We start from the raw sequence: 144,179 nt of genomic DNA, 5'->3' as shown, positions 1-144,179 counted from the left end.
CGTTGCCGAAGCCATTTCCATTCCTTATCCGGTTACCCCTTACCTCTATTCTGCATCTCGCTCAGGATGCCTAATTGAATTCCTCTGACCCCTAATTTGGACCCCAAATTTGATCCCCAATGCCGAGTTGGCCTAGTCTATCCCCATCCCACATCCTTACCCTAACCTTAACCAAGCCCCATGACTAATGCCCTATCTTTAGTCCCATCCCCAGCCTAAGCCCTGACCTTAACCCCAACCCCAATGCTGACCCCTTTGTGCAGGTACCCCAATTCCATCCCCAGTTGCGGATGATGATACCCCAAGAGAGGGAAAATAGAAACCCAAGAGAGGGAAAATTAGAAAACATCCCCAGTTGCGGATGATGATACCCCAAGAGAGGGAAAATTATAGATGGGCCACAGAGTCACAGAAACAAAGCCAAAGCAAAGACAAATATAGGCCAGAAAACAGGGACTGTCAAGGGAAAGTCAATGGAAGGGAGAAGAGTAAGGAGGGACTTTAAGGCAAAAGGAAGGGATTCAGGGATTAGGAGACAAAGGGAAGAAGGCAAAGAAAAGGTAGGAAAGGAGAGAAGGAAAGAAGGGAAGCAAAGGATTAAGTAAAAGCAAGCAGCAAGAAAAAAGAAAAAGGAAAAATCAGAAAAAGAAAAAGAGAAAAACACAAAAACAGAAAAAAGCAAAGTGACGTACATCCGGTACTTTCAGCGGCTGCTGGAGGGAGGAGCCACAGCACATATAAAAGGAGGGGCAGAGAAGAGTCTCTTCATTTTAATTTGGCCAGCGACGCATGTGCACAGCCTGAAGAAGGCACAATCCAGCCGAAACGTAGCTACAGCCATGCGTCAGCACTAAAACGTGTTTTTGTTTGTTTTTTTTAGTTTGTTATTTTAGTTTGTTATTTTCGGGGGGGATTTCTTTTGATGTTTTTTCATTTAAATATTGATTTACTGGCCTACAAATTGAATCCTAAAAATTGGAACATCCTAAATTTATAACCTAAACATTGGATAATTTATGGATAAAAGAAGTTTAAAAACCTAAAAATTGGAAATAAAAACGACACAGAGACTAAATTCATTGAGCAAAGACAAATTTTATTAAAAAACAGTTAAAAACCTAAATAACAGGACAAATAAAACACAAATTTGGCAAAATTAAATATTAATTGGTACTTACCTGAACCTAAAAAAGAAAAGGACGGTACTTACCTCAATTCGGACCTGGGGACTGCCGGATGCGGTAGATGGGGTGGCGACAACGTAACGGGTCTCGGGAAGGGTCATGGTGCGGAGCGTGCACATACTCCTGCCCTCTTAAACGAGGGAGGAGTTTCAATTTCCCCTAACCTAACCCCCTAACCCTAACCCCCTAACCCTACCCTAACCCTAAAAGACAAGAAGTCACGTAAAAATGAAAAACAAGTAGAAAAAGAAAAAGACAAGAAGTCAGAAAAAGAAAAAGACAAGTAGTCACGTATAAGAAAGAAAGATAAGCAGAAAAAGAAAAAGACAAGAAGTCAGAAACAGAAAAAGACAAGAAGTCACGTACAAGAGAGAAAGGTAAAGAAACCGAGTAAGATAAAACAAAGAGAATAATGTAAACAAACACACGGAAAGGATTTAATGGAAGGGGGTGCCATAAACAAATATACAGTGAACAAAGGACGGGATGTCAAAAAAGACAGGGGGTGCCATAAAAAATAGTAAGAAAACTAAAGATATGAAAGACAAGAAGTCACGTAAAAAAGAAAGACAAGAAGTCAGAAAAAGAAAAAGACAAGAAGTCAGAAAAAGAAAAAGACAAGCAGTCACGTAAAAGAAAGAAAGCTAAGCAGAAAAAGAAAAAGAAAAAGACAAGAAGTAAAGCCCAAGTGGGAGGAGCTAACAGAAGTATAAAAGGCCAAGAGAGGCAGACAGAAAACAGAAGACACACTGGGTCGGCCTGAAGAAGGCAAAAATATGCCGAAACGTCGCGAACGGCCCAGTTGATACTAAATGTGCACTATAACCCTAGATAAGGGCAATTTTTTGAACCAGGGCAGGGACACCACCACCCGGCCCCATCGATGGCCCGTGCATCTCAGGCTACCAGCTTGCTGGTGGCCTGATTCTTTTCTCAACACCTAACCAGCCAGTGCCTCGTGGGGTTGGGGGTGCCCCTGCCCTCTATCTTACCCTAACCCTAACCATAGGGGGGTCCCTAAAACAAAAAACGAAGACAAGAAGTCACGTACAGAAAAACAAGTAGAAAAAGAAAAAGACAAGAAGTCACGTAAAAATGAAGTCAGAAAAAGAAAAAGACAAGTAGTCACGTATAAGAAAGAAAGATAAGCAGAAAAAGAAAAAGACAAGAAGTCAGAAACAGAAAAAGACAAGAAGTCACGTACAAGAGAGAAAGGTAAAGAAACCGAGTAAGATAAAACAAAGAGAATAATGTAAACAAACACACGGAAAGGATTTAATGGAAGGGGGTGCCATAAACAAATATACAGTGAACAAAGGACGGGATGTCAAAAAAGACAGGGGGTGCCATAAAAAATAGTAAGAAAACTAAAGATATGAAAGACAAGAAGTCACGTAAAAAAGAAAGACAAGAAGTCAGAAAAAGAAAAAGACAAGAAGTCAGAAAAAGAAAAAGACAAGCAGTCACGTAAAAGAAAGAAAGCTAAGCAGAAAAAGAAAAAGACAAGAAGTAAAGCCCAAGTGGGAGGAGCTAACAGAAGTATAAAAGGCCAAGAGAGGCAGACAGAAAACAGAAGACACACTGGGTCGGCCTGAAGAAGGCAAAAATATGCCGAAACGTCGCGAACGGCCCAGTTGATACTAAATGTGCACTATAACCCTAGATAAGGGCAATTTTTTGAACCAGGGCAGGGACACCACCACCCGGCCCCATCGATGGCCCGTGCATCTCAGGCTACCAGCTTGCTGGTGGCCTGATTCTTTTCTCAACACCTAACCAGCCAGTGCCTCGTGGGGTTGGGGGTGCCCCTGCCCTCTATCTTACCCTAACCCTAACCATAGGGGGGTCCCTAAAACAAAAAACGAAGACAAGAAGTCACGTACAGAAAAACAAGTAGAAAAAGAAAAAGACAAGAAGTCACGTAAAAATGAAAAACAAGTAGAAAAAGAAAAAGACAAGAAGTCAGAAAAAGAAAAAGACAAGTAGTCACGTATAAGAAAGAAAGATAAGCAGAAAAAGAAAAAGACAAGAAGTCAGAAACAGAAAAAGACAAGAAGTCACGTACAAGAGAGAAAGGTAAAGAAACCGAGTAAGATAAAACAAAGAGAATAATGTAAACAAACACACGGAAAGGATTTAATGGAAGGGGGTGCCATAAACAAATATACAGTGAACAAAGGACGGGATGTCAAAAAAGACAGGGGGTGCCATAAAAAATAGTAAGAAAACTAAAGATATGAAAGACAAGAAGTCACGTAAAAAAGAAAGACAAGAAGTCAGAAAAAGAAAAAGACAAGAAGTCAGAAAAAGAAAAAGACAAGCAGTCACGTAAAAGAAAGAAAGCTAAGCAGAAAAAGAAAAAGAAAAAGACAAGAAGTAAAGCCCAAGTGGGAGGAGCTAACAGAAGTATAAAAGGCCAAGAGAGGCAGACAGAAAACAGAAGACACACTGGGTCGGCCTGAAGAAGGCAAAAATATGCCGAAACGTCGCGAACGGCCCAGTTGATACTAAATGTGCACTATAACCCTAGATAAGGGCAATTTTTTGAACCAGGGCAGGGACACCACCACCCGGCCCCATCGATGGCCCGTGCATCTCAGGCTACCAGCTTGCTGGTGGCCTGATTCTTTTCTCAACACCTAACCAGCCAGTGCCTCGTGGGGTTGGGGGTGCCCCTGCCCTCTATCTTACCCTAACCCTAACCATAGGGGGGTCCCTAAAACAAAAAACGAAGACAAGAAGTCACGTACAGAAAAACAAGTAGAAAAAGAAAAAGACAAGAAGTCACGTAAAAATGAAAAACAAGTAGAAAAAGAAAAAGACAAGAAGTCAGAAAAAGAAAAAGACAAGTAGTCACGTATAAGAAAGAAAGATAAGCAGAAAAAGAAAAAGACAAGAAGTCAGAAACAGAAAAAGACAAGAAGTCACGTACAAGAGAGAAAGGTAAAGAAACCGAGTAAGATAAAACAAAGAGAATAATGTAAACAAACACACGGAAAGGATTTAATGGAAGGGGGTGCCATAAACAAATATACAGTGAACAAAGGACGGGATATCAAAAAAGACAGGGGGTGCCATAAAAAATAGTAAGAAAACTAAAGATATGAAAGACAAGAAGTCACGTAAAAAAGAAAGACAAGAAGTCAGAAAAAGAAAAAGACAAGAAGTCAGAAAAAGAAAAAGACAAGCAGTCACGTAAAAGAAAGAAAGCTAAGCAGAAAAAGAAAAAGAAAAAGACAAGAAGTAAAGCCCAAGTGGGAGGAGCTAACAGAAGTATAAAAGGCCAAGAGAGGCAGACAGAAAACAGAAGACACACTGGGTCGGCCTGAAGAAGGCAAAAATATGCCGAAACGTCGCGAACGGCCCAGTTGATACTAAATGTGCACTATAACCCTAGATAAGGGCAATTTTTTGAACCAGGGCAGGGACACCACCACCCGGCCCCATCGATGGCCCGTGCATCTCAGGCTACCAGCTTGCTGGTGGCCTGATTCTTTTCTCAACACCTAACCAGCCAGTGCCTCGTGGGGTTGGGGGTGCCCCTGCCCTCTATCTTACCCTAACCCTAACCATAGGGGGGTCCCTAAAACAAAAAACGAAGACAAGAAGTCACGTACAGAAAAACAAGTAGAAAAAGAAAAAGACAAGAAGTCACGTAAAAATGAAAAACAAGTAGAAAAAGAAAAAGACAAGAAGTCAGAAAAAGAAAAAGACAAGTAGTCACGTATAAGAAAGAAAGATAAGCAGAAAAAGAAAAAGACAAGAAGTCAGAAACAGAAAAAGACAAGAAGTCACGTACAAGAGAGAAAGGTAAAGAAACCGAGTAAGATAAAACAAAGAGAATAATGTAAACAAACACACGGAAAGGATTTAATGGAAGGGGGTGCCATAAACAAATATACAGTGAACAAAGGACGGGATGTCAAAAAAGACAGGGGGTGCCATAAAAAATAGTAAGAAAACTAAAGATATGAAAGACAAGAAGTCACGTAAAAAAGAAAGACAAGAAGTCAGAAAAAGAAAAAGACAAGAAGTCAGAAAAAGAAAAAGACAAGCAGTCACGTAAAAGAAAGAAAGCTAAGCAGAAAAAGAAAAAGAAAAAGACAAGAAGTAAAGCCCAAGTGGGAGGAGCTAACAGAAGTATAAAAGGCCAAGAGAGGCAGACAGAAAACAGAAGACACACTGGGTCGGCCTGAAGAAGGCAAAAATATGCCGAAACGTCGCGAACGGCCCAGTTGATACTAAATGTGCACTATAACCCTAGATAAGGGCAATTTTTTGAACCAGGGCAGGGACACCACCACCCGGCCCCATCGATGGCCCGTGCATCTCAGGCTACCAGCTTGCTGGTGGCCTGATTCTTTTCTCAACACCTAACCAGCCAGTGCCTCGTGGGGTTGGGGGTGCCCCTGCCCTCTATCTTACCCTAACCCTAACCATAGGGGGGTCCCTAAAACAAAAAACGAAGACAAGAAGTCACGTACAGAAAAACAAGTAGAAAAAGAAAAAGACAAGAAGTCACGTAAAAATGAAAAACAAGTAGAAAAAGAAAAAGACAAGAAGTCAGAAAAAGAAAAAGACAAGTAGTCACGTATAAGAAAGAAAGATAAGCAGAAAAAGAAAAAGACAAGAAGTCAGAAACAGAAAAAGACAAGAAGTCACGTACAAGAGAGAAAGGTAAAGAAACCGAGTAAGATAAAACAAAGAGAATAATGTAAACAAACACACGGAAAGGATTTAATGGAAGGGGGTGCCATAAACAAATATACAGTGAACAAAGGACGGGATGTCAAAAAAGACAGGGGGTGCCATAAAAAATAGTAAGAAAACTAAAGATATGAAAGACAAGAAGTCACGTAAAAAAGAAAGACAAGAAGTCAGAAAAAGAAAAAGACAAGAAGTCAGAAAAAGAAAAAGACAAGCAGTCACGTAAAAGAAAGAAAGCTAAGCAGAAAAAGAAAAAGAAAAAGACAAGAAGTAAAGCCCAAGTGGGAGGAGCTAACAGAAGTATAAAAGGCCAAGAGAGGCAGACAGAAAACAGAAGACACACTGGGTCGGCCTGAAGAAGGCAAAAATATGCCGAAACGTCGCGAACGGCCCAGTTGATACTAAATGTGCACTATAACCCTAGATAAGGGCAATTTTTTGAACCAGGGCAGGGACACCACCACCCGGCCCCATCGATGGCCCGTGCATCTCAGGCTACCAGCTTGCTGGTGGCCTGATTCTTTTCTCAACACCTAACCAGCCAGTGCCTCGTGGGGTTGGGGGTGCCCCTGCCCTCTATCTTACCCTAACCCTAACCATAGGGGGGTCCCTAAAACAAAAAACGAAGACAAGAAGTCACGTACAGAAAAACAAGTAGAAAAAGAAAAAGACAAGAAGTCACGTAAAAATGAAAAACAAGTAGAAAAAGAAAAAGACAAGAAGTCAGAAAAAGAAAAAGACAAGTAGTCACGTATAAGAAAGAAAGATAAGCAGAAAAAGAAAAAGACAAGAAGTCAGAAACAGAAAAAGACAAGAAGTCACGTACAAGAGAGAAAGGTAAAGAAACCGAGTAAGATAAAACAAAGAGAATAATGTAAACAAACACACGGAAAGGATTTAATGGAAGGGGGTGCCATAAACAAATATACAGTGAACAAAGGACGGGATGTCAAAAAAGACAGGGGGTGCCATAAAAAATAGTAAGAAAACTAAAGATATGAAAGACAAGAAGTCACGTAAAAAAGAAAGACAAGAAGTCAGAAAAAGAAAAAGACAAGAAGTCAGAAAAAGAAAAAGACAAGCAGTCACGTAAAAGAAAGAAAGCTAAGCAGAAAAAGAAAAAGAAAAAGACAAGAAGTAAAGCCCAAGTGGGAGGAGCTAACAGAAGTATAAAAGGCCAAGAGAGGCAGACAGAAAACAGAAGACACACTGGGTCGGCCTGAAGAAGGCAAAAATATGCCGAAACGTCGCGAACGGCCCAGTTGATACTAAATGTGCACTATAACCCTAGATAAGGGCAATTTTTTGAACCAGGGCAGGGACACCACCACCCGGCCCCATCGATGGCCCGTGCATCTCAGGCTACCAGCTTGCTGGTGGCCTGATTCTTTTCTCAACACCTAACCAGCCAGTGCCTCGTGGGGTTGGGGGTGCCCCTGCCCTCTATCTTACCCTAACCCTAACCATAGGGGGGTCCCTAAAACAAAAAACGAAGACAAGAAGTCACGTACAGAAAAACAAGTAGAAAAAGAAAAAGACAAGAAGTCACGTAAAAATGAAAAACAAGTAGAAAAAGAAAAAGACAAGAAGTCAGAAAAAGAAAAAGACAAGTAGTCACGTATAAGAAAGAAAGATAAGCAGAAAAAGAAAAAGACAAGAAGTCAGAAACAGAAAAAGACAAGAAGTCACGTACAAGAGAGAAAGGTAAAGAAACCGAGTAAGATAAAACAAAGAGAATAATGTAAACAAACACACGGAAAGGATTTAATGGAAGGGGGTGCCATAAACAAATATACAGTGAACAAAGGACGGGATGTCAAAAAAGACAGGGGGTGCCATAAAAAATAGTAAGAAAACTAAAGATATGAAAGACAAGAAGTCACGTAAAAAAGAAAGACAAGAAGTCAGAAAAAGAAAAAGACAAGAAGTCAGAAAAAGAAAAAGACAAGCAGTCACGTAAAAGAAAGAAAGCTAAGCAGAAAAAGAAAAAGAAAAAGACAAGAAGTAAAGCCCAAGTGGGAGGAGCTAACAGAAGTATAAAAGGCCAAGAGAGGCAGACAGAAAACAGAAGACACACTGGGTCGGCCTGAAGAAGGCAAAAATATGCCGAAACGTCGCGAACGGCCCAGTTGATACTAAATGTGCACTATAACCCTAGATAAGGGCAATTTTTTGAACCAGGGCAGGGACACCACCACCCGGCCCCATCGATGGCCCGTGCATCTCAGGCTACCAGCTTGCTGGTGGCCTGATTCTTTTCTCAACACCTAACCAGCCAGTGCCTCGTGGGGTTGGGGGTGCCCCTGCCCTCTATCTTACCCTAACCCTAACCATAGGGGGGTCCCTAAAACAAAAAACGAAGACAAGAAGTCACGTACAGAAAAACAAGTAGAAAAAGAAAAAGACAAGAAGTCACGTAAAAATGAAAAACAAGTAGAAAAAGAAAAAGACAAGAAGTCAGAAAAAGAAAAAGACAAGTAGTCACGTATAAGAAAGAAAGATAAGCAGAAAAAGAAAAAGACAAGAAGTCAGAAACAGAAAAAGACAAGAAGTCACGTACAAGAGAGAAAGGTAAAGAAACCGAGTAAGATAAAACAAAGAGAATAATGTAAACAAACACACGGAAAGGATTTAATGGAAGGGGGTGCCATAAACAAATATACAGTGAACAAAGGACGGGATGTCAAAAAAGACAGGGGGTGCCATAAAAAATAGTAAGAAAACTAAAGATATGAAAGACAAGAAGTCACGTAAAAAAGAAAGACAAGAAGTCAGAAAAAGAAAAAGACAAGAAGTCAGAAAAAGAAAAAGACAAGCAGTCACGTAAAAGAAAGAAAGCTAAGCAGAAAAAGAAAAAGAAAAAGACAAGAAGTAAAGCCCAAGTGGGAGGAGCTAACAGAAGTATAAAAGGCCAAGAGAGGCAGACAGAAAACAGAAGACACACTGGGTCGGCCTGAAGAAGGCAAAAATATGCCGAAACGTCGCGAACGGCCCAGTTGATACTAAATGTGCACTATAACCCTAGATAAGGGCAATTTTTTGAACCAGGGCAGGGACACCACCACCCGGCCCCATCGATGGCCCGTGCATCTCAGGCTACCAGCTTGCTGGTGGCCTGATTCTTTTCTCAACACCTAACCAGCCAGTGCCTCGTGGGGTTGGGGGTGCCCCTGCCCTCTATCTTACCCTAACCCTAACCATAGGGGGGTCCCTAAAACAAAAAACGAAGACAAGAAGTCACGTACAGAAAAACAAGTAGAAAAAGAAAAAGACAAGAAGTCACGTAAAAATGAAAAACAAGTAGAAAAAGAAAAAGACAAGAAGTCAGAAAAAGAAAAAGACAAGTAGTCACGTATAAGAAAGAAAGATAAGCAGAAAAAGAAAAAGACAAGAAGTCAGAAACAGAAAAAGACAAGAAGTCACGTACAAGAGAGAAAGGTAAAGAAACCGAGTAAGATAAAACAAAGAGAATAATGTAAACAAACACACGGAAAGGATTTAATGGAAGGGGGTGCCATAAACAAATATACAGTGAACAAAGGACGGGATGTCAAAAAAGACAGGGGGTGCCATAAAAAATAGTAAGAAAACTAAAGATATGAAAGACAAGAAGTCACGTAAAAAAGAAAGACAAGAAGTCAGAAAAAGAAAAAGACAAGAAGTCAGAAAAAGAAAAAGACAAGCAGTCACGTAAAAGAAAGAAAGCTAAGCAGAAAAAGAAAAAGAAAAAGACAAGAAGTAAAGCCCAAGTGGGAGGAGCTAACAGAAGTATAAAAGGCCAAGAGAGGCAGACAGAAAACAGAAGACACACTGGGTCGGCCTGAAGAAGGCAAAAATATGCCGAAACGTCGCGAACGGCCCAGTTGATACTAAATGTGCACTATAACCCTAGATAAGGGCAATTTTTTGAACCAGGGCAGGGACACCACCACCCGGCCCCATCGATGGCCCGTGCATCTCAGGCTACCAGCTTGCTGGTGGCCTGATTCTTTTCTCAACCCCTAACCCCTAACCCTAACCCTTTCCCCACACCCTAACCAGCCTGTGCCTCCTGGGATTGGTGGTGCCCCTGCCCATTGCCTCTCTCCCTCATTCTGGGGAGCCCCCCACCCACTACCCTGTCCTAACCCTAACCCCTTTGCCCCCCTCCCCCCTCCCCTTCTAGCCCTAACCTAAGGGACCTATAAAAGCCTACATAATGGGAAAACAAAGCCTACATAAGGAGAAAAAAAGCCAAGAAAGAGCAGAAACAAAAGGAAAGGATTTACAAGAAGGGGGTGCCATAAAAGAGAAAAAGAAAAATACAGAACATAGGACGGGATGTCTAACGAGAAGGGGGTGCCATTTACAGAAATAAAGAGAAAGAATAACAGAACAACAGAAAGAAACGGAAAGACAGAAAGTCCCGTAAAGATAAAGAATAACAGAAAGAATAAAGAAAAACGGAAAGACAGAAAGTCCCGTAAGAATAAAGAATGACAGAAAGAATGAAGAAAAATAGAAGTACACGGAAAGACAGACAGTCCCGTAAGAATAAAGAATAAGAAAAACGGAAAGACAGAAAAGTCCCGTAAGAATAAAGAATAACAGAAAGATAGAAAAAGGGAGAGCTGAAGCAGCCAAAGCTGAGAAACAGAAAAAACTAAGAAACAGAAAAGTTAAGAAAAACAGAAGTAAAAACCAAGAGTATAAAAGGCCCAGAGTGGCAGAATTAAACACAAAGAGCGGGTGGGCCAGCCTGAGGAAGGCCACATTGAGCCGAAACGTCGCGAAGGCCCACCGCAGTGCACTACACCCGCTTAAGGGTAATTTTTTGAACAGGGGGCACCAATACCGGTCCCAGTGATGGACCGTGCACTTAGGTTCCGGCATAGCCGGGCCTAGTCTTTCCCCACACCCTAACCCTATCAATTCCCCTACCCTAACCCTAACCCTTCCCCTAACCCCACCCATGTTCCCTTTCCCTAACCCTAACCTTTCCCCTTCCCCTAATAACCCCAATTGGCTTTATGTCCAACCCTAATATCAGGTGGGAATATTTAAATATTTTAATCTTCTGAAAAGGGGTTGAATTAATGACAGTAAATTCATTATTGTACTGTCAAAGTATAAATATACAATTATACACTCAAATATTAAAAAGGCACTCACGCTAATAAATAAATAAATAAATAAGTTAATTTCAATAGTGTATAATTTCAATTCATGTTGTGTAATTCATTTTAGTGTAATGTCAAGCCCTAATTTTAAAAGGACACAGGGAAACTGGAAAAACATTTAAAACGAACGGTTTAAATCGCACAACAGACCAGAGGATATAAAAGGAGCGCAGGCAGGAGAGAGAGCTCATTCTGCTTTCGACAGCCGAACAGTGCACATCTCCAGCAGCCAGCCATTGTTTGGAGCGCTTGGATTTTTGTTGGTTTTATTTTCTTTCGTGCCTCACAGGCCTGAGGAAGACCTTTTAGGGTCGAAACGTTGCCTGAGGCACGTTTGATTTTTTTCAACCGGAAAACACGGTTTTTTTGTTTTTAGGGATTTTCAAGCCCCGGTGCTCTCTTTTGGTTGTTTGCAGAATTTTTTATTTTTGTTTATACTAAACAACCGAATACACGGTTTTCTTTTAAGGGATTTTTAAGCCTTCGGGCTCTCTTTTCGTTGTTTGGGACCGAATTTACGGTATTTTAGTTTAAGGGATTTTTAAGCCTTTGGGCTCTCTTTTAGTTGTTTGGAACCGAATTTACGGTGTTTTATTTTAAGGGTTTTTGAAGCCTTTGGGCTCTCTTTTAGTTGTTTAAAAACAAGTTTGTTTTCTTTCATTTATATTTACAATAGTAAATTAAAAACCACTCGTCATGGCGGACGAGTGGCAAGTAGTCCGCTACGGAAGGCGACGCCATCGTCCCTTCCTTGAGAACCCAGACAGGGATCGGGGGTTCTCCCGTGGGATGGCCCGTGCACCTTCCTTCTACCCTCGTAGGAGGAATCAATTCCCCTACCCTAACCCTAACCCTAACCCTAAGTCACGTAAAAGACACAAGTTAATAATAAGAAAGTCACGTTAAAGACACAAAGAAAGATAAGACAAACAAAGGAGGAATAAGTGACACAAACAGAAAAAATGGAAAGGATATAAAGGAAGGGGGTGCCATTAAAGAGAATATAAAGAACACAGGACGGGATGTCTATAATGCAGGGGGTGCCATGTAAACAAAAAGAAGAAAACATAGAAAAAAACAAGTAAACAAAAGGGTTGAGGTTGAAAGACAAAACGTAAAGAAAGACAGACAAAGGGAGAATCACGTAAAAGCTGAGAAACAGAAAAAGCTTAGAAAAAGAAATCTCAAAAGAAACAAAAGGGGCGGAGACAGCCCAGTATAAAAGGCCCTGTGTGGCAACATAAAGAATCAGAAAGACGTTGGGCCAGCCTGAAGAAGGCTGCACCCAGCCGAAACGTCGCGATGGCCCAACGGCAGTGCACTACACCCGCTAAGGGTAATTTTTTGAACAGGGGGCACCGTTCCCAGTCCCATTTGATGGACCGTGCATTCAGGTTCCGGCAATAGCCGGGCCTGGTCTTTACCCAACACCTAACCCCACCCATGTTCCCTTTCCCTAACCCTAACCTTTCCCCTTTTCCCCTACTAACCCCAATTGGCTTTATGTCCAACCCTAATATGTCAGTAAATTCATTGTGGTGCTGTCAAAGTATAAATATAAAATTATACACTCAAATATTAAACAAGTATTCAATAAATAAATAAATAAATTTAAATAGTGTATAATTTCAGTTCATGTTGGGTAATTCATTGTAGTATAATGTCAAGCCCTAATTTTAAAAGGATACAGGGAAACTGGAAAAACATTTAAAAAGAACGGTTTAAAAAACGCACTACAGACCAGAGGGTATAAAAGGAGCGCAGGCAGAGGAGAGAGCTCATTCTGCTTTCGACAGCCAAACAGTGCACATCTCCAGCAGCCAGCCATTGTTTTGAGCGCTTGGATTTTTGTTGGTTTTATTTTTTTCGTGCCTCACAGGCCTGAGGAAGACCTTTTAAGGTCGAAACGTTGCCTGGGGCACGTTTGATTTTTTTCAACCGGAAAACACGGTTTTTTTGTTTTTAGGGATTTTCAAGCCCCGGTGCTCTCTTTTAGTTGTTTGCAGAATTTTTTATTTTTGTTTATACTAAACAACCGAATACACGGTTTTCTTTTAAGGGATTTTTAAGCCTTCGGGCTCTCTTTTCGTTGTTTGGGACCGAATTTACGGTATTTTCGTTTAAGGGATTTTTAAGCCTTTGGGCTCTCTTTTAGTTGTTTGGAACCGAATTTACGGTGTTTTATTTTAAGGGATTTTGAAGCCTTTGGGCTCTCTTTTAGTTGTTTAAAAACAAGTTTGTTTTATTTCATTTATATTTAAAGTGGTAATTTAAGAACCACTCGTCATGGCGGACGAGTGGCAAGTAGTCCGCTACGGAAGACGACGCCAACGTCCCTTCCTTGAGAACCCAGACAGGGATCGGGGGTTCTCCCGTGGGATGGCCCGTGCACCTTCCTTCTACCCTTGTAGGAGGAATCAATTCCCCTACCCTAACCCTAAGCAAACAAGAATAAGGGCAGCACAAGAGCAATAACTAAACAGAAACCTAAACTGGGAATAAACTATGGTAAGGCTATGACTTAGAATACAACAGACTGGGCATGGAAACACAGAGGGTGGGAACACAGACGACGCGACACAGACTGTATGAAACACCGAGACTAAATACACATGAGGGATGATCAGGGGAAGTGGCCACACATGGGAGCACAGCTGACACACATGAACCTAACGACAGGACAGGAGAGTGCAACTGAAGCGACAGCATGAACATGACAATACAAGACACACAGACATAACACACGAAGGGCAAGGGAGGCTTAATACAAGGGTAACATAATTACAAATGGGATGGACTAACTTAATGAACCTAAACAAACAATAAACATCAAAATAGGCTAAACACAAAACACTGGGTCGCACGACCCAGGACCATGACAGTTTTGTATCTTTGTGATTTGTCTGTTTCCTTTTCCTGTTGTATAAACTCACTTTGGATCAGCTAACTCTAAATACTGAACTAGCAGCTGGTACCTGTCTGTCTCAAGCTTAACTACAGCATGAAAGAAATATTAATAAAAACCTGTGCTAACACACAGTTAGCCCAAAGGAGCTTGCCAAGAAAAGCATCTGAGAACCTTCACAGACACACAGTTAGCCCATTTCACTGTCATTATTGAGATTATGTATACTATCTAAACACTTTGTTAATGATTTATTTAGAAATTCCAAATGATGCCAAAACCATGCCATGAGCCATCAACAGCTCCTTGATAACTTGTGTGCAGTTGGTGTAATATTTATTTTAAAATGGTGAATATATTGTTTGCAATGTATAAAGCTACTGTTATTAAACATGTTACATTATAGTATATAAGCATATTAATTACCTATAAGTCACTTATATCTTATAAATTAGATATTTAGGTGGAATAATTTTTCTAAAATAATAAATTTACTATGTACTAACACAACAACAGGCCAAGAAAGCCTTGAAATAATCGAAATAATCTGATTAGGTTTCTAATCAGCTGTTCTGAGTAATAGGTTTATAAATCCAGGGTAAATAAAGTCAGACCATCTGTAATGTTCGAACACCAGCACTGACAGAAGTGACAAACTGCCCGTGTCTGGTCTCACGAGAGTGAGGTTTGTTTTCAGGAAATGGGGAGGTTGCAGCAGTTGTAGTTTGAGACGTCTGGTTTGAAGAAACCACGTGATGCTTTTTACTTCCTCTGACAGTTAGGCCTCTCTGCGTCTCTTCTTTTGTGATCTGAGACATACAGAGATGGCGGGTACAAGGTGAGTTCATTTTAAATATGAAATCTCATTATTCTGTTGTCTCTGTGATTGGTTTGTTTTGGTGTGTGTCTGCAGGTCTCACTGCTGCGTTACTGGGGTTCACATTTGTTTACTTTCTGTAGGCCTCCGCTCACTTCTGGCTGAAATTTTAAAAAAAGGCCAATAATAATAGGAATAACCCTAAATGAGCATAAAGATTTCATTTGCTTATTTTTTTAGACCAATCTCATCTGAAGTTATGGAAACATTGTAACAGTCTCTGATTCAGACTATGAGGTTATGATCGTAAGACTTCATGCATGACTGACGGTCCAGCTTCCGTTGTTTGGAGGGTTTCATTTTGTTTCCGGTTAATGAGGCTTCACTTCTCATCATGTCAGTTCTGAGACCTGATCATATTTTTAAGTGTGCTGTTTTTATGATGTGGTTTTATGTCACAGTCAGTTACTGAAACAGCTCAAACCCACAGAACTGCAGACACGAGGGATGATTCAAACATATGTCAACGTCATAAAAAACAAAATGATCAGAGTGTTTAATGTTTTTATTTGCATTTTCTAACACACTTACCAGACATTTCAACAATATATTTAAATGTAATATTGCACACTAAGAGTTCAGGAAGTACATACAAACCATCAGCTTCTTTCTATAGCCCCACATTCTCCAGCCCTACCCTCTTTTTTAAAATTATTTGATTAACCACATTTTAGGAGGAAGACCAAAGTGTTACGAGATGGTACTTTGACATTTTCTTGATACTGCTGAAGCTCTGATGTACACCAAACTTTTCATTAAAACTGTTGAAAAAAGATGTGACTAGGGATTTCAAGAAATGCTGTTTTTTAATGTTGTTGATTGTTTTTCCATTGTATTCTCCAGGAAAAGTGTAAACTTCATCCTACTCTTTTCCAGCACACACATTGTGTGGACATAGAGATATACATGAAAACTTGATGTTTTTTAAGTTGTGCTTTTTCTTCTTTTCTCTTATTTCAGTTATATTTCCATGTTTGAAATAATCTCTCTCTCTCGCCCTCCCTCCCCCTTTGACTTTTGAGGGAATTGTTGTTGTGATTTGGCAGGATATAAATAAAAGACAATGGCTGTTTACACACCTGACACGTGGTAAAATTCTGTCACCAGAATCATGTGGCCTGGAAGTATCTGCATGACAGCAATAAGAACTACTTGAATTCTCCAGATACTAAGAAAAAGAGCTTCAATGCTTCCCTTATTAACGTCTTTAGAAGAGGAAAAATGCTGTTCTATAAAATACACCATCCAGCCATTCATGTAAACCAGCAACAGAACTGTAAATGTCAAGTAACAGTGTGTTTTACATTCCATGCCAAAAGCTGCCGACACTGCCAGTTTAAATACAACCGGACACACTCTTCTCTTATTCTAAGTCCTGGTTAATTTTCCTATCCAGCTTTCCTTATATTGTTTCCCACTTAGATCGAGGAAAACTGGTTAGAAAAGGAGAGAAGAGGTACTATTCAAACATACCCTCAGTCTTTTCAGCTCTGGTTTCCTTGCAGCTGGCTAGCAGAAAGGCAGACATTGTGTAACTAAAGTGAAGCAAACAGGAAAAAGTCAAACTGTCCTCAGATCCTTTTGTGGATGGAACTTCTGAATGTTCAGTCACTCAGTTTAAACAAACAGGAGGTGTAAACAGGTGAATAGACGCAGACAGAGCCATTTCAGTTAAGTTTAACTGATTCTAATATTACATATTTTATTAAATGTATTTTTATTTAATCATGGTTAATTTAACATTACGCATAATGGGTGTTTAAAAGCTACTTTTTCAATAAATTGTAAAATAAACTTTCAGTGGGGGGATACAAATTCTACAAAGTATTTCCCAAAGTACACAAATGAAAAGAATGAACAGTCTATGTACGTTTTTACCTGAGAAAATGGTTACCCATACTGCCTGGGGAAACATAATAGTCTTCATTATTTTAATGGGAAATAAAATGTAATATCATAATACATTTTCTCTAAAGTGGATTGTTTAAATGCATAGAAATATAAATTCACAGACATCATAACTAACTGTAAAGCTATGAAATGATAAAAATGATTGTTTTGTTTTTCATGTGCAGAATCACGAACCTGCAGAGTACCGTGAAACCAGGGATTCAGGCTCCACAGCGCAGCACAGCGACACAGGGAGCCGTGCAGATGCGCATTAAAAACTCTCCGAGCTCCGGAGACCGTCTGAGTCAGTCCAAGTCGATGGTGCTGCAGGAGACCGACCTTCCTCAGAAACCTGTACGTAAATCACAAAGAAGCACCAGCCTGCAGGAGACGCTTCTGTTTTAATGAACATGTCTTTTGCAGATCTCTCGACATCGCAGGAATCAGTCTCAGCACAATGTTGTGGTAGCAGGAGCTGCTACATTTGAACCTCTGGTAATTACAACCTATATAATCATTACATTCCTCCTGTTTTCGAAAAGTTCCTTCACAGATCCGGTTTAATCTCCTCTCTCCACATCTGACTCCCCCCACATTCACTCCTCTGTAAGATGATCTTACTTTGTCATTTTGCTTTTTATTTGCGATCCACAACAACTGATCCCAGTGCAGATTGGTCATCATTTATGAAAACACAAAAAATCTACTTCCCAATTAAATGAATGAATGTTTCAACAACAGCACAGTGGCGTACGAAACAGTGATTAGCACTGTTTCCTCACAGCAAGAAGGTCCTGAGTTTGATTCCACCACCAGTCTCTCTGCGTTAGCCCTGTGACAGACTGGTGACGTGTCCAGAGTGTAAGTATTTACAATACTTACAGTGTAATTTGTGCATCCTTTCTTCTTTATCATCATCTTTATTTAGAAAGCAAGTGCTGCACATTGGAACTAAATAATAAAAATTCATAACATATAAATAAGATCCAAATAAAAGAAAGTGAAATAGTTAATTAATTAATAATTAATTTAATTTTAAGAAAAACTAAGTCTCATTGAGGCCAAAAGCCAAAGAATAAAAATGGGTTTTAAGACATTGTGGTGGGGCGTGGTTCGTGTGGGGGAAGTTGACACACCTGAGCTCGATCTCAGGCATATTAAATGTGCCAGCCCAAATGGAAAAGATACAAACTTTATAAGATTAATATATATCTGTCTTGTGTGAAACTTGTATGAAAAAGCATACAAGAGTGAAAACAGATAAGATCCCTTGAAAAATTATATAAATGAAACTTGTATGTTTTGAATACTTACTAAAAAATTATATGAAAGTAATGAGAAAGTGGCCACTTTCATGAGTAAATCATGTAAGCCTTATATGATTCACTATATGAAGTAGGCCACATCTGATGCAAGTCTTTTGTAAGTTTTTACTATTTCTTTTCCATATGGGAGGACCTGAGGAAGTGTTTGTTTGTTTGGTTGGGTGGGTGTTAAGATAAGATAAGATAAGATAACCTTTATTAGTCCCACACGTGGGAAATTTGTTTTGTCACAGCAGGAAGTGGACAGTGCAAAAGTTATGACGCAAAAATTAGAATACAATAAGAATAAATACAGTACACAGCTGTACAGAATAGAATAAAATAATATACTATATACAGTAGAATAAAATAGAATAAAAATATACAATAAGATAAAAATAGAATACGAATGCTATATACAACTGAGTAAAAATACAACGATGCCAGAAAAGATTATTGCACTTAGTGTTATTGCACATGTGTGGATGTGTGTGTTTGTTCAGTTAAAGTCTTTGTTGTGGAGTCTGACAGCAGTGGGGAGGAAAGACCTGCGAAATCTCTCCGTCCCACACCGTGGGTGCCGCAGTCTCCCACTGAATTAGCTGCTCAGTGCTGTCACAGTCTGCTGCATGGGGTGGGAGACGTTATGTGTGGGATGCAGCTGAAAAGCTGTGGCCGGGAGTTGTAGATGCAGCAACCAGGAATAAAAAGTGTGTAAAGAGTGAAAGTATGTGGTCGGGGCCGTCATTGCTGTCACAGACGTGTTTTAAAAGTGGACAGTGAAGGGCCCTGGCTGTATCCCAATTCAGGGTCTGCAGCCTTAAAGGCCGCATTTTAAGGCCGATTACGTCACAGCGACGCGACAAAGGCTGTCCCAATTTGAAGGCTGCTCGAAATGCAGCCTCAAATGCGTCCTTCATTTCCCTGAATTTTAAGGACGTGGCGGTGTAGACTTCATGGCCCAATATATCCCAGAATGCATAGCGCGGCGGATGAGGGGCGCCTGAAGAGTAAACTTTAAGTAAGTACTGAATATTATGTCACTTATTTATGTGCAAATGTTTAATAATGAAGAACATTAAAACATTACTGTTGGCCACATGTCGGCAAAGTCATGTGACATTAGTGACGTTTGTACTAACTTGGTTTTAAAGCCTTTACTTTAAAATATACGCCGTTCAATAGCTGACCTTAATCTTACAGAGAATGACCAAAGCTCATGTAGAAACAAACAAACAAATGAACAAATGATTTTCTTCATTTCATTTCTGTCAAACAAAGCTGTATGAAACGTTTCCAGCTGTTAGTATCATGGTTGCTAGGCAACCTGGGCAGCGCAACGGAGGCTAGACCATCCCATTTCACAAGCCTCGCACTTCCGGCCTTAGCGGTCTTTAAGTACGCGGCCCTTGAGGATCGTTGAGACTGCGTACTTTAAGGCTGCAGACCCTGAATTGGGATACAGCCCCTCTCTAACATGGAAGGACAAGTTATTCCATTATTTAGGAGCCATGATAGAAAAGGCCCCGCCCCCTGTGAGCTTCCTCCTGGATCTCAATACTTCCAGGAGCAGCTGGTCAGCTGACCTGAGAGACTGACAAGGTGTGCGTGGATGAAAAAGCTCAGAGAGGTAGTGAAAGAATTTAAAAACCAAACATGAGAATCTTAAAATGAACTCTAAAAGACACAGGCAGCCAATGCAGTGAGGCCAGGACAGGGGTTATATGCTCTCTTTTACGAGTTCCTGTTATGCAGTCATGCAGCAGCATGAACCAGCTGCAGACGTGAGAGCAACGACTGACTGACCTCCACATAAAGTGAGTTACAGTAGTTCAGACGGGATGAAATAAAAGCATGGATCACTGTTTTAAGGTGCTGCCTCGAAAGAAAAGATTTCACTCTTGCCAGTCGCCTTAAGTAATAAAACTGGACTTCACCACTGCTCTGATTTGGTTGTCCAATTTAAAACCACTGTCCAACTTAAAACCAAGGTCAGTAATTACAGGTTTAAAATAAACTTCCAGGGATCCAAAATCAACAGGAGGACTAACAGGCACCACTGGGTCCACACACCAACAATTCTGTTTTCTTGTACTTGAAATTTAAGTAGTTTAAAGCCAACCAAGCTTTAATGTCATCTAGACATGTCAAAACACGTTTTATGGAGATGCTATCCTTCTGCTTTAGTGGCAAATAGATCTGGCATTCATCAGCATGTGCAATGAAAAGAGATCCCATGCCTTCTTAGGAAGATGGCGCCAGCAGTATGCACGGCGACACGTCCGTCAACTCTGCTAGCTTTGCTTTGGCTTTCGCTAGCCTTATCCTTTTCTATTTGATCCTAAAATGCCCTCGCTCTGCGTGTGTACAATCGCCAGCTACTCTTAGAAATCAAAGCATCGTATGACCTGGCTCTTAAACAAACGGACACAGGAGATGATTATGGGCCTCCTCCACCACTTTTTGAGCCCTGTATTCCAGTTTATCTGTGCCAATACTCCTACACCACTTCCTGGAAGAAGCACCCGAGGAAACGAGGAAAGCGGGCTGGTACACTCATCAAAGTCCGAGCTCTTCTCCATGCTTCTCGTGGAACTACTGGACCAGCAGAGTGCATCTTTAGATGGATCCTGCCTGTTGTCCCTGGAGCTCCCATGACACTTGATCCCCCGCTCTCAGCATTCTATTTCCCTAAGCGGCCTCGGACCCGTGGATGCGGTGTGGACCACAGAAATCTTCGTACACTTAACCAAGCTGGAACATCTGATGTTAGGATCTACACACTCCAAATGGATTTACTAAATGTAAGATCATTAGCAAACAAGACGTTTGTATTAAACGACTTCCTAAAGTCACAACAGTTGGACTTTCTGTTTCTGACAGAAACATGGCTTCAACCCGGTGAGTCTGGAGCTTTTTTGGAACTGGTTCCTCCTAATTTCTCATTCTTCACTCTCCCTCAGCCCTCTGGTAGGGGGGGAGGCTTAGCCACCGTGTTCAACGCTCGATTTCACGATTTCATCAAATATTACAGCACGACTCATTTTCTAGTTTTGAACTCCAACTGTTTGAGTTACACCTACACTCTGCTGCACCTTTGCTGTGTGCCCTCATATACCGTCCTCCATCTTAAAAAGGATTTTATCAAAGAGTTTTCAGGTTTTATGGCTGGAATCGTTCTTAAATTCGACAGTTTTTTCATCCTTGGTGATTTTAACATCCATGTCTGCTGTGACTCTAAACTTTTGGTCAAGGACTTTAAATATTATTGACTCTTTTAACTTGACCCAGTGGGTTACCGGTCCCACGCATGAAAAATGTCATACACTGGACTTGGTGCTCTCCCACGGGCTGGATGTGTGCATCACGGAAATATCCAAGTTGCGCATCTCCGATTATCTTCCTGTGTTGTTCACTGTAACGCTGCGCTGCTCTTAATGCTCTGACAGCGCCCGCTTTTTCTGCTGCCTTTATGGATTCTGGAATAATGAACTCCAACTGTAAGAGTGTTGAGGACCTTTCGGACATTCTTCATTCTACCTGCACTGATATTTTGGACTCGATTGCTCCATTGACAAGATTCTATCGATTAGGGCTCTTGTCTCGTCGTCTGCTGCTTGAGATCATTGTCTTTCTCCTATGTGCTCAGCTGTCCTAGAGCAGTTTGATCCCGTCTCCCTTAATGACTTGACCGCAGTAGTTAGTAACTAGGGCTGGGTATCGTCACTGATTTCTAGAATCGATTCGATTCCAATTCACAAGGTCCTGAATTGATTCGATCCACGATTCGATTCAATTCGATTCGATTAAAATCTGGGAAATTTTGCCTGAGACAGTCAGAAATATTATAATTCAGATCAGTACATTTACATATTTTTGTATCTATAAAAAGGAAGCTGACACTTTCCAGACTTTATCAAAGGTGTGAGCGTCACAGCAGAGGCCTTTGTGTCAAAGTAGCTGAAGATAAAACACAGAAAAACATGAAGGTGATTTTCCTGGCCTGGATTTTATTAAAATATTCCACAGTACATCAAAAACGAAAGAAAACCATTAATCAACATATGAACATTACCTCTGAAGTTACAGCGGTTTTATTACAGACACAGCTGAGCGTTTTGCATTTTGCAAAATTTTAAAAAGTTTATATTTGTTCAGAAGCCTGTTGAACAGCAGAAATTAGGTTTTCTTTTCAGAAGTAAGTAAAAGGGGAAAAAAAACAGCGGCCGACAGCCTGTAAACAACGGTAGACTTGTTTGTAACAAGCAAGCAAATAATGCAGAAAACAGATTTTTAGATGGAAAACTGTTCTTGAAGTACAGACAGACAGAGAGAGAGAGAGAGAGAGAGAGAGAGAGAGACAGACAGACAGACAGACAGACAGAGAACAGCAAAAGTCAGAGTGAATTCATGACAATGTTTATGTGAAGCTAGTTTGGATCTTTTGCTGCTGGTTTGGTCAATAATGTTTGAAGAGAGATAAAACCAACAGCTTTAGAATCACCGCAAAAAGGGCGTGAACACAAAGCGCGGACATCAGAATCAGCGAGCTGTCGGCTTTCAGCCCCAACCCTGTCCGTGCCGTTGGGTGAGAAAGTCACATCTCACTGATTCTGATCCGTCGGCGGGTCCGAGCTTTGTGTTTACATCTTTGTGCAGAATCCGTGTTCCTGCTCTCATTTACTGTTTTAGCTGTTTGGTGGTTCTTGAAATTTTGTGAGATTTCACCAGAGATTCTGGCGTTTCGGGCAAAATAAATTAATATAAAAAAATAGATTCAGGATTTTAATAAATCGATATCACGTTATCCAAGCCTGAATTGATTTTAATCGATAAATCAATTATCAAAACCCACCCCTATTAGTAACCTAAGATCATCACACTGCCCCTCCGTCTCCCTCCAAGCTTCCTTAAAAGCACTTTTAATACACTTTTAATGTTGGGCCTTTTATCCTGAGATTAATTAATACGTCCCTTGCTACAGGCTGCGTCCCATCATGCTTTAAACAAGCTGTAGTTCAGCCTCTTCTTAAAAAAAACAAAACCTGGACCCAACTGTTCTGTCCAACTACAGGCCTATCTCAAAGCTTCCTTTTCTATCTAAAGTCTTGGAAAAAGTGGTCTACCTACAGTTGCAGGCCCACCTTGATTTTAATATGATCTCTGAAAAATTTCAATCTGGTTTTAAATCACTACATAGCACTGAGACGGCACTTTTAAGGATTTTTAACGATGTTCTTTTAACTCTGGACTCTGGCAGCCCTGCTGCCCTTTTATTGTTGGACTTGTCAGCAGCTTTTGACACGGTCGACCATGACATCCTGTTATCACGGCTAGAATTTCATGCTGGCCTAAAAGGATCTGCCCTCCAGTGGTTTCGGTCCTATTTGTCAGAAAGGTCTTTTCATGTCAATATGGGCCCCCACAACTCCAAAATAGCCCCTCTTAAATACGGTGTACTTCAAGGCTCTATTTTGGGTCCTGCCCTGTTCGCACTCTATTTGTTGCCATTGGGCTCCATCTTCTCACGGTACAGCATTTCATTTCACTGTTTTGCTGATGATTTGCAGATTTATCTACCTTTAAAAGCAGGGTCAGACCATCCCCAGCTCTTATTACGCTGACGATTTCAAACAGTGGTTGTTATTAAATTTTTTAAAGCTAAATGAAAGTAAAACTGAGGTTGTCATTTTTGGCAACTTTAATCATATCGACAGCACTCTGGGCACCCTTTCCTCGTATTGTAAAACACATGTAAAAAACCTCGGTGTCTACATTGATGGTTCTTTTAAATTCAATAAGCAGGTAAGTGCAGTAGTTCAGTCCTGCTTTTTTCAGTTAAGACAGCTGGCCAAGGTAAAGCCATACCTCCCGGCTAACGTCTTTGAGCGTGTTATTCACCTTTTCCTTACTTGCAGATGAGACTACTGCAATTCATTGTGTTATGGTCTAGATCAGGCCTCCATCCATCGTCTTCAGATGGTCCAAAATGCAGCTGCTCGCCTGCTAACTGGTACCAAACGGAGAGAGCATATAACCCCAGTTTTAGCTTCTTTACACTGGCTTCCTGTCTCGTACAGGATCCAATTTAAACTTTTACTTTTTGTTTTTAAGACACTTAATGCCCGAGCCCTTCCTTACCTCCTTATGCTCCAGGAAAAACCACGAGGTCTAGCTCAAAATTAATGCTGTCCATCCCACAGACTTATCTCAAAGCTCATGGTGATAGATCCTTCTCTGTGGCAGGTCCCAGACTTTGGGATAGTCTCCCCTTAAATATTAGATCTACACAAACACTTGAGCAATTTAAATCATTACTAAAGACACATTTCTATGCCCTGGCTTTTAACACACTATGACCCAAGCATTTTGCTGTTATTTGAATTAGTCTTAGTTATTGTTTTAATTCTTTTGTTTTTTTATTGTTATTATTGTACTACATTGTTGCTTTTTAATACCATTTTTATATTGTTAAGCACTTTGTGCAGCATCGGCTGTTTGAAATGTGCTATATAAATAAATTTGACCTTGACCTTCTAAGGATGGAGCCCTGTGGGACGCTGCATGACAGAGGAGCAGAAGATGATTCAGAACTGAGAAGGCTGGTGGAGACAATTGGTTTAGGTCTTATTTGGCCAAGAGAACTAAGTGCAGAGCCACCAATACCCACTACATCATTTAATCAAGAATTAGACTATTGTGGTCTACGGTGTCAAAAACAGCAGCTAGGTCAAGCAAGACCAGAACGAATCACATACCAGAAGGATGTCATTAAAAAACCCTTAATGCAGATTCTGTGCTATGAAGGGTTTTAAAACCTGATTGAAAAAACCTCAAGGATGCCATTATCATCTAGAAAATATTGAAGTTGACTAAAAACTGTTTTCTCTAAAACCTTGGAAAGTAAAGGCAGCTTGGAAATAGGCCTATAATTGGCCACGACTGTGTGATCAAGGCCAGGTTTCTTAAGCAGTGGCTGCACTACTGCATGTTTGACATTTGCAGGAACCATACAAGAAGACAGACTGCTGTTAATAATGTCAAGGACATACTGTCCTATACTAGGAGAAATGTCTTTAAAAATAAAAAATTGTGGAGGAAAAGGATCCCGTGGGGAACCTGTGAGCTTAATATGGTGCACCACATCCTCTAAAGTGGAGAGCGTCACAAGCTCAAACTGAGTAAAAACAGCAGTGCAAGGGACAGAGAAAGAGGGGTCAGAGTCAGGAGCTGTGATCAGAGCCCTGGTGGTGACAAAAAAAAACAAAAAAACAAAAACAAAAAACAACAACCCCTCAGAAAATTATTGCAAATATCAGGAGAAATTTCCAAACAGACATTCAGTGGAGTATTAGGAACAGAGTCAGTGGTGTTAAATAACACACATGGGTTAGGACTGTTGGAAGAAATGATATTTTCAAAATATGCCCTTTTTTGTCTCTTTGACAGTTTTCTGGTAGCGATGTCAGCAGTCTTTGAAAATTTGAAATGATACATGCAGTTTTTCCTTTCTCCATCTGGGTTCTGCTGGGTGACGTTCCCTCTTGACAGCGTGAGCGCTGTCATTAAACCAAGGCAAGGCGCAGGTTTAGCCCGAGGCTGTCTGGGTTTTAATGGAGCCCCACAGAGTCAGAGAAATTCCTCTTGCATCCAGATGGCTATCCAAATCTGACATGCAGATTTGGATAGCCATCTGGATGGAACTACTGGTGAGGCCAGGAACGTTCAAAGCTTTGAAGTGGCTTGTTCTGATCCCCACAAGTGAGTCTGATTATCGGTGTCTACAGAGAGTTCACTGACATCTTGGTTTGGTTGACATATGGATTAAATATGCATGTCAGTTCATTCAGATTAGTTTTTCACAAGTAAACATGGCTAACCTTTAGAGTTACTGTTTATTTTAAAATAGATTTGATGTAAAGTCCCATGTTCAGTTTGTCTTTCTGGGTTTCTGATGATTCTCCCCCCCCCCCCCCGCTCTCGACAGCATATGTATAAAACGTCTGAACACTTCCTTAATTTCCCTTTTGTGTGCTTCCAGGTGGATTTGAAAGGTGAAATCATGAATATGGCTAAAATTTCAGACAGTGGTAAGAAGCAGAGGAAGAACTGGTCTTCAGTGTGGACTGTGCTCACCTCAGACCAGTTAATGTTTTATAAAGACAAACAGGAAACTGGACTGGTATAAAAATCTTTCATCACTACTGTCAGTGTATCTCTATTTATATTTATCATGTCTAACTTGTGTGACCCATCACATTACTGTCTTTGCGCTTAGAAACCAGGAGGTAAGGCAGATGTGCTTCAGCTGTGTGGAGCATTCATTGAGTGGAATACTGAGAAATCAAGCAGGAAAAATGTCTTCCAGGTGAACACTTAATTGCTGCTGATGGCTTATTCTCTCTGGTTATTTAAAATAGATGGTACAGAAATGAACTGGTTTTTTTGGTTGTTTTTACCTGTTCTAGATTAAAACAAGCACAGGAAGTGAGTACCTTGTCCAGACTGACAGTTACTCCACTGCCAGCAAATGGTACGACGCCATCAAAAAGACCGTCGACTCTTCAGTAAGAAGTCACCACCCTTTAAAATCATCATCACTATATTCCTTGTTCATTAATTATAAATTATTTCTGTGCATTTTGTGAATTTCTTTTCAAAAAGACAAATTGATCACTTATCAAACTAATCTTCCTGAGATTGCTTGTACCTCTTTTCTGCTCAGACTAAAGAAGGTTTTCCTCTGCGGAGATCAAACAGTACAGACTACCTGCCCAGACACAGCTCTCTACCTGGATATGGCTCTGCTTCTCCTGGTGTCAAACAACGTAACCCAATACACCGACGATCTATCAGTGAGTCTGAGGAATAATGATTTGTATTTATACAAAGCAGCAGTGAGCAGCTAAAGCCACAGAAACCATTAGTGTGTAAAACATGATTCACATCTAAATTATCATGACTGCTCCATAACTGCTGGAGGTGGAAAGCAGCTGTGCAACTCCTAAAAAAAGTTAAGGTAATAATGTCACGCGGGCGGAAACTGACTCAGGCGCAGACCAGCTGAACTAGAATTACAGTCACAAGTGTATTTACAAACACACTATGTGAAATTATAAACAGTGTATGGGGGCAGGGACTTTCATTGGTCCAAGGGAAAAAGCGAAGCACACTCTGCTCGTTCGCTCCTCTCGCATTTGTCATTAGCACTCTCACCTACTCCACGCCACGCTGCCAGGGAAACAGATCTAGGGATAAGGACAAGTCCAGGAGTCTATGCACAGGAGAACCGTGGTTAGAATAAACTGAGAAATCACACAAGAAACAGATTATCAGAGCTGTACTGACGAGAATAACTCAACAATCCAGCAAAGACGCCTTCTTTGCTGGATGACAAATACAGTCCTTGGACCAGTCAATATGGGGTTTATGTGTATTTAGCCATGGATAACCGAGAACGAAGGATACAAGCATCATCAAACAGAAAGGAACTAATCTTTTCAACATGGTTGCAGGAAGAGGAGATCTGAATGGCCTGCAAGTGATGATACCCATCGTCACTTGCAGGCCAATATAAACCTGACACTAACACTGGAGTCTAGGTAGGGAGATGTCCTCAATCGTGCCCACCAGCATTCCTACTGCTACTGACGGACAAAATCTTTCGGCCACGTGGGACAGGTGTCTGCATAGTGTCCTTATCTGCCACAATAAAAACACTGACCAGCCAGATGTCATTTCCTGCAGTCTGAGAGCAAAAGTCGGGCCTGGCCAAGCTGCGTGGTCTGCTCTTCCTCCTCTGCTGGCTCGTCTCTTCCTGGCCTTCGTTCCCAGGGATCAGCCCCTCATGGATCTATCAGGACTGGAGACCTGTTTACCATATACCTGCATGTTGTCATCAATCCTAACAGTCATGGAAATCACAGCATCCTACTCACTGGAGTTGAATGCTACCGTGCAGTGACTTCTCTTCATAGTGAAAATACAACTTACAGCTCTATCTCTGTACAATGGTGCTCAGCTATCTCCACATGTTCCCGTAAATCTCCTGGGAGACTTTCACCTTGACGAGCTGGATTACTGACTGTGTTCCTCAACAATACAGTGTCAGCTACTGTGTTAAGTAGAGAGCCACTGACAAGGCTGATCAGCATCAGGATAGCATGATTAGTCAGGAGGGGTGGCCAACTCCAAGGCGGGAAACTCTTCAGGCCTGGTGTTGCACCAAAACACAAACACCACCATATGCACACAAACATGCACAGACCAGGGGCCTGTTCTTCGTACCTCGCTAAGTAAGTTAGCTGGATTAGATTGTTGACGATTTCGCGTGATCCTGGATCGTTCGGTTCCCCGAAGCTCATCCGGGACTTGCTGTCATAGCAACAGAGCCGTAAGCGTAAACCTGCTCGGGAGCAGGTTTACTTTATGTAAACAGGATTAGATCGCGGCCACGCAGGTATGTCCGCTTCATTTATACGAAAGCAACAGCAATATTCCACCACTGTTTCACCATAAATAAATATTATCAATGTAACTAAAGATAATGCAGCACCTGATCCTTTTATTGATGTCACACAGATACATACAGGTCATTTCCTAAAAAAGGGAAATGTACTATTAACATTCTATCACATGTATGTGATTATTACAGATGTAATTCATATTTCAGAGTAGTAATTGTAAATTACTTCGTGTAATCAAGATGAGAGACCACGGCTATAAAAGCGAAGGTGGATTTGGGAAGTCTGTCGCAGCCATGTCCTGTCCGTATACGCGACCAACCCATTGCGGAAGGTGCAAGATTGATAAGGAGAGTCCTCAGAATCCAGCGTATATTGCGGGATAGACAGGATCCTTTAGCTCAGCGCGACAGTGTGCTCATTGAGAGATATCGATATTCCCGTGAGGGTATTATTTAGTTAACCAACTTGTTGACGAGGGGGTGCAGGACCACCACCTGTCTTTTTTTCCTCTGCCCTTTTCTTGGTTGCTGTTATGAACAAACTAACAGAGTATTAGAGTATTACAGGCCAGTATTACCTTGCCAAGAGACGAAAAGCAATCTAAGAGATAAATATTACCATTCTGTAGAATACTCTAATGTGAAAGGGGATATAATATAACATATTATAATATAATATAATGCCATATGATATTGGACAATATAGTGTCATATGATAGATCTACCCTACCGCCTACTGGTGTTGGCCAGAGGGGCCGATGGCGCGATATGGCAGCCTGGCTACAACCGTAGCTGCCTCCACCAGTGTGTGAATGTGGGAGTGAATGAATAGTGGTATCGTACAGCGCTTTGGGTGCCTTGGAAAGCGCTATATAAACCGAATCCATTATTATTATTATTATTATTATTATTAAATTACCTACGAGTTTGATTTGTCAGCAACTTTCTGCCAGCCCTCTCTCCTTGCTTTTGCAGCCTTTGCAGTGTTCTCTTGCGTTTTAATTAAACTCTGAAACTCCTGAAATCCCGCACTCATGAGTTCTTGCTCTGCTGCCGGAAAATACCGTGCACGCCCCTTCGACATTTTCGCCGACCAATCAGAGGGTTGCCGATCAATGTTTCTACTATCGATGCGTAGCCCCTTTTACGACACCCAGTGATGTCACATTACTGCGTCCAGCTGTACTAATCGTCAACAGCAGGTGTGTTCGGGGAACCGGATTAGCGAGCTCACGGTTAGCGCGATGGTTTGGTCTTGGATGTGTCATGTGATCTTGGATGTAGTGAGCGACGTACGAAGAACAGGCCCCCGGAGTAGAAAACACAAATCCAAATACAACACAGACATGGCAGGTCGACCAGCGAGGAATGGCAGACCGTGACAGAAAAAGACTCTAAATGAATATCAATGGTACTAAAAGTAGCTGTAGATAATGTTACATCTGTGTGATGATTATGGGTCATTTTGTCTCTAATGGTTAAAATGTTATTTGTGAAGAAGTGGCTACAGTGCTGAAGAGAAACCTTCAGTTCTTATTTCTTATTTCTCCAGGCTAACTGATGATCCTCTAAATTTGCAACACACCATTTTCTCTCCAGCTTACGAGTCATCTGCTTTAGGCTACGTGTTTGAGAATTATACCACGGAGTCAGGTACTTCTGATTTGAGGCCTTAGTTTTCACAGGAGCTACAGTATCCAGAGTTGTATGTGGTGAGGAGGTAAAATTATTAACAAGATAATCGACCTCTGTTGGAGCAGCGTTCAGATAGCTGCTCTGCTCTGTGTTGGTACAGGGCATTGAAGATGATAACAGTGGGTGGATTATATTCTTAAACTTAGTTACAGCGCTTTCAGAAAGACATCTACTGTGATAAAGTCTACTCTCCACCGCTGTGTAATCAATTATTGTAAATGTAAATGTTATCAGGAAATGATCAGACAGGAGAGGGTTTTCAGGAAACACTGTTAAATGTTCAGTTTCTCTGCCATATGTTAAAACAAGATCTAGAGTGTGATTAAAGTGGTGGGTGGGTTCTTTTACATTTTGAGAGAAGCCAGTTGAGTCTAATAACAGATTAAATGCCATGTTGAGGCTGTCATTTTTAGCATCTACATGGATGTTAAAATCACCCACAATAATTATTTTATCTGAGCTGAGCACTAAATCAGATAAAAAAAAGTCTGAGAAATCAGACAGAAACTCTGTGTAAGGCCCAGGTGGACGATAGATGATAACAAGTAAGACTGGTTTCTGAGTTTTACAGCTGGGGTGGACGAGGCGAAGCATCAGGCTTTCAAATGAATTAAAAGTCTGTCTGGGTCTTTGGTTGATTAGTAACCATATCATCAGAATATGGGTGATGAGAGACATCATTTAAAGTTAATATTGAGAAACATTATTCTGAACATTATTCCACCATAGTTTTTTGCAGATTGGTGAACCTCTGCCTTTTTTCACTTCTGAGAGCTCCTGTTGTGCCTAAACTGTACAAAGATTGGCTACAATCGTTTTGCATCCATTAAAACACTGTTGTGATTGGATACAATTACCCTGATTAGCTGCAAATTGTTCCTGCAGCTGTTTCTTTTTAGTACCACTTACTTATCCAGCTTTTTTTTGATCTGTCCCAACCCATATGGAAAAGATATATATAAATCTTATAAAGTTTTTATCTGTCTTGTATGAAACTTGTATGAAAAGCATACAAGAGTGAAAACACATATAAGATTCCTTGAAAAATTATATAATGAAACTTGTATGTTTTGTATACTTACTAAAAAAAATATATGAAAGTAATGAGAAAGTGGCCACTTTCATGAGTAAATCATGTAAGCCTTATATGATTTATATATGATTTACTCATGAAAGTAGCCACTTTCATGAGTAAATCATATATGTTTTTACTATTTCTTTTCCATATGGGAAGAGCTGATGTTTTGCTGCCATCTAATTCAAAATGAGCGCATGTGTGTGTTTTCTGTTCTATTGTGAGTAAAATATGGGTTTATAAGATTTGAAAATAATTAATTTCTGTTTTTTTAATCCCTAACCCTTTTACATTCAATTCAACTTAATTGAATCCTGTTTTATTTACACAGCACCAAATCACAACAACACTTGTTTTACATAGTATCTCAAAGCTGTACCTCAACCTGTTTCTTTTGTAGACATGTTTGGCAGCTCAAAGCTGAAGCACAGCGCCTCAGATAGCGCAGACAAGAATGGAGTGAAAAACCGGCTGAAGAAATTCATCATCAGACGTCCATCCATGAAGACTCTACAGGAGAAAGGCCTGATAAAAGGTTTCTGCTTGTTTTGCTTCAGCCTTTTTTCTGAAGCCTTGTTTTCCAGTCGTGTTTTTATGCTTGCTTCCTTTCCTTTAGAAATGTCTTTTTTAAAAATTAAAACTTAACTAACAGTTTGGATAAATTTTGTTTCAACAGCATTGCTGGCAGACTAGAGAGGTTTAAGAAATAAAATAACATCGTGTTTTTATATACAGTGTTACCTTTGCAGAAGTTTTACAGGTTCGGTTTTACAACCTAACCCTGGCCCTAACACAAGCTTAAAATGATTTTTGTGAGTGAACTGGCTTTCAAAATGTGCTTAATCTAATAATTAAGTTAACAAAAATTCTAATTGATCAAATTGTTATAACATCTGTCTCAGATCGAGTGTTTGGCTGCCATCTGTCGAGTCTCTGTGAGCGTGAAGGGACCACGGTACCAAAGTTTGTTCGGATCTGTGTGGACGCCGTTGAGAAACGAGGTACGTTTACTGATACTGAAACTCAGACATGACTGTGCAAGATATGGACACCCACTCTCCCACCCATTCCTTGACATCCTTGCCAGTCACAGGAGCACGTTCAGTGAGAGACTGAGATTATCCATAATGCACCAATGAACGACACAGGAAATCATTGCTGCCCGTGGCCATCTACAGTACACAGTACAATAGTTACACCCCGTTGCACATGCTTTACAGTAAAATAATAACTAACAAAGTTTTACAGGTCAGAGTAAAACGTCAATCATATATATTTCACCTCTGCAATATTCTGGATATTTACAACTGAGCTACTTATATATTAGAGTTATTTCTTGTATTTTGTAAACTTTGTAATATATTGTATTATTTAGTTCAGTCTGTTACCGTTATTGTGTGTGTGTAACTGTGACCACATGATTTCTTTTGGCATTATTCTGATTCTAAACACAGGTACAGTGGTATGAAAAAGTGTTTGCCCTCTTCTTGAGTTCCATCTGGAAATTAAGAAGACTCAGATTCATGCTGACCAATGCATGAGCCAGAGTCAAGTTTCTGCATCTCTATGAAAGTTAAAAAGTACTTCTGCATGGAATTGTTGTATAAAGAATGTGCTGCCATCTGTTTGTGACCTCAAACTGAAGTGCACGTGGGTTCTGCAGCAGAACACAGCAGCAAGTCCTCCTCCGAGTGGCTTAAGAAAAACAAAATGAAGAATTTGGAGTGGCCCAGTCAAAGTCCTGACCTGAACCCAGAGTTTATAAAGCCAGTTCATGCTCAAATAACCTCGGATGTGCTAAAATTCCTCCACAGAGCTGTAGAAGATTCATTGCTAGTTATCACAATTGCAATTAGGCTGCTAACGATGGACCAACCAGTTATTAGGTTTAGGGCACTGTGGTGGGGTGTGGTCTGTGGTGCTGCTGCAGGAGATCACGCCTTGCTGGTTATGCGGACTGCTGTAATGCTGTTGTTGTTGGTGATGTGTGTGGCTGGCAGCTTTAGAGCTGCAGTCGTGTGTTTGTGACAACAACCGTGAGAATGCGAAATAAAGAGATGCTTATAAGCATAAAAATGTCGTCAGGTCTGCCATGGATCATTTACAGGGGCAATCAGTTTTCGTAGGTTTGGACTTTTCCCCTTGATAATAAACACCTTCATTGAGAAACTGCATTTTGTGTTTACTTGTGTTATCTTTGTCTATTTAAAATTTTTTGATAATCCGAACCATTTAAGTGTGACAAACATATGAAAAATTCAGGAACGGGGAAAACACTGTATGTTTAGTTTCTGTTTCCTGAAAGCTAAAGCTGTTTGAGTACAATTAACTAGCAACGAGTAGTACATATGGATCTACTGAATGAGCTCAGACTTAAATTAAGGTTTTTAATAAAGTGTATCTCTTTGCAGGTCTGGAAGCTGACGGGATCTACAGAGTCAGTGGAAACCTGGCCACAATCCAGAAACTTCGCTTCCTCGTCGATGAAGGTCAACTAAACAGTAGCTTTTACAGTAGCTGTAAAGTAGTTAATTTCCCTTTCATTTATGAAAATGGGTTATAATTAATCAGCGTAAGTCTTACATTGCCCTGACAAAGCTAGGGGATTAAAACAAAGAGTCAAACAGTGCAGGTTACAAAATGAAACAGAATTTTATTAAGAAATTAAACCTCGATACACAGCTAAGCAACTAAGTCAGTCAACCAAACCCATCAAAATAGTGCTTGTGGCATGGCCTTACACCAATAATTTATATCAAAATGTATTAAATCCTCCTAAGTAGACTCTGAAGTTAAAAACCAATACATATAAAATGGTAAAACAATGTGCTCTGACCTCTTCTCATAAAATCCTGCTCAGTAATATTTCCATGGTTGTCCCACAGAGGAGGACCTGGACCTGGAACACAGTCAGTGGGAGGATGTCCACGTCGTCACCGGAGCCCTCAAAATGTTTTTCCGTGAACTGCCGGAGCCACTGTTTCCATTTAGGTTTTTCCAGCCTTTTGTGGAGGCCATCAGTGAGTAAAACCTGCCTTTGTTATAAATCTTCAGTTTGTGATGACTTCATAAAATGGTTCTTTTATTTCTGTAATCTCTGCTGCTCTTGGTCAAGTCACTTTAAGAATGAGACTTGTATTTAGACAGAATCTCCAGACTGCTTGAACAAGACTTTTCTCCCCCCCCAAGTTTAAAAACGTTTCAACTTCAATTAGAAATCTAAAGGTTAAACTAATGCTGCTGTCATTTGTTTTAACAGAGATCAAAGAACCCAAACAAAAAGTTGAGGCTGTGAAGAAACTGATACAGCAGCTGCCCAAACCCAACCATGACACCATGAAGCTTCTCTTCAGCCACCTGCACAAGTAATCCAACACACACCTGAACCTCACCTGTTAGGAGCATTTACAGTGTTCAGGTGGAATACTGTGGAATAAACCACTGCACATATTACTTTACAAACAAGTGATAATTCTTACATTCCTGTCCATATATTTGGCTTGTATCTTATGTTTCTTGTATTTTGCACACCGCTGTTGCTTGTGAAGCTTGCACACAAGAATTTCACTCACATGTGCTGTGTCAATAAAAGTGATTTGATTTGATGTTCACACAATCAGAAAGGCACCATCAGAAAGGGTCGTATTTATAAACTCAGGATGGGTAGCACATAGTACACTGTTTGATGCTTTGTTAGCTAATTTAAAGGACATGTTAACGTTTGCATTTTCCTTTTGCAGAGTTCTGGCCTTTTCCAGGAAGAACCTGATGTCCACTCAGGGCATCGGAATCGTGTTCGGTCCAACGCTGATGTGGCCTGAACTGGACGCCGGAAACATGGCGGTCAACATGGTGTATCAGAATCAGATTGTGGAGTTCATTCTCACTGAAAGCCAAGAAATCTTCAACTTGGACGGGAAGTAAAAGGTGCTGAGCGGGACCAAATCAGCTGATGGACTCACGTTTACAGATATTAGAAGCCATGTCTGGTTTGGGCCGGGATGTAAAAACTGGAATTTTCAGAAGATATTTTGTCAGAGTTTATATTGCATTAGCACAAATCTATAATTAAATGTTTTGACCCTTTTACCTCTGCCACAATCGGTGTTGTTTTCAAATACAAAAATATACAGTACTCCAATAAATAATTCTAATGATTTTCTGTATATAACCTACCACTGAATATTTAAAACATATCCTAGTGTCATTATAAAATTCAGCTGCATTATCACAAAATTAGCCTGCAGAGCAAACATGTATGAAACATGAATCTTAGTAATGTTTTTTTTATTTCAAATATAGCATTCACACTACTCAAGGCTTCACATGAACATCTCAAACAAACCCTGTCATATTATTGGTAAAATATTGCTGAAGATTATTTTAAAGTTATTGAATGATGGTGAGTAAATAAGATGATTTGTATGATTAGTGTGTTTGTTTCTAGACAGTCTTGCAGTATAAATATTGACTAAAAAGAAACAATAGAGCCTGAAGTCAACATAAACATCCAACTTTAGTGAGAACTGACGCATTTAAAAAATCTACAGCAGAAAACAGAAAACAAACTGGATTCAGACAATAATTTGTGTGTCAAAAGTTAAAATGAGTGAATATAACGGAAAATATGTTCATGTGTGAATAATTCAGTCCAGAAAGGGTTAATCTGTCAGCACAAAGAGTTTGATGTGTGTTTGTGAGTTTGACAGTTAATCAATGAATTCTGCCAGGAGGTACTGAACCGATTAAAGTTTTTAAAGGTTCTCTCTTGTGGTCTGAACACATCAGACTACAGCGACAAAAATTTATTTAATAAGAATAGAAAAAGAGGTGATTTTAAATTCCTGTAAACAGCATAAGTTTCCACTAGTTCGTGTTTGTATGTTAAGATATTTTAACTGAACAGAAATGAAACGTTCTAAAAATTATTTGAGATTTTAAAGGTTGCACATCTTGTGAGAGACGAAGATACTGAAGGTACATCTCAAGTTTACTTGACTAGTTCCTATTGATAAATATATTTTAGAGATTTCGCTGATTAAAATTTACTAAGCTCAGCCGTCTGTTCCTTGCTATCTAAAATATATTAGGACACTGGAGTAAACTTTCGACCATCTCACACTTCTGTTTAATCAGTTTTCTGTTTGACGTTTATTCAGCTGTGTGAAAACTATAACTTTAATCTCAGCCAAAACGATTTACTCAGGAACAAATAAAATACTGAAAAAGCCAAACAATAACATTTTTAAGTTATCTGAGTGACTTCTATATCATTTTTAACCTGAGTAGCCAAAGACCGCGGGGATGTGGAAACGATGTGCAGGTAGTTTGCTGTTGTCGCCCCGGTCAGCTATCGAGCTAGTGGGTCTCTGAAAACGTCGGCGCACTTTTGCAAATATGCGATGTCTTGATAAACTGAGCAGATATTTGAAGTTTACACAGCTACTTTCTCACCTTATAACATGTTAAAAGTTTATTTTGTGACCCAGAAAGATTAATAAGAGTAATATTAAAAACTTTTTTTTTTTTTTTTTGCCTGTCCCATTTGGTTCTTTAGCTATCAGAATTGTTGTCTGAAGACCAACAAGGATACCCAATGGATTTATTTTGCCAAATGGATCATCGTGGCATTGCCGTATTGGTCCATTTGATCGACCTTTGTTTTTATTATTTATTTTATTTTATTTTCAGTTGTTACAGACGGGACAGACATGAGTGAGGGATAGGAAAGGGAGAGAGAAAGAGGAAGGAAAAGAAAAACAGAAGGGGAGAGGGACAGTGAGAAAGGGGGGGAGAAAAAAATCTCCTGGATCACCTGTTGAGAGAAGAAGAATAGAAAACAAGCAAAAAAACCCAAAGCAACATACTAAACACAACACCATCGCATTAATCTAGCTAAGTGTAAACAGCAGTAAATACTAAATATTCAATATTGTTGTGCAGCACGCAGGACAGACAGCGCACAATGTGCTTTGAAGTAGCAGCCAAGAAAGGTGTCATTTAAGTCTACGAGCAGTGAACACCCGTGTGCATACCTGTGTGGATCAGCGCGCTTGTATTCAAATGGTTTCCACATGTAATGGTCTGCAAGAGGATGTAGAGAGCCATAGCCCCGTCGCCCAGGGCATGAAGCAGGCATGGAGGAGATCCAGGCCCCAGACATCCAGAGGCCCCAGAGTGCGAGAGCCCAAGGAGGACCACCGGAGGGGCATCCGTGCCACCCTCATGGGAAGGGCTGAGGATCCCCAGACGAGGCGTCACCCAGTAGCCACCGAGCAGAAGCTAGAGGGGCTGCACCGGCATGCCCGCCGGCTCTGCCGGCAGCCAGCTGTGCCGGAGTGAACCGAGCCGCAGGCCCAGAGGCCGGAGGCCCGAGGGCCCCCCGCACCCCGGAGGAGGCCTGACCGAGCAACAGGCGCCAGGCCCCGCCAGGTAGCCACCGGGAGTGAGCCGGTACATACCTGAGTGCCCAGCCCCGAACACCAAGAACCACCAATGCACCGACCCCTGAGGGCATCAGTCACCGGCAGGGAGTGTGGTGAGGGGAGATAGGCCTTGGAGGGCCTGGGAGTTCCCAGAGAGGTGGAGTCTAAGACCCGACCTGACATATAGACACAGACAAACAGGCACACACAGCATTGCATTGCACAACATGCATTCCCACCCTCAAGCACACATATACAAACACTCAGCACTCACCCAACGTAAGGATTGACATAAATGGACATGTACACACAATCACACTCCCCAAACATACTCTATACCTCGGGTCCAGGTACCCTCGCCCCCAGAGGGGGAAACAGAACCCAGACCCAAGAGATGTTACCCTTCCCCCCGGAGTGGAGGCAAGCAGACCGTCCCAGGCTCCGCAGCAGCAGGGAGGCCAATTGGACAGCCAACATCTCCTCCCGGCCCCCCCGCCCCGATGGCTAGCAGAGAACGGGGGTGTGTGAAGACCCCATACCTCCCTCCTCCCGCTCATGTGTAGTGTTGCTGCGTGTTGTTCTAAAGTGCATTTAAAACAAGGGAGAGCATGGTGCTGCTGCTGCCAGAGAGCAGCAGGTGTTAGCACGGCCCCTTCCGAGAACCCTCAATGTCTACATGGATTTAAAATTGAGAGGTGGGCACCGGCGCCAGAGGCAGGTTTGAGTACACAGACCGTCCACTGGACGCCGTTAACGTGCCCACCCTCAAGGCCCTATATATATGTGTGTGTTATGAGAGTGTAAGTAATGTGGATGTCTAAGTTGTGAGATAAAATTGAGGCACAGGTGGCCAGAAGGGGACAGAGGGGGGGGGGGGGGGGGAATGTCTCCCCTGCACCCTGGTGACACACCCGCACCCCAAGGCCCTACCTGTGTGGGTGAGTGTGGTGGAGCAGGAAGAGGGAGGTAGCCGGGGATGGGGAGGAAAAGGAGGGAGGGGAGGATGCCCCTCCCTAGGGCCAGCTCCCCCGCTGACCCCAGTAGGCACCCCCGTCCTCTGGTACCCACCAAGGCAAGGGAGCCCAGGTCCATCCAGACCGGGGCCTACGGTAGCACTGCCAAGCCCCACAGGACCCGGGGCAGCCCACCCTACCCCACCGCAGAGGAAACTGTACCCACCCCAACATTCAATCATCTCCCAGACTACACAAGACAACAGACACCCAGGTTAAGTTTATTCTCCACCTCTCCTATGTCTCTCCCCCACCTGCAGAGTGGACTCCTGCAAGGATGGAACAACCTCCCCACCAGTTGAAGAGCCCCCCAGTTAGGCCGATGCACAAGAGGCCCCCTGTGCCAGGGCTGAGCCCCCGTGCACCCACCCACTCACAACCTCGGTGACACACCGACGAGGACCAAAGCCCCCAAGGCCCAGCCAGAGCCCCAGCACGGAGGCGAAGCACCCCCGAACCCCAAACCTCCACGCCTGCCCTGGATCCACTCAGGGGCAGCCAGGCCAGTAACCTACGTCCACCAGTACAGACCATCCTCCAGCCCCGCTGCACGTAGCCACGAGGAGAACAACCTCTAAGAGCGACCAGAGCCACTAACCAGGTTATGAACACAACCCCCGGGTTAAGCCCTCCAGGGATAACGTCTCTAGGGGTCCTCCAGGCGCCCTAAGCCCGTCCCAACTCCACATCAACCACAGTAGCTAAGGCGGGACCAAACCACGACCCCCTACCCCTGCTAGGTGATGGAGCCGATCAAAGGAGCCCAGAGGGATTGATCTAATGTGGTGGCAGAGGCTATATCGAGACTAATGTGATCTATTAGAAGGTTTCTATATTGGCTAGAATTAAGATTATTTTTATTTTTCCAGTTCATGAGGACCGTTTTCTTGGCGATGCATAGGGCAGTAAAAACCATGTGGACTGTATTAGTTTCTGTAGTGACCTCATCCAATTTTCCCAACAAGCATACTAAAGGGGAGGTTGGAATTTTACATTTCAGACACTTTGATAAGTCTTCACATATCTCATGCCAAAACTTCTGCACTGGTGGACAGAACCAAAGAGCGTGAATGTAATTGTCTGGTGTATTGCCTTGACAATGTGAGCAGTTGTTGGAAGATGTAAAGCCCATCTTGAACATCCGATGATCTGTATAGTGCACTCTATGTAGTGTTTTGTATTGTATTAATTGCAGACTGGGATTTTTAATCAATTTAAAGGTTTTTAAGCATACCTGAGACCAGAAGTTTTGGTCTAAGCTGACTGATAAATCTGCTTCCCACTTTGCAATAGGAAGGGATATTGATTCATCTAATTTAGAAAGTGTTCTGTATATTTTAGATAATAATTTGGGGGATTTAAGAGTAAGAAAATGTACCGCACTTGGTGGTGTTTGTAATTCAACTTGACTGAGGTTAAATTTCTTTTTTACTATGGATTTAATTTGTTGATATTCTAAAAATCTTTTCTTGTTGATCCCATATTGTGCAACTAGTCTGTCAAATGGAATAAATTCTGTTCCCTATAATATATATTCTAAGTATTTAATTCCTTTACAACTCCATTCTGGGAAATTAATCATATTATTGTTTTGTAATATGTCAGGGTTATTCCAGATAGGTGTACGTTTGCATGGGATTAATGAAGACTCCGTTATTTTTAGAAACTCCCACCATGCTGTTAGAGAAAAGCTGATGTTGATACTTTTAAAGCATTCATGTCTTTTGATGTTTGAGCTAATAAATGGTAGGTCTGAAATCTCTAGATCATTGCATAGTGCCTGTTCAACATCTAGCCAGGGCTCATCTAAGAAGGTATGTTTTAACCATTCTGAGATGAACTGAAGCCTGTTGGCTAAGAAGTATTGGTGAAAATTAGGCAGATCTAATCCTCCTCTATCCTTGGTTCTTTGTAGCGTTTTTAAGCTGATACGTGGGGGTTTATCTTTCCAAAGGAATTTGGTTCAGATCTCTGGATTCATATATTTCCAATCTTGTGATGGTTTGTTAGGGATCATCAAAAATAAGTAATTTATTTTTGGCAAGATCATCATTTTTATAGTGGCGACCCTTCCCATGAGTGATATGGGTAAAGATTTCCATCTAGTCAGATCGCCTTCTACTTTCTTTAGAAGTGGGATGTGGTTTAATTTAGTTAAGTCTGAAAGCTTAGGAGAAACATTAATACCTAAATATTTAATATTTCCAGATTGTAGTGGGGCAGAGGAAGAATTATGGAAGGAGCAGTTAATGGGAAGAACTGTAGATTTTGGCCAGTTAATTGAATAATCTGAAACTCTTGAAAACCAGTTTATTAGAGTAATTACCTCAGAGAGCTTGGTTTGTGTGTTTTGCAGAAAAAGCAACACATCATCCGCATAGAGACTGATTTTATGTTCTATGTTCTTACATTTTATGCCCTTAATTGTAGCCTGTCTAAATGCTGCTGCTAGAGGTTCGATAAAAATTGCAAAAAGTGAAGGGGAGAGTGGGCATCCCTGTCTTGATGCCCCTCAGGAGACAGAAGCTGGAGGATGTCTGGTCATTTGTTCTGATACGAGCTGTTGGGGAATTGTATAATATTCTTATCCAGTTTATGAAAGAGTTTCCAAAACCAAATTTGTGTAAAGTTGCGAATAAAAATTTCCAGTTAACTCTGTCAAATGCTTTTTCTGCATCTAGAGATAATATTATGGTTTTGATGTTTTTATTGTATGAGCAGTCTATTAAATTAAGTAATCTACGAGTGTTTGTTGAGGAGTGCCGACCTTTTATGAAACCAGTTTGGTCAGGATGAATTAAGAGGGGGTTATTTTCTCTAATCTCTTTGAGAGAGTTTTGCAGATTATTTTAAGGTCTACATTTAAAAGAGAAATTGGACGATAGCTTGAGGGAAATAAAGGGTCTTTGCCTGGTTTTAGCAGGAGACTAATGTTCGCAGAATTCATATTTGGTGGTAGTCTGCCTAATATTAAAAACTTAGTAGTGACCGCCATTGTTGGAAACTGGAATTGGCTGGGCCGCGCTATGAATTCTGGGATATGGTGGGCCACGAAGGACACACCCGACCCATCCTTCAAATTTGGAGAAAAGGAGGACGCATTTGTCGGCTGCATTTGGAGGAGTCTACGAATCTGGACAGCCTTCGGCATGTCGGCCAACAAATGCGGCCTCAGGAGGATGTAGCCCATGAATTTGGATACCCCCAAAGTGTCACGGTAAAGTGGCAGTTCATGAGAGGCTGACTAAAAGTCTGTTTTATAAATGTTATTCTAGAATTTTTCCAGTGTTTTTTTAAGACTTGAATTTTATTAGATTTTTTACAAGAAACAGAAAAAAAATAGAAGGGACATTCCACTCCTTAAGACAGTTAAAATAGCAAATGTGTTGAAGATGCGTACACCATCTCAACAAAAACAGAGTGCAAAATATAACATAAATAAATAACGATGCCAATAGTTCACATAAACCCGATTACAGCTGTTGTAATTAATCACGAGCTTAACTACTTAAGCCAGATACATCACTGACCTGTATATGAAAAATTTATCAGTTTAATCATCCGATCTCAAATTTTTCCAGTGTTTAAATAAATGATTAAGAAGTAAACGCTATTCCTGATGTCAGATAAACACTCAATTTTTCACTTTATTTGACAAGTTCAGAAACACGTGATGTTCGATGTCTTTACAACAACCTGTGAATCACTTCAGTATCACTTTGTTCTTACAGCACATTATGAACATAGTTATGATAAACACTTTCATTAGCAGCACGTAAACATTACCAATACATCAATAAACACTTACAAACAGATGTGCTTTAGTTTGCTTTCAATACTGAATAATGTTGGAGATGTAAAGTGACCACAAACACTGCAGAAAACATGATGTTCTGATTGGCTGACATCATGCCACTAACTTCCTGTTCACAACATCTGCCATCAGCTGATCGTGTCACTTTGAAGCTGTCATTCATCAGCCTCGCCGCTCTGTAAACTTACTACAGATTCACAACAACAACCACAACACTAACATACGCACAAACACACTGACACATGATCATTTCCAGCTGGGTGACAAAAGTAACATACACATTTTTCACTTTAAGCTAATAAATAAACAGTAAAATAAACTCCTTAAATTACATTTCAGTAATAAACACATTAAAAACACACAATCAATATCTGCAATCCAACACTGTCGTCAGGAAAACAAGTTTTAAATTCATTTTTAAAAAAAAGAAAAAAAGAAAAACTTTCGATCATGTTCCTGGAATTTCCTGAATTTTATTCCTCTAGCAGCGTCTTTTAAAGCTGCAATCATATTTATGGTTTAAAAACTCATATAATCAAAAGTTGTAACACTTTGAAATTTTTATTTCAAAATGAAAAAAAAAATGTGAGAAACATTTGTTTCATTAAAAAAAAAAGATTTGAGGTTTTTAATGCATCAACATAAACAAGGCTCTAGAGTGTGACATGCGACCTAACTTCTCAGTGGTGTGACTAAAAGAATCCTAGGTCGCACCGGTGCAACCAGTCATTCAAGTAAAGAAAACATCACACATTATGCCTGTATCGTGGTCTAAACCAATCAGAGATAGTGAGGGGCAGGAGCTCTCTGATTGGTCATGGTCCAGATGTAAGCCTGTGTGTGTACATTTGAAGGTGCAGGCAGATAGACAGAGGTGAGCAGCCTAGACCTGATAGAAGTGGCTGTAGTTGTGGGTAATGAGAAAAGATGAAAAGAACGATTGATAACTGTTTCGTTAAGGCCTGATCCCTCTGAAATTCATAGCGAGTGCTCTGACACGGAGCCATCAACCTCTCAGGTTATGTCTAACACTGGTTCAGAGACGGCATCAGATAATGAGCCACATACGATGGACTCAGAGCCCACTGACAGTAAAGGCGTAAAGTGTATACGTTGGGAAGAGAGCGGCTTGACCAGTTTCCCTGGCTAAGATACAGTAAAGCTGACAACATGACGCACTGCATTTACTGCAGTGAGTGTGGAGAAACTGTGGCCGGCAATACTGCATTTGTGACTGCAGCTAATACGTTTCAAAAAGAAACGCTGAAAAAGCAGTGCATTCAGAAAACACATTATATGCTGCGATAAATGCACTGGCTTCTCCCCACTGCCTTTCAGCGGCAGCAAACAGGTCGTCACAGGAGGCCGATGTGATGATTAAGTTTAACATTGCCTACGATATTCCCAAAGAAGATGTTCCGTTCACTAAGTTCAAGTCCAAAATAATTCTTCACAAGAAAAATGTCTTGAAGGTAAACCCCATGTACAGTAATGATGTCACGTGTGCCCGGGTTACAGGTGTCATCACAGACACATGGGGAAAAAGGGGGAAAAGGCCAGATTACAGGACATCTGAGGGCCATGTGACTGTAATGGGGGAGGGTCCATAAGATATAAAGCTGTTCAGATACTGAGATGTTCATTTTGAAGCCTGTCAGGCACTTTCAGGTCTTTGTAATTTACATTTTCTTTTTATTGAATATATCTTGAGATGTTTTAAGTTTAAATTTCAGCTCAGTGAAGCACTTTAAACATTTTTTTCAGTAACTTGTCTTTCTTGTAGAAATGTGCTCCAAACAAAGAACTTTGTGTTGACAGGTGGTGGTGCACCTAAGGAAAAAAAGTTAGGTGCACCAGGCAACTGTGGCAAAAAGTTAGTCTACAGCCCTGACTGATTTTAGTATCATTGTTATGTGTGTTTTTATTTGTGTGACCCCTCCCACCAGAGAATGTGGGTGTGGGTTTTTCTCTCTCCTCCCTCCCAGGGTCCTGTGTGGGTATATCTTGACAGCCGAGTTGTTTGCTTGGATTCCTGTTCCCAGACTGGACAACAAGCTGTGTGTTTCTGATGGTAACTTTTGAGTGTTCTCTGTGTGAAACTCCTGAGTCAAAAAGTTCATTAGTGAGTAAAGTGAGTGAACTTGTGTGTGTGGCGTTGTGAGACCTAATCAAGCTCTTTGTAAATAGTTATTAATAGTTTTGTAAATTAGACAACCTGGAGTATTCTTTCACTATATGTTAAACACGGCAGCAGCCTGATATGAATGAGAAGCCTTTTCTGTTGAAATCTGTTTTCTCTTGTTTGAGTAGGACCTTGGGTTAGAAATCTATCTGTTGTTTGACTTTCATATTGGGCAGGGAACATTAGGGACCTTTATTTTGGCGTGGCTCACTGCTGAAGTCAACAAACGGCTGCGTAGAGTTTAGACTGCTAAAAGTTTTTGTCCTTGGGTGGAGTTGGAATCAGGGAGCAGCATTTCCAGATTACCTAGGTTTGGAGAATAACACTTTTTAAAGATAATAAACTATTTTTTAATTTAATTTCAAACGAGGAATTCTGCACCTCTGTGAAAAATCTGTTTGCTTTAAATCTGAGAGTTGAATGTCTTAAACATGATGAGTAAACACTGACAGGTTTACAGACTCAGATTCAGACTCAGGTTTAGCTCACAGCTAAAGGCAACCAGATGCAGCGACCAGGCAGAACTGATCCGAGAGCATCCTTCCTCTCTTTCTCCACTGTGCTGTGTAATAAAGGCAACAGAGACCCCAAAATCTAAAAATGTCATTTAGTTAAAAAAAAAAAAAAAGAAGATACTAACTTTTCTTAGCGGTAATTCTTTGAAGATATTTGATTGTTTGAGAATAAAGAACAACAACAAAAATTCAGAAAACAGTCAGAGAGAGCACCTGCGTTAGGGTGGAATGTTTGTTAAGCTGGCAAGGCTGTTAAGGTGGATTGTTTAAGGTGGAATGGCTGTTAAGGCAGAACATTGTGGGGTGTGGTTCCAGTATAGGCAGAGTGGTGAAAACAGGAGAGTTCAAAGATCCACAGAAAAGGAAACTGATCCAGAGTCATCTGCTACCTGTGAAGAATGGGAGTGATTAAAAAAATGACGACTCAGAAAGAAGTTAACAAACTGACTGATTAAACAGTTAATTCAGGGTTTCAACATTAAATATTAAACATACTCTGACCCGGGAGAAAGAGTTTGTTCCTATTCAGTTTTCTCAGACTTTTTATCAGTGTAGATAAAATAATTATAGCGAGTGACTTTAATATCCATGTAGATATGTAAGATAAGATAAGATAAGATAAGATAACTCTTTATTGTCATTGCACAGTCATACATAGTACAGCAGTACAATGAAATTGGAAAAACTGTCCTACGTCGGCACTACATATAACACAACACGACACGATATGACACATCACAACGTAACAAACAACACAACACAGTATATTAACTTAGTATAAAAAAGAAGAATAAGTGTATGTGTATTGCACACTGTTATTATTGCACATTAATTATTATTGCACCTTGTTATAAATATAAATATTATTGTTATCGTTTTAAACATTGTTACCTCCCCCTAAAAAGTCCAGGGAGGTATCCAGTCAGGTCAGCTATTTACATTGATCAGGGCTATTGCCCTGTTGTAAAAGCTGTCCTTGAGTCTATTTGTTCGGGACCTCAGCAGCCTGAACCTCCTGCCAGACGGCAGCAGCTTAAACACCCGGTGTCCTGGGTGTGTGCAGTCCCGTAGGATGCTGCGTGCCCTCTTGAGACAGCGAGTGCTGTACAGGTCCTTCAGGGAGGGAAGAGGATGTCCAATGATTTTTTGGGCCATGTTGATGACCCTCTGGAGTGCCTTTCTGTGTGCTGTGGTGCAGCTGGAGAACCACACACCGATGCAATATGTCAGCACACTTTCAATGGAGCAGCGGTAGAAGACGGTCAGCAGCTCCTTCTTCAGGTCCATTTTTCTGAGGATTCTCAGAAAGTGGAGACGCTGTTGGGCCTTCTTTAAGACCGCAGAGGTGTTAGAGCTCCATTGGAGGTCTGTGTCTATGTGCACACCCAGAAACTTGAAACTGGAGACCCTTTCCACGCACTCCCCGTTGATGCTGACAGGCTGCAGCTCGGACTTCCTCCTTCTGAAGTCAACTACCAGTTCTTTTGTTTTGGTGGTATTGAGGTCCAGGTTGTTGTCTGCACACCAATCTGACAGCCTCTGAACTTCAGCTCTGTATGCAGTCTCATCTCCCCCTGAGATGAGCCCCACCACAGTGGTATCATCTGCAAACTTGATGACTGTGTTGTCTGGGTGGGAACTAACACAGTCATGTGTGTACAGAGTGTACAGTAGGGGACTCAGTACACAGCCTTGTGGAGAGCCGGTGTTGAGGCTGAGGGCTGAGGAAAGTGCTCTCTTTCCCAGCACCCTGGCATAGACTTTCCTGGGAGGGCAAAGATGGGAACCACCAAAACAGCTCTACAGCATCCAGAGCCTTCAGGAACTTAGGCCAAACTTCTTCCACCCCAGGACTTCTGCAACCATGGAGTTGTTTAAGTGGCCTCACTCCCGGTGATTGACAATTCGCCCCCCCTTGTACACAGACTGCTTTTTCATACAGATGACATGTCAGTAGAATTAAAAAGGCTTTCAGCACGGCCTCTCCGAATTCCACCTAAACCCAGGTTTTTGCTTCGGCTACTGCCTGACCCATGGTCCTCTTGGCCTGTCGTTACCTATCCCCACCAGTGAAGTGACATTCCATGTCCCAATTGCTAGTCTCGATAGCCTGGGATTAGTCCATCAGGGTTTTCTAAAAACCTTAAAAACATGATATCTAACCAGATACTTTAAATGGCGTTACCTTGGCCTCCAATAACACTGTGAGGAATCCAATTAATCTTGGATTGATGTGATGGCAGCGTGCTACTTCGGCTCCTAAAACAGGTGCATTATTTTGTTTTTTGTTTGCTTTTCTATTGATTCTGCCCCCTATTACACAACATGTGTGTGAAAGATACAGAGACTCTCATACACCCGCTACGCTCTTCTGGAATATCAATGTGAGATTTAAAACTCTACCCGAAGATCCTCTAACAAAAGAATACAATACAACTTTATTTATAGAGCACATTTAAAAACCAATGGTATACCAAAGTGCTTCACATAAAAGACAGAAAATAAGACAGAAATATTATAAACATTATAGGACCATAACAAAATACCAAGTATGCTAACAGGTCAGTGTTACTAATACACAGGAATGGCATAAAATGCATATCAAGTAAAACATGTTAAAAGCACAAAACCACAAAAGATATGTATAAAAGGTAAAATAGAGTAAGTCTAGGGATCAGATGCAGGCATTAACAAGCAGGAAAGGCAAGGTTAAATAAATAGGTTTTTAACCGTGATTTAAATGATTGGATAGAGTCAGACGCGCAGATAACAATAGGAAGGTTATTCCATAAATGTGGTGCAGCCAAGGCAAACGCACGGTCTGTGTTGTTGATAATTTTAAAAGTAAGCAGCAGTATTTTAAATTGGATGCAGTATTTAATGGGTAGGCAGTGCAGGTCAGCTAGAACAGGGGTAATAGATTCAAACCTCCCAGTTCCAGAAGGTCACAAAGGCTTTTCCAGGTCCTTATGCAGAACATAATGCCTAGCCTTAGAAATGACACGCAGTTGGTAGAAACTAGATCTAACTACAGCGGACACTTGTTTATCAATTGCTAACAGTGTCAGAGAGGGAGCTGGCAAGGGAACCAAAGGCATCGTGAAATTGTCCGCGAGGAATATTACTATCAAATACAACGATTTCAGTTTTATTATCATTTAAGATATGTCACGGTCCTGGGTCTGTGACCCAGTGTTTTCTGTTCTGTATTGTTAATCTTTGATTTCTTGATGTATCTTTGTTTATTCTTACGTTTTGGTTCTGTGTATCCCCTCTATTGTAGTTAGGTCTGTGTTAAGCCCGCGTCTCTGAGTCTGTCTTTGCGTGTGTGAGTTTCCTGTTTTACTTTGAAGGTCTTTGTCTCATGTGAGGGTGATCAATTTACGTCTCCCTGTCTCATCAGCTCTGATTTTTCCCACGTGTGTTCCTCTCCTGACTCCCATCCCTTGATTACTGCTGTGTGTATTTAAGCCCTGTGTGTTATCCTGCCTGTTGCCGGTTCGTCTGTGTTATCTCCCTACGTCATCCTATGTTTTTCTCTCCATGTCTCCCTGCATCTGGCTTCAGAGCCTTGACAAGATAGAGTTTCCTAAGAGCCACTCTTTGACCTGACACATTCACTCTTGAAAGCAGTGCAGAGACAGAGCAGGATCATCAGCTAGTTCAATGTAGATCTGTATATCGTCAGCATAACAGTGAAAAGCGATATTGTATTTCTCAAAGATTGCACCTAGAGGGAGCATATACAGCGAGAAAAGAATAGGGCCCAGCACAGATCCTTGAGGCACTCCACAGCAGACAGGTGCAGCGGAGGAAGAGCAGGTGCCCAGGTTGACCGAGAAGGACCTATTGGAGAGCGACCGTGGCTCAGGGGGTTGGGAAGCGCATCTGTAACCGGAAGGTTGCCGGTTCGATCCCCGGGCTCTCTGTCCTGGCCGTTGTGTTCTTGGGCAAGACACTTCGCCTACTGGTGTTGGACAGAGGGGCCAATGGTGCGATATGGCAGCCTCGCTTCTGTCAGTCTGCCCCAGGGCAGCTGTGGCTACAACCGTAGCTTGCATCCACCAGTGTGTGAATGCGAGAGTGAATGAATAGTGGCATTGTAAAGTGCTTTGGGCTATACAGGGAGTGCAGAATTATTAGGCAAATGAGTATTTTGTCCACATCATCCTCTTCATGCATGTTGCCTTACTCCAAGCTGTATAGGCTCGAAAGCCTACTACCAATTAAGCATATTAGGTGATGTGCATCTCTGTAATGAGAAGGTCTAATGACATCAACACCCTATATCAGGTGTGCATAATTATTAGGCAACGTCCTTTCCTTTGGCAAAATGGGTCAAAAGAAGGACTTGACAGGCACAGAATAGTCAAAAATAGTGAGATATCTTGCAGAGGGATGCAGCAGTCTCATAATTGCAAAGCTTCTGAAGCGTGATCATCGAACAATCAAGCGTTTCATTCAAAATAGTCAACAGGGTCGCAAGAAGCGTGTGGAAAAACCAAGGCGCAAAATAACTGCCCATGAACTGAGAAAAGTCAAGCGTGCAGCTGCCAAGATGCCACTTGCCACCAGTTTGGCCATATTTCAGAGCTGCAACATCACTGGAGTGCCCAAAAGCACAAGGTGTGCAATACTCAGAGACATGGCCAAGGTAAGAAAGGCTGAAAGACGACCACCACTGAACAAGACACACAAGCTGAATTGGTAAAGGGCAGAGAGCTCCAGTCCGACTCAGACGCCAGCAAGGTGGAGGTGGAGTACTGGTTTGGGCTGGTATCATCAAAGATGAGCTTGTGGGGCCTTTTTGAGTTTCTGGAAGACACCTTCTTCAAGCAGTGGTACAGGAAGAAGTCTGCATCCTTCAAGAAAAACATGATTTTCATGCAGGACAATGCTCCATCACACGCGTCCAAGTACTCCACAGCGTGGCTGGCAAGAAAGGGTATAAAAGAAGAAAAACTAATGACATGGCCTCCTTGTTCACCTGATCTGAACCCCATTGAGAACCTGTGGTCCATCATCAAATGTGAGATTTACAAGGAGGGAAAACAGTACACCTCTCTGAACAGTGTCTGGGAGGCTGTGGTTGCTGCTGCACACAATGTTGATGGTGAACAGATCAAAACACTGACAGAATCCATGGATGGCAGGCTTTTGAGTGTCTTTGCAAAGAAAGGTGGCTATATTGGTCGCTGGTTTGTTTTTGTTTTGTTTTTGAATGTCAGAAATGTATATTTGTGAATGTGGAGATGTTATATTGGTTTCACTGGTAAAAATAAGTAATTGAAATGGGTATATATTTGTTTTTTGTTAAGTTGCCTAATAATTCTGCACAGTAATAGTCACCTGCACACACAGATATCCCCCTAAAATAGCTAAAACTAAAAACAAACTAAAAACTACTTCCAAAAACATTCAGCTTTGATATTAATGAGTTTTTTGGGTTCATTGAAAACATGGTTGTTGTTCAATAATAAAATTATTCCTCAAAAATACAACTTGCCTAATAATTCTGCACTCCCTGTATAAATCCAATCCATTATTATTATGCTCAAGCCTCGCTAACAACATGCTGTGATCGACCATTTCAAATGCCGAGGATAAATCCAATAGAACTAGGACCGCAGCGCATCCAGTATCAGCAATTAGAAGATCATTTAGGACTCTAAGCAAAGCTGTTTCGGTGCTATGACGTGGTTTAAAGGCAGACTGGAATTTATCAATAATGTCATTCGCATCCAAATACGACAGGAGTTGTGAAAAAACTATCCTCTCGAGAATTTTAGACAGGAATGGGAGCTCGGCCTGCAATTAACATAATCATTATAATCAAGGTTCCTTTTTTTAAGACCAGGCTGGACTACGGCATGTTTAAAAGCTGACGGGTCGATATACTATACCTATACTATGCAAGATGGGAGGATATATATAGGATTAGTATTATTCAGTTGCTCAACTAATCGCTTAAGAGTAAGGAGTGACACGGGCTCAAACTGATGGAAGGTTGATGAACAACCAGGAGAAGAAACAGGGCTCGACACTAAAGGAAGCGAGGACTTAAGAGAAGAAACTTTATCTCCGGAGGAGGGGAGAAAGCGTAGACTATCCTGGCCAGCATTTGGATAATCCGTAGCCCTTGCTTTAAGGTAAGCCTTGAGGCGGACGCGAAGAACACTCCTATTACCCCGTTTCCTGTAACGTTTCTTGTGCAGGTTGGGAAGGGGTAGGCAGGAAATACTGGTGGAGTCTAGCCGTAACAGGGTGGCGTCACCCAGGTTCAGTGTTGGGAAGGTTACTTTTAAAATGTATTCCACTACAGATTACAGAATACATGCCCCAAAATGTATTTTGTAATGTATTCTATTACGTTACTCAATGAGAGTAACATATTCTGAATACTTTGGATTTCTTAATATATTATCATGCTTTTTACAACTACATGAATGTACTATTGCTGTGTGATTTATTACTGTTACTGAAGGTCCGCGGCTCCAAACCGTAGTAAAGGGACCTCTGACTAATACGGCGGGTTCCGTGTTGGGCTCGTAGCCGAAAAATAGCTTTACTTTGTTCTCTGGGTCAAGTTTTAGACAGAGAGAGGCGTTGAAAGGCTGCTCCAACGGAACTTATTGTTTCGGAGGAAAACGCGAACAGTGTACAGTTAAGTCTTAATAGCTTACTTACAACTGAGCTCGTCAGGCTCTCTGTTTGGCTGCAGTGGTTATTATTATATGCTATATATGCTATAATAATATGTGCTTCCAGCTCCTGTTTCTGCTCGATGACAACTCGTACTTTTCTACTCTCCTTTTTCTCCCTCCTCGCGCTCACAGACACATAACGTGTATAGCAGTCCATTCTCCCTGCAGCACGGACTACACTGCCCATGAGGCTACATTATTTAGGGCGATGCCTGTAGCATTCTGCCTATTAGCTTAGCACAACAACAAAAAGGTGCTCTCTCACCCAGGAAACACAGAGAGAGCGTTACCCTGTAACCATGGCAACCGTAACGCTGCCGCCTGGAACAACAAAACAAACAAAACCCAAACAGTCCTGACCCGCGATAATATGAAACAGGAAAATACCCTTGTGTAATCCATTTATTTCAACAAAGTAACTGTATTCTAAATACCACCTTTTTAAACGGTAACTGTAACGGATACAGTTACTCATATTTTGTATTTTAAATACGTAACGCGGTAAATGTATTCCGTTACTCCCCAACACTGCCCAGGTTCCAATATGGATCCGAGCAATGCGAGTAAGAGAATTGGAGATTTAAAAGCGTTTGTCTGTCGTCCATTACTGTATATAGTAACTATTAAGTCTAATATACCCTAGTAAGCTATAGTACTTTTTCCTTAGGGAACCATCTGTGCAGTCTGCAGTTCTGTTGAAGAAAGATGATGAATCTATTTAATTACTCTTCAAAATTAATTTATTTCTGTGTATTTTTTTTCCACACTGCATCAAATTAAAGTTGATTACGTCGATTAAGCATCATGAGGTGGAGGGTGGTTCCCTATTTTTTGGGGTTTTTTGCTGGGAGTTTCAGAACCCTATTAGTTAGGTTGCTTACTCTTTAAAACACCAGAACAGGGAGGCTGGAGCAGGTTTAAGTTTATTAGATTGATCAGTTTTGCTGAACTATGAAATATTTTGGGTGCAGTGCATTTTTTGCATAAAGGTATAACAGAATAGCTTTAGTGTTTTTTTTAACTTGAGTATGAACTTATACAAAAAGCAGCAAGATATTAAAAAAAGTTTTATTGATTAAAAAACACACTATATCGGATTCATATCGGTATTGGCAGATATCCAAATTTATGATATCGGTATCGGTATCGTGCCATCTCTAATTGCAACATGGCATTTGGGTCTTCTAACTAAAATAGGAAAATAGGAACATAAACAGTGGCATCTACGCCAGGCCTGGCCCACATCTGGATGACATACCACTTACCATGCCAGAAGTCAACCAGCAGGCCCGGCTTGATACCAGATCCGGGCCAGACCTGCTTGCTATGTGGGTGTTGGCTGCTGGGGGATTCCCATGATGCACTGGGTGTTTCTTCTTCAGTCAGCTTTTTCACTCACTATGTGTTTATACACCTCTCTGCATTTAATCATTAGTTATTATTAATCTCTGGCTCTCTCCCACAGCATGTCTTTTATCCTGTTTTCCTCCACTCAAATATACAGTAGAAAAGCTCCCAAGCATTTTATTTAATGAGCTGTAATAAAACAGATCAGTTTGACAAGCAGTGCTGACAGAAATAAAGTTGTGGCTGAAGCTTTGTAGTTGTGTGCCATGGTTTCTGAGGTGTGACTCACCTGGAGCCTACTTGCTGCTGCTGTTCTGGTGGAGATGTTGCTGAGGTTGGTGTCGGGGGGGTTGGTGTTGTGGGCTGGACCCTGCACCCCCTCCTCTGATGGTATGTCGGATAGCATGGGAGAAGGACGGATTCTGATGGTGCTGATGACCGGCTCTTATTGGCTTGGCTATATGAATGCAGGTAACAGGTGAGTTTAGGTAAAGACAAACAGCCTATCACATCACATATCAGACTTGGCTTGTTTTAAGTTATCTTCTCACCAATCTGAGCCGAGTGTCCTTTCCTGAACAGGTTTTTGGACCGCACAGCCTCTTTGATGCGGTCAACTTCCTGTTGGTAGCGTTTGCGATCCCTCACGGCTGACTCTTTTGCATTTTTCAGAGCAGTTTCCAGAGCTTTCACTCGCTCCGCTGTAGCCCGGAGACGCTTCTCCAATTTGGGCAGCTCACAGCGGAGCTCAGCGTTATCCCGAACCAGCTGGAGGAAACAGCTACTGTCAGTTATGTGACTTGAAAGCGTGTTTGTTTATCCACCTTGAGGAATCCCCAGTAAAACACTTCTTTCTTTAATTATTATTTATTAAAGCAGGCGATGAATGATTACATGTTATCATGTACATGGATCCCCTTTGTTCAGAAGACCACAGGCTGTAAAGTTGCAGATCAGAGTTCCTCAACTTATCAGTATACAAAGTTTTATATGAGACTGTGCATCTATCTGATTGATTAAAATTGATGGGGAGAAATCATAGTTTACACTTAATTCTCCCATCGTCGGTGCCTCGGGCTGGTCCCAGCTTCTCAGCAATCTGCCTTGTCCAATCCAGGGGAGCAGCACCTACAAACTCTGCTAAACATGTACTAAGTGCTTTTCCCTATTCACTCACCTTTCACCTAAAAGCCTGTTGTCTTAGTGACCGTGAAAGCAACCCTGACTGAGACGCCAGATGTTGTTTTGTCTCAAGCGGTCCCTAGTGGAGTGTTGGGCAAGTTAATTTGAAAAAGTAATTAATTACAGTTACTAGTTACTTCTTCAAAAAAGTAACTGAGTTAGTAACTGAGTTACAAGATTCTAAAAGTAATTAATTACTTGGAAAGTAACTATTCTGTTACTTTAAAAAAAAGTGTTTAACCCTCCGGGGTCCAGGGTATAATTGGCCATTTTTAACTACTTTTGATGTTTCCTCCACATCTCACCTTTAAAAACTATTTACTTTGCCTTGTTTGGTATCATCCTTTTCAGCACAACCTCACGTGTCTGAATTTACAGTTACGTTTTCATTTTGACATACTGTATTAACACAATTGATCTAAAATCAGACAAAAAACATAAAATCCGAGTAGAAAAAGTTATATTTTTTACTGTAACAACCACAAACATGTTTAATGAATCATATTTCATAACTTTAAATGCAAATATAAATCGTCAATTTTAAAATCATATGCACAAGTTTTCCAAACAACAAAGTTATTTGCATCCATTTACCTTTTACCTTTTTTAAATAACCATTTCAAACTGTTTACAGAACAATCAGCCATTCTTGAATAAGATGCCACAAATTATTTGTGCCACTCCAAAAAAATAATTTCTGTCCACTATAAAGGAGAACATCACAGCCTGATACCTGCAGGTCTGACAGCAGCAGGTGTATCACTCCTGTTTCTACCTGGAGACAGCAGTCGCCTCATTGTTCTGACACACAACACAAAACTATCCACAACACACTAACTACACACTCCAAACACGCTAAACGTCACAAATCTCTCACATCTCAAAACTCGCTCTCTCTCTCTCTCTCTCTTGCCGCCACTCCTAAAACTTCCCCTGTTTTGGGGTTTTTTTTGGGGGGGGGTTGCTCATAAGCAGAGAGTGCTTGCTGCGCTGTCCTTAGACAGTGAATGTGAAGAAACTATTGAGGAAAAAACACGCGTATATATTGTTTATCATGAGTCTGGTTTTATGTGGCCTATCAACACAATTTAAAAACTGGTATATACAGAGGTGGGTAGGGTTAGGGTTAGGGTTAACCCTAACCCTATTTACTCAGTTACATTTACTTAAGTTTTTGAAAAAAAATTTACTTTTAAAGTACCTTTCTTGCACGATACGTTTTACTTTTACTTGAGTACATTTGTGAAGAAGAAACGGTACTTTTACTCCGCTACATTTGCAAAATTCGACTCGTTACTTTTTAAAAAAATAATTAGTTTAACACATTAGATAACATGTCGCCAGTGGAGTTTCCGGTAACTTTTTTATCAATCAGATGTGGCCATTCAGTCAGTGTTGCCAACTTAGCGACTTTGTCGCTATATTTAGCGGGTTTTCAGAGCCCCATAGCGACTTTTTTTCTAAAAAGCGACTAGCGACAAATCTGGCAACTTTTTCTGGTGTTATTGGAGACTTGTTTATGACAACTTTTTGACGTGAAAGGGCGTGTTGCTCTTACTCTCAACAAGCAGCGGGTGCTGCCGTGGGCACCTCACCCGTGCTAAAGCGCTCACGGGCGGAGGATAGTCCTCCCCCAGCTGCAGGAGATGTTCACACCTATGCGTCCAAACTGCAAATGAATCGCGCATGAGCGAAGCCGCTGCTTACTCATTGACTGTAACGCAGTTCTTCTTTTACTGTTATGCTGTTTTGTGGATCACAAGGTTTAAAACTACTTATAAACACACATACACACACACACATAAAGTAACTCCACCAGAGCGCCTATTTCGGGTCACTTTTGCCGGTCGAAGCCCGGATAAAGGAACAGGGTTGGAATTGTGACATTTAAAAAAATTGCTAAAAGAAATTTAATTTGTAGTTCTAAATAAATTCTAAATGCATTTAGGACGTTTTTTGCTCACTTTGTGTCTCTTCCATGATGTTATTTCTCTCTCCAACAGCGTAGGTTACAATTATATTAGCATGACCAATTATGCAAATTAGGTGATGACGTCATTTAGCGACCTCTAGCGACTTTTAGGACAGCCAATAGCGATTTTCCTTGCTGAGGAGTTGACATGACCAGTCATGACCAGTTTGAAACTGTGGCGGGCAGAGCGGCCCAAGCGTTTCAAAGTAGCGGACACACAGAAAGAAGAAACATGAAAACATGGCAGAGCCAGTCGTCTACGCTACAGCTGAAGAGGATGAACAGCATTTTCCTCATATACAAAGAATGTTTCTCTTAAAAGCAGCACAAAAGAACAGCTATGTCTTCAGCGTCGGTGTCTTCAGTGAGAGCCAAAACAAACTAACTTTTCAGCGTGAAAAAAACTCAGCTCGTGTAACCTGAGGAAACGGTAAGTTTTCTCTAAATATCTTTTTAGCTGTGGTTAGCTGGATGTCAGTCTTATGTTACAGCAGCTGTGTCGAGCTCAAGCTGCGAGTCATATTTTCGGCGCTACGTTGTAGAGAGACAAATTTGTGGGTGTTTTGTGCAGCTTCAGCTGTCTTTTTAACTGCTCACTGGTCAGCTAGCGTGAGCTATAAGCTAACAGCTAGCCTGTTTAATGACGCTAGAGTTCCACGCACATGCAAACAGCTCGTCTCTACTGCTTTAACTGTTAAAACAGAAGGCAATACTGCAGCTGACAGGGTTTATTATGTGAAGCAGCAGCTTGTTTAGTTTAAACAGTCTGCATTAAGCTGGGAAAACACTGTGCGATTTTTTCCCGTCGCATTATTCAGCTCCTGCACAAACTGTACAATTGAATTGCAGGGGTTAGAAGTTCATAGGTCACGATGTAGGGTCTCACACGGCCTGATGCTCTGATGCGACCTGAGTGCTCAAACTGTGCGTCCATAACATGAAGCTTATCATACAAAATCTGTCTCTCGCTCTCCCTCTCTCCGTCTTACAGACACACACACACACACACACACACACACACACACCACTGTCAACTTTGCTAAATTACTAATGAAAAACATTGACCAGGCAACTGTGATTGAGCAGCAATGTCCATCCAACTCTTTTCATGGTTGTTGTAGTCGTCACAATTTTGTGAGGTCACATTGAAAAGCCTTGGATACGGAAGCGTAGAGCTGCCACCCAGCCAAAAGAAAAATAGAAAAGTATATTGTTCTAACGATATACCTTTCACGTTTGAACAATATAATATCACGTTATTACAAAATACATAATTATCACGTTCGTACAATATAAATATTATATAGGCTACATCGCAGCTCCAGTCACGCTTCCATCACCGTCTTTCGTCTTTTCCCAGAGTAACAGCCAAACAGGAGGATCTATTGGCTAGCACTGCTTAGCCTTGCACGCATTCTTATTTTAAACTTAATCTGGAATTCATTGCAAACTGTTTGTGCGGGATATGAATGACAGGATTTTGTTTTTCAACAAGAGTTAGTAAAAAACATCTCCAAAAATTAATATAAAGTTTACAGCATATCTTGTCACTGGAAATTGTTTGCACTGTTTATATGTTTATATTATTTACTGTAGGTATTGGTGAAAAAAAGCTTTATGTTGTGAAAAACTGAAATCTGGAAAAAATTTTGTTGATGTTTTTACATATATTCCTGTTGAAAATACTAAAATTTGTATATTTATTTTTGTTTGTCTGATAGCATTTATTTATAAAATAAATCAGACATTTCAAACAGTTACTCGCTACTTGAGTAGTTTTTTCACCAAGTACTTTTTTACTCTTACTTGAGTAACATTTTTGAAGACTACTTTTCACTTTTACTTGAGTAATAATATTTTAAAGTAATGCTACTCTTACTTAAGTACAATTTTTGGACACTCGACCCACCTCTGGGTATATGTCACCTTGTTGCTTTGTCTTTAAGTGGTCATGTGATTGGCTTACCACGACTACTTTATTCTTCCTCAGTCAAACAGCAGCACTCGTGCGATTGTTTTGCACCCTAAGCTGCAGGTGTTGTGAGAAAAAGTGATCATCAGGCAGAAAGTGATTGCTGTCAGCGGGAACGTGCGGAGCTGCTGAAAGCTGTAGCGCCCACATTACTTACAGCTATTTCCATGCAACTGATATAAGATGTGGTCAACTGAACACAGCTTCAACCGTCTGTTTGTTGAAAAATAGTAACGCCACCGCATTTTCTTGTTAGTAACGGTAACTGCGTTACGATAGAAATAGTAATTAGTTAGATTAGTCGTTACTGAAAAAATTAACGGCGTTACTTGTAATCACATGCCGTTATTCCCATCACTGCCTAAGTCTCCACCTTATCATAGGACTTAGTGTCCCTTCACCTGGAAGCTTCTACACTGTCTACACGTCTAAATTATTAGGCTTTTATGCACTATTATACCTGAGAGACTGCTTCTCATTCACATGGTCACACAGAGGATCACAGCTGGAGACACAAGCTTCACTGCAGGATCTGTACTCTGTCATATTTCAAGAAATAATTGCCAACAAACACAACATCAGCAAACATCCAATCACAGAGTGACCTGTCAATGACAGACCCACACTAAAGATCCTGGTTTTAAAAACTGAAACACAAACTTCCAATGGGGGAGACACCAGTTGAGGGTGACCCTGTGGGTAGGGCTTAGAGACTAGGTGAGATCACTCACCTGCTTGTGGACCCTGCTGAGCTGCTCCAAGTTATTTTCTAAGAAGACGATCCTCTGTCTCTGAGCCAAACTGCCACCAGCCTCATCGCTGTCATTCTCTGAACTCTGATCATGACAATAACACATGAGACTTTATCACTGGACGGACACACACACACACACACACACACACACTGATCCCTAAAACTCCTCACAAAATGGACTGAGGCAGATCAGTTAGGTTAACATCAGTGGAAATGCAATGTCGCAATGGTACTCTTTAAACTTTATTAAATTTGAATGTAAATAAGCTGGAAAATGATAAATGAGCTTATTGTAAACCTGGAGCAGCGACACCATTCAAAGCAGGAAGTGACATCAGCAATTGTGTGACGAATCAAAGCTCTGCTGCTCTGAATCTCAAAGTAAAGCTACTTTTTATTCTTACATTCTTGATTCGAGCTCCGATGTCGTCGATGAAGAGTTTGCGAAGGTCGTTGAGCATCTGCAGCTCTTTGGCCTGTTGGAGGAAACAGAGACTCAGCTGGTCTCACATCAGCAGTAAGACATTTTGGACTTTATCATTTTGCTTCTGTACATCATCACAGAGGAAACCAAGAATCCAGCATGTGACTGAAGAGTAGACTTTCAGACGTTTAACAAAAGTATACCCAGGAACTAAACACTACTCACCCTGTCCACAGCAGCACCATTTGTGGTGAGGTCTGTGTGGTGATCTTTGCCGGGCCTCCTGAAATCACTCTCTTTCATTTTGTCCACATTGATTGTGACTTTTGGATCTACACCTGACTTCAAGCTGCTTCATGTCCTTTCTGTAAACGGACTAAACGCCGTAACTGATGGGACCGAGCACTGACATGTCATCTGGAAACCACAATGTGGTTGGTGCTGGATCTGACTGTACAGTCATGTGTAAACAGTCTAAACAGCAGCGAGCTCAGGACACACCCCTGAGGTGTGCTGACTGAGATGGTTTTTCATCTGTGGCTGCCATTTTGAATTCAATATCCTGCTCCTCACATACAAGGTCTTAAATAATCAGGCCCCATCTTATCTTAATGACCTTGTAGTACCATATCACCCTATTAGAGCACTTCGCTCTCACACTGCAGGCCTACTTGTTGTTCCTAGAGTATTTAAAAGTAGAATGGGAGGCAGAGCCTTCAGTTTTCAGGCCCCTCTTCTGTGGAACCAGCTTCCAGTTTGGATTCAGGAGACAGACACTATCTTACTTTCAAGATTAGGCTTCAGTCAATTCAATTCAGGATGTAGAACTCATGACTGTGAAAAGTCTCCCATTCTATTCACCTTCTCAGTTTTTGGAGTTTTTTGTCATAGCAACCTACATAGCACCGCATGCTAATGCTAACAACGCACTGAAGGAGCTACACCATCACATCAGCTCGCTTCAGAATAGGCACCTGGAAGGTTTTTAGGTAGTGGCTGGGGATTTTAACCACTTAAACCTGACAGACATCTTACCAAGGTTTTATCAGCATGTCACCATACCGACACGGGGAAATAACACGCTGGACCATGTTTATACCAACATGCGAGATGCATACAGAGCAGTACCCCGCCCCACCTCAGCCTCTCAGACCACATCTGTATTATGCTGGTCTCTGCCTACCATCCCCCACTACGACGCTCCAAACCACACTAAAAACCATCACTGTGTGCCCCAGTGACGGTGACTCTGCACAGGGTGGGGCCACTTGCCCCTCCCTTCCTTCCCTCCCCATCTCCGGCTGCCTCCCTCTTCCCGCTCCACCACAATCACCCACACATGCAAGGCCTTTGGGTAAAGGTGTGTCACCAGGGGTCAGGGGAGGCATCCCCCCCCCGTCCCCTTCTGGCCGCCTGTGCTTTAATTTTATCTCACAACTTAGACATTCACATTACTCACACTCTCATAACACATACATATAGGACCTTGGGGGCGGGCACGCTACACGGCATCCAGAAGACCAGCAGGGTGTACAACCTCACCCCTGGCGTCGTTGCCCACCTCTCAATCTGCCCCCCCATTCTCTGTTGCCTGTAGGAGCGGGGGGGGGGGGGGGGGCTAGGAGGAGGAGTTGGCTGTCCGACTGGGGTCTGGAGTGTGGGGCCTCCCTGCTGCTGCGGAGTCGGGGCGGTCTGCTTCTCTCCACCCCAGGGAAAAGGGTAACACCACCTGGGTCTGGGTGCAGTTTCCCCCTCCAGGGGCAAGGGTACCTAGACCCGGTTTGTAGAGTACGCTTGGGGAGTGTGATCGTGTGTACAGCGTCTCTTTATGTCTGTCTCCACGTTGGTTGAGTGTGGAGTAAGTGCATATGAGAGCATGAGGGTGGGGATGGATGTTTGTATCTGTGTGCCTGTATGTCTGTGTCTATATGTCAGGTTGGGTATCAGACGCCACCTCTCTGGGGACATCTCAGGCCCTCCAAGGTTTGGAGGCCTATCTCCCCCCACCACTCCCCCTGCCAGTGGCAGACGCCCTCAGACATCGGTGCGTTGGTGGTTCTTTGTGTCCGGGGATGGGCGTCCAGGTACACACCGGCTCACTCCTTGGTGGCTGCTTGTCGGGGCCTGGGGCTCGCTCGGGCCCCTTCGGGGGTGGGGTGCCCTCGGCCTCTCGGCTGGGGCTCGGTCACTTTGGCGCAGCTGGCTGCCGGCGGAGCTCACGGGCACGTCACTGCAACCCCCTCTGGCTTCTGCTCCGTGGCTGCTGAGTGACCCCTCATCTGAGACTCTCCTCAGCTCTTTCTGGGACAGTGGCGCGGCTGCCCCTCTGTTGGTCTTCCTTGGTCTCTTGTGTTCTGGGGGCCTCTGGATGTCTGGAGCCTGGATCTCCTCCATACCTGCTTTATGCCCTGGAGGACGGGGCTGTGGCCCCCCACACCGTCTAGCAGATCATTACATGAAGGAACCTGTTAAATACAAGCGCGTCCATGCTCACAGGTGTACACACGGGTGATCACACCCACAAACTACACCCTTTTTGGCTCCTACCTCAAAGCACACTGTGCGCTGTCGATCTTACGTGCTGCACAATAATGTTTAATATTTACTGTTATATTCACATAGATCATCATGATGTTGTTTATTATGTTGCTCTCTTTTTTTGCTTGTTTTCTCTTTTTTCTTTCTCAACAGGTGATCCAGGTGATTGTATTTTTTGTCTGTTTTTTTTGTTGGTTTTTGTTTTTTGCCCTTTATCACCGTTCATCTTCCCCGCTGTTTTTTTTCCCCTCTTTCTTTCTCCCTTTTCTTTTCCCCAGTCAAGTCTGTCCCAAGTGTAGCAAGTGAAAATAAAATAAAATAAACAATAAAAGCAAAGGTAAATCAAACAGACCAACACGGCAAGGCTGGGATGGTCAATCTGGTAAAGTAAATCCGTTGGGCATCTTTCTTTGCCTTTAGACAATAATTCTGATGGCAAAAGAGCCAAACGGGACAGGCGGGAAAGAAAACAAAGAAGAAGTCCATGCCCTGCTGAAAGCCGCCTTCAGGTCTGGTGACGCACAGGAACTCAGGAGGGCTAGAAGAGAAATGACTGCAGGCGTCACGAGAGCCAAAGCCACATACACACAGGAGATAGACTGTTATTTTTCTTCCCAGGATCCACGCAGTATGTGGAGGGGTAAGTGCATCACTGACTACAAAACTAGGGATACACAATGCCCCAGGGATCCTTCTCTGCCTGAGGCTCTCGACCAGTTCTGCGCCCGCTTTGAGGATCCTAACACGAGTGTGCTAAGTCCCCTCCTGTTCACACTGCTCACCCAACTATCCAGGCTGTCATATTGTAAGGTTTGCAGCTGTGGTTGGTTGCATCACCAACAATGATGAGACCGGCTACAGGAAGGAGGTGGAACACTTAGAGGACTGGTGCAGGAAAAACAATCTCTGCTTAAATGAGAAGAAGATGAAGGAGATGACTGTGGACTTGAGGAGGGGAAGACACACACACACACGCCCCTGCACGTCGGAGGATCTGCAGTCGAAGTAGTACCCAGCTACAAGTACCTGGGTATGTACCTAGATAGCAACCTCATTTGGAAAAACACTTCCAGCCTGATCAGGAAGGCTCACCAGAGGCTCTACTTCCTGAGGCGGCTGAGATGTGCGAGACTTGAGAGCTCAGTCCTCATCTCCTTTTACAGATGTGCGGTGGAGAATGTTCTGTGCTCTGGCATCAACGTGTGGCACAGAAACTGCACTGAGGCAGAGAGGAAAGCTCTACACAGGGTGGACAGCCTTCGTCACGTCGCTGTGACGTAATCGGACTACAAATGCGTCCTCAGGAGGATGCAGCCCGTGAATTTGGACACAACCTATGTGTTAACAGACCTCTCTGCACTGAATCATATCTGTTATTAATCTCTGTCTCTCTTCCACAGCATGTCTTTATCCTGTTTTCCTTCTCTCACCCCAACCAGTCGCAGCAGATGGCCCCGCCCCTCCCTCAGCCTGGTTCTGTCGGAGGTTTCTTCCTGTTAAAAGTTTTTCCTTCCCACTGTCACCAAAGTGTTTGCTCATAGGGGGTCATATGATTGTTGGGGTTTTCTCTGTATGTATTATTGTGGGGTCTACCTTACAATATAAAGCGCCTTGAGGCGACTGTTGTTGTGATTTGGGGCTGTATAAATAAAGCTGAATTGAATTTTGTCAGGAAGCTGAGAACCCAGTTGCAGGTTGCAGTGTCCACACCTGGAAGCATCAGTGTCTCCACCAGCTGGTGTGGGATGATTGTGTTAAAAGTGGTTGAAGTCAGTGACTGTGGTGTTTTCCTCTCCAGGTGTGACAGCATAAGGTGGTGGGTGGTGGAGATGGATAGACTGGTTCTGTATGCAAATTGAAGGGTATCTGGGTTTATTGGGAGAATGTCCTTGATGTGCTACAAAAACAGCTGCTCAAAGCATTTACTCACAATTGGTTTGAGGGCCACAGGCCTAAAGTTATTTAAGCAGTTAAGTTATTGATTGCATACATCAAGAAGACTGCAGAGTCCTGGCCTGACGAGGTGGCTCTTCTATGTTGTGCCATCCGCTTCACCAGAGGTTTTTTGGTTTCTCCGATTTATAAATCCTGGCAATCCCCCTGCACTTAACAGCGTACACTCTGTTACTCTGTTTGTGTCGGGGGACCCGATCCTTGGGGTGGACCAATTTCTGGCGCAACATGTTTTGGGGCTTGAAAGCCCCAGAGAACCGGTGTTTAGGAAAAATGCGCCTCAACTGTACTGATACTCCTGACACGTACATGATCACTACAGGTTTTCTGTTAGGCAGCGGTTGTCCTTCTCTCTTGGATCAGCTGGAGCTTTCTTTTGGCGCTTTCCCAGCTTTGACAAAAGTCCAGCTGGGATAACCACATTTACTCAGGGCCTTCTTGATGTTCTTCTGCCTCCCTGGCCGCTGTGTCTGTGGGGATGGTGTTTGCTCTGTGTTGTAGCGTCCTGATGACGAAATGAAATTGAAAAATTGAATTGGAGGCCCTTAACTGAAGAGCTTATTTGCAGACTTTCAGGAGTAATCCTTTATACAGCGCCAAATCACAACAACAGTCGCCTCAAGGCGCTTTATCTTGTAATGTAGACCTACAATAATACATAAAGAGAAGATAAACAGAATCAACTTTTATGGATTTCCTTATCTGGATGATTGAGCACGCATTTCAACAGTTCATATAAAATTTTAGTTGAATTGAAAATCTGCACTTCAGTCATAGATTGATGTAACACCCACTGTGGTGCTGCACAGAAGCACTTCTGGACCCTGAGCATCTATGCCAGTGAAAATACAATCTCATACCACTGTCTCCTCCAAACCCTTCAGGTCTTCTTTGGCTTGTTCTCTCTTCTCGTTCACAAACCTGAAGACACAAGCAGAGTTTAGCATGACCCACCTGAACTCCCTTTACACCCACTGCCTGTTAATGTGAGTTCACTGATTGGTCAGAGAAACGGTAGGTGGAAGCAGAAGGAGGCAACATGATGCAATGATGTCATCTGAGCGGCGCAGGAGTTTAAATGAGAAAAATAACATGATAAATAAATATATGATTTCTGTCTGACACACTTAGACGTCACAGATTATATCGTGAACTGAATGTGGACACAACCATGTCTGATGGCGCTAAAACCTCAATCACGATGTTTGAGGCGACTGCAAGAACAGAGGGACAAACGTACATGAGCTTTTGAAGCTTCTGGTCTTTGTTCTGATCCTCTGCTCTCAGTTTGTCCAAGTCAGACTGAAGCTTCCTGTTTTCCAGCTGCAGAGCCTGATTCACGCTGAAAGAAACAAAGAAGCTGGAAACAGCCGGCTCGACACTCTGACAAAACACATGCTTGAAGCAAAAATCTGACCAATAACAAATCTCTTTAAAATGAACGATGTGACTGAACCCAGAACAGCTGAGAAGAGTCTGAGAGCAGCTCAATCACTCAGTAATTAGTAATATCAATAATCAATCAATAATAATCAATAACTCACTCTTTGAGTCGGTCGACGTCTCTGTGTTTCTGATCGATCTCATCTCGGAGTCGACTCAGCTGTTTGTGATGAACCTCCCGGTGGTTCTCCATCTGTTCCTCCAGCGTTCTCTATAGAACACACAGTGACACTTCCATCACCTCTATCACTGATTTAGCTTTGACAGACTGTTGATTGTTACTTTGCTCACAGTGACGTCACGCCATGTTTACCTTCATCTCCACAACATCCTTCAGCTGGCTCATGTGTTCTTTCTCTTTGTCCATCACTGTCAGCTCGTGCATTTGACCTGCTCACACACAAACACAGAGTCTCTTATTGTTTCTACCTGTTCACCTGTGATGGATTTTTAAAAATTAGCCAATCAGAGTTTACTGTTTCCTGTAACCATGGCAGTATTACCTTGAGCGCGGAGCTTGGCGACCTCCTCCATCAGAGCATCCTGACTCTCCTCCAGCTGCCTCTTCTTCTGCTCCACCTTCTGGAGGTCATCGGTGAGAGACCCCAGCTTTGCCCGGAGCTGCACAAGCAGACACACAAACAAACAGCACAGGTGAATTTATCATCACACCTGTTCAGACAGGCTGTGTGTGTGTGTGTGTGTGTGTGTGTGTGTGTGTGTGTGTGTGTGTGTGTGTGTGTGTCTCAGTTTGTATTTGTCTCACCTGCGACACGAGCAGCTGGCACGTGCTCAGCTCCTTCTCATTCGCCTTCATCTTGCAGGTGTTTTCTGTCAGGTTGACCTCCAACTGTTTGCTGCGGTTCACCAGAGATTTGACTTCAGACTTCATCTTACTGATGTAGAGTCGGGCAGAGGTGAACTCTTCCTCCATCACTCCACTCACTTCAGTCATCTGAAGAGACAGAATCAGAGTTTGTTTTCAGACACATGAAAAGTAGAAGTAGATGAGAAGAAGAACTAGTTTGAGGCTCACAGCTTTGAGCTCGGTGGTTCCGAGAACACTGCCGATCTCACTGAGGTCTCTGAGCAGCAAAGTGACGATCTCCGCTGACCTCCTCTTATGATGAGAGCTGAGCTCCTGCAGGGAGGACAGCTCCCTCTGAACAGCCTCCAGACTGACCTGGAAACACAGCAGGTTCATTACACATCCATCCATCCAAACATCCATCCAATCCAAACATCAATCCATCCATCCTTCCAAAAATCCATCCATGCATCCAAAAATCCATCCATGCATCCTTCCAAAAATCCATCCATGCATCCAAACATCCATCCACCCCCATCCATCCAAAAATCCATCCATCCATCCAAACATTCAAAAATCCATCCATCCAAAAATCCATCCATCCAAACATCCAAAAATCCATCCATCCAAAAATCCATTCATTCATTCAAAAATCCAAAAATCCATCCATCCATCCAAACATCAATTCATCCATCCATCCAAAAATCCATCCATCCATCCAAAAATCCATCCATGCATCCATCCATGCATCCTTCCAAAAATCCATCCATTCATCCATCCATGCATCCTTCCAAAAATCCATCCATCCATCCAAAAATCCATCCATGCATCCATCCATGCATCCTTCCAAAAATCCATCCATTCATCCATCCATGCATCCTTCCAAAAATCCATCCATGCATCCAAAAATCCATCTATCCATCCATCCATCCAAAAATCCATCCATGCATCCATCCATGCATCCTTCCAAAAATCCATCCATGCATCCTTCCAAAAATCCATCCATGCATCCAAACATTCATCCACCCCCATCCATCCAAAAATCCATCCATCCATCCAAACATCCAAAAATCCATCCATCCAAAAATCCATCCATTCATTCAAACATCCAAAAATCCATCCATCCATCAAAACATCAATTCATCCATCTATCCAAAAATCCATCCATCCAAAAATCCATCCATGCATCCAAACATCCATCCACCCCCATCCATCCAAAAATCCATCCATCCAAAAATCCATCCATGCATCCATTCAAACATCCATCCATCCCTCTGACTGTGGACTCACAGTTTTGTGAGCAAGCTCGTCGTTCAGCTGTTCATTGCAGCGGTTTTTATTCTCCACCTCCTGACTCTTGTGGTCATAGTTGACAGCCAGCTCCTCCAGCGCCTGCAACACCTCTTTCACCTCCTCTTTAGCTGAATCGCTTTCCCTCTGCAGGCGGGACAGCTCCTCCTGCAGCCGCTCATAGTCCTGGCGGATAGATGCCAGCAGCTGGTGGAGAGCTATTGATTAACCTGTGATCCATCGATCAGTGGATAGTATGGAATGTAACACTCAGGTGAGACTCACCTCATCCTGGTCGATCAGCTGCTGTTTGAGTTTCTCAGACATCTGACTCTGCTGGTTGATCTCATCATCCTAAACATCAATCAGACAGAGTTTAATGATTTAAACATGTCTTCCAGCTAGTTACCACAGTAGGCGTTAAGAAGACTGACTGTACAAAACCAGACAAGATCTGGCCCATTCATGCAACTTGTGACAACAGATAATTTCACACACTATCCAGAAGACACTGCATGCTTTCCGGGGTTACTGCACATGCTGGAATTTTGGCGTGGACTGTCCATTGATCCCTTGGCATCACTTTTTAAAAAAGGTCTCATCTCTTAAGTCCTCCCTCCCCCCTGCTTTATATCCTCTCCCCATTCCTGAGTGCATTTCAACTTTCCACCAGTTTGAGCCTGTGTCACTTTTGACTCTTAAGCGGCTAGTTGCTCAAATGAATAACACCAATACTGTGCTTGACATTCTTCCATCTTGTTTAGCTAAGGACTGTTTTGATGTAATCGGACCTAGTATCCTATTTCTTATGAACTTTTCCTTGCTCTCAGGCTGTGTTCCTTTGTCCTTTAAGCATGCTGTAGTCCACCCGATTCTTAAAAAAAGAAATTCTGACTGTTATGACCTTTCAAACTATAGACCGATCTCTAAGCTTTCGTTCTTGTCCAAAATCCTGGAGAGACTAGTTCTCTCCCAGCTCCAGGCGTACTTGGACACGAACAATATTGCTGAGAAATTTCAATCTGCCTTTAAGCCATTGCATAGCACTGAAACAGCATTGGTTAGAGTTCTTAATGATATTCTTGTAATCACTGATACTGGACGCTCTATGGTCCTAGTTTTACTGGACCTCTCTTCGGCCTTTGATATGGTAGACCATAACATTTTATTACTAAGACTTGAGCACACTGTGGGTATTAGAGGCACTGCCCTCGACTGGTTTAAATCATACCTCGCTGATAGATCCTTATCAGTTCACTTAGGCACCTTCTCCTCTTCCTCCGCTCCGGTCTGTTGTGGTGTGCCTCAAGGATCAGTTTTAGGCCCTATTCTCTTCTCATTGTATTTGCTCCCTTTAGGTGCAATCTTTGAAAAATACAATATCGCCTTCCACTGTTATGCCGATGACATACAGATTTATTTTGAACTTACTGACGACCTTGCTGTGTCCCTGCACTACTTTCAAGAATGCATGCGGGAGGTCAAAGAATGGTTCCTGAGTAATTCCCTCGTTTTAAATGATAAGAAGACTGAGATTGTGGTGTTCAACAGTAAAATCCCTCGTGCCCAACTCTGTGCTGCCCTGGGTTCCTTTGCTAGTTTTTCTTGTGACTATGTCAGTAACTTGGGTGTACTGCTGGATAGCTCGCTCAAACTCGATAAGCAAGTGTCTGCTGTAGTGAGATCTAGCTTCCACCAACTGCGCCTTATCTCTAAGGCTAGGCATTATGTTCCGCACGAGGACCTGGAGAAGCTTATTCACGCTTTTGTGACCTCCAGGTTGGATTATTGTAACTCCTTGTACTATGGTCTTCCCTCTTCTCTTCTTCTTAGACTGCAAACAGTCCAAAATGCAGCAGCCCGCCTTTTAACAGGTACCAGGAAATTTTGCCATATTACCCCTGTCCTAGCTAGCCTGCATTGGCTGCCCATAAAGTACCGTATTCAATTTAAAATATTACTTCTTACTTTCAAAACTATTAATAAATTAGCGCCAAGTTATCTTAGTGAACTTCTCAAACCACATACTCCTGCTAGAACACTCAGATCTGCCACTCAACTACTTCTGACCCAACTCAGATCTCGACTGAAGTCTCGGGGTGACCGTGCGTTTGCTCTGGCTGCCCCGGTACTGTGGAACACCCTTCCTCTCGACCTCCGCGCATCTGATTCCATTGCACTGTTCAAATCACGACTAAAAACCCACTTATTCAATCTTGCCTTTCCCTCTAGTTAATATTTCTTTTATGATTTTATATCACGCACTTGTATGCTCATTTAAATTCTTGTTTGCTCTGTACCTGTTGCTTTCCTATGTATTAGTGACAGTTATCTGCTTGCATATTTAGTACTTGCTTTGGTCCTATTTCTATTATCCTCCTCATATACTCTATTTTACTTGTTAAGCACCTTGGCATACCCTTGGTTTTTAAGTGTGCTTTATAAATAAAGTTTATTATTATTATTATTATTATTATTTTACTGTTACCTTGTTAAAATAAAACCCTATCATCTCATATTTCCCGATTTTTCTAAAATGGACTTACTCATCAAATACTGAATTTTGGGTGTGTGGGATCCAAAGACAAATAATTATGACCACTATAACCTAGAAGTGGAGAGGATGTTTTGACCCGGCATAAATTATCCACTACAGAGGTGTTGCCTAGCAACACAATTATTGACATACATTTTGATGTAAAAGCTGCTTTAACATGACTAAGAGCTAGCTATTTGTGACTGATCAATAAATATGTAGGTGATGGTGACAGGGTGGGTCAGAGCGGGAGTCTATGACCGAAGCGGTGCAGAGCAGCAGAGGAATGGCAGCTGAACTAATCAGAGAATCCAGAGTGTTTAGAACTACCTGGAGAAAATAATGAATGAAATCCAGGTTAGAAAGGCAGAATCAGACTTTGACTGTTCTACTTTTACAGTAATTATTTATTGTTACTAAGTGTTTCTTACTTTTTTGTAGCAGCGGTGAAGCCAATTTTAAAATGCAGATGCTCATTGCCTAAGGGAAGCATGTATAATGTAAACAGAACTGGTCCTAGCACTGAACCCTGTGGAACTCCATAATTAACCTCAGTGTGTGAAGAGGACTCTCCATTTACATGCACAAACTGGAGTCTATTAGATAGATATGATACAAACCACTGCAGTGCAGTACCTGTAATACCTACAGCATGTTCTAATCGCTCTAATAGGATATTATGGTCGACAGTATCGAACGCTGCACTGAGGTCTAGCAGGACAAGCACAGAGATGAGTCCACTGTCAGAGGCCACAAGAAGATCATTTGTAACCTTCACTAAAGATTCCAAAGGTTGATTGTGCTCATCCGGATGTTCTCAGTGGGAGAAACGTTGCATCATTACCCAGGTGGGCCTCTTCAGTCTCAGCTGACTGCAGGTTTCCAACCTTATAAATAGGACATTAGCACAATGACTGAAACTAGCACCACTGACTAACACTGGGTTGTGAGGTCAGTTTCTTTGATATGATGTTCATTACATCAAGAAGGCCCTGAGCAAATGTGGTTATCACAGCTGGACATTTGTCAAAGCTGGGAAGGCGCCTAAAGAAAGCTCCAGCTGATCTAGGAGAGGGACAACTGCTGACTAAGGGAAAACCTGTAGTGATCCCTTTTAAAAATCTTTTGTTCCGCAGTCAAAGCTGCCGTCATGAGACCTCCACAATCCTTTAAAACAGGGGTCCCCAATCCCAGTCCACGAGGGCCGGTGTCCCTGCAGGTTTTAGATGTGTCCTTGATCCATCACAGCTGATTTAAATGGATAAATTACCTTCTCAACATGTCTTGAACTTCTCCAGAGGCCTGGTAATGATCATGTGATTCAGGTGTGTTGACCCAGGGTGAGATCTAAAACCTGTAGGGACACCGGCCCTCGTGGACTGGGATTGGGGACCCCTGCTTTAAAAGAAAAGCACTGCTGTCTTTGAGCTTTTAAATAGTTTGGCCTCACACAGGGTACAGGTGCGACTCACTTTGTCGTCCAGCTGCTGGTACAGGTCAGTGATGAGAGTCTCGTACTGCGACTTCTCCTCCACAGACAGGGCGACAGGGGGCGGAGCCAAGCTGTCAATCGCTGCTGCTGTCTCGCTGCTGCACTTCTTGTTTCTGTTGCCCAGCTGTTCCTCCACAGGTACAGACTCACCTGGAGGAGTCAAAATTACTGATAATAGAATCAAATCAGGATCCATGAATAAAACATTGGCCACATGCTCACATCACAAGAGACGGAGCTGCAGCTGAGAGTCTTATCAGTGAGCTGCCAACAGAAACTAAACAGGAATTCAATCAGACGCAAAATGAAGGCTCAGACACAAACAGCTCCACTCTGACAAAATATTAAGAGACTCTCCATCATAAACGGTTCACAGTGACAGCTTTCCTAAACAAACTAATACCACGTGTACAGTATAGCAGCCTCTAGTGGACAGGTGAATAGCTGCATGTAAAACGCTCCCTGGTACTGTCACTGCCTTCTCTAAAACGAGTTTAAAGAGAACTGATCAAAGCGTGACACGGAAACCTTGAAACGGAAACCTTCAAAATAGGGCTGGGCCATATCATGCCGTTCATGGTAATACCGGTATAATGTTAGGCAATGATAAGAAAATGAAATATCGCAATAGAATATGGTGATACATGCATGCGCAGTGCCTTTGTTTTCATGAGCACATGGCAGAAAAAGCATGGCAGAGAATGAGAAGGGCGAAAGCGGATCGTTGATCAGATGAACCAGAACTGGTTTGTAAAAATGCTGCAACTTCAGTGGTGTGGAACTGGTTTAGCTTTTGTCCGTCAGACACACAACAAAGCACAGTTTTTGTTAGAGCATGCTAGCGGGCCGTCGTTATTACCGTGTTTTTCGGAAAATAAGTCACACTTAAAATCCTTTAATTTTCTCAAAAAATCTACAGTGCGCCTTATGTATGAATTCTGGTTGTGCTTACTGACCTCGAACCGATTTTATGTGCACGGCGCTCAGAAATCTGTCAAAAATGTTTTAATATGACTTTGCTAAGCTACAAAGCCGCACCGCTTGATGGATTGTCGGCGCATTATGGCATCGTAGTCAGGAGCCACAGGTGTAATATGTACTGTGCTTCAACATAATGTTACCGTATTGTGTGTGTATAACCTCTTTTTAAGTTTTGTGGATATTATAAATGGTTATGCTGAGGTTATGTCGGCCAGTTTCCACTGGAAATGCCTTTTGGTTAGACTGTCAGCGAGGAATTTGCATAATTGTTTGCACTAATAAAGTTGTGGAGTTGTAAAGTATTTTTTCTCGCGTCAGTTATATCGTTATCACAAATTTTCAAATGTATATCATGATAAATATTTTTGGCCACATTGCTCTGTCCTACTTCAGAGTCCTGAAGTGAAACCTTTACAGACTAAAGTAACACAAAGATGGAGGCAGACGTTTACCTTCCAGGAGGAAGAAAAAGCTTTTAAACTTTCTTTTGGAACAAAGCTGGTAAATGTTAAAGGATGAGTGTTTTTTTTATCATTAAAGCTCATTTAGGAAAAGCTGCCAGAATATATGACCAGAGGCTGTCACGTGGGGAGACTTGCTGATAGGAGTAGTTTGATGTCAGAGGGTTGAGTCCAGCAAAAATCATGATCTTTCTCTAACCGAACTCTTTTGGTACCAGAACCAAATGTGAAAAAAATTAAAGTGCAGAATGCGTTCGTGCCACCACCAAATGACCTGCCTTCCAAAACACGTGACAGATTTAAGATGACGTAGCAGCAAGATGCAGTCTCACTCCACCTTTGTGGAAACTGTGGACTTTAAAGCACATACATCATTTACAGCTGTTTCCTGGATAGTCACATTTAGTGCAGGAAGAAAACTGAAAAACAAACAAACATGATGCCCCCTTTGCTGTTGGTGAAAAATGCACCACATCAACCAATCAGATTATTTGACAACATGGGTATTCGGTAGCTCTGAGTAAAAAGTTGTGGGAGTGCCAGCGGTGAGAGAGAGCAATATCAATCGTGGGTTTTGAGCTGTCTGGAGTGTGCAGGCAGATTGAAGTATAAATGCCGTCTCCAGGTGAAAACCTGAAGTAACATCTTTTTTCACCTTTCCTCCAGCGTTTCAGCTCATTCTCCAGTTTCTGGATCATGATGTTCAGACTCCTGTTCTTCTCTTTCTCCTTCTCATACTTCTTCTTCCACTCCTCGGCGGTCAGCTCCAGGTTCACAGACACTGTGTTCTTTATGGTTTTAGCTCTGAAACAACAGGACGCGGAATGAAGAAACACTCAGATCTGTGGAGGACGTACTTCAACCACAGTACTCTGCTTTTTCCTCTGATCAGGTGACTTGCCGTACCTCTGTCCAAACATGAGCGTGGACTTTGTTTCAGCCTCGTTGTAAACAGACGGCGAGCAGCAGATGATGATGGTAGTTCGACAGTTTCCACCCAGAGAGTCCTGAAGGATCCGGGTCATCTTACTGTCTCTGTATGGAACGTGGGTTTTCTAGAGACACACGAGACATGTGACAATCACTTCACCTGAAAATCAGGTGAGCTGTGACGTTTCTGTCAAACAAATCAAGTTAAATCCAGAATATTTCAGGCATACATGTCAGAGACCTGAAGATCGGAGACATGAAGACTCACCGTTCCTTCACTCAGGGCAGCGATGACGTTCCCCAGAGCAGACAGAGACTTGTTGATGTTTTTAGCCTCATCCAAAACGGCACCCTCTGCTCCTGTTTTACTCACCTGGATGGCAGAAAGCACAATCCAGGTGTCAGCAAGCAGAAATTTACAGAGAACAGGTGCTCACTGAGTGTGATGGAGTAGTGTGACCTTCTCGCTGCCTGCCAGGTCCACCAGGTAAAGTTTCCCTGATAGCTTCATCTCCGTCTCCACGTTCTCCTGTTTGATGTTGATCAGAAAAATGCTGTGACTGCGAGAGCTGTGCTCGTTCATGTCTGCATGAAGAAGAAACCCCATTCAGTAAACTGATCCGAGAACAAACACACGATGGTCGGGGCGGAAGTATCACACGTACAGGTGAAGACTTACTGGTCACAGCGACGTGTCTGTTTGCTTTTCCTTCATCGATAACGTCCATCACCTCCTCGGGACTGGAAACAAAGCGCTCCGTGCAGCCCTGACAATGAAACACACATCAGTAGAGTATCAGCAGCAGGACGCTGCAGACATGCGGTAAATATGGCTGTTTGGAGGCGGCGTGCACCCACAGCACACCTGTGAGACTCAGCAGACAAACAAAATTCTCCATAAACTGAACGAATATAATATATCAATTTAATATTAAAGCTTACTGTTCCACAGCTCCATAAAGGAGACGTGGAAACTTGAATGAATGTGGTCGGTTGTGTTGCGTTTCCAGCGGCGACTCATCAGCAGATCAGAATCAAGCATAATGACAATTAAACATTTTCAAAATCACCAGAATAAAACAGAGTTTTCTGTGACAACCAGATCCAGAAAACATGACCTGCTCCTCACAAAGGTTGTACCTCCCCTTTTTGTGAGTGTGGATGCTTCCTCTCTTTGCTCTTTAAATGCTTTGCTTCTTTTATTGATTTTTATGCTGTTTTTTTTCCCTTTTTTTCCCGCATGAGCTTACCTGCAATAGCTTTTGGTCATTTATAGATCATTAGGACTAAAGTGTTCTTAACAGAAACAGCAAAATTTTTATAGTTACCTTATCTTCAGCGCTCTGTATGTTTGTGGCCTACACACAGCTGAAGCCTGATTACAGCGTCTGGGCACCTAACAGCCTCAATAGCCTGGAAAGGTGCTAACCGCTAGGCTAACTAGCAACAAATGCCTCCCCTCTCCACAAATGACTACCACAGCCTCCTGCAGAAGATTGCAGTACTGGAGACAAAAATTCATCGCTTAGAAGTAAACGTGGAGGTAAATGGACTGTGTGGAAATGAAACAACCTTGCCTTTGATTCAAAACAATGGCAATGAGCAAACTAGTACACAGCTAAGGAGCACAGATAACATGACCAAGAAAGTAGACTCTGTGCATTATAATAAATCCTCAAGCAATAATCCCCCCTTGAACTGTCTTGGTGCAAAACCAAGACATAAATCACGTCTCCTGGAAGGGGGAGGACCAAGGGCGTAGATTTGGTTTTGGAATTGGTGGGGACGGATGATTCAACCACCGAACCCTGTTTCTTATTTTTTTCCTTTTTGTCTTTGCTTTGATTAAAATGAAAGGAGAAATATACTTGCCTACATATGCTATTCTACATGCTTTTTAAAAATTACAATTCATAGTTTTATATGTGAATTATATAATGTTAAATTACTATTAAACAAATGACTAAGTATTTTAGACTTTAGTTTACTTCAGCCATATTCCATATAAAAAGTGAGACATGTCAATTCAGATTCTTTGTCAAATATACACTAATGAATCAATTTACATCAGCAGCCTAACAATTGTCATGATAATAAATACTAGTTAATCTATAGCAGAAAATCATCAGTCAGTCACCAGTGACCTCGCCTCTTCACCTCTGTCCAAGCTACAACATGGCAGAGCTGCCTCTGTCACCTGATAAATAACAGTGAGACACTCCACATACATGCAGTCACACATGTGCTTCAAATACAGTCATGAACCACCAGGTCATCATCCAGTTTCACCTGTGATCTTGTGTCACTATTACTCTCTGAGCTTTGTGATGGTTCTCCTGTCACCTGACAAATAGGACATACATGTCCAATAAGAATAAAATGTGGAGCTGCTTCAGTGTTTCTGTCAATTTGTGCAGTTTCAAATTCAAATTTTTTCAAATTCAAATTTTATTTGTCACACACACATAACCATACACAGTATGACATTGGGGGTGAAATGCTTGTAGCTGTACAATGCACATTAAATGACAGAAGAAAAGTTTTACAATATTTACAATTTACAGTTTACTACAGAAATTTACAAATTAACTTAGGAATTTACAGTAAAGAATGTGCAAATAGCAGAAGAGATTATAAAGATAAGGATTATAAATTATAGGAATTATAGGATTATAGGAAATGTGTGGTGGTGCGTGTGGTGACGTGTGTGAGAGTCCAGTCTTATAGTGACGTGTTTGGGAGAGTCCAGTCCTACACCTGGTTCAGGCCCCGAATAGCCTGGGGGAAGAAGCTCCTCCTCATTCTCTCTGTTTTGGCCTTAAGGGAGCGGAAGCGCTTCCCAGACCTCAACAGTGAGAAGAGTCCATTGTTGGGATGGGAGAGGTCCATCATAATCTTCCTAGCTTTGGACTTGCACCGCTTGGTGTAGATGGACAGCAGGTCAGGGAGCTCTGATTGAATGATGCGTTCTGCCGAGCGCACCACCCTTTGCAGATCTCGTCTGTCCTGCTTGGTGCTGTTCCCAAACCAGGTGCAGATGTTTGCCGTCAGGACGCTCTCGATGGTGCAGGAGTAGAAGTTCTTGAGCACCTTCAGTGGCAGATGGAAGTCTCTAAGTCTTCTGAGGAAGAAGAGACGCTGACGGGCTTTCTTAACCAGGGTGTTGATGTGGCAGGACCATGACAGGTCCTGAGTGATGTGGACACCCAGGTATCGGAAACTGTCCACTCTCTCCACTGGCGTGCCACTGATGATGAGGGGTTTGTAATTCCTCGCTTGCTTTGTAGTGAAGTCCACGATCAGCTCCTTAGTCTTGCTGATGTTTAGGAGGAGGTTATTCTCCTGGCACCAGGTCTCCAGGTTCCTAATCTCCTCCAGGTAGGCCGTCTCGATGTTGTCGGAGATCAGGCCCACAACAGCAGTGTCGTCAGCAAACTTGACAATGGAGGTGGTGTCGGATGTGGCTACACAGTCATAAGTGTACAGTGAGTACAGCAGGGGGCTTAAAACACAGCCCTGATGCACTCCAGTGCTGAGTGAGATGGAGGGGGAGACTTGTTTTCCCACCCTCACTGATTGGGGTCTGTCTGTGAGGAAGTTGAGGATCCACTGACACAGTGATGAGCTGAGTCCTAGATCCGTCAACTTGGTGAAAAGCTTAGAGGGAATTATTGTGTTGAATGCTGAACTGTAGTCCACGAACAGCAGCCTAACATAATTCCCTCTGCCAGTGTCCAGGTGACTCAGGGATGTGTGGAGCAGGTGAGATATGGCATCGTCTGTGGAACGATTAGTCCGGTAAGCAAACTGAAGTGAGTCGATGGTGGCAGGAAGTGAAGAAGTGTCATCAGTCTTTCAAAACACTTCATCACAATTGAAGTCAGTGCTACTGGACGGTAGTCATTGTGGCAAGCGGGCTGTTGTTTCTTTGGAACAGGGACAATAATGGACTGTTTGAAGCACGTGGGAACCACAGCTTGGGCCAGGGAGAGGTTGAAGATCTCCGTGAACACCGGTGCTAGCTGGTCAGCGCAGGCTCTAAGGACCCGGCGCGCAGCCGTTTGTTGTTTTAATTGCTGCGGCGTCGAAGCGAGCATAAAACGTGTTCAGCTCATCAGCCAGTGAAGCATCTGCATTCATCACTGAAGAAGCTGGTCGTTTATAGTCCGTTATACTCCGCAGTCCTTTCCACAGGCTCCTAGAGTCGCACTGTCGTAGCTGTGACTCTAGTTTTTCCCCGTAGCTCCGCTTTGCCTTTCGGACCGCGCTGGGCACGTTGTAGGACGCAGCCTTGTATAGGTCCATATTACCGGAGACAAGCCCTTCATTGTAGGCAGCGGTGCGTGATCTCAGAGCGTCGCGGATGTTTTTATCCACCCACGGCTTCTGGTTGGGAAACGTTCGGATGATAGTTCTTTCTGCTGTGTCGTCCGCTAGTTTCCCGATAAATCCCACAACCGCTTCCGTAAACATGTTGATGTCATCAGAGCTGCGCCGAAACATGTCCCAGTCTGCGTCATCCAGTGCGTCCTGCAGCGCGACCACCGATTGGTCCGTCCAGCGAGCGACCTCCCTCCTGATTGGTGGTTGCTGCTTTAGCCTTTGTTTGTAAGCAGGCATGAGGAAGATGGCGGAATGGTCCGATTTTCCAAATGCCGGCAGGGGCTGAGCCTTGTAACAGTTCTTGAACGGGGTGTAGCAGTGGTCTAATGTCCTCGTGCCCCGGGTGGGGCAGTTGATGTGCTGGTGAAGGTTGTGAAATGTCCGTTTGAGATTCACTCTGTTAAAATCTCCCATAACAATGAGTGCGGCATCTTGGTGAAGTGTTTGTTGATGTGTGAGAGCCTCATGTAGCTCACATAAGGCAGTGTCCGAGTCCGCGTGAGGCGGAATGTAAACAGTGCAGGCAATGACTGCAGTGAATTCCCGAGGGAGATAGAAAGGGCGACACTTAACGATCAAAAGCTCCAGATTGGGCGAGCAAGAGCGTGTGAGTGGGGAGATGTTTGTGCTGTCGCACCATCTGTTGTTCACCATCAAACACACTCCACCACCTCTTTTCTTCCCCGACTCCATTGTCCTGTCCATGCGGTAAACCGAAAAGAACCCCGTCGGCTGCACGGCGTGGTCTGGTATCGCTGGGTTCAGCCAAGTCTCGGTGAAGCAGAGGAGGTTGCAGTCCCGAATGTCTCTCTGGAACTTGATTCTGGCTCTGAGGTCATCAAGCTTGTTCTCGATGGATTGAACATTGGCTAGCAGGATACTGGGCATGGGTGCGCGGTGTGCGCGAGCCCGTAGCCTGTTCCTGATGCCGGCTCTTTTACCTCGAGGCCGTCGCTTAGGGTCGCGTCCTTTGTTCTCTCTCAGGATCTCCTTTGGCCAGGTTGGGTCCGGAGTTAAACATGGTGAAATGTTCGTGTATTACAGACCAATAGAAACCAAAGTGTCTCTACTGTAGCGGATTTGTGTGTTTTGCATGATGCCCATGCAAGATTATCGCAGATATAGCAAAAAGTGACGAAAAACTGCAAAAAGTGGAGAAGTTAGGGCAGAGCATCCAGCACGGCAGCCGACCTCACTTCGCTGCAGCCCGACTGCAACGATACACAAAATTCACGGTTCGGTTCGATACTTTGGTGTCACGGTTCGATATTTTTTCGATACAAAAAAATGTTCATGCCTTTTTAATTTGTCATTTATTAAAATTATAAATATATATTTTAACTCAAAAGTACAGTTTTTAAATTTAACCCTAACTCTTGTGCGTGTTTTTTATTTTGACAGCGAATGCGCACCTGCGGACCACTTATGTGCAGCCCTGGTTATTTAGCTCGTCATATTGCAGCCACAGAAATTCTTTTGTCCATGAAACCATAAAGCTGCACTTTCTTTTTGCCTTATAGGCTGATTTGTCATAACTTCTCCGTTTTGTGGTAAGCTTTTCTTTGGCTGTCACTTCTTCACCCTGACCTGTCTTATTTGGCTCAGCAGAACTAAAATATATATCTGTCTGTGAAGGTTCTCAGTCATCCAGGTCATCGTAGTCAAATATAAATCCTGCTGCTTTTACACACGCACTCACATAAGCTCAGCGATTCTCTGCGCGATCAACCTCTCACATGTTTAAGCTTGCTGCGGGAGATTTCACTTGTCATGTTTGCATAGTAAGCTAACAATTAATAAGACGATGTCAGAGGAATTGGTGCACAAATTATCATCACTCACAGATCAGTGCTGTCGCTCTCTATACACAGTTCACGCGATTGCAAAGTGAAAGCAAAAAAACAAGCGCAAATTCAAACGCGATTTCAATATATCACATATTGACAGTGGCTCACCGATGCCAATGACATAATTACCCAGCTACAAAGAATGCAAAAGCATTGACATATATTTTTCCTTCCTACAAAAGCCCGACGGGCAGGGCAGAGATAGATTTTGGTAGCCCGACTGAAAAAATCGCTAGCCCCGGGACATTGGGCTAGCGATATTGCGAGCCCTGTATCTGATTGAGGAATCACTCATCTTTGGAAAAGAGAGTTTATTACAGAGAAATGTCTCTTTCCAAAATAAAAGCTATACTATCCGCTTCTTCTGGGCTATATTCTCAGCAGCATATTAAACAGCTGTCTAAATGACTCGGCTAAAGTTAGTAGCATGCTTGCTTGTTTTTTTCTGCTTCCACTTGTCTTTGCACTAGGATGATGTCGGCGTAAATGTGCAGTCATATTCGTTGTGTTCCCACTAGTGCTTTCAGGTTAATCTCGTTGAAATGACCTTAACGCCACAACACGGCAAATCTCCGTTAACGAGCTACCGCCAATCGCCCCGTGCATGGGGCTAGACGGCCAACACGTTAACGAGCTAACTGCGCTAACACACTAGTTCCCACCCATGTAATTGAGCATTGCATGGCACATCCAACATACTGTTTTACTTTAGTCCATGACTCGCTTACCTTCAGGGTCATACGTCACATGAAAACCAAAATAATTCCAAACGCCAGATCTGAATGAGGGTGGGGGAGGTCCATGTTGTAAGGAGAGCTTAACTTCTGTCTCGCTAGCTTGCCCTGCGCTCTTCCTTCTGACGATGCTGTCTGTGTTGAGCGCTCAGTGAATCTGCGTTCGACTACTCCGCCTAGGCTGCACTGTCGACCCTAGGCGGAGCAGTCGAAGGCAGATTCACTGAGCGCTCAACACAGACAGCATCGTCAGAAGGAAAGTTGATAAAATAAATTACAAATTTTGTATTGTTCGATACATATGCGTACCGAACCGAAAGCACTGTATCGAACGGTTCAATATCGATACGAATATCGTTGCACCCCTAATAAACATATATAAATAAAACCACTTTTTTTTTACATTAGTAATTCCTTTTGTGCATAATTTTATATTATTGTTAATAATAAATTAATTAAAGCAACAAAACAACCCGAAAAGCCGGATTCGAGCTGAAAGAGCCAGCTCTTTTTAGTGAGCCGAGCCGAAAGAGCCGGTTCTCTAAAAAGAGCCAGAAATCCCATCACTAGTACTGACCACTCAGTGCATTTTATCAACAATTTTAATATTTTTGGGGAACACAGGCATTTGTTTAAAGCAAATGGATTTAATTTTAACAAGTCAGGGGTGAAACTGTTCACCTCCAACTTGTTTTATTCCATACGTCATCCATCTGTGCTTGGTGCCAAGGCTGAGATAAATGAGGAGTTATCTCATAAAGAGGAACAAACAGTACTGCAAGAACAGACAAAGCCCAGCAGAAACCTTGAGGAGGAGCTCCATCTGCCCCCACCCGGGAAGAGCCTCAGAAAGGAGAGACGTCTGAGGCAAGAAGAGGGGTCCCTATTTGCCTCCAACTCTCTCAACAACACCAACGACCAGGACCAGGGACCACGACCTTCCCCAGTCCCCCAAACCCCTGACAGGTCATCACCCTCCTCCCCCTCCCTTTCTCCCTCCTCCCCACACCTGAAATTCACTGAGGAGATGATGGAGCGGGTCAATGCTGGGATCAGATCTACCCCCCGGCCCAATCCCTTTTTGTCCCCACAAACCCCCAACCAGAACAGCCAAAGGTTCGCCATCGAGCCCCGCCCCCAACAGAGCAATCGAAGTTACATTGCCCCCCCCCTAGTTCCTTCTTACCACCTTCATGCTCTGTCTCCGCAGTCTGATGTGTGATGTGTGGAGGGTCCGGGCTGCGAAGATTATGGCAGTGGTGACTTTTCCCAGGAGAAGCTGGGACCCTGTTTACTAGAAGGTTTTAAAATCTCTGTACTTTCAGGTGACAGAAGGAGACATGTGGCCTGGTCAAAACACCGAGAGCTGCACTCTAAAAGATCTTTAAACATAGTAAACATAGCTTGTGTGCCACAGACTGCTCCCAAACACGAGGGGACAAGTAATGCCTCTAAAACACTTAAGTTGGCTTTATTAAACGTTAGATCTTTAGCTGGGAAAACATTTTTAATTAATGATTTAATCACTGAGCACAGCTGTGATTTTATGTTTTTAACTGAAACTTGGTTGGACCAAAGTAACAGTGGAGCTGTTCTCATCGAGACGACCCCTCCTAACTACAGTTTTATCAGTGAGGCCAGGGTGAGCAGGAGAGGAGGGGTTGCTGTCTTATTTAATGAATCATTTCAATGTAAGCAGCTATCTCCTGGAAGTTTTCAGTCTTTTGAATATGTGGCTTTACAGCTGAAGGCCCCATCCAAAGTTGTGTTTCTTAATGTTTACAGGCCTCCCAAATACTGCACAGACTTTTTAATGATCTCAGTGAACTGCTGTCTGTGATCTGTGTTGATTTCGACTGTGTAATTATTGTTGGGGATTTTAACATCCATGTGGACAACCCTCAGGACAAAGGGACTAAAGACCTGAGTAACACTCTGGGCAACTTTGGCTGACTCAGCATGTAACAGAGGCCACACACAACATCTCAATTACTTCTTAAACAGAATAACTGCTATGAGACCTTCCAGTCAGGTTTTAGTCAGAATCACAGCACTGAAACCGCTCTGACCAAAGTGTTTAATGACACATGTCTGAATACAGACAGTGGAAAAATGTCAGTCTTAGTTTTACTGGATCTCAGTGCAGCATTTGATACAGTCAACCACAACATATTACTCAAACAACTGGAGAACTGGGCAGGTCTTTCAGGAACTGTACTAAACTGGTTCAAAACATACTTAGAAAACAGGAAATACTTTGTATCAATAGGTAACTTCACATCTGAGCAGACAAGTATCACATGTGGAGTTCCCCAAGGTTCCATCTTGGGACCCCTTCTGTTTAACATTTACATGCTCCCACTGGCACAGATTATAAAGAACAACAAAATAAACTACCACAGCTATGCAGATGACACACAAGTATATATCACAATGTCACCAGGAGACCAAGGCCCTGTACAGGCTCTTGGTAAATGCATTGAGGACATTAATGACTGGTTGTGCCACAATTTTCTCCAGCTAAACAAAAACAAAACTGAGGTAATAGTCTTTGGTGCCAAAGAAAAATGATTACAGGTCACCAGAGAACTTCAATCTATACACCTAAAAACCACCAACCAGGCGAGAAATTTGGGTGTAGTGATGGATGCAGAGCTAAAATTAGAAAAACACATTAGGACTGCAGCTCATTCAGAACTCTGCTGCTCGAGTCCTCACTAAGACCAAAAAAGTGGACCACATCAGTCCAGCTCTGAGGTCTTTACACTGGCTGCCTGTCCGTCAGAGGATAGACTTTAAAGTACATCAGTGACCTCCTGACCCAGTATGAACCTTCCAGATCCCTCAGGTCATCTGGATCCGGTCTTTTATCAGTTCCCAGAGTCAGAACCAGACACAGAGAAGCTGCATTCATCTTTTATGCTCCTTATATCTGGAACAAACTCCCAGACAGCCTCAGATCAGCAGAAAAACTCAGTTTATTTAAATCCAGGTTGAAGACTCACCTGTTCTCAGCTGCATTTGAATAAAGCACCAAATCCTTAAAAGTTTTACTTTTAAGCTTAAATTTCAAAACTTACATTTTAACTACTGATTTTATCTACTGTTCCTTTTTTTCTTTTTCTTTTTAAATCATGCTTTTTAGTTGTTTCTGTTTTTTAATGTCTCTGTAAAGCACTTTGAATCACCTTGCTGTTGAATTGTGCCATATAAATAAACTTGCCTTGCCTATTCTCTCAGCTGCCGTTTAACGATTCAGACATGAGTCTATGTCCATATTTGATCTGAGCTCAGCAGGTAGAGTGCAGGTGTCCTGTTTTATAATCATATAATTACGCTTATAAATTAATAACACTGTGTCTAAACATCTATATTATTATTTGTTATTTAATATTTATGATTTAATACCATGTCTTTACATGGAAGTAGAAAACTTTAGACGCTCCTACTGTTTGCACACAAACCTCTGACGGATCATCCAGGAACTGTGACGCTGTATTCTGGAGAACTGATTGGTCAGTGGGCGGTGCTTCATACCTGCTGACGTCTAATCTGGATCTAAACGGGCTCCAGAGCGAGTTAAATTCACAGCATAAGTTACCCCAGTAAGAATGAACCACCTTCTAACCCAAAATAGTTCAGGCCTCTGCAGTTATATCCAGTCACTATTTAGGCTACCAGGTGAGTCCAGTGGATCCCCACAGCTGTGGAAACAAACATCTGGAGACAGTTTCTGCTGACTTTTGTTCCTGCAGTCGAAACGCAGCTAACACGATTTATTTACCTTCACAAAGGGAACTCTGTTCTTATCTTCATGAACAGCCAGGTTGGTCTTTGACACTGAAACATGAAAGCATCATCATAGCAGTTAGCATTAGCTTGATTGTACTTACACTCTATTTCTACTCTACTATTCTATTCAACTCTATATGAGCATAGTAAAGGTTCAGGGTTGGTCTCACCATCCAGCAGGTCTCTGATTTTATCCAGATAGATTTCAAAATAAGACACCTGCAGATACACAGCCAGTGTTTATGTTACGTTAAACATGTTCAGTCTTCTAAAAAGAAAAACTGTGATTCAGAATAAAAACACTTTGGAGATTAAATGATGCTACACTGATCAAATGATGATATTTCTTTGAATTAAGATGAAGAATCATTTTTTACAGTTAGATTTTCCTAAGATCTGACAACAGAAACACAAAAACAACATAAAAATATTTGTTTCACAAGCAGAATCACCTTGATGTGGAACTCCAGGTTCTCATCCATGGAGTAGATGTGGTCGAAGATGTCTCTGGAAATACGAGGGATGATGCCCATCTGATGAGGGTCATGAAGGGTCCCCTGAAACATGACGAATCATTTAATTAATCATTCAAATAACACCAAAACAAAGACCTGAAAATAAACTACAAAACAACAGACCAACCTCCATTGTGTGAGTCTTTCCTGAGGAGGTCTGACCATAAGCAAAGATGGTGCCGTTATATCCTCCCAACACATCTGAGGCACAAACAAAGAAACAAACGCCGTTTACAGCCGTCACTTCCTCTCAGTCACTTTCCTTCTTTAATGGAATATGTTGCACTGACCTCTGACGATCTGCTTGGCACAGGTGTCGTACACCTGAACCTGTTCAGTGGTTGGGGGGAAGACTCGGTCGAACACATATGGCTTCCCCTGAAACACAGGAAACACACTGTAAAAACTAAAAGCCTCTGTTTGAAAAAAAAAAAGATTTATGCTGTCAGCAGACAGTCTCCTCCTGCTATGAAGAGGTCATATAAAAAACACCCTGCTCACTGACACTGAGTGTTATGGTGTGATGTTTCAGTCTCTCAGTAACATCTTAACACATCGAAGCCAAGATTATCAATGTAAGTCAGTGAGGACTGTTAGATTTCTGTTTTAACAAACAAAACTAGGAGTAAAAAGAGAGTGCTTCTTATGTATCTGCATTTATACAACATTCACACTCTGATGGAGGTCTCACAGAGCAGCTCGGGGTAAGTATGTCACCAAAGGGTATTTGGCATGGCGACTGGAGCAACCAGGGATCAAAACCACCAACCGTCCGCTGGTCGTTGAGGTCACAGTGAGCTTCCCTGATCACCTCCTGGTTGGACTCCTGCTGAGCTGTCCTGATTGGTCAGTCCACACAGGCACCTCCACTGACCGTCCCACATCTACAAACCCCTCCATGCTTTCCTCGTCAGCACGAGGTGGCTGGAGATGGCACCTGTCAGACCATCTCCAGCCCCACAGCAGACCTTCAGCTCTGCTGCCTCCTCTGTGTGAGTGCTCCCCTCTGAGATCTTCAACGTCCATCAGTTAATGTTCAGATCTTTGAACTTTGACCTTCTTTATGTAATGTGGCCTTGGCTCCCTTGAAAGCTGAACATAAATCTAATTATTTTTTTTTTACAAAGTGTCTCCACTGTGATTTTAAATAAAGTTTCATAGAATTTATAGTTTAATGGGACTCCTGATGGTCACATGACTGTCTCAGTTTCTCCTTCAGAAAAACAAACAGACAATACCGAGACAATAACAGATGTTGGAGCTATTTGTTCTTTATTTTTATTATTTTTGAAATTTGTTGTTAATGTTTGTTGTTAGTTTACTTATATTTTGGGGTTTATTTACAAGTTTATTTGTAGGTTAATATTTGTTTCAATGTTTTGTTTGTTTGATGTTACCTTGTTCAATTAGTCAGTAAGAGCTGTAGGGCCATTTTGTTTCTATAAATAAAGAGACTGGTATAGGACCAGCATGCACTGGGGTGGGCCTATGGGTGTTTTTTTTTTAACCAGAGCAGGAGAAGCAGCAGGAAGAAACAAAAAATGGATCTTGTTATTGCCAAACAGGAGGAATTACCACTACAACAGATTTACCTTTATATAAAGAGTAGGGTCAAGGGTCAGAGGCTCAGGGGAGGTAATGAGAACAAAAACAAGACGTTCAGTCTGAGTTTAATGAGGGCTTGTTAAATCACCACAAACCTTTCACTGTTGTCTCGTTAGTTTAAATAAAGTTCAGTCTAAAACAAACAAACAAGAGAATTCAGAGAGTGCAGCTGTCTCTGAGGATTTTTCAATGATCGGTTTTATTTCTACATTTGAAAGCAACAAAGTGCTTCACGTTTAGTTATGAACAAGAGAAAAACAGGACCATACAACACTGGGCATTTGGGAATGTTTACAGTCACATGTTTAATCCTCTCACTGAAAACGTTTCAGGAACAGGTTTCACAGGTTGAGTCTTTTTCAGGTTGAGAGGAGTCATTCAGTCTCAGTTATCATGATAACAGACAGGTTAACTTAAGTCTCTGTCAGAGGTCAGAGGGGAGAGAATTTATCTGAATCACAGTTAATCAGTCCTCAGTACATCAATGTGTGATTGATTATCAGTACAGTAAAATATCTGGTCTCCATCTTTGCAGCTGTGGACAGCCAGATGGTAATCTGATTACATTTCTTCTTCAGATGTCAACACATTAGAGATTGAATGATGTCATTGATGTCAAACAACATTTTAAAGGTTCAGAGCTTTGACAGATGTTGGTGCTCCATCAGTAAACAGCCTGTGTCTGCACTTTCTGTCAGGCTGCTGCTGAATAATTTAATTTCAATCTAAAAGTTGGTCAGTGCGTCAGGAGCTTGAAAAGACAAGAAAATCAGCTGGACTTCTTTAAGTTTGATGAAGAGGTTTCAGCTGAGAAGCTTCTTCAGTTCTAAGACCTAGCCCCAGCCTATCATGTGACTCACTAAGGTCAAGAGGCCCAGGATGTGAGTGGGCGTTCAGGCATCTGGGAAGGATCTCAAAATTGGATTATAGATGGCAGACAGTTGGTGTGATAAGCCCCGCCCTCTGTTCAAAGATGGTTGCTCACACTCCTCTTTCACTCCTCTTTCAAACCATCTGTCCTCTCTGTCCAAAATGTGAACATTGGCATCCTGGAAAGAGTGACCTTTGACCTTTAGATGCAGATGGACAGCTGAGTCTTGTCCCGTGGAGGTGGCTCTTCTATGTTGTGCCATGCGTTTATGAAGTAGCTGTTTGGTCTCTCCAATGTAGAGGTCTGGGCATTCGTCACTACACTGTACAGTATACACTACGTTGTTAAGTTTGTGTCTGAGTGTGTAGTTAGTGTGTTGTCTTGTGTAGTTAGTGTGTAGTGTTGTGGATAGTTTTGTGTTGTGTGTCAGAACAATGAGGCGACTGCTGTCTCCAGGTAGAAACAGGAGTGATACACCTGCTGCTGTCAGACCTGCAGGTATCAGGCTGTGATGTTCTCCTTTATAGTGGACAGAAATTATTTTTTTGGAGTGGCACAAATAATTTGTGTGGCATCTTACTGAAGAACAGCTGATTGTTCTGTAAACAGTTTGAAATGGTTATTTAAAAAAGGTAAAAGGTAAATGGATGCAAATAACTTTGTTTGGAAAACTTGTGCATACACTGAAAAAAGTCTAACATGCAGTCATTCATTCAATCTAATAAGTGCCATTCAAAACAGAATAAAATCATTGATTTGATTGTGAAACTCTTTCTTTTTGCATTTTAAAATACCACTTTTGATTTGGATGAAACTAAATATCTGTACAAAGGACACAACGCAAAGTTTTTGATTTCTCTCAAAACATATATTTCTTTTCATGTTGAACAGATAATATCTTTAATTTGAGTCAAAGTGATTTGCACTTGAACACGCCAACCAGAAATAGACCGGGACCCATTTTTATTCTGCATGGCCGCTGGAAACATCGTGTCACATCTTTGATTAATTTCATCTGAAAATAAACGTAAGTAAAGCCAAGTGTGTTACAAAAGCTTTTATAATTTGTATTGCCAAAATTGCAGAAAATAACCCCATTTAAGCTGGGTCGACAGCCACCCCCAATTTTTGCATGATTGTAGCTGCTAGCTACAAGCTAGCTAGCTATCCGGCGCGACGTTAGAACTGGTTACCAGCAACCGACCATCACAGTCGGGAATGCAAGTTAGGCAAAAAGCCGTTTTTTACCAGTATACTAACTACCTAGCGTTACCACGATGCATCGGTGGTGGATACAGCTAGCTAGCATAAGTTCATAGTTCATAACATTCATAGTATAACTCCGTGCTCCGCTTCGTTTGAATTTTTCTGGTGAGCTCGCGGTTTCTAGACACAAGCTTGTGTTTGTGCGCGCACGTTTGTCTCTGTCTCTCTTCATATAAATATCTGTGTGTTGATGGCCAGGACCTTCGAATTCAGGAGGAAAGAGGTTGTGGATAAGAAGCCTGACAATAAGAACCTCTTGGAAAGATGGCCAGCTCTATTTCAGATGGAAGACGTATAACTTTTTTGTACTAATGCCTTTTATCATAGTTTGGAAATGGGAAATATATGTTTTGACTTTTTCTTGTTGGAAGTTGGTCTTTAAAAAAATGTATTGTACACTGTCTACTCATGTACAGATTAATGCAGAGTTTCTGCGGGTTACTGCAGTTCCCCTGCTAACCAGATTCATGGTCCAGCTGGACAAGCACTCCCCACAGCTACTTAAAATAATCAGAAAGAAAGGAGGGACAACCAAAGCAAAAACTGCCATAATCCTAGAGTTTCTTGATCAGGTAGGGTGTATATAATTAACTATTAACATGACAGTTAGCATTTTAACCCCTGTATCTAATGAGAATTTGTATCCTGTTACAGTTTTATTTTGGTAACGTCAGTGATTATGGTTGTGACCTTTTAAAATGTTGAAAGGAAGTGTGGGCTTTGTTCTTGAATGAATGAAGAGATTTATTGTCATTATACAAGTACAGAGCACAACTACAACAAAATTTATTTTGGAGACACATTTTCACTCTCACTCGCCAGATACACATACATACATATATACGTATAAACTTTTATTTAGGGACAAGAAAGCATATGCCGCTTTTCCACCGACAGAACACGGTGTGGCTCAGTTCACTTTAGCCCCCTGCGGATGCTTTTCCACCGCCTTTACACCTGATTGGCCCGGGTGTGTGTGGTGCCCACGTGATGTGATATAGAAGCGCTCCCACAAAAGGCTTTAAAAAAATACTCCCAGCAACCATACTCCATTAACTTTGGACCATGGCGACTTCCTCCACAAGAACCAAAAATCAAACCAATCAAAATGAACCACAGACAGAGCAAAGTACAAAAACACACATATATCGCGATTGTTGTTGTTCTTCGGGCTGTGACGTTGCGGACAAAGACTTTTGCGCGCGACTTTTCATAGCCAGATGGGTTCGCCCCTGTTCCCAGTTACATCCATCCGCTTTATGTTTCCACCGCAACAAGCGAGTTCATCCGCGCTAAACTGAACTGCTCTCAAGCGCACCGTGCCGATTTGTCGGTGGAAAAGGGGCATTAGTCACCTCATGAGGATAGAGAGGTGAAAAAAAATTCCTCTCACGCAGCATACTCTCCATATTGCAAAGTAACAATTTTAACTGTTCCTGCAGGATGCTGATGCTGACATTAGGATGGAGTGTATACTTAAATCTCTCATTATCTACCTTGGAGAACGTGTTGAGGAATTGTCAGATGTCTATTCATATTAATGTACAGAATTCACCTGCTTGCTGCTACTACTGCACATTCACCCAATGTCTATACTAATATATATATATATATATATATATCACACCCAGCACGCCCCTGCGGGCGGTTTATCCTTCAGGCTCGGGTCCTCTACCAGAGGCCTGGGAGCTTGAGGGTCCTGCGCAGTATCTTAGCTGTTCCCAGGACTGCGCTCTTCTGGACAGAGATCTCCGATGTTGTTCCCGGGATCTGCTGGAGCCACTCGCCTAGCTTGGGAGTCACCGCACCTAGTGCTCCGATTACCACGGGGACCACCGTTACCTTCACCCTCCACATCCTCTCGAGCTCTTCTCTGAGCCCTTGGTATTTCTCCAGCTTCTCGTGTTCCTTCTTCCTGATATTGCTGTCATTCGGAACCGCTACATCGATCACTACGGCCGTCTTCTTCTGTTTGTCTACCACCACTATGTCCGGTTGGTTAGCCACCACCATTTTGTCCGTCTGTATCTGGAAGTCCCACAGGATCTTAGCTCGGTCATTCTCCACCACCCTTGGGGGCATCTCCCATTTTGACCTCGGGACTTCCAGGTTATACTCGGCACAGATGTTCCTGTACACTATGCCGGCCACTTGGTTATGGCGTTCCATGTATGCCTTGCCTGCTAGCATCTTGCACCCTGCTGTTATGTGCTGGATTGTCTCTGGGGCATCTTTACACAGCCTGCACCTGGGGTCTTGCCTGGTGTGATAGACCCCAGCCTCTATGGATCTTGTGCTCAGAGCTTGTTCTTGTGCTGCCAGGATTAGTGCCTCTGTGCTGTCTTTCAGTCCAGCTTTGTCCAGTCACTGGTAGGATTTCTGGATATCAGCCACCTCCTCTATCTGCCGGTGGTACATACCGTGCAGGGGCCTGTCCTTCCATGATGGTTCCTCGTCTCCCTCCTCTTTCTTGGGTTTCTGCTGCCTGAGGTATTCACTGAGCACTCGGTCAGTTGGGGCCATCTTCCCAATGTATTCTTGGATGTTCGTTGTCTCATCCTGGACTGTGGTGCTGACACTCACCAGTCCCCGGCCCCCTTCCTTCCGCTTAGCGTACAGCCTCAGGGTGCTGGACTTGGGGTGAAACCCTCCATGCATGGTAAGGAGCTTTCTTGTCTTTATGTCAGTGGCTTCTATCTCCTCCTTTGGCCAGCCTATTACCCCAGCAGGGTACCTGATCACGGGCAGGGCGTACGTGTTGATGGCCCGGATCTTGTTCTTACCATTCAGCTGACTCCTCAGGACTTGCCTGACCCTCTGCAGGTACTTGGTGGTTGCAGCTTTTCTAGCGGCCTCTTCATGGTTCCCATTTGCCTGCGGGATCCCCAAGTACTTGTAACTGTCCTCTATGTCTGCAATGTTGCCTTCTGGTAGTTCAATCCCCTCAGTTCTGACTACCTTCCCTCTCTTTGTTACCATCCGACTACACTTCTCCAGTCCGAACGACATTCCAATGTCATTGCTGTATAGCCTGGTAGTGTGGATCAGTGAATCGATGTCTCGTTCACTCTTGGCATACAGCTTGATGTCATCCATGTACAGGAGGTGGCTGACAACTGCTCCGTTCCGTAGTCGGTATCCGTAGCCAGTCTTGTTAATGATCTCACTGAGGGGGTTCAGGCCTATATATCTATATATATCTATATATCTATATATATCTATATATATCTATATCTATATCTCTATATATATATATATATATATATATATATATATATATATATACACACACACATATATATATATAATGTTCTTCCTCTACACCCCCCCCCCCCCCCAATTTTTTTGCACATGTCGAGGAGCGTGTCAGGTTACATTTCACTGTGTGTTATACTTGTATAACTATGCATGTGACAAATAAAGAACCTTGAACCTTGAACCTTGATAAAAGAATACATGGTATGTCCATATCTGTTCTGTCTCTACATGGGATGCAGTCTCTTGATGTAAATTTGACAACTCTGCTATTAAATGCAGTGATTAATGTAGGACAGCAACGATTAATCAACTCATCAAGTTAATATCTTAGGGTTCTGTATTGTTTTCTTTTTTTTCATGGGCTTTGTGGAACATTTATGAAAATGTTCCACCATTGATTTAATTGAATGATTATGCAATTCACAATCTGATTAGTCAAATAATTGTTCTAATAGTCTGTGACCAAACAACTGTCAAAATAGTAGTTTATTATGGTCAAAGATTTATCAGGTGTGCCAGACTTCAGTTCTTCACTTGTACATTTTGTTCCATATTTTACCTCAAGATATCCCAGAAAGATGAAGCTGAGGAAGAGCTGCAGAGTACCACCATGGCACTCTTCGTCTTCAGGGACAACTCAAGCCTCCTACATCAGCCTCAAGACATCGGGATAATCATTGATGGTGTGGAAGTCCTGAATGAGTTGCCTTCTGTGGCAGCTGGAGTGGCAATGGTCTTTGGACTCTGTTATGCTCTTAATATGGAATATCCACGAGGATTCAGGTTCACCTTTGAGGCTCTTCAAAAGATTATGATGGAGCTTGACTTTAACAAGATGACCTCTAAGATTCGCAAACTTAATTGTGAACTTAACACTGCACAGTGGTGTGTTTGCATGCATGTGTGCATGTGTATGTGCACATGCATGTGCATGTGTGCTTGGTTTTTTTACTTGGTTGGCCTGCAGTGGTATTCTACATTCAAAAATTATAAGAACACCCATTTGAAAGGGAGATTTAAGTTGATTTCATTGATACATGTGTAGATTTTTTTTTTTACATTGTACAGGCACAGTGCACATATAAACATTTTTGAGTACTTGCAAATTGGTTTAAAAAGAGTTTTTATAATGGTTTTATGCCAGTTTTAGACAGGTTGCAGGTTTTATACCAGTTCTAAAAAGATTGCAGGTTTTATACTGGTTTTCAAAAGGTTGCAGGTTTTATAAAACAAACATTTCTCTAATAATTTCTACCGTAGCACTAATTCTGTATATTACTAATCCTCTCTATTGATTATAGTCAAAATGGTTTGGAACAATAAATAATTTTGAAATAATTGGTTGGCCAACTGTCTTGTTTTTTATAGGAAATGCAGAGCATTTTTGAACTGAAATAAAATGAAATGTAAAAAATATAGTTTGAATATATGTAAATCAATTACCTGGCTTCAACACAAACATATTAGTTCATGTTAATTTGGTTCGATGTGAATACATTAGGTTGGTTAAATTTCAATATATTAGCTTGGTTCAATAATTAAAATATGGTTCTATGTAAAAAAAAATCAATTTGGATCAATGCAAAATTTAAAGTTTCAGCCAAGTCTAGTAATATTGTTTATATCAACATAAAAGTATCAGGTCATATCAAGTGACTCAATTTGGATTCTATGAAGTCAAATATTTTGGATGTGACAATTGGACATCATTTTTTAAAATTTGAATAGGGTTATTCTTTTTACAGTGTATGATTTTAAAATTGACAATTTATATTTGCATTTAAAGTTATGAAATATGATTCATCGTGGTTGTTACAGTAACAAATACTTTTATATACTTTATACTTTTTCTACTCGGATTGTATGTTTTTTGTCTGATTTTTGACCAATTGTGTTAATACAGTATGTCAAAATGAAAACTTAAAATTAAGTGTATATGTAAAATTAAAAGTAGTCAAAAACGGCCAATTATACCCTGGACCCCAGAGGGTTAAACTTTTTTTTAAGTAACGCAATAGTTACAAGATTCTAAAAGTCATTAATTACTAGGAAAAGTAACTCAGCTACTAACTCAGTTACATTTTTGATGAAGTAACTAGTAACTATAATTAATTACTTTTTCAAAGTAACTTGCCCAACACTGGTAATAACTAATAATGATTAATATAATAATAACTTTAATATTGGCCATATTACATTTACATTACCAGTGAAGTGACTTTAGTGTCATGAACAACATTAGCTAATTGTTATGTATTAGCTAATCGTCAAACAACTGTTCAGTACAGAAATGAAGCCCAACAATCATGTTTTTACAGTCCTGTGGTTTCAGCCTCAGATACTTATCAAATCAAACAGAGCTCATGTAAAACAAACAGATGAACAAAAGAAATTTGTCCTTCATTTCTGTCAAACAATGCCAGATGAAATGTTTCCAGCAGTTATTATCATGGTTGCTAGGCAACATGAGCAGTGCAATGGAAGCTAGACATCCTATTTCACAAGCATCGCACTTCCGGCCTTCTCGGTCTACAGTGAAGGCCTTATCCTCCAAAGGATGCAAACCCTGAATTGGGAAAAAGCCTATGTGTTAATAGTCCTCTCTGCATTGAATCGTATCTGTTATTAATCTCTGTCTCTCATCCACAACATGTCTTTATCCTGTCTTCCTTCTCTCACCCTCCCTGAGCCTGGTTCTGTCGGAGGTTTCTTCCTGTTAAAAGGGAGTTTTTCCTTCCCACTGTCACCAAAGTGCTTGCTCATAGGGGGTCATATGACTGTTATTATTGTAGGATCTACCTTGAGGCGACTGTTGCTGTGATTTGGCGCTGTATAAATAGAACTGCAGTGAACATGTTTGACTCTCCTGCTTTGAAGCAGCTGCTCCTGATTGATCAATGCAAACAATGCACTGATTGATTTAAGGAGGAGCAGCGTGCAGTGGTTCTGCAGTTACACACAGCAGGTTTGTTTGCACACTAAACAACACACACACACCGCCACGGTGTGTGTGTGTGTGTGTGTGTGTGTGTGAGCGCGCGCGCGTACTCACCGACACCACCACGGTGTCCTCTCCGTTAAATTTCGGGATGTTTTTGTCTCCGCGGTTCCGCTCCGCCTCGTTCAGCGGCCTGAAGCGACACATCACCTTCACCCCGCACACGCCACCCTCCGCCGCCTCCATCACCGACAAGAAGCACCGACACGCACGCGGAAACACACACAAACCGGGAGGCTCGGCTCTGGTTCGGGTCCACACGGTCCGCTCAGAGGCTGCGATCTCCGGTTACTGCTTCTCCATCAGGAGGCTGAAGGCTCCACCTCTCACAGGTCCACCCTGGACCACCGAGCCGCAAAGAACCATGGGACATGAAGTCCTCCTTCACATCCAGCGTGAACATGATTTAGTTCGGGTTAAAGCCAATGGGTCATATTTGACTCATGACGTTTTAGGCTCTTTAAGACTTCATCGACTTTTCCCCTGAAAAACAAAATTGATACAAAATAAAACTCATATAAACACTTTTTTTTTACTCGTCAGAAGGGTTTTTAAAATAAGTGAATAGAACAAAGTTTATTAATTTAGAAATAAATGTGTGATAAGGTGGAACAGTGGTTAGCACTGCTGCCTCATAAGAGGAACAGGATGGCGGTTTGGCCCCCACCTGGGCGGGGCCTTTGTTGTGGAGTGTGCAGGTTCTCTCCAGGTGCTTCTCCCACAGTTGTGTAACAGGTGTCGTTAGTGGGGTGATTCTAAATTAGCCATAGGTGTGAATATGAGTGCAAATGGTTGTCTCTCTCTCTCCCTCTCTCTGTGTGACCCTGTGACAGACCGTACCTGCCTCTTGCCCTATGGAAGCTGGGCTAGCCTCCAGTTCCCGCCCCCGAGACCCTGACGAGGACAAGCAGAAGAGGATTGGTGGATTTTCAGAAGGCTTGAGAAACATTCCCGTTTCAAAAATCAGAATTTTCTGACAACTTCATGATTAGAATAAATAATTAACCCGATAAATCAGAGTATGCTCAGGGTCATTGATGATCTGATCTCTAGAAGTATTCGGTTACGCTCCTGGAGTAACGGTATTAACACCACTGTGTAGAAATACTCAATTAGGACAGTTTTTTACTTTCTAACCATAAATTCAGTATGACACACCCCTGTATCAGCTGTTTTCTGTTTAAAATGGAATAAAGATTACATTATATTTAAGTAGGCAGACCTACCCAGCACATGTTGTTAGTAACATCTGGATGGATGGGTGGACATTTTATTAGAACATATTAAATTTCACAGTAAATTAGTTTTGAGTCCCCAGAAAGGCGTCAATACTCGGTATGCTAAATATGCCGGCAGAATGAGGGTTAACATATATCAACATATAAATTTTAATTCAAATTTAATTTAGTTGGCAAATATCTGAAAACAGAAGAAACATGTGTGCCTGTGATCAGTATATCCACTGATCTACGTTCCACTCGTCATTCGTCTCCAGTTCATCCTCTGACTGAAGGAGGTCGAGCTACATCGCCCACGCTACGCATCAAAACACCTCTAATCTGAGCGTGCTCGGAGATTGAACATGATGTTCCCGTCGTCACCTCGATTACTACTGAGTGATGATCTCAGACTGCTTCAAAACATAAACAATCAGAAGAGGTTGGACGACTGATGACCAATCAGAGGACATGATGATTTTCATAAACAGATCAAACTCTCTTACATCACAGACTGTACAACAACAGCATCAATAATAATAATGATAATAATAATGATGACCACACAGTTAAATGTTCTGGTTTCTTCTTCTGCAGCAGAACATGATTCACTGTTAGGTTTGTGGGATAAACAGGATACAGTGAAGAAATTCACTTCCGAGCCTTTTTCACACCTTGGCTCATGTGATGAGACACATGGTCAGCAGTGGGTCAAAAAGGTACAACTCCCACTATGGGTTAAATACCTGCGACGCTCCACCATCTGGTTTTAGAACTGAAGAAGCTTCAGTCTGTGAAACATCTTCAGGAATCAGAAATACATCCAGTCGTTTCCTTAGATCACCTTGACCTGGAGGACTGAGAACCTACAGACACAATTCCTCCTCTTTGATCAAACCCCACAGGCAGTCAGGCTGCTGCCATCACCACTGCTTTCATTTTGGGGTTTACCAGCAGGGGGCAGTGTTTCACACAGCACGCTGCTGCTCTAAAAAGCATTTGAATCACAGTGCAGCTGTTCCTTTATTGCCATTGGCTCAGCACAGGACTTGCAGCACACACACTTCCTGGTTCAACCTTCCAGTCTCAGGACCAGGACCACACTAACACCAGGTATCAAACCCCCAACTCTTCACACGTGAACCCCTGAGCCAATAAAAGACAAAGCAGTAATCTCAAAAAGTGGATTCTGTTCATCTGGACCTTTCATCATCAGCCAGGTAACATCTTCAGTCTCAGCTGACTGCAGGTTTCCCACCTTATAAACATGACATTTGTATGATGACTGACACTAGCACCACTGAACAATGGGCTGGGAGGTTAGTTCCTTGAGCTCTTCCGTGTTGTGCCATCCGTTTAGTCGGAGGTTGTTTGGTTTCTGTGATTTTGTTAATAAGGTTGGAAACCTGTAGTCATCTGATGTAAAGTTTCTCCCACTGAAAACATCCAGATGAACACGTCTGCCCAGATGTTTGCAGCTGTTTGTCCTGGACACAGTACTGCACTTTACGGTTGCTCTCTTCTTTTGTGCAATAAAAATAAAGGTCACATCCATATCTATCGATCGCTGTAGACTGCTCCACCATTCTCGTCCTTCCACACACCAACTGAAATCAGATGATTGTAGCAGGAAGAAAAAAAACAAACCTGTTTGTTTCCTTTCTATCTGCAAAGAACCGAAGAGCCTTTGTGGCACACAAACAACAGAACAAACAACAAATTACTGAATTTAGAGTAATTCAGTAATTTTGAGTACAGTAAAGCATTACTTTGTTGATGCAGACTTTAAAGTTAACTGAAGTTTGTAGACCGACTTCACTCTCAGGTGTGTTTGATCCGTCAGGCGTGCAGCTACAGTAACGGCACCTGTGAACTGATGACATCACTCACAGCAGTGATGTCAGAGTGTGATAGTGCCATCAGCTCCATCAGTCCCTGCTGCTCTGTCTGCAGGTGTTTGATCCTCATATACCTGCTGTCAGCACATCTGCGTCTTGTAAATGCTACATTTTTATCTGTTTTAGATTATGGTGATCTGCTGTACATGAATGCTTCCGCCCAGTGTCTTCATAAGATTGACTCAGTTTATCATGCCTCCTTACGGTTTATTACAAACTGTAGGGCCTTGACCCATTGTTGTGATCTGTACGCTCGAGTGGGATGGCCTTCGTTGTCCTCCAGGAGGTTTGCTCACTGGTGCATCTTTATTTATAAGGCCCTGCTTGGACAAATGCCCACCTACATTTGCGATCTGCTCACACGGAGAAGTACTGTTTCTTACAGCCTGCGTTCAAGCGATCTTTTATTGCTCAATGTTCCATTTGCCAGAACTGAACTGGGAAAGAGGGCTTTTACTTATGCTGCCCCTTTCACATGGAACATGATGCAAAAAGACTGGAAGATAGCAGATCTTATTTCATTAAATGCTTTTAAGTCCAGATTGAGAGAGCCAGAGAAAAATGTTTTTAAAATGTAATTGTTATTTATAATATGTATGTAACTTTGTAATTTCAACGTGTTGTCGCCTCTTGGCCAGGACTCCCTTGCAAAAGAGGTTTTTAATCTCAATGGGACTTTTCCTGGTTAAATAAAGGTTAATAATAATAATAAATAAATCTGTCCATGCTTCTGACTCCGCCTCCTTCCTAACCATGCTTAGAGCTGATTGAGAAAGTCTGGATTACCCGATTGAGTTCAGAACAATGATCACGTGACCTGAGCCTGATGTCAGGATATTTGAAACCAATCAGGAAACCCGATCCTCGATTTGCACAGGGACCTGAACATGTTCTCATCTGAACAGATTCAGCGGTCAGAAAACAGACGCTCTGAATGCAGCACAGGTTTAGTGATGTGTTCGCTGACATCATCGGCATCATCTGAGGTTAAAACAGTCCTGCTGACCTTTGACCTCCAGCTGCTCAGCTTAAGGTGACACCCAAAGAGTTCAGCTGCTAAATAACCAACCAATCAAAGCCTGTCCTGATGATCAAATGACTTCCTGTTTCTCTAAGAGACTCCTAAGTCTGACCCCGCCTACTCAGATGGCATCACACAGAAGCATGGTCTCCACAGCATGCACGTCTTATGAAGAACTCAGGATCAGTAAACAATGCTGAGGTCAGAGGTCAGCTTACATGTCTCTCTCTCTCACACACTCACACAGGAAATTAGTGTTTGAAAATAAAAAATACGGCTCCGTTTGTGTTCCTGTAAAACCGATTGATGTTTTTATTCTCCGATAATCAATACATCTGATCACATGATTGTTTCCTGATGTCCTCACCTGACTGACTCAGTGAGACCACATGTAGCAGCTTTACTAGAACTGAGTTTGACCCCGAGACGAACCAGAAGGTCAGACCGACCTCTTGGCGGCGAGGACTGAGAGACTAGGTCATCGGAGGTGAAAAGGTTCATGGCGGACGCGATTGTCAGCTCCAGGAGGTGAAAAAATGAATAAAGTTTGTCTCTGTTCCTGATCAGACTTCCTGCTGATGACCCAATCAGCTGTGCTTACCTGCACGAGCCTGTACACCTGTAGCACAGTCACAGGCTTTGTTCTTTTATTCTGACATCTGTACTCTCCATCCTACATGAAGTCTTTTATTTTGGCGTCCCTGCCCTGCTCTGATTGATCATAAGCTTGACTCTTTGGGCGGGTAGTCCACGTTGGTCACCATGGTGACGACCGTGACAATCTCCTCGTGGGCCGTGACGCTCGACTGCTGCATCTGCACGACGCGCTCCTCCACGCAGCCCGCTGACAGCCGCGCCTCCGCCTCATGATCCCAGCACTCCTCCATCGTCTCACAGAGGAGAGCCAGACCCTGCCGGGGGGGCAGAGAGGAGACCTGGATCAGAGGTTAAACATAGCACTTGTTTCTTTATAAACTACACCAGCGGTGAGGTCATCCTGATGCTTCAAACAAATGCATCGGCTGTGGGTAATGTGCTGGTGCATTGTGCGTAGTGACTCACGGCGTGCTTCTGCCAGCACTCTCTGATTGTGGGCCTGAGCTTCTTGTAGACGACCACCTCCTGCATGTCCTCCAGAGACGGATGCTGACCCGCCTCCTCCTCAAAGGGCAGCAGGTACTCATCTACTGGACCTGAACCACAGAAAACCAGGTGTGCGGATCAGTCAATGACAGTCTTCACTTTGCCCCACACACACACACACACACACACACACACACACAGCAGGTGAAGACGTAAACACAGGACGGCGGCGTTGGCCTCCACCGACCACAACGACATGTTCATGTCAGTTTCTTCACATGTCACATAGCCATTCTTTGTAAGCAGGTCAAACTTTAACAACCAACCAGGCGTGACCCTGGCCAGGCCTAGGCCGGGGCTGTTGTTAAATTTTGACGTGCTGACCTGGTGAGTCAGGTGACCTTCTGGCGTTTCATACCGTCAGCAGCTTTGCAGCGTGATGCGAGCTCCCACAGCACCAGCCCCACAGCGTACATGTCGATCCTCAGGAAGGAGTCTCTCTGGAAGTTGATGGCGCCCTCCAGGACCTCTGGGGCCATGTACCTCCTGGTCCCCACCTGACACAGACAGGAACCAGATCAGCTGTTTACTGAGGTGATATGACACAACTACAAAGAGCAGAGGAGCTGGTGGAGGGGACATGGATAACATCACTGATATCAATAAAGTTTGAACTTGTTACGCAGCACTTATCTGAAGCCCCGCCCCCTCTGACCTCATGGTCCTCACACATATTTTAAACCTCTGTAATAACACAACAGCATCTAAATGATGTCATTACTGTGGAGACCGAGCTGTGACCGGTAAATAAACACAGCTCATTTAGAGCCAACCTCAAAGCTGCTACTAATATGTAAACGCAGTGAGTTTATCACACCATCCGCTCTGCAGCTTCACCTCCTCAAACCCTCTGATTGGCCGCTCTGCTCTCATTTCTCTCTTTGGTTCCCCACACTCTGGACACTGCTCCGTTCAGCTACGCCTCCCCTGCTGTGCACAGCTGCAATCAGGCCAGCTCAACATCCCAGCACTAATTATTCTTCTTTTATCAAACATCCTTGAATATTTACCCATCAGCCACCAGATGGAGCTATTTGCTTCTTCCTAACCCAGACTGTCCTCACCTGGACCTCAGTGTACCTGGAACTCCATCATGCATTTGCTAAACACTCTTAGATATTTCTGTTTCCACTGACTGTTACACTGTCACTGCTGTAATGACAAAGCGTGACAGAGGCGTAGCTCAGGTGGACACACCTGTCCATGAGCGTCACCTGGAGACTTTCCCGCCTCAAACCTGAGAGCGAGGCCAAAGTCGGCGATGCAGGCAGTCAGGTCGGACTTAAGCAGGATGTTCTTACTCTTGAAGTCCCTGAAAAACACACAGAGCTGTCAGGCAGGTGTGTGTGTGTGTGTGTGTGTGTGTGTGTGTGTGTGTGTGTGTGTGTGTGTGCCTGTACGCTCGTACCTGTGTGCGATGGCGGGTTTGTATGCAGGTATGTCTTCGTGCAGGTAGGCCAGGCCTCGGGACATAGACTGAGCGATCCGACACAGTTCAGACCAGGAGAGAACGTTGGCTTTAAGATGGTCAGTCAAGGAACCCTGAAAACACGTCATGGAGAACACAGAGTGAAGACTGAGGGTCAGAGGTCAAATTTGTTAGAGTGACTCAGTCTTCTGTCCACACATTCACAAACTGAACCCGCTCCAACTCGTCTACGCTCCACGTTCTTCCAGGTTCTAATGGAGTTTTAGGAGTGTTCTGCAGTTCCACCTCCAGCCTGCGGGGGTCACTGTTACCTTGTGATGGTAGGCGGTGACAAGCCACAGCTCCGTTTCCAGCTCGCTGCCTCTCTTCTCAGCGCCGAGGAACTGCAGCAGGTTCTCGTGTCTCATCCCGCTCAGGCTAAAGATCTCAAACTCGTTCTGCCAAGACTGACGCTCCTGAGCACAGGTCAGAGGTCAGAGTAGTCAGGGGCGTGGCCCAACTGTGACCTCACACAGAGGTAATTTCTCAACATGTGCTCTTGTGAGACATCAATTCAAAGGGTTAGGTTGCATTTCATCTGAAAATATGTGTTATTGTAGAATCTACTTTACAATATGAAGCTCCTCGAAGCGACTGGTGTTGTGATTTGGTGCTGTGGAAATAAAACTGAACTGAAACTCAAAAGTGGCCGTGGTGGAGGAGAGCGGCTAAAACTGTGAGAGAAGTTTGAAATGTGCCCGTTTCTGTGACACAAAGTAACTCTTAAGACGTTTCAGGCGAGAATGTAGATACGGATATTTCCAAACATCACCTCCCTCTGGGCGAACGGCCAGTTTGCCTCGCCAGGTGTCACCTGACCAAAAGGTTGAGGCTTATTCTCCCTGACTCCTGCCACATCATTTTTAAATCTCCCCAGGCTTTGGCCACTCAGTGGAGGTTAAACATCATGTTTGGCTTATTTCAGTGTTTTAGAGAAAATCTGTTTGATCAAAACTGGATCGTTGTATTTAACTTTCACGTCTCACTGGAGCGCTGTCACTGTGTTTGGAAACGAATATTCCGCTCATCATTATTCCCTCACGCAGATGTGCTCATGTATATGGAGCAGAAACATCTGGCGCAGCTGCTCATGAAGACTTCACACAAAGGATCAGATAATGTTTTTAACATTTATTCTGTTTCTACGACAATAAACAAAATCATTCTCACATCTGACCCGTTTGTTGTTCTTGTTAAATGAGCAGTGCGAGCTGTGCGTACATGTTTGTGTTTCAGTCATGTGACTGCTGGTGCTCAGCTGTATGAAGGTCATCAGTGTCTGGATGTTAGAAGAGCCGTGAAGACCAACGCTCTGATGCTCCTCTCACAGCCAAGCGTTTTGCCAAAGTGCTTGTAAGCACTTGTGTAGTAAATGGGCTACTTGTATTAACAATATCACACTAAGATTAACGGCACACACACTGACCTGGGCAGGGAAGATCTTGACGGCGACGTGTTCACTGAGCAGCTGAGCCTTCCACACGCAGCCAAAGCGCCCCCTGGCTTTCAGCTCCAGCAACTGCAGAGGCTTCTGTCCCAGGACGGGGGAGGGGGGCAGGGGGCCGGTCTCCTGGGGGAGACAGGTGGAGATCAGAGACAGAGGATACAGGAAAATAAAGAACATCTTGTCAGGGCTGTCGGGCCACACCCACATGGACATGTGTACATTAAAAACACAGAGTGACAGAACCATGAGAGTGGGCTGGCCTAAAGATGGGCGGTGTGGCGTGCTGACACAGTCATGCAGGGCAAGGAAGGAGCGGGACGTGCAGACATCATGTGACACAAAACATAAAGGTGCTCAGAGACCCAAAGTGGGAGAACACAAGGCGGGTGGTGACAGAGCACGCTCAGTGGGTCTCCTTACCTCGACCATGATGTGAAAGGCGTGCTGAGAGGCAAAGAAACAGCTCAGAGTCACACAGACAGGAAGAGGTGGAGCTAACTCACAGCCTCCCTCTGAAACATCTGCATTGCCTCACTACTCCAGCTATGTGTCACCGCCTCCTCGTGTCTTAGCCCCTCCCACCCCAGAGGTGAAGACACAGGTAACAAAAAGAGCATCCATGTCACATGACACAGTCACGTGACAGAGTTGATGATGCTGTTAAAAACTACAACAAACACCAGCTCTGTGTGCTGTTACCATGGAAACAGTGTTTTTCCTGATCACCCTGCGAGTGCTTCAGGTCTTTTATTTTGAACGTCAACCTGACGGTGTTCCTGACTTCCTGATTGGACTAAGCAGCAGGAACGTGTCAGGACAAACACCTGATCAGTACACCTGGCTTCAGTGTTTACCTGGAACGAGTTTGTTCACTTGCTGCTGGGACTTCCTGTAGAACAGACAGCTGATTAAAGCTGTTATGAAGCATTTATTGTAAAAGTTTGTCCCTCATTTTTTAAACTCAGAGCAGGAAGTCACCTGACTGTCACATGACCCACTCCTCACAGAAGGTCTCACCTGTGTGGGCACCAGCACAGGTGGGTAGGCCAGTTTGTGGTGTCGGTACATCCAAAAGGACAGCAGGACGATGATGGCAACGGCCATGATGGGGAGCAGCGAATACATCAGCGCGGTGACCACCGGGGGTCGCAGTGTGAGTGGGATATTTGTCGCTATGGAAACACACACGGAAAAGAGGTTACAACATGAAGTACAGGAGGCTTTTCACTATAAGGTTCCGTTTTAACATCAAAGATTTTCAGAATAAGGTGCGAGATGAGCAGGTACGTACGGGGCAGCGGCGGCGTGTGGTTGCTGTTGGGCAGGTAGAAGAACTTCTGGTTGCACAGACTTCCCTCACAGCAGCAGAAAAAGACGTCAGGGGACTCCTTCCTCTCGACACACTCCCACCTATCAGGAAACAGCACAGATGAGCTGATGCACAGGTGAGGTCACCACACTCAAGTAACCCCCCCCCCCCCCCCCTCCCAATTGATGTCTCCTCCTCACACACACTAATGTCTTTCAGCTTTATCACTGAACTCTCAAGTGACCTCACACATGAGCTCACACAGGTGAGCTTTTACAGCACCTCTCAGTTCACATATGAAAACTGATCAATTGCTCTGATTGATACATGGGGTGACTGGTGACAGGTAATGGTAAATGGACTGGTTCTTATATAGCGCTTTTCTACTCTGAGCACTCAAAGCGCTTTATACAACTCGCTCATTCACACAAACACTTTTCTAAGTTCTTAGTGCTATCTAACTAATTCGGAGTGTGTGAGTGTGAGCTAGCTCTTCTTCTCCTGAAATCACTCTGGTCCTCCGAGTGAACCTACAGCAACACGTGGGCAAACCAATTCAACTACAGGTAGACATACACCTGAACACACCTGCCCTGAGGGGACTTATAAAATCACCACTCTGTACTCGAACAAAGTCAGGTTCAGGTCTGGGAGCATCATCAATCAATAAACCGATCAGGTCTAAACTCTGCTATCCTCCTGTTGAACCACAGAAGCGCTCCTTTACTTCCTGTTGTTACCTGAGCATGACCTCTCTGGCCCCACCTACCTGTCATAGCAGCTAGGGTCGTCAAGCCAGCAGCCCTGTTTGACCACGGTCACCTGACCGGAGGTGTTCCTCCAGGTGGCGAAGCAGTGCTGCCGCTTATCCTTCTGCCCGGAGCAGATCTCCACGCCGCTGATGTTCCCTCGGCCCTCCACTGAGGAGGAGGAGGAGCTGTAGCTGTACAGCACACAGGTCTGAGTCTGAGTGTGGCCCAGGATTGCACCTGAGGAGGAAGCATACAGCATCATGAGAGTGACTGAAACAGGTACAGATCAGCTGTTTCCTGTCAGCTCAAGAGCTAATCAATAACTGACCAATATCTGATCAGCAGGTTTTCTGCAGGAGGTTTGAGGTGACCTGTGGTTGAAGATCACCTATATATGATATACACCATTGAAATAAAGCTGCTGGATAGCTGCCCTGGGGCGTTTCAGTGAGCAGACAGCATCACTGACACACAGCTGACTGCTCTAGCCTATCTTAGCTCTGAGCCTGGATTAGGATCAAAGCAGCTCAGAGTTATTTACTGGGGCTTGTTTCCTGTGACATCAGAATTACACTCTGGTTTCTAATTGATTGTGTCTGTGGTGATGATGTTAGAGCCAGGTGTGCTCACCTGAGGAGCAGGTGATTAGGAGGACGCTGAAGGCCAGCCTGGTGGCGGATCCCATGGTGCTGCTCAGATAAATCCTAGTTTCAATCCTAATCCGGGATTACGCTCCCTCTGACTGACAACAGGACTCCGGGCACCGGAACCATGTCCCAGTCCAAGCAGCGGTTGCGGTCCGTTCACCGGGACGCCCCGTGAGAGCACTCGGGAAGAGGGTCCCAGGAGCTGGGCAGGCCCTGAGACATGGTGCGCTGTCAGGAGATCCGGACCTGAGGACCAGTACAGGCTGCTCGCCGGGTTGGAGCGGTGCTGTAAAGGTTTATGCTGCAGAAATCGGTTTATCGACGAACTGACAGGTTATCAATCAGAGGACTGATCTGGAGTAACTCCATCAGCGAACCTCCGGCCATGAAGCACAGTTCACCTTGGACCCCTGCACCATTCTCCGCGAAGCCTCAGCCGTGCTGTGACCCTGGATCAAACTCACCTCCCCGCAGAGAGCCGGGCGGAGGTGTAGCCTCAGCCCGCCTCTGATTATCACTGCTCGGTCACACGGATGCTAGCTGGCCCGGCTACCCTTTAGCTTAGCTCCGAGGAGGAAAACCTCAAACCGCATCCGCGTCCCGTCTGTTCGCTCAGCGGGAGGAAGCGCCGTGTGAACGATCCCGGACTGGCTCACAGCGTACAGCCGACCTGTCCGCCACCCCCTCACCTAGTCTCCGTATTACTTCCACTCCACACTCTGAGGCCGACAGCAGGAGGAAGATGGCGGCTACGCTGCGATCAGCTTGTTTTTTTCACAGTTTTCCAAAGTCACCTGTCACAGCGTACACGATCATCTGACGGGCACCTGCAAAAACCAATAGGATGCCTAGAACAATCCGGAGCCCCATTTATTCACCAATGATTAGCCGTGTTTGTGTGTAGAGCCCATGGAATGAGGGAAAAGCCCCGCCCACTGAAAAGAGGTTGGTGGGCTGTCAGAAAAATGGAGAAAAATAAAAGCGGAAAGAAACCTCCATAAACCAATCAAAATTCAGTAAAACTATTTTTTATTAATTTTTTTTGTACTATAATCCAAATAAAACCTAAAAAATCTAAAAATGCTTTATAAACTTTCTGGCCTTTGAGATTTATACTTTAAACTTGTTTCGTCACTTGGTGGTGGAAACAGCAGTTAGCGACTGAACTAACATCATGTAGGTCCTCAGTAATCCAGGTCATGGTAGTCTAAGGAGCTTGGAAAGAAAAACGTCTGGTCTTCTTTAACATCTTGAAGACATTTCACTTTTCATCCAAGAAGCTTCTTCACTTCTAACACCAAATTCATCTAATTCAAGGATTCAAAGCGTTTGTTGTCATGTGTGCAAGAAAATGCATTACTCTGTACAATGAAATTTTTTTGTCTGCTGTCCACACGCAGACTGGTTAATATGTACAAATAGCTAAAATACAAATAGCATGAATAAATAAATGGAGAAAACATCTGAAGTATTAAATAGATTTATGTGCAAAAGAGCAATATGTGAGATGACCTGATGTACAAAAAATATTATTACTGTTAAAATAGGTCAGCTGTTCAAGAGTCTGATGGCAGTGGGGAAGAAGGAGTTGTTGAGTCGAGATGTTCTGGATTTCACACTTCTAAACCTTTGTCTTGAGGGCAGAAGTGTGAACAGTCCGTGTTGGGGGTGTGTGGGGTCTTTGAGGATGGAGGCAGCTCTCCTCTGGACTGTGCGATGGTAGAAGCTCTGCAGAGAGGGCACCGGGGTCCTGATGATCTTCTCTGCAGTTGTTATCACTCTCTGCAGGCGTTTGCGGTCCATAGCAGTAGTGCTGCTGTACCATGCAGTGATGCAGCTGGTCAGGATGCTCTCCACAATACAGCTGTAGAACCAGCTGAGGATCTTGGCCGACATACCAAATTTCCTCAGCCTCCTCAGGAAATACAGCCGCTGCTGAGCCTTCTTGACCAGCTGTGGGGTGTTCAGTGTCCAGGTGAGGTTCTCAGTGATGTAGACACCCAGGTACCTAAAGCTACCTAAAGTAGGCATACTGCAGGGGTGTCCAACTCCAGGCTTCGAGAGCTGGTGTTCTGCAGGTTTTAGATATCACCCTGGGTCAGCACACCTGAAAAAAATGATTAGTTCATTACTGGGCTTCTGGAGAACTTCAAGACATGTTGAGGAGGTAATTTAGCCATTTAAATCAGCTGTGATGGATCAAGGACACATCTAAAACCTGCATATATTGACAGAGCAGTTCCCCTTGGTGGCTGCAGTTTGAAACACATCCCAGTCTGTTTGGGCAAAACAGTCCTGTAGGATACTCGCAGTCTCTGGGGTCCACAGTTTCACAGGTTTGATGGTTTCAGTTTCTGTCTGTAAGCCGGGTACATGAACAGGGAGATGTGATCAGACTGTCCAGAGTGAGGACGTGGTGCAGCCCTGTATGCACCCTGTATGTTGCTGTAAATATGATCCAGGGGTGTTCTTGTCACGGGTAGGAATGGCCACACGTTGATGGTATTTTGGGAGTACAGTCCGTAAGTTGCACTCACTAAAGTCACCGGCGACGATAAAAACAGCGTCTCAATGAGTTGTCTCTAATGCGCTGATGTCGTCAAGGAGTTTGCCGAGCGCTGCTGCGGAGTTAGCGCGTGGCTGGATGTAAACAATGACCAAAAACACAGCTGACAACTCCCGCAGCAGATAGTAAGGGCGGCATGTAGCATTAAAAACTCCACGTCTGGCGAACAGTGCTTCTGGATAGTCTGCACGTTTCACCGCCACGATTTCTTAATGAAAGCACACTAGGGTGACCATATTTTGATTTCCAAAAAAGAGGACGCTTGGCCCAGTCATGAAGAACTTAGTAATACTGTTTGCTTAAAGAAAATTTTAACATATTTAAACGATGACTTCTCTCGGTTAATGAATGGTGAAACAAAAATGTCATATAGACTTTTACAAGTCAACAAGGGCAGAAAATAACTTAAAAACCTCTGGAATTAGATAATAGTACAGAAACAAGGTCTCATCTCTATAAGAAAAATGACCAGTATCGGGATGGTACGACGGAAATTTCTTTTGCAGTTCGTCTGAAAGCTGCAGTTGCGCTTTGGCTGGTTTTAAACATCACCAGACATCACTACTGCATGCTGTCTGTCCCGTCTGTGAGCGCAGAACAACACTCACAGCCACAGCTCAGGGATGACGTCACACATGTGGGTCCTCTGTAGGAAAACCAGGACATTTTCATCAATCTCAAAAATCCCCCCGGACAGAACGTGAAAAGTGGACATATCCGGGGAAAAGAGGACGGTCAGAGATTGTGTGAGTTACCTATGTCCACTAGTGCCTGTCGCGGATATGTTAACAGAGCACAGCACTTATCCAGTGCAAAAAGAACAAAAAACAAACAACAACAAGTCGGCATCTGAGAGCGGAGCAAGCAAACACGTCTGCCTCGAGGGGCGCTATGATAATGTAAATGATGGAGAGTCCCTGATTTTAAACCCTGTTGGGAGTGGTCCCTTAACAGGGTCATGGACCCATTTTTGATCATCGCCATAATCACGGGAGCCAAGGTGTGAAAACAGGTGTGGGTGATTATCAGCAGAGGTTTCAGGTGAAACCATTGTGAGACCCTCACAACTAAAATACACAATCAGAAATATCAGGATGGATAAAGATATAATTAGTGTTGGAAAAGAAATGACCCCAACCTCTCCCACAGGGGGACTGTAGAAAAGGGGAGAGGCCAAAGGTTGTACCAAATTTATAGGGCTGCACCTAAGAAGAAGAGGAGGAGGATGAGGAAGAGCTCTGACTGATAATGAGGAAAACTACAGGTGTGGAGGTCCTAAGAGTCAGGATATGAAGCACAGTTTGGGGTTCTTCTTCTATGTTGTGTGTTTATGAAGTGGCTGTTTGATGTCTGCAGTGTAGAGGTCTTAGCACTCCTCACTGCACAGCTACACTATTGTTTAGTTTGTGTCTGAGTGTGTGGCTGAGTTTGACAGATGTCTGTCCCGACATCTGTCAAACACTCTGACCAAGTTCTCTGTTGATTGGGATGAAGAGAGGAGCAGTGATGGTGTGAGTCCAGCAGAGGGGGCTGTAACACCACAGGTCAGAGTCACACTGAGCCCGCTGTTATCAGTGGCTGCTGGCAGGAGAGTGACCAGCAGGGGGCAGCAGCACACTCCAGCCTTTGTGTCAGTGTGTCCCTGTTCTTATGATTTTCAACACAAATATTAACCTTTGAGTGTGAGTGTGTGTGTTTCTGTGTGTGTGTGTGTGTGTGAGAGAGAGAGAGAGAGAGAGAGAGAGAGTTTGTAATAAACCAGAGTGAATAAATGAAAGAATAAAAGCCTCAACATGATGTTGGGGGGGACGCCTCCCGTCGCTTCCCATAATGCACTGTGTCATAATGTTGGCAGCCAGATCCGAGCCCCAGAACAAAGACTCGACCTTCAGATGTTTCATTCATCGAACCTCTGAGCAGCAGGATACACACACACACACACAGACACACACACACACTCACATACAGACACACTCACATACAGACACACTCACACTCACACACACACACACACACAGACACACACACACACACACACTCACACTCACACACAGACTCACACACACACACACACACACTCACAGACACACACACAGACACACACACACACACACACACAGACACACACACACACTCACACACAGACACACTCACACAGACACACACACACACACACACTCACACACACACACAGACACACACACACACACACACTCACACACAGACACACACACACACACACACAGACACACACACACACACACAGACACACACACACACACACACACACAGACACACTCACACAGACACACTCACACACAGACACACTCACACAGACACACACAGACACACACACACACAGACACACACACACACAGACACACTCACACAGACACACTCACACACAGACACACTCACACAGACACACACACACACACACACACACACACACACACACACACACACAGATGTCTGCAGGTCACAGAGTCAGAATATCCTCCGCGCTCAGCTGTTTTCTTTCAGATCCACACTGAATCATTAATCCGAGTTTGCAGCTGAACTTTTCCACTTTTATATATTTGCTTAGTTTTTGTTCGTTGTTGTTCAGAGGAGGGACGGCTGACACAACAAGCTGCAGAGAAACACCTGAACAAGTCCACAGACCAAGTTAGTCCGACCTGCTGGTTATGTATATATGTGATCACAACTGTTATAACACTGAGGGCCTCGAACACGTCCCAGCACCGAGACCAAATCTGAAAAATCTTCATCGCTCTATTTTAGTCTCTATAAAAACTCTGTGTGGAGTTACCTGTGGGAGGGATCTCAGCAGCAAGAGGTTGACCTTGATTGGTCAGTGGCTTCACCATAGAGCCATCTTCCTGTGAGTGGAGGGTTTGATAGCAGATTGTTTATAGTCTTCAGACATCCATAACCACAGCTGGCATCACTTCCTGTTTCTCCTCCTGTGTGTGGAGATGAAACAATAATTAATCATACATGATGGAGTCACTGATCGGGTGTTGTTAACCGCTTTGCTTCCTGCTGTCACTGAAGGGTTAATCTCTTCCTCTTCCCGTTGGAGGGTGGCAGCGTCTCTCATGGTGTCCGTCCTGCTGTTGGGGGACTTCCTGAGCTTTCAGCCAGCTAAAAGGTGGTGTTGCTAAGTGACAGCGGCTCAGCCGTGGAAGCGTCTCCTCCCCGCTGGCCGACCAACTCTGCAGCCAACACTAAAACCAAACGCACCCGAGGGCTCTCCAAACACACCCATTCTTCCTTTGACGAGTGTTTCCTGCTCCCGCAGGGAGCCTTCACTCCTCCTCCTCCTCCTCGTCCTGCAGACCTGCTCTGAGTCAGGAGGAAGAAAAGCGCCCCGGTGTCTGAGCGAGCTGGCAACCGGCGGACATCATGCCGGTTTCTCTGCTCAGCTGGCGGCGAGTCAAAGATCGACCACATGGAGACGCCACAAACGGCCTTTTAGCGCCTTGTTGTTTCTGCATGAGCGCCTCTGACTCGGCCTTTGTGTCGCCGTCGCTCTGCTTCCTGTCTGTTGGTTTATTTCTCAGAAAGAAGGTGTCAGGATGCAGGGAGGCTTTAATCTGAGTCACAGAAGAAGCAGCAGCAGCTCAATCGTCTCTGCAGGCTGAAACTGGTCTGAAGCTTTTACTGATCATCAATCAATAATCACTTCTCCCCCTCAGAGTTCTCTCAGTTCACGGCCAGAGGCTGCAGGCAAGTAACACCGGGTAGGCTTGACTTGAAGGTCGAACTTTGTCTCTGAGACCAATCGATGGCGGCGGTAGAGTGTCTGGACACGAAGCGTTTATCTATGACCTCCTGACCCCGGCGGCGCCTCCGTTTCTCACCTCCTCCTGGTGAAGACAAGAAGTCTTTGTGAGGCAGAGTCTCATTACGCCGCAGGAGCTGCTGCTCATTATGTCGCCTTCATCCAATCAGAGCTCGATCTGCTGCCACTCTGTCCGATAATGAGGAATTTAAAGATTACAGCTGGACGAGGAGGAAGAGTCTTCATCAGGCAGGAGAAATAAAATAATGGGTGTGACCTCGTCTATCAGAGTGTCTCCTCTGAGTCTGACTTCCTGTTTCCTGTTAGTCTGTGACTGCGATCATCACTCTGAGCTTCTTGTTTCTTTTTGCTGCTTCTTCACTTATCGCTGCTTGTTCCTCTGATACTATAAGTGATATTGATCACTTGCTGCTGCATCATCATTCAGCTATGAGGATCCGTAATGTCCCACAGCCACCAACATCATCATATCAATATATTTTTAAACTGAAGCTCAATAATCAATAAACTGATTAGCTTTTCTCAGAACATCAGTCCTTATATCATAATTACTGTTATTAGATATTGACATGTATGCTACTAAACTTACTATTACTGTGTGTTTCTGTCTGTACCTCTGATCAGGTCTGATTGGTGAATGTTCAGGACGCAGATGAGCGTCTAAATAACCGACGACAATGATAAACGGGCTCTGTCCTTGCCGTTGTCATGTTCTGGCCCCGCCCTCTCGCAGCGTTTCGATTTCCATCCAAACAAAGCAAACTGGAGACGTTTGTGTGCTGATGTTCAATGACCTGCCTGACTGAGACCCATCAAACTACTTTTAATATTTTAAATGTTATATTATTTGTATAAATTGATTTAATCTGTTATTTTCTTTGAAATAGCATTTTGTTTATTTTCCTTTAATTTTATGTCCCATTTCGTTGTATTTTGTTTACATTATTTGATGTCACAGGAATTTGATTTTTTTAATTACATTTTTAATGAGTTTTGTAAACTGAATGCATTTCTATTTTATCTGCCTGTTTTGTTTCTTTAATATTTAATGTTATTTGACGCAGATGTTTATGACCTGAAATTTAACCATGAATGTCATGAGCTTCTATCGGTGGGCGAGGGCGGTGCCTGTGGTGATTTCCTAACACAAACAGTCAGACACATTTCCAGCCTGAAGCATGAGACTCGTCCTCGCCGCCTCTGACAGGAGCTGAAACAGCGATCTGACCCAGAGGTCACCAAAGGAAGTGTGATCGGGGAGCTTTAATTTCACGTGTCTGAACGTTGGAGGCCGGTTTAAATTAAAAAAAAAAAAAACAGCTCCTTCATCTCTTTGTTGGTTTGAAATGTTCGGAAGAGCTAAACGATGTCAGCTGATCATCAGGAAAGTTTCTGACGGTGGCCTGAAGTCCTCCGACTTCTGATCATACAGGCTTCATTAAAGCAATCGTTTCCCCGTCACATCTGACACTTCCTGTTTCTCCCCAGAAGGTCAAAGTCTTTTCAAGTGTGATTAATTAAAGCCTGAGAGCCCATCATTTATCCCGACCCTGAGTGTTTCCTATCAGAAACCGAGCACGCCTGTGAAATGATGTTGATTTTAAAATGAGCAGCAGCCTCGATAAGACGCCGATTCATTTCCAGTTTCAAAACGTGTTTTAAATGAATCCTCAGCAGATAACAGCTCTCATTCAGGAGGCAGGAGAAACTCAGTCTGCAGAACAACGAGCCTCATCATCACAAAGCTCAGCCTCTCATGGTCCACAGGAACTCAGGTAGGCTTCAGCACTGACACCGTGGGCTTACTTTAAACCGGGTCCATTCGGTTCTGGTCTCCTAAACTCGGCTATAATTCTTCAGCAGAGTTAATTCTATTAGCTGTGCTACTCGAATCCAACCACATGAAAACTGTCAGAACCTTTGACACCCAACCAAAACTGAGTTTAGTCTCCACCTGTGGACCAATAAGTAAGTAAATTCTCTTTCTATAGCACATTTATAACCAAAGCAATTTACAGTAAAATAAAAGAAACAGGTTTCTATATCCGGAAAGGCAGACGGCGTGGAGTGAAGAGGATGCAGACCCAAAATGAGACGATGGAGGCAGAGTGAGCTGATGAACAAAAAGCGAGCCTTTATTTAGCTACACAAAACTATAAACAAAAGGAAGACATCCATCCATCCATTTGCTTCCGCTTATCCTTTTCAGGGTCGCGGGGGTCGCTGGAGCCTATCCCAGCTGTCATAGGGCGAGAGGCAGGGTACACCCTGGACAGGTCGCCAGTCTGTCGCAGGGCCAACACACAGGGACAGACAACCATTCGCACTCACATTCATTCGCACATTCACACCTAGTGACAATTTGGATTATCCAATTAACCTATCCCCACAAGCTGCATGTCTTTGGATGGTGGGAGGAAGCCGGAGTACCCGGAGGGAACCCACGCAGACACGGGGAGAACATACAAACTCCACACAGAAAGACCCCGGCCTGATGTTGGAACTGAACTCAGGACCTTCTTGCTGTGCGGCAACAGTGCTAACCACCGTGCCACCGTGCTGCTAACAAACAAAAACCTAAACTGGGGTAAGCTAAACGAAACATGGAAACATGGGAGGAGAAACGCAGCAGACGAACTGACAGAGGACTAAATACACAAAGGGTAAAAAGGGAGTGAGGACCAGGGAAACACAGCTGGGACTAATCACACACGAGACAGGGAGAAAGCAAAACAGAATAACACAGGACACGGGAAACTGGAAATACATGAACATAGAAACCATGATGACCAGACGTAAGACAAAGAACACGGGAGAGGCACAGTAACAAAACCTCAAGACTAGAAATCACCAAAATACCAAAGAATAACTGAGCTAGAAGTACAAAATACTAAACCATGAAAAACCACTAAATCACAGAATATTAATAATCAAACATAAACCCTCTGACACCAGACCAATAACCATGACACGGTGTCCACCCATCGTCCAATCACAGCTCCAGAAACAGGCAGTTTACATTATCTTAGATCTTAAAACAGTTACAGCGGATGTTTTTCTGAGGTCACTGCTGAGTTTGAGTGTAACAGCTGCAAAGACAAGAGCTGCTTTTAAAATAAACTTCCAACATGATGTTCAGGGGATTTATGGACACAGGAAATCACCATGTATGCAGGTTTGTCTCTATGGGACAGTAATGAGCATAGAAACTACAGAGACTCTATTCTTTAAGATCAGCTAGCACATCCTCAGACTGAGCCATTCCCTCCAAAACTGACAGTAGCAGCTTCTGCAGTCTGACAGCTCCTGTGTTTATGATCCAGCAAATCTACAGCAGCACTGACCATAAATAATAAACCATAAATCTAACCTAGTGGAAATTCATCGAAAGAAACAGTTAGCTATCTGCTAATCAGTGCTCAGTCACACACAAATCAAATCCTTAATTTCACAGTGCACCAAACTGGAGCTCCACCTCCTTGTATGCTCTGTTAGTACAATGACCTAACAGGAGCCTTATTATTGGTCACATGATGTCTTTACAAATGCTCCAACAGCACAAAGGTCCAGTTCAGGTCAAGCTAGCAGCTACAGCCACCTGTGCTGCCGCTGACCTGTCAGTCAAAGAGGCCACGCCCCTAATAATTTAAACAGGTAAGTTATAGAAACCTTCGTACAGTTGGTACAAAGGACAAATTATATATAGAGACCAAATAGTTTGTGCGCCAGGCTGTAAACGTGTTAATTTTATGGGGACTAAATCACTGCTGCCTCTGGTGGACATTAGAAGAACTGCAGGGTTTTTCAGCCCAGGTAAGATCTTCAGTTTCAGTTCTTTGGGAAGTGTCAGAGAGGAGGGCTGGGTCTCTTTCTGAAACACTGTGGGTGCATTTACAATAAGAAGCGAGGAACGAGCCAAAAAGCTGAGCTTACTGCCAGAAAAACACTTCATGAAGATTAAACTGAGGCAGCCAATCACAGCAAGGCTTGTCCTTCTAAAGAGATGGGGAGTTGCGTCATTATTACACCCAATCGTCCCATTCGTTTACACACCTCGTGATAAATAACACACTTTATTGATTTAATGCCTCTTTACACAAACATCAGCCCTGAATGCCGACTCACAGGCACCCAGAGACCCAGATCTTGAGAGCTGGTTTCAGTATGTCTGTGAGCTCCATCAGCCGGTCTTAGGTTCTGTATGTTTAATGATCCTCAGCAGTCATTAAGGTACAGTCCAGAGTCATGTGTCACAGTTTTACTCCTCTGCTGCAGCACTCCATGTTTACTCACATTATCAGCCGTCTGGTTTTTCTAAAATCTTTTTTTTTTTTTTGGTTTGGAGGGCTGGGTCATAGTCTGCAGCAGAAAGCTGCCCATTATCCTCTCCAAGCTCACTTCACATGAATACAGAGTAGGAGCTGATTAGCAGCAAACACTGAACGCCATCAGTCGCCGCTCATGTGCTTACAGCTGCAGATGAATTACAGGCTGCCAGAGTTTGAGTGATTTTACCCAGTGGGACGTCTACAGGACACTGTGACAGGGACGAGGCTGATGAACCTCCTGTTTACTCTACAGACCAGGCCGAGCCTCCGTCCAGCTCACAGAGCTGTGCTGCTGGACCGCTGCTTCATGAAGGCACCTGAGTGTAAGTAGGCAGTGGCAGCAGTCAGCAGTCTGAAATCATCTTTCACACATTTAGAAACTTTGTTAGACGAATAAACATTAACCTGAACCTGAACCTCATTGGCTGCCTCTCACAAAAGAGTAGAGCAGGTGGGTGACACTCACCTGCTCTACTCTTGTGACATCATACAGATACAAACATATGAAACACGATAAACCTGACAAGCGTGTAAATAAAAACTCCACCTTGGTTAAATAGTGTCACTTGTGACAGCAGTGCAGCGAAACATGATGAGATGGGAGATGAGATAGCCTTTATTTGTCAGTTGCAGAGATGACAGACCTTGCCGACCGTACATACAATACACAAACATCACATTGGGGAGACAGGTCAGGCTAGGTAGCGAGGAAAAAAACATCGAAATGTGTAACACAGAAGGATAATACAGGAATGCACAGATATCAACACACCATAGCACAATAAACACAGACAAGCAACATGGGAAAGTGTTCCAGTGTGTACAGCTGATCTGGGACCGCTGCAATCTTCAACTGCGCCTCCAGCTGACCCGATGTCCACATCAGAGGGGAAGTAAGCGTTGGAGGTGGCGTTGGATCCGGGGTAGGGAGGGTGATGCGTCAGTGAGTGCTTATCAGTATCAGTATGTGTGTGCGTGTCCATAGTTCAGCTGAGACAGTGTCCTTCGCCCTGCCAGGCTAAGTAAACAGTCTTCCAGCCAACCCAGGTGGCCTTGCATGGAATGGGAAGGAACAGTATCAACACAGTCGTTATCAGGGTGTTGTTGTTCGGCTCCAGCCTTGAGCCCACAGCTGGCGCCGAAGGGGTAGCTGGAATATGATGGTGATTTTTCTTTTGCCACAACTCATGAGAATTTCAAGCTGTTCTTTAACACTCCGACACTGGTCTCTCAATCTCCCGTTGGAGAACCGCGAGCTTCCCGATGATGGTATCAAACTTGCGTTCCGTGGTGTTGTCATTCGTTTGCTCAGAGAGCCGATTCTGAGAACTCACGACCGCAGTGAGCTGTTCCACGATGTAATCCAATGTACGCTCAGAGGTCTTATTCTGAGTATTCACGGCAGCTGTAAGCGTCTCCAAGCTCTTAACCGTGCTGCTCTCAATGAGCCCGTTCTGAGAAGTCACGCCTCGTCCCATCGTTTCAATCCCAGCGGGCAGCCTTGGGGGGGTTTGAACAGCCGGTTCCGCTTTCTTAATTCTCCGATAAGCCAAGGCCAAGCCAGCTCCGATCAGCAAGAACCCTGTTACCATGGTTCCGAATAGGTAGATATCTTCAGCGTCCTCGAACGACAGTCCCGCCAGACACACAACCCTCCATTCCTGCCACCCGTCCATCGTGTATCCGGCAGGGAAAGTCCCTCCAGGGCACTCGGGCTCTCCCGAGCCCAGACTTCTCATTGAGAAAAGGGTGTCAATAGCATTCAGAGACCAGTTGATCAAATCCATAATTCTCTTTTAGGTTTTAGAAACAGACTGTGAGAGAGTGTTCCAGGGAAAAGTAAGCTTATTCTTAAAGAGTGTTTAGAGACTGTTTGAATAGATATTAGCGCACCATCAAAGCAAATCGGTTCTCTGAGATTATTACAAAGAATTCTGATTGTCCCAAAGTCCTGTTTAATTATGTCCTGCATCCCACGAGTACAGCTATACGTGAGCCTGCCTCACACACTTGTGAGGGTTTGTTACTGAAGAAACTGAGAGTTATCAGAGCTCATATTCTGCTCCCATCTCCAGGCCTTTCTGATCGACCAATATGCTGCTCTTTCCTCCTTGAACTTTACCTTATCTTACTGATATAATCATGCGTATGAAACCTGATCCTTGTGCCCTGGACCTGGTCCCCATGCCATTTCTCAGAGATGTGTTGTAGACAACTGGCCCTAACATCCTCACTATTGTAAGTATTAGTGCCTCAAGTGGAATTCCTCTTCATATTTTTAAACTACCTCTTCTTCAGCCACAATAAACCCCAAACTGGTTTGTATTTGTCAGCTAATAATGATTTTAGACTTATGTCGAAGCTGCTGTTTTTGTCTAAGATGTCCTTAGTGGGCACTCCACCCTTTTCCGGCTCAGACTTGGAGGTGCTGATTCACAGCATGATACGAATGATACGAACCATTCCTAAGCTAGCTGGGGGGCATCACCTGATGAAGCCATGAGAACTAAATCATCTGTGAAAAGCAGAGATGAGATTCTGAGACCACCCAAGTGAAAGCCTTCTGCCACTTGGCCTTGCCTAGAAATTCTGTCCATAGAAATTACAAACTGAACTGGTGACAAAGGGCAGCCCTGGCGGAGCCATCACTCACCAGGAACGAGTCTGACTTATCGCCGGCTATGCGGACCAACAGAGGCGTCTCAGGCGACATGAATGTGGGGTCTGCAACTTGAACTTCAGGGAATGATGAGAAAGCCTAGCTCTTATGTCCAGTGAAGTTTGGTGGTCATATACCAAAAAACATGAAGTGTTACTAGTGAAGAAATAAAGGAAGAGTAAAATTAACTTGGTGAACTTGGACTCCCCCCCTCCACATGTGCATGGATCAAAAACTTCCTCACAGACCGCTCACAATCAGTCAGGCAACCAGAGATCATCCACCCTGTCACTCAGCACCTGCTCACCACAGGGATGTGTGCTGAGTCCACTTCTATACACCATCTACACCAGTGACTGCACCCCCACGCACCCCTGCAACATCATCATCATCAAATTTGCAGACGACACTACTCTGATGGGGTCATCACCAACGATGACGACACCGCCTACAGGTGTGAGGTCCAGCAACTGTCAGAATGGTGTGACTACAATAACCTCACCCTAAACACCAAGAAAACAAAGGAAGTGGTCATGGACTTCTGCAAAACAAGAACTGATCCCCCTCCCCTCTCCATAAAAGGTGACTATGTGGAGAGGGGAGGGTTCCTCGGCACCCACATATCTGAGGACCTATCTTGGTCCACAAACACATCAGCCCTGGTGAAGAAAGCCCAGCAGCGCCTCCATTTTCTGAGGGCTCTGAGATGGAACAGGCTGCAGACTGACCTCCTAGTGTCCTTCTACCGTGCCACTATCGAGAGTGTGCTGGTGCACGCCATGCCTGTGTGGTACGCTGGTTGCACAACAGCTGACAAGAAGAGACTACAGAGGGTCATCAGAACTGCAGAGAAGGTGATCGGCTGTCCACTCTCCACTCTGGACTTAATTGCCAGCTCAAAATGTTTCTCCAGAGCCAGGGGGATTATTAAAGACCACCTCCACCCTAACCACCAACCTTTCAATATCCTGTTCAATGTTTCTACCCATACACCATTTATATAGTTCACTCACATATATATATATATATATACTAGGGGTGCAACGATATTCGTATCGATATTGAACCGTTCGATACAGTGCTTTCGGTTCAGTACGCATATGTATCGAACAATACAACATTTGTAATTTATTTTATCAACTTTCCTTCTGATGATGCTGTCTGTGTTGAGCGCTCAGTGAATCTGCGTCCGACTACTCCGCCTAGGCTGCACTGTCGAGCGCAGATCCACTGAGCGCTCAACACAGACAGCATAGTCAGAAGGAAGAGCGCAGGGCAAGCTAGCGAGACAGAAGTTAAGCTCTCCTTGCAACATGGCAAATTGAACCTCCCCCGCCCTCATTCAGATGTGGCGTTTGGAATTATTTTGGTTTTCATGTGACGTATGACCCTGAAGGTAAGCGCGTCATGGACTAAAGTAAAACAGTATGTTGGTGTCATGGATCGCTGTGTGGCAGGCAGGAGGAGGACCCAAAATGCAAAAACTCACAGACACGGGGATGAACTCAAATATCACAGCTTTAATGCTGGAACGGCAGAACGTAGGAAATACAAAACTAAACTGGGAAAAGTAAACTAACACTCGCAGAGAGACACAGGGAAATCCACGCAGCATGAGGGAGAACGCGACACAGAACTGAGGGAGACGCAGACATAAATACACAGAGGGTTAACGAGCGGAGTGGGAGCACATGGGGAACACAGGTGACACTGATCATCATAACAAGACATGGCAGGAGTGAACACAACACTGACGGGAGACGGGCGAAGTAAAACAGGAAGTTCAGAGGTTCAGACAGGAGGAGAGAGAGCACGGGGAGAACACAGACATAATGGGCTGGGGAAAACATAGAATAAACACAAAGAGAGACGAGGGCTCATGAATACACAGAGGGGCACACAGGGGGTAAGAGTCACGAAGGGAAAGCACTTAGGGAACAACACAACAGGGCAACTCAGGCATCATGGCCTAAATAAGGAACAAAATACAAAAATACATGAGAACTAAGAATACTGGGCCAACATGGCCCAGGACCATGACAGTTGGATGTGCCAGCAATGCTCAATTACATGGGTGGGAGCTAGTGTGTTAGCGCAGTTAGCTCATTAACGTGTTGGCCGTCTAGTCCCATGCCCGGCGCGATCAGGGGTAGCTCGTTAACGGAGATTTGCCGTGTTGTGGCGTTAAGGTCATTTCCCAGAAGAAGCGGATAGTATAACTTTTATTTTGGAAAGAGACATTTCTCTGTAATAAACTCTCTTTTCCAAAGATGAGTGATTCCTCAATCAGATACAGGGCTCGCAATATCGCTAGCCCGACGTCCTGGGGCTAGCGATTTTTCCAGTCGGGCTACCAAAATCTATCTCTGCCCTGCCCGTCGGGCTATTGTAGGAAGGAAAAATATATGTCAATGCTTTTGCATTCTTTCGGAAATGTAGCTGGGTAATTATGTCATTGGCATCGGTGAGCCACTGTCAATATGTGACATATTTGCGCTTGTTTTTTTGCTTTCACTTTGCAATCGTGCGAACTGTGTATAGAGAGCGACAGCACTGATCTGTGAGTGATGATAATTTGTGCACCAATTCCTCTGACATCGTCTTATTAATTGTTAGCTTACTATGCAAACATGACAAGTGAAATCTCCCGCAGCTTACACATGTGAGAGGTTGATCGCGCAGAGAATCGCTGAGCTTATGTGAGTGCGTGTGTAAAAGCAGCAGGATTTATATTTGACTACGATGACCTGGATGACTGAGAACCTTCACAGACAGATATATATTTCAGTTCTGCTGAGCCAAATAAGACAGGTCAGGGTGAAGAAGTGACAGCCAAAGAAAAGCTTACCGCAAAACGGAAAAGTTATGACAAATCAATAAGGCAAAAAGAAAGTGCAGCTTTATGGTTTCATGGACAAAAGAATTTCTGTGGCTGCGATATGATGAGCTAAATAACCAGGGCTGCACATAAGTGGTCCGCAGGTGCGCATTCGCTGTCAAAATAAAAAACGCGCACAAGGGTTAGGGTTAAATTTAAAAACTGTACTTTTGAGTTAAAATATATATTTATAATTTTAATAAATGACAAATTAAAAAGGCATGAACATTTTTTTGTATCGAAAAAATATCAAACCGTGACACCAAAGTATCGAACCGAACCGAACCGTGAATTTTGTGTATCGTTGCACCCCTAATATATACATATATATATTGCTCCCCCCCTTTATTGTATATATTTTTTGTTTACTTTTCCACCTTTGTGGTCCAGCTACCCAATTTCGCTGTGCAAGAAACCGCTCAGTGACAATATAAGCTCTAAGTCTCTCTAACTCTCTAAGTTTTCAGCAGTAATTGTTGCTGCTGGATGAACTGACGCACACAGCACCTGAAAGTCTTTATGGGGGATTTCCAGGATGGGTCAAAGTTGGACAGTGCTTTGTGTATGAACGGCAAAAGGTCCACGATGTTGTTGTTTTGTGGAGAAGCTGGTTCCGGTGAGTCTTCGGTGTGGCTTCATTTCGAGGGTGGTGTTCCTTTGCTGCTGGAGGGAGTCGGCACCTTGTTACCTGGTTTCCACATAAGAACAAAAAACTGGTCAGTATAATGCTGCGAACTGTCCAGATCTTCTTTGTGGCCCCTCCAGTGATGAAGTTGGTTGGAGTTTAATTCCTACTGCTGTAACCTTAAAAGCTGTCCAGGAACATACTTGCAGAGAAAATTAGTGGCTGGAATGTTCTCAGTCATGTTCAATGCTCGCTGTGTCTCACTTTACCACAGCATAACTTTCCCTTACTTGCCTGTCACTTCCTGCTCAGCACTGATCTAAAAACAACTCTAAATTCATCCAGAACATGTGAGGCCTGTGGGGTGAAAGCTCTAGATCTTAAAACAAAACAAAATATTACACTATATAAGGAAATAAAAAGTTCACACATGAAAGTTATCCGGATAACTTAGAAGTGAAATCTGCAAATCAATCACGTGGAAGCGAGGGAGCAGCTGGCTCTTCTTTATTTGAACCTGGTGTGTTTTCCTGAATGAAGTTCTTTCAGATTTGTGGAGCTCTCACAGCTCTGCTCGTACCTCTGTGGAGCCTCCAGACGAGGGGAGTAGGCAGCTCTTAGATGGTAATGAAAGCTCCATGTGCATCGCTGCAGATTCATTAAGACCAGCAGCTGTTCTCTGATGTGGGACAAAGCTCACAGCAGCCCCTCATCTGGAGGTTAATGGGCTGAACGGCCACCCTGAGCGCTCTCAGCACTGCGGCGCTGCGGTCAGCTTCACAGGTAAACCAGTCACAGCCATGTGTCATGTGTCTTTATTTAAGAGTGGGATCATTTCAGTGCTTTGTGACTTTTTACAAGTCATGTATATATTCAGTGTATACAGTGAGTATAATACACATATGTGAAGTGTATATGAGTATATATGTGTATCATTGAGACAAATCAGACAGACCATAGATTTGTCCTTCTGAGACTGTAAAGATTTAAACTCCAGCTCTGATTTTATCCTGCTGCTTGTTTCAGTTTGGGGATGAAAACAAATACAGACATTATTAATAATAATAATAACATTATTATAAATAATAATAATAATAATAATAATAATAATAATAGTGATGATGATGCTTTTCTATCAGGTCTCAGGATAAAATGAGCTGGATGTGTTTGTTTGTTTGTCCTGCAGGTGGAGCTCTTCTCCTCTTCTGTGTGCTCCATCTGCGACTCCTGAAGCTGCTCACAGCTTCAGGAGTCTCTGCTCTTTGGTTCTCACTCTTCACTCACATCACTCTTGTACGGAGGCCCACTGACTTTATAAAAAAGGTTTTGGGGAGATAATCAATTATAAATGATGCCTGAAAGTCTTTGAATATTAAAATATTCCAGATCTGTTCAGGTTTGAGGACACAAACACTGCACCAGATTATCGGTTCATTTCTGCACATTGTTATGAATTATTAGTCTACTTATTAAAATAGACTCTGACATTTATGATTTAGTTGATGTTCATGTAAAAAAGTGACCAAAATAATCTCCTCTGTATTTGGAGGATATTTGACAATAAAGTCATAAAATGTGAACTCAGGAGGAGAGTTGTGTTTAAAAACTTCCATCTTCTTCTTCTTATCCGGGGCTGGGTGGCGGGTGTCAGGGGCTGGGTCTGTGACCCGGCATTTTGTGTGCATTTGGTATTAGTGGTTTCTTATGCTACATTGAAAGAATGTTAAGTTTCAGGATTATTAACAGGTTGCCTTAAGTTTAGGTCTAGTTAAGGTTATTCTGTGTCTTCTTATGAGTGTTTTCCTGTGCACTATGTGGCCTTGTCGTCAGTGTCTTCCTTTCACTTATGCCTGTGTTTAAGTGTCTCTTATTGGTTCGTCATGTTGTATCTGTGTGTGTTTGTCTGTCATGTTTCATGATTGTGTCATGTATGTGTCCTGTTATGTCTCCTGTTTTATTTTGAAGAGGTGTTGTGTTCTTTGTTCATTGTCTTAGTTCACTTCCCTGTGGTGTCATGATGTTTATTTGTGTCAGCTGTGTCCCCGTGTGTTTCCACTTCCCCTGATCACCTCATGTGTGTATTTGTGTGTTTTCGTTCAGTCGGCGTCAGGTCGTCTGTGCTACTTTTCCCAAGTCATAGTTTAAAGTCATAGTGGACACAGTCGTCATACCTTCTTGGTTAGTTCATAGTCGTCATAGTGCCATAGTTGATTCATAGTTTACCTGGTGAAGTCAGAGTTCATCAGTCTTGTTGTGCTTTAGTTTGTTTTCGCTTTCATTTATGTTCCACGTGTATCTGCCCGAAATAAAGGCTCGCCTTTTGTTGGAACTGAGTCTGTCTCCTCGCCTGCGTCTGCTTCTGGGTCCTCCTCACACACTCCCTCCCGGGGCCTCCTCCTGGTGGGACATTCCCTGACCACCTCACCCAGGAGGCGGCAAGGAGGCATCCTTGTCAGACGGCCGAACACCTCAGCCTACTCAGGAGAACTCATCCCTGACGTAGAGTGGGCACTCCACCTGTTCCCCCCCCCCCCCGCCCCCCGTCCGTCCAAATATTACATTAAAAAAAAGTAAATCTGTTGAATACTAAATACTAAAAACATGACTATGAGTCAAGATTGTTCAAAAGCCTAAGGTCTAATGATTTCCTTCTTGTTTCTGACAGTGAAAGGTTACACTTGATGCTGTGAAAACAGCTGCTTTTTGTTTTTTCTCTTCACTAAAATCTTTGTGGAGGTTTTATTGTACAAACATTTCTGTTATTGGCAGCTCTGGGCCTCCACAGCTCTGACGGTATGTCGGGCTGGTTGGTCGGCCGCCATCACCCTGCATACCAACCACACACACACACACACACACACACACACACACACACACACACACACACACACACAGATGATGGGGGTGGATGGTGTTTTTTTTCGGGGCCTTCCCTCCTCTTTCCCAGCATCCTCTGGGGGATGATGCGAGCCAGCAAACCCTCCTCCCTCCCTGGAACAGCTAATCCCTGAATTCAGTCCAACGCCACAGTCTGAGAGCGAGCAAGGGAGCCCGCTGCAACTGCCAGGCGTGTCCCCGTGTCAGACCCAGAGAGCATTACATTGGGTATCACAGTGATCGCTGCCTTCGGTGCTGTTATTAGTTCATTATTCAAACACACTGCTGATTTCTCTGTGAGCTCTGATGAAGCTGCTTCTCTCTAAGGTTTGAAGTCTGTCCTCTCAGGCCCGCTGTGCCACACACACAAAACTAAAGAAGAAAATTAGCATTTATTTATCCATGTACATATTTTGATGAGGAGAAACAAAAGAGTTTGTGCAAAAAAATCTGATTCAACAAATAAAATGTCAAATAAAAAAATAATTAAAAATTAAAAACATTTGGAGTCTAGGTCGAATAGAAACTTTATCAAATGTCAGAAAATGTTTTAAATGTAGCACAAAAATGAAAGAATATTAATATGTGAATTCAACAATTTTAACTTTTTAAATTTTCATTTCCATCATTTCAAACATAACTTTTCCTCATTAAGAAACAGTATCAGTATCAGGTAACAGGCAGTAATAATCATAATAATATTGAACTGAATTATTAGTAATAAGAAATAATAATCAGCGATAATAATTAATAATCAGTGATGACTGTTGAGACTGTTCTGGTTTGATCCCTGAAGGTAAAATGGGCCAGTCTAACCGCTGGAACAGAGTCTGAACAGACTGGCAGTCTGGCCTGAACCTGTGATAGAAACCAGGTGAACTACATGAAACTGACAGCGAAGAAGCTGCCACAGGGCTGCGGATCAGACTAATTCCTGGAATCACTGCGAGTGAACATAGAGCCAACAAGTTTACAGACTAAACCAGGAGAGACAAATTCAGAAATTGAACCTTTTCAGAGGCAAACAGAAGCTTCAGGCACAACAAGATGGACATTGTTTTTATTATTCTGGTGGTTCAGTCGGGGGCCATCTCTGAGAACGTTGGTGCCTCCTCAGATTCCTGTGGTAGAAAGATTGCTGACTGCTCCACAGGTCAGAGGCTGACAGTTGAACATGGGGTAAAGAAACAGGACTACAGGTGTGAATCAGGAGGAATCGCCTCCTCCTTGTGATCACCGATGACAGTTGGAGGTGACTCACGTGGAAAGAGTTAAGCTTTGTCAGCAGGGCGTTGGGCCATCAGGTCACTGAAGGTAAAAGCAGTTCCTCTTGAGCGGCGGTCACAGAGGAAGTGTGGGAGCGGCAGGTCGCCTCAAGTTGCCACATCGTTGACAGTTTGAGTTACCTGCCAACGGTCTGAGTGTGATGAAATGTGCTGACGGTGCGATCTGAAAGCCACCGCAGTCTGAGTCAGACCGCCGTTACCCAACGCACTGTAACAAGTTCTGCTTTCCCAGCAACAAGGTGAGAGGTGGAGAGACGCTGAAGCGAGGAAACGGGAGGGAAGAAAAGACCAACATGAAACCGCAGAAGTGATGATGAAGAGGAAAAAATCTGAAGGTCAAAGGTCAGATTTACAGCAGGACTCAGTCTAACTCCTCCATACTGACTATTTCTGCTGTCAGCTTCCTGAATGGCTCCAGAGTGCTTCATCACTACATTACACCCGTCTCAGAATAAACCTTCTTCCTCAGAGACTAATTTCATGTGTGTTTTCCATGGTGTTATATTATATATCTGTAAATGACCACAGCAGAACCGGTGACATTAACATGCTTTGCAGCATTCTTTATTAGCACATACACGGTTGCTGTTCACAATACACACAGAGCTGCAGCTCTCCTGCTGCCAGCTCACCATTACCAACCCCAACCATAGGACAGCTACGATATATATACATTTTTTTCTTTTCTTTTTTGCCACGTGGGGGGGGGGGGGGGTCTGAATATGAAACTGCTTGCTCGTCCTCTAACAACTTGTCATTAGTAGGCTATTAGTCTTTGCACATACCATGAATAATCATCTTTTTGGTTCATTTTTTATTCCATATCATCCTGAAGGAGTGACTGAGTGCATAAACTCATCAGGTGTGTTTACAGAGCTCAAGGCAGAACGCTTTTTTCTGATAGACCTCTATAGGACCAGAAGAGTTATTTCAACCACAGCTATTGCCATCTCTTGGCCTTCAGGCAGAATGCAGGTTTAAGGCACTTCCACAATGGTTTCATTTTTTCCAAACCAGTCTGCAAGAATTGGCCCAACAAAGACTTCAGTCCAGCCCACGGAAAGCTGCGGAAAATTTGGAGTGCATAGATTTTAAACTTTTAACCATTTTACAGCTTTTCCATTAATAATAATAATAATTATTATTATTAAGTAAAGCAGTATATAAAAATTAATTAACAGAAAAGTTCCAGTTTCTATCCGTCTACTACAGAAATATCTGCTGAAAGATTTGTCAAGGGAATGAGCTACCACAACCTTTTCTGTAATTTTACACATTTATCATGCGAGACTATCACGTTGAAATTGCACTTCTTTTCCTGGTATTAAGACTTCTCGGGGATTAAATGTGTAGTTAAATGTCTGATAGAAAAGGAAGTTTCATTGGTCTGGCCCACTTAGGATCAAAGTGCGCCGTATGTGGCCCACGATATGAGAAATGAATTTGATGTCCCTCTCCTACGAGCTACACAAATCCATTTACAGTGAAGCTAGTTTTTGAAATGTTTTGGTCTGGACCAAAGTATTGAACAGATGAATGTACTGTATACTCATTGCCCTCCATTAGATACATATTTTTATAAATATTAAGCTGAGAAAATCCACTGCACTCTTATAGTAATGTGTGAATGTTATAGGATAGCTGCCCCTACTTTGATTCATATTTGTTTCATGTATCATCACATTAAAAAGCTTATTAAATATGTAATATTGATGAAAACAATAGTTTTGTCACTAATGGACATACAGTGTTACACATTATATTTTTTTCCTCTCAAGTGGAAGAAGCAGAATATAATATCTGACTAAACCAAAAACCACTCTTGCTGGATTTGTGTTCTTTTTTTTTTTTTTTTTCCTGTCCCATTTGGTTCTTTAGCCGTCAGAATTGTTGTCTGAAGACCAACAAGGATACCCAATGGATTTACTTTGCCAAATGGATCATCGTGGCATTGCCGTATTGGTCCATTTGATCGACCTTTGTTTTTATTATTTATTTTATTTTATTTTCAGATGTTACAGACGGGACAGACATGAGTGAGGGATAGGAAAGGGAGAGAGAAAGAGGAAGGAAAAGAAAAACAGAAGGGGAGAGGGACAGTGAGAAAGGGGGGGAGAAAAAAATCTCCTGGATCACCTGTTGAGAGAAGAGGAATAGAAAACAAGCAAAAAAAAAAACCCAAAGCAACATACTAAACACAACACCATCGCATTAATCTAGCTAAGTGTAAACAACAGTAAATACTAAATATTTAATGTTGTTGTGCAGCACGCAGGACAGACAGCGCACAATGTGCTTTGAAGTAGCAGCCAAGAAAGGTGTAATTTAAGTCTACGAGCAGTGAACATCCGTGTGCATACCTGTGTGGATCAGCGCGCTTGTATTCAAATGGTTTCCACATGTAATGGTCTGCAAGAGGATGTAGAGAGCCATAGCCCCGTCCCCCAGGGCATGAAGCAGGCATGGAGGAGATCCAGGCCCCAGACATCCAGAGGCCTGTGCGAGAGCCCAAGGAGGACCACCGGAGGGGCATCGTGCCCCCCTCATGGGAAGAGCTGAGGATCCCCAGACAAGGCGTCACCCAGTAGCCACCGAGCAGAAGCTAGAGGGGGCTGCACCGGCATGCCCGCCGGCTCTGCCGGCAGCCAGCTGTGCCGGAGTGAACTGAGCCGCAGGCCCAGAGGCCGGAGGCCTGAGGGCCCCCCGCACCCCGGAGGAGGCCTGACCGAGCAACAGGCGCCAGGCCCCGCCAGGTAGCCACCGGGAGTGAGCCGGTACATACCTGAGTGCCCAGCCCCGAACACCAAGAACCACCAATGCATCGACCCCTGAGGGCATCAGTCACCGGCAGGGAGTGTGGTGAGGGGAGATAGGCCTTGGAGGGCCTGGGAGTTCCCAGAGAGGTGGAGTCTAAGACCCGACCTGACATATAGACACAGACAAACAGGCACACACAGCATTGCATTGCACAACATGCATTCCCACCCTCATGCACACATATACAAACACTCAGCACTCACCCAACGTAAGGATTGACATAAATGGACATGTACACACAATCACACTCCCCAAACATACTCTATACCCCGGGTCCAGGTACCCTCGCCCCCAGAGGGGGAAACAGAACCCAGACCCAAGAGATGTTACCCTTCCCCCCGGGGTGGAGGCAAGCAGATCGTCCCAGGCTCCGCAGCAGCAGGGAGGCCAAGTGAGGCCAGGGAGGACAGGTACAATATTTAAGTCTGCGGTGTGTCCGCCTTCCCCGCACGGCACCGCAGGCCACGCCCCGCCACATACCCCCATCGCCCGACTGAGGCCAGGGAGCCATCCGGCCGAACCTACTCCCCCCACCGCGAGCAGGAGAGGGGATTAGCCCGGACCGCCGGCGCCCCCAGGCCCTGGCCAAGCGACAGGGAGGTTTCTGTTCTGGTGGCGGCCCACGCATCCAGCGGCGCCGGTGATGAAGTGGGTCCGGGGGTCGCCCACGTATCCAAAGGAAGCCCCGGAGCTGGACCGGGGGCCGCCCATGAGGCAAGCAGCGGCGCAGCCGGCGTGGCATTGAGCTTGGGCTCACGGGGGGCTGGGCAGGCATCCAGCACGCTGGACCACACCACGCGCCAGCCTCTGGTGGAGGTGAGGCCGCTCTGCTCAGCCCACAGACCTCGGGCTTGGGTGGCGTGGACTCCCCTAGCATGGGCACTTATCCCGCGGCTTCTCCGCCGCTCCCGGCTGGAGCGGCTACCCACGCTGCCTCAACCGGCAGGCGCGGCTCGCGCGCCGTGGGCGTGATTGCGGATGCCGTGCAGGTGCGTCCTCTAAACGAGGACAACATTATGCTAACCAACACGTGTAAAACTAAGAAATACTCTGATTTCAAGCTAAATCTGAGAACCGTTGTAAACAAAGGCATTTTAAACGATCCACACCCCTTAACTGTGTGGCACCCAGTGTTGCCAACACCTCTGTAAGGAAAATCACTATCGGCTGTCCTAAAAGTCGCTAGAAGTCGCAAAATGACGTCTTTGCCTAATTTGCATAATTGAGACAGACTGAGACAGAGTCCAGCCCCTCTCCAGGAGACTGGTTCCAGAGCCCAAGCCATGCGTAGAGGTGAGCCCGACAATATCTAGCCGGTACCTCTCAACCTCACGCACTAACTCAGGCTCCTTCCCCACCAGAAAGGTGACATTCCATGTCCCTATTGCCAGTCTTGGCAGCCGGGGATCAGTCTGCCAGGGCCTCCGCTCCTGGCCGCCACCCGGCACACAATGCACCCAACCCCTATGGCGCCTCATGCGGGTGGTGGGCCTGCAGGAGGATGGGCCCATGTCTCCTCTTCGGGCTGTGCCCGGCCGGGCCCCATGGACTAAGGCCTGACCACCAGACGCTCGCCCGCCTGGCTCCAGGGCGGGGCCCCGGTAACACTATCCAGGGCAGGGTAAACTGTTCCCTCAATGTTCTCTTCATAAGGGTCTTCTGAATCGCTCTTTGTCTGGTCCCTCATCCAGGACCAATTTGCCATGGGAGACCCTACACTCAGAAAAATAAAGGTGCCAACTGGAACCAAAAGTGGTTCTTTAGACTGATGCCATAGAAGAACCTTTTTTGGTGCCACAAAGAACCTTTCAAACAATGGTTCTTTGAAGAACCATTTCTTTCAGTGGTTCATTGAAGAACCTTTAAAGGTGCCCCAAAGAACCATCAAGAAATGGTTCTTTGGGGCACCTTTAATGGTTTTTCAAAGAACCTTTTTAAAAATGGTTCTTTAAAGAACCATTTTTAAAAAGATCCTTCAAATGGTTCTTTAAAAGAACCATTTTAAAGAACCTTTTTTGAGTGGTTCTTTAAAAAACCATTTTAAATCTTTCAAAATAAAATGCATCATAAATTGAATTTGAGTAGGGTAAAATAAATACGAGCACAGCATAGACATATATTAATGGTTTATTGTCATTTTGTAGTATACCAAAAGACAAAAAGGCATTTTAACCCTCAGCACAACATCACTACTAATACATGTCACATATTAGTGTTTTAAACAGTAATAATTAAATATATTTGCTATACTATAAATAAATATATATATAAATACTATATCTACAGATAACACAACAAATAATACATGTATTGTTTAATTAATAAAACATCAGAAAGTGATAAAACACATTAGAAATAGCAATAGCTTCATAACAGACCAATAAATCAACACATTTTCATCAGCAGATGTTTGCATGTTCAGTAAAAATATTTCAACAAGTTTATGATTAAAATGATCAATGAACTTTAGCATTACACCATGTAATGTACATTTCATGTTGTACTCATGGTCCTTTGTTAGTCCAGTTTAGGACAATGTCTCTGACGTATGTTTCATATCAAACATATGTCATATCAAAACAAGCCCACACCTGCAGTTGTTTCAGTTTTTCACTGGTGTTTCCTGTCAGCTGGTCAACCTCACTCAGGCGGACATCCATATCAGCCAACCAAACGACAAGCTCCTCCCTTTGTGCTTCAAATCCCTCCCACTCTGAGACAAGGAGCTGAAAGAGAGAGAAAAGAGTCAATTATAAAGAAGAGAGAAAAGTGAAACCCTCCTCAGAAGGTCTGACTCGCATACCTGCAGTTGACCTGTGATGGACTCCAGTTTGGCGTTCACGTCATCCCTCGCCGATGCCAGCAGCCGAGTCTGCAGGGTGCCCTGGAAGAGCTGAGTTAATGTTCGACTCCTCCTGGTCAGGCTCTCCAGCTGGATGAGCCGAGGTCTCCCCTCTCGCCGCTGCCTCTGAACACAGAAACACAAATTGCATCTGAAGCAGGAGGTGCAGATTTTTTGCTATTCTTTTCTAAATCCAGGCTAGATCACGTGGAGGTATTTGGAAAACTTTTTTGGCCAGTGGACGACTGTTGTCTTGCAGAAAGTCAAATCAAACATATGCGATACACAATCAATTCACAAGAACACATTATAAAAAATAAGTCCAGTTCTTGCCTGATTTCAAATGAATTCTGCATCAAAACAGGGTGACAGAAGTAAAACGAGTGCACAAAGCCTCACTTTGTACAAGCCTGCTATTACAGTTCTCCTCTATGCAGACGACTTTCCTGTTTTCAAGGCACAACTTGGATCTGCTGTACGAATCTTATGGATACACACTAAATGAAACAATAGTGTGCATGACTCCAGATTCTGATCCCTCATCCTAATATGGTCCCAACATAGCAACAGCAATAAAGCAGATGCTGAGGCTAAAAAAATACAAAGTCCATAAACCAATGGCTGACGTGGGTTTTATCATAAGGGTGATAAATATACAGATTTCAGTCTGTCTTAGAGATTTGATGTTCATTTACCTGCAGATGCACTATACGTGCCTGCTCTATGGTTTTTCACAACATTTTGCACATCACTATTTAATACAGGAAGTACGTGAACTAAAACAAGTCATCTTTCTTTGTGAGAGGACCATATTAATGAAACAAACCTCAATGACATCATAGGGACCCCTAAAGATGCTCCTGCTGCTTCTCTTCCTCCTCATCCTAAGCTTCCTTCTCCTTGTCCTCGCCTTCCATCCAATTGTAATTCAACCTAATTGTGTTTCTCCCCCTCCTCTTCCTCATTTTGTTGGCGCTGTGAACACAATTAATGTGAATCTGGATTAATTTGTGCAAACAAGAAAAATCTACAGCTTTTTGGTCAGAGGTGCTCTTGTGATTTAAGCCGGGTAGAGTAGATTTATGTGTTGATGCTACCTGCTTCAGCTCTGGCTGCTGAGTGATATTTACACCCTGGCTGGATTACAAACTTTAACCATGTGCTGAACTTTGGCCCAGCGTTGATACCTCTTGTTAGTATAACGACCTCTTCTTAGCTTGTATGTATGATGGTGGATAAATGAAATATACAAAAAAATTAACTATATTACAAAAGAACATCTATCTTGGAAACATCAAATGACCGGCGCATAACTTGTCAACTAGTTCGAAACTAAGTTATGCAGGAACAGTCAAAGACACACCTTCTCATGTCACATTTCTATTCATTTCTATATAATTCGATTAGACAATAAAGAGTTATCTAATCTAATTATTCATTCAAAACACTTATGCATAGCTGCATTTTATACAGCTCATACAGAATTCAAAGTAGAGGTTCATGTGAGTATTTAATGTACGGCTCAGATCTACAGAATTTCAGAGTTTCTAGAGCAGACACAGAGCTCACGTCACAACAGGCTTCAGGCGCCATTTTAGTGACTTTAACAATATATTAAATTTTAATTTCGGTCTAGCTGACATTAGGTTATGTACGCAGCACGCAATTGAACCACATATTTTAGAAGCCAAAGGTTCAAATTAGCTGGGAGCACCTTCACTTAATTATAACAGTGGTTTTGTTAGGAAAACAGTTGGATACTAAATTGCGCTGACGTCAACGGCTAACGTATCTAGCTAATCACTACTGTTAGCACAACATTAACAGCAAGCTACAATGACGAGTAACAAAAACAAAACAGTAATAAGGTTTTAATGGAAATGTTTTACCTTTTCTAACAGTCCCAGAATCCACAGCTTCAAAGTCCAGCAGGTACTGAAGACTGTTATCCGTTTCGCTGTCACCGTCCGTGAGTTTTTTTCCCGAAAGGTCAAGGCCCGCCGCTAGCACACTCTGTCTGCACATGCGCATCCCAACGACTGACCCCTCCGTCCGCTCCCGGGAGGTTATAGTATGACGTGTTCTGACGTCACTCTCTCTCCCTGTCATTTATTTGGCTCGAAACACATATCAACAAATTGCTCAGTGATGAACAACTACTCAGATCATTTACCTAAGCAGTGCGCTTTGTCAAAACGAAGTCTGTGTCCATTACACTGACATTCTGTTCTGCAATTGTTATTTACTTGTATTTTATAATTTGACTTTACATACTGCTGGGTGGTTTGTAAAGTTTACAATAACTAGTATTATCATTATGCTATATTTTCAAAAATATATAATAATCTCAAAAGTAATGCCTTGGAGTAGAAAATAGTAATGCTTTATTAAAATTTAAAACTAAAGTACAGTACTTGAATGTGTGTATTGTGTCTACTGTTTACAAATATTTCTAACTTTTATTTGAATATTCAGTTTCCTACCATCTTCTCTTAAAGGGTAATTGCCAGGTATCCCGCCCTCCCCCTTTGCACACACATGCACACAAAGAAAACACACAGTATAATTCACAGCCTCATTATAGTGAATAAATATTTATGCCATTTACACCATCAAACTTAGATTGCTAAGGATGAAGAACCTTTTGTTCTTTAAAGAACCATTTGTAATAGCTGAAGAACCATCCACAAAATAAAAAGGTTCTTTGACGTATGATGGTTCTTTAAAGAACCATGAAGACATCTGAAGAACCATTTAAGAACCATAATTTTTCTGAGTGTACCAGGGGGCTAAAGCCCCCAGACAACATAGCCCCTGGGATCCCTGGGACACACAAACCGCTCCACCACGATAAGGTAGCAATTCACGGAGAGGGTTTTTGTATTATATGATTTATTTATTACATTTTATGTGGCGTGAATAAATAAAAGTATATTTACGGTGGCCCCTACAGACAAAACACGTACAAACTCCAAAACACGTAAAAACTCAGAAGCACGTACAAAAGACAACACAAGTGCTCCAGGATGCTAGGGCGCAGTGTTGAGCTTTTGTTACCTAGTGGCTACACAAGCCGACAAGTACCAACGACCGGATTTGGTGTGTGGTAGTAACAGGTAAATTAACTTTTTTTTTAAAAATTATTTGAATATATATGAGTGCTTGTGTATAAATACACAAACAATACACACATGCTTTCATGCTTTCAATTGTGTAATTTAAGTGATCTAGGTAGCTCTGTTTTGGAAGTTCAGTTAACGCTAGAAATGTGTTTTGGAGTTTGTACGTGCTTTGTCTCGAGGGGCCACCACATATATTTATATATAAACATATATAAATAAAACCACCTTTTTTTACATTAGTAATTCCTTTTGTGCATAATTTTATTTTATTGTTAATAATAAATTAATTAAAGCAACAAAACAACCTGGAGAGCCGTCTCTCTTTAGTGAGCCGAGCTGAAAGAGCCGGTTCTCTAAAAAGAGCCGGAAATCCCATCACTACATAACAGTAAAAGAAGAACTGACTGCGTTACAGTCAGTGCGGGAGCAGTGGCTTCACTCATGTGCAATTCATTTGCAGTTTGGACGCATAGGTGTGAACATCTTCTGCCCTGATAGCAACGGGGGGAGGACTATCCTCCGCCGGTGAGCGCTTTGGCACGGGCGAGGTGTCCACGGCAGCACCCGCTGCTTGTTGAGAAGAGCAATACGTGCTTTCACATCAAAAAGTCGTCATAAGTAAGTCTCCAATAACACCAGAAAAAGTCGCCAGATTTGTCGCTTTTTAGAAAAAAAGTCGCTAAGGGGGTCTGAAAACTCGACAAAGTCACTAAATTGGCAACACTGGCGGCACCTCACATCGTGAATTATCAACATTACACAATATCCTCCAGACAGACAACGAAGGAAAACACTTAAAATAAACAATGTTAAGTATTTCATGAAAACAAGTAGGACAACAGATATTCGGCAAATGTGACACACTGATATTTGAAATACTAATAAACTGACGGAAAAATGTGCTGTGCATTATGAATGATGCATGCTGTTCAAACATTCACAACAGCCACTTCAGTAACAGTGAAAATATAAAATAACAAAACAATAACTCATCATCTGCTTACCTGAAGTCAAGTTGCAGGAAAACCCAGACTTCCCTCTTGCCACCTCCTCCACCTTATCCAGGGAAACATCAATAAGATAAGCTAAGATGACCTTTATTACTCCCACAGGTGGGAAATTTGTTTTGTTACAGCAAAAGTGCAAAGTTATGTAGCAGAAATTAGAAAACACTGGAATGCAATAAAATACAATAGACTAAAATAAAATACTATATACAATAGAATAACAGAATAGAATAATATATACAATAGAATAAAATACAAATACAAATACAAATACCATATACAACTGAGTAGGAAAATACCAAAATACAACTTCGTCAGAAGAAGAATTGCACAAGAATTGCACATATAGCAGTCTTATTGCACATGTGTGGGTTTGTGTGTTTGATCAGCTGCAAAAGTCTTTGTTGCAGAGTCTGACAGCAGTGGGGAGGAAAGACCTGCGAAATCTCTCCGTCCTACACCGTGGGTGCTGCAGCCACTGAAGGAGCTGCTCAGTGCTGTCAGAGTCTCCTGCATGGGGTGGGAGATGTTGTCCAACAGGGATGACAGCTTAGCCACCGTTCTCCTGTCACTCACCACCTCCACTGGGTCCAGAGGGCAGAACAGAGCTGGCCCTGCGGATCAGCCTGTTCAGTCTCTTCCTGCCCCCAGCAGACCACACCGTAAAAGATGGCTGAGGCCACCACAGAGTCATAGAAGGTTTTCAGGAGTGGGCCCTCCACTCCAAACGACCTGAGTCTCCGCAGCAGGTACAGCCTGCTCTGCCCTTTCCTGTAGAGGGCGTCTGAGTTATGAGTCCAGTCCAGTTTGTTGTTCAGATGAACCATGGTGAACACCAAGGTACCTGTAGCTGTTCACAGCCTCAATGTCCATACCTTGGATGTTCAGTGGTTGCAGTGGAGAATGCTTGTGCCTGCGGAAGTCTACCACCAGCTCCTTGGTTTTACTGGTGTTGATGTGGAGGTAGTTCAGCTGGCACCAGTCCACAAAGTCTTGAGTCAGTCCTCTTTACTCCTTGTCGTCCCCATCAGTGATGAGGCAGACTATTGCAGAGTCATCAGAGAACTTCTGCAGGAAGCACTGGGTGGAGTTGTGGGAGATGTCGGCAGTGTAGATGGTGAAGGGGAACGGAGCCAGAACCGTTCCCTGTGCGGCCCCCGTACTGCAGACAGCCCTGTCCGACACACAGCCCTGAGTTCTCACATACTGTCAGAGGAAAAATTGTATATAATGTGATCAGCTTCATGAGATGTGCTCTTTTTATTGATCAATAAGCAATCTACATGTCTACGTGACTTTTCACCTAATAACTTTAGTGATGATGGACTTATTCAGCTACTAACTGCTTCCTGTCTACAGAGAACATTCAGATGTAGAGAAGAGAAACCTCAGCTCTTTTTGTGAACATACAGATGTAGAAAAGGGAAAAACCGTTGCTCTGAGTGACGTTGTTATCTTTGCACACACACACACATAAAGAACGCAGACAGTGATGGGGCGCACGTCTTGCGTTCCATGACTGCCCTCGCGAGTGAAAAACTTCTGCAGTGTTTGTGTTTTCTAACTCAGGTGTCTCAGCTGAAGAACTGTGGGGCGATTCTTAGAAATCCCCTGTCACATACTGTAGTCGGTCGGTGAGGTAGTCCAAAATCCAGGTAGTGAGGTGATGGTCCACTCCAGAGTTCTCCAGCTTGTCCTTCAGGACCGTGGGAAGAATGGTGTTGAAGGCACTGGAGAAATCAAAGAACATGATTCTCACACTGCTTCCAGCGGTCTCCAGGTGAGCGAGGGAACGGTGTAGGAGGTGAATGACGGCATCATCCGCTCCAATGCCAGGCTGGTAGGCAAACTGAAGTGGATGGCGTCCATGAAAAATGTATAAATAAAAACAAAATAATGCTGAACTTGGTTTGAGGAATATCTGGTCAAAGTTCCCCTGTGGCAAGGACCATCAGAATGGCATGCTTGGAGTAGATACCAAATGCCTGCTGTAGCAGGGTCCATTCTCACAGGTGCTGCTAATCCAGCACCAGTCAGGCACCTGATTGTCAGTACCTGGGGTATGTTTGTGTTTGTTTGTTTTTTTCTTTAAGGACGTACAGGAGAACGACTATCTTTTACAGGTTTAATCCGTTTCAGTAGTTGAAATTACAAGTTATAGCGCGCTGGACCTCGATGTAAACCAAAAAACCCCTGCTGCCTGAACTCTGCTTAACAAAGAGGATCACCCTGTAAGCAGGCAACACAGTTTTATACCACAACAAAAATCTTCTTCTGGGAAACGACATGGCATCCTGTCAGCTCCCCTCCAGATCTTCTCCTGTACGTCTGACCCCAATCTCGTGTCTGCGAGGAGCTCAAAACAAGAGTCAGGAGCAGAATAATCGGATGGCCACAACCACATACTCAGTGTGGTATATTTAGATGTGGATGTTTATAGATTTGACATTATGTAAATATGAGTGTATATAGACATACCGTATTTTCACGACCATAAGGCGCACTTAAAAGTCTTAGATTTTCTTCAAAAAGTACGGCGCGCCCTATAGCGCAGTGCGCCCTGTGTGTTGTAATGAGGACGTAGTAGAGAACACAATGAGAACGCTAAAGGGTGAAGTGTGGCCGAGTTGGAGGAAAGACTCGAGCGGTGGATCATCGAGCAAAGAACGAGCGGGAGAAGCGTTTCGACGGTCACCATTCGGCTAAAAGCAGTTTCACTTTCACTTTTTATGAAACGGTGCCATTTTTCCATCCGGACCAGGACTACGGTAGCGCAGCAACTTCCAGCGGATTATAAGGAAAAGCTGGCCATCTTCCGCTCCTACTGCAGCAAACACATCGGCGACAAAAACATCCAGCCCAGCCACATCACTAACATGGACGAGGTCCCGCTCACTTTTGACATCCCGGTGAGTCACACTGTGGAGAAGAAGGGGACCAGCACGGTAGCGATACGCACAACGGGGTATGAAAAGTCTTCTTTTACTGTTGTGCTTGGCTGCCATGCTAATGGACAGAAACTGCCGCCTATGGTGATTTTTAAGCGAAAGACTTTGCCTAAAGAGAAGTTTCCAGCAGGAATCATCATTAAGGCAAATGTAAAGGGCTGGATGGATGAGGAAATGATGAAAGAGTGGCTGAGGGAGGCGTATGTAAGGAGACCAGGTGGTTTTTTCCACGCATCACCATCGCTCTTAATCTGTGACTCTATGCATGCCCATCTCACAGCCGATGTGAAAAAACTAGTGAAACAAATGAACTGTGAGCTTGCTGTCATTCCGGGAGGCCTGACAAAGGAACTCCAACCGCTGGACATCGGTGTGAACCACCCGTTCAAAGTAAGGCTGCGAGCGGCCTGGGAGCGATGGATGACCGATGGAGACCACAGTTTCACCAAGAGTGGAAGGCAGCGCCAGGCGAGTTACGCCACAATTTGCCAATGGATTGCAGATGCTTGGGCTAACATGTCTGCTGGCACTGTTGTTCGAGCTTTCGCAAAAGCCGGCATCATTTCCGAGGAGCCGCACGGCACGGAAAGTGACTCTGACGGTGAAGAAAGTGAACTTGGCATGTTTGATGGAGATTTAGCGCAGCTGGTCAATTCAGACACAGAGGATGAGGACTTCGATGGGTTTGATTGATGATAAAAATGTGAGTACCAAACTTTGTTTTGCTCCTGCTTTATTTTTAAATATGCACACTTGTATGCTTGTGTGTTGTTGATGATGACGATTACTGGTAATAAAAATGTGAGTACCGAACTCAGGTTTGCTCCCGCTTTATTTTTAAATACGCATACGGTACTTGTATGCGCCCTATGATCCAGTGCGCCTTATGTGTGTGTTAAATACAGTAATGGCACACATAACTGAGACTGCGCCTTTTAGTACAGTGCTTCTTATGGTCGTGAAAATACGGTATATGTCTGATGAGTATACAGTGGGGCAAAAAAGTATTTAGTCAGCCACCGATTGTGCAAGTTCCCCCACTTAAAATGATGACAGAGGTCAGTAATTTGCACCAGAGGTACACTTCAACTGTGAGAGACAGAATGTGAAAAAAAAAATCCATGAATCCACATGGTAGGATTTGTAAAGAATTTATTCGTAAATCAGGGTGGAAAATAAGTATTTGGTCACCTCAAACAAGGAAAATCTCTGGCTCTCGCAGACCTGTAACGTCTTCTGTAAGAAGCTTTTCTGTCCCCCACTCGTTACCTGTATGAATGGCACCTGTTTGAACTCATCATCTGTATAAAAGACACCTGTCCACAGCCTCAAACAGTCAGACTCCAAACTCCGCCATGGCCAAGACCAAAGAGCTTTCGAAGGACACCAGGAAAAGTATTGTAGACCTGCACCAGACTGGGAAGAGTGAATCTACAATAGGCAAGCAGCTTGGTGTGAAAAAATCAACTGTGGGAGCAATCATCAGAAAATGGAAGACATACAAGACCACTGATAATCTCCCTCGATCTGGGGCTCCACGCAAGATCTCATCCCGTGGGGTCAAAATGATCATGAGAACGGTGAGCAAAGATCCCAGAACCACACGGGGGGACCTGGTGAATGACCTGCAGAGAGCTGGGACCAAAGTAACAAAGGTCACCATCAGTAACACACTACAACGGCAGGGAATCAAATCCCGCAGTGCCAGACATGTTCCGCTGCTGAAGCCAGTGCATGTCCAGGCCCGTCTGAAGTTTGCCAGAGAGCACATGGATGATACAGCAGAGGATTGGGAGAATGTCATGTGGTCAGATGAAACCAAAGTAGAACTTTTTGGTATAAACTCAACTCGTCGTGTTTGGAGGACGAAGAATACTGAGTTGCATCCCAAGAACACCATACCTACTGTGAAGCATGGGGGTGGAAACATCATGCTATGGGGCTGTTTTTCTGCCAAGGGGACAGGACGACTGATCCGTGTTAAGGACAGAATGAATGGGGCCATGTATCGTGAGATTTGGAGCCAAAACCTCCTTCCATCAGTGAGAACTTTGAAGATGAAACGAGGCTGGGTCTTCCAACATGACAATGATCCAAAACACACCGCCCGGGCAAACAAAGGAGTGGCTCCGTAAGAAGCATTTGAAAGTCCTGGAGTGGCCTAGCCAGTCTCCAGACCTCAACCCCATAGAAAATCTGTGGCGGGAGTTGAAAGTCCGTGTTGCTCGGCGACAGCCCCAAAACATCACTGCTCTCGAGAAGATCTGCATGGAGGAATGGGCCAAAATACCAGCTACTGTGTGTGCAAACCTGGTAAAGACCTATAGTAAACGTTTGACCTCTGTTATTGCCAACAAAGGTTATGTTACAAAGTATTGAGTTGTATTTTTGTTATTGACCAAATACTTATTTTCCACCCTGATTTACGAATAAATTCTTTACAAATCCTACCATGTGGATTCATGGATTTTTTTTTCACATTCTGTCTCTCACAGTTGAAGTGTACCTCTGGTGCAAATTACTGACCTCTGTCATCATTTTAGGTGGGGGAACTTGCACAATCGGTGGCTGACTAAATACTTTTTTGCCCCACTGTATGTGAGTGTACATTAACTGTGGAGCTGTTCTGTCTTAAACTGTGCCGTGTTTTTGGCTGTGATTGACGGCTGTCGTGTTTCTGCTGAGCAGGAAATGTGGGGCAGTACCAGAGTGAAGTGAAGAAATTCAGTTTCATGTGAGAAATGTTCAAAAACGACACGTGTAATCAAATTTTAACTGGAATCTAATATGCACATACTGATGGTCCTGCTCCGTCTGACGCTCGTCTCTGACTCTTGCTGCGCTTCCTGTGGAGACGACTTCAAACAGGAGCTTCACTCGTTCCTTCACTTTGGAACGCGTGCAGAGACGAGGCTGAGCGCTCTGAGTGGCAGGTGAAAACATGGCGGTGATCACAGACCATAACATGACACTACACAGCAGAATAAATATGATGCCAGCTCTCCGTGGAGCTCAAACAGTGGATGTACCGATTAACTCTTCACTCATAGGAAGCAGTTTGTAATGAAGCAGCAGATCCAACATTGGGGATTCCACCAAAACTGAGATTAAAGAAGTAATTCTGATAAATATCTCTGATAATTCTTGCACTGGCTGAATAAACGGTTTATTATCCTCTTTGGGAGAAAGGGAGTTTTTTTTACACATTTATGAGCCAACATCAAAGACTCAGGGAAAGAACATGGAGAACATGTCAGAATGTCATGTTGGTTCACCTGCTTGAAGGTCCCAGATTCAAATGGATGAAATCTGGTTTCCCTCTAACAGCCCATAATTGCAGTCACATGACCTGCAGACTGATTAATGTGTGAGGCAGCAGAAACAAGTGAGAAGGATCTGCAGAGGAAAAGATCTGAAGTCTGTCAGTGTGACAGTTGCACCAAGGAAACCCTTGCACGATCTTCACACAACCTTCAAGCTGAGCCAGAGGGTGCTTCCTGTTTTCTGACAGCAGTCTGTGACCTTTGACGTCTGAGCTCTCTTGCTTCAGTTAACAAAGAGAAATTATTTAGAGTCATTGGGTTAGCATTCAGACAACCTGCAGCTGAAGACCATTAACCATTAAGAACAACTGTGGAGCAGGAGCTGCGCCCCCGACAGGCTGGACCAGGAACAAAAAAGAGTAAACAGACGAAACACAGTGTCCCAAAGAGACCATCACAGCAAAGAGACCATCAGAAAAAAGAGACCAAAGATTTTTCTGAGGATTGTCAGAAAGTGGAGACACTGTTGGGTCTTCTTTACAACAGCCGAGGTGTTTGAGCACCATTGGAGGTCTGTGTCTATGTGCACACCCAGGAACTTGAAACTGGACACCCTTTCCACGCACTCCCCATTGATGCTGACAGGCTGCAGCTCAGACTTCCTCCTTCTGAAGTCGACTACCAGCTCTGTTGTCTTGGTGGTTTTGAGGTCCAGGTTGTTGTCGGCACACCAATCTGACAGCCTCTGAACCTCAGCTCTGTACGCCGTCTCCCCAGAGATGAGCCCCACCACGGTGGTATCATCTGCAAACTTGATGACTGCGTTGTCTGGGTGGGAACTAACACAGTCATGTGTGTACAGAGTTTACAGTAGGGGGCTCAGTACACAGTCTTGTGGAGAGCCGATGTTAAGGCTGAGGGCTGAGGGAAGATGAGGCCCCACTCTAACTCTGTACACGGTCTGACAGGAAGTCTCTGATCTAGC

The 144,179-nt window shown here is 43.3% G+C and overlaps 3 protein-coding genes and 1 long non-coding RNA gene across 5 annotated transcripts; 1 reads left to right on the top strand and 3 right to left on the bottom strand.

Moving 5' to 3' along the window:
* The first annotated feature begins 14,692 nt into the window (after positions 1-14,692).
* Positions 14,693-35,686, top strand: arhgap15 (Rho GTPase activating protein 15). The gene is made up of 13 exons (XM_004576011.6): positions 14,693-14,793; positions 16,908-17,076; positions 17,146-17,217; positions 26,068-26,208; positions 26,305-26,394; positions 26,495-26,593; positions 26,752-26,881; positions 31,662-31,796; positions 32,164-32,262; positions 33,673-33,750; positions 34,147-34,281; positions 34,521-34,626; positions 35,002-35,686. Exons 1-13 carry the CDS (start codon positions 14,780-14,782, stop codon positions 35,183-35,185), a joined length of 1,452 nt encoding a protein of 483 aa, XP_004576068.3. The 5' UTR covers positions 14,693-14,779; the 3' UTR covers positions 35,186-35,686.
* Positions 35,687-42,328: 6,642 nt separating this feature from the next.
* On the bottom strand, positions 42,329-95,638 carry LOC101464413 (kinesin heavy chain). The gene is made up of 26 exons (XM_004576013.2): positions 95,321-95,638; positions 85,559-85,646; positions 85,396-85,469; positions 85,206-85,310; positions 84,924-84,972; positions 84,746-84,801; positions 74,677-74,764; positions 74,458-74,582; positions 74,266-74,370; positions 73,974-74,122; positions 73,723-73,871; positions 71,606-71,775; positions 67,883-67,951; positions 67,598-67,804; positions 66,536-66,682; positions 66,266-66,454; positions 66,003-66,120; positions 65,813-65,889; positions 65,601-65,710; positions 65,297-65,398; positions 64,917-64,977; positions 59,546-59,617; positions 59,119-59,223; positions 53,813-54,029; positions 53,551-53,718; positions 42,329-45,599 (listed from the first exon to the last, which is right to left on the bottom strand). Exons 1-25 carry the CDS (start codon positions 95,450-95,452, stop codon positions 53,558-53,560), a joined length of 2,925 nt encoding a protein of 974 aa, XP_004576070.1. The 5' UTR covers positions 95,453-95,638; the 3' UTR covers positions 42,329-45,599; positions 53,551-53,557.
* A 4,046-nt stretch (positions 95,639-99,684) lies between these two features.
* Positions 99,685-107,158, bottom strand: acvr2aa (activin A receptor type 2Aa). 2 transcript variants are annotated; one of them, XM_076874616.1, is made up of 12 exons: positions 106,152-107,158; positions 105,539-105,758; positions 104,752-104,870; positions 104,478-104,632; positions 103,881-103,904; positions 103,440-103,583; positions 102,286-102,429; positions 101,954-102,087; positions 101,743-101,857; positions 100,904-101,042; positions 100,465-100,595; positions 99,685-100,313 (listed from the first exon to the last, which is right to left on the bottom strand). In XM_076874616.1, exons 1-12 carry the CDS (start codon positions 106,204-106,206, stop codon positions 100,122-100,124), a joined length of 1,572 nt encoding a protein of 523 aa, XP_076730731.1. In that variant the 5' UTR covers positions 106,207-107,158; the 3' UTR covers positions 99,685-100,121. The 2 variants fall into 2 exon arrangements, with proteins under 2 accessions (XP_076730731.1, XP_023011402.3); XM_023155634.3 differs by lacking the exon at positions 103,881-103,904 and having other exon boundaries at positions 106,152-107,156.
* Positions 107,159-107,632: 474 nt separating this feature from the next.
* LOC143412871 (uncharacterized) lies at positions 107,633-112,806 on the bottom strand. Its single transcript, XR_013093387.1, has 2 exons — positions 111,547-112,806; positions 107,633-108,275 (listed from the first exon to the last, which is right to left on the bottom strand). It is a non-coding gene; the product is annotated as an uncharacterized LOC143412871 (long non-coding RNA).
* Between the last annotated feature and the right edge of the window lie 31,373 nt (positions 112,807-144,179).

Source organism: Maylandia zebra, linkage group LG16 (genome assembly GCF_041146795.1).
Source record: "Maylandia zebra isolate NMK-2024a linkage group LG16, Mzebra_GT3a, whole genome shotgun sequence".
Lineage (NCBI taxonomy): Eukaryota > Metazoa > Chordata > Actinopteri > Cichliformes > Cichlidae > Maylandia > Maylandia zebra.
Note: the sequence above shows the minus strand (reverse complement) of the source record. Positions and strands in the feature narration are given on the sequence as shown.

What these genes read in the sequence shown, in the direction of transcription:
- LOC101464413 (XM_004576013.2), bottom strand. Translation starts at nt 95,452, where the DNA reads ATGGAGGCGGCGGAGGGTGGCGTGTGCGGGGTGAAGGTGATGTGTCGC. An exon ending in ACGCTCATGTTTGGACAGAG is followed by an intron (nt 73,872 to 73,973) that starts GTACGGCAAGTC and finishes CTGTTGTTTCAG; the next exon opens with AGCTAAAACCATAAAGAACA. An exon ending in CAGAAGCTTCAAAAGCTCAT is followed by an intron (nt 64,978 to 65,296) that starts GTACGTTTGTCC and finishes TTGTGTCTTCAG; the next exon opens with GTTTGTGAACGAGAAGAGAG.
- acvr2aa (XM_076874616.1), bottom strand. Translation starts at nt 106,206, where the DNA reads ATGGGATCCGCCACCAGGCTGGCCTTCAGCGTCCTCCTAATCACCTGC. An exon ending in CCACACGCCGCCGCTGCCCC is followed by an intron (nt 104,633 to 104,751) that starts GTACGTACCTGC and finishes GTGTTTCCATAG; the next exon opens with CGACAAATATCCCACTCACA. An exon ending in ACGCTGCAAAGCTGCTGACG is followed by an intron (nt 100,596 to 100,903) that starts GTATGAAACGCC and finishes TCTGTGGTTCAG; the next exon opens with GTCCAGTAGATGAGTACCTG.
- arhgap15 (XM_004576011.6), top strand. An exon ending in AATACACCGACGATCTATCA is followed by an intron (nt 26,882 to 31,661) that starts GTGAGTCTGAGG and finishes TTTCTTTTGTAG; the next exon opens with ACATGTTTGGCAGCTCAAAG. An exon ending in TCGCTTCCTCGTCGATGAAG is followed by an intron (nt 33,751 to 34,146) that starts GTCAACTAAACA and finishes GTTGTCCCACAG; the next exon opens with AGGAGGACCTGGACCTGGAA.